The sequence below is a fragment of the Crotalus tigris genome, unplaced genomic scaffold (assembly GCF_016545835.1).
Source record: "Crotalus tigris isolate CLP2741 ecotype Arizona unplaced genomic scaffold, ASM1654583v1 scf7180000018484.1034840, whole genome shotgun sequence".
In the NCBI taxonomy this organism is placed as follows: domain Eukaryota; kingdom Metazoa; phylum Chordata; class Lepidosauria; order Squamata; family Viperidae; genus Crotalus; species Crotalus tigris.
The window spans coordinates 1-115,000 of NW_024097032.1; the positions used below are offsets into that span (position 1 = coordinate 1).

At 37.4% G+C, this 115,000-nt stretch overlaps 2 protein-coding genes and 1 long non-coding RNA gene across 11 annotated transcripts; 1 reads left to right on the forward strand and 2 right to left on the reverse strand.

The window, feature by feature from the left end:
• The first annotated feature begins 13,786 nt into the window (after positions 1–13,786).
• PDE8B (phosphodiesterase 8B) lies at positions 13,787–62,889 on the forward strand. Of its 3 annotated transcripts, none has more exons than XM_039352803.1 (22): positions 13,787–15,420; positions 26,567–26,626; positions 30,653–30,843; positions 33,051–33,110; positions 34,592–34,649; positions 40,488–40,576; positions 42,321–42,399; positions 42,745–42,885; positions 43,276–43,364; positions 44,430–44,496; positions 45,167–45,218; positions 46,374–46,451; positions 47,308–47,384; positions 47,767–47,931; positions 48,603–48,648; positions 52,049–52,175; positions 54,696–54,894; positions 55,582–55,799; positions 57,959–58,094; positions 60,411–60,578; positions 61,267–61,396; positions 62,386–62,889. In XM_039352803.1, exons 1-22 carry the CDS (start codon positions 14,587–14,589, stop codon positions 62,505–62,507), a joined length of 3,186 nt encoding a protein of 1,061 aa, XP_039208737.1. In that variant the 5' UTR covers positions 13,787–14,586; the 3' UTR covers positions 62,508–62,889. The 3 variants fall into 3 exon arrangements, with proteins under 3 accessions (XP_039208737.1, XP_039208738.1, XP_039208739.1); XM_039352804.1 differs by having other exon boundaries at positions 26,570–26,626; XM_039352805.1 differs by lacking the exon at positions 13,787–15,420 and adding an exon at positions 15,484–15,734 and having other exon boundaries at positions 26,570–26,626.
• On the reverse strand, positions 43,672–93,707 carry WDR41 (WD repeat domain 41). 7 transcript variants are annotated; one of them, XM_039352813.1, is made up of 16 exons: positions 93,542–93,647; positions 91,356–91,482; positions 90,091–90,163; positions 89,467–89,515; positions 83,601–83,732; positions 83,033–83,095; positions 81,385–81,496; positions 78,724–78,786; positions 75,760–75,867; positions 74,479–74,660; positions 70,866–70,987; positions 70,213–70,301; positions 68,261–68,394; positions 66,420–66,565; positions 48,247–48,330; positions 43,673–43,816 (listed from the first exon to the last, which is right to left on the reverse strand). In XM_039352813.1, the coding sequence occupies exons 3-15, from the start codon at positions 90,111–90,113 to the stop codon at positions 48,249–48,251; spliced, it is 1,305 nt and encodes a 434-aa protein (XP_039208747.1). In that variant the 5' UTR covers positions 90,114–90,163; positions 91,356–91,482; positions 93,542–93,647; the 3' UTR covers positions 43,673–43,816; positions 48,247–48,248. The 7 variants fall into 7 exon arrangements, with proteins under 7 accessions (XP_039208740.1, XP_039208747.1, XP_039208744.1 ...); XM_039352810.1 differs by having other exon boundaries at positions 91,356–91,468; positions 93,542–93,571; XM_039352812.1 differs by lacking the exon at positions 93,542–93,647 and adding an exon at positions 93,498–93,516 and having other exon boundaries at positions 91,356–91,468.
• Positions 93,708–95,984: 2,277 nt separating this feature from the next.
• Positions 95,985–113,099, reverse strand: LOC120312291. The gene is made up of 3 exons (XR_005557847.1): positions 112,867–113,099; positions 96,955–97,076; positions 95,985–96,114 (listed from the first exon to the last, which is right to left on the reverse strand). It is a non-coding gene; the product is annotated as an uncharacterized LOC120312291 (long non-coding RNA).
• Between the last annotated feature and the right edge of the window lie 1,901 nt (positions 113,100–115,000).

Below are 115,000 nucleotides of genomic sequence, written 5' to 3' on the forward strand. Positions count from 1 at the left end.
ATGGGAAAATCGCATTGGAGGAAAATTCCACTTCGGGTTAGGGTTAGGTCAGCATGAACACAGAGAACAAAATGGATATCACCACCAAAGTTGGACTGCTTGGGTATGGTTAGGAGAGTGCTGCTTTTTCTAGTCTACCCTATCTATGTTTCCTGGTAAAATACATGGGAAAATCTCATTGGAGTAAAATTCCACTTAGGGTTAGGGTTAGGTCAGCATGAACTCGGAGAGCAAAATGGACACTGTCAACCCACTCGGAGTGCTTGGGTATGGCTAGGAGGGTGCTGCTTTTTCTAGTCTGCACTATGTATGTTACCTGGTAAAATACATGGGAAAATCCTATTGGACGAACATTCCACTTAGGGTTAGGGTTAGTTCACTATGAACTCAGAGAGAAAAATGGACACTGCCACCAAATTCGGAGTACTTGGGTATGGGTAGAAGGGCACTGACTTTTATAGTCTATCCTATCTTTCCTGGTAAAATACATGGGAAAATCCCATTGGAGGAAAATTCCACTTAGGGTTAGGGTTAGTTCACCATGAACTCAGAGAGCAAAATGGACACTGTCAACACACTCGGAGTGCTTGGGTATGGTTAGGAGGGTGCTGACTTTTCTAGTCTACCCTATCTTTCCTGGAAAAATGCATGGGAAAACCACATTGGAGGAAAATTCCACTTAGGAATTAGGGTTAGGATTAGGTCAGCATGAACACAGAGAGCAAAATGGATATCACCACCAAACTCAGAGTGCTTGGGTATGGTTAGGAGGGTACTACTTTTTCTAGTCTGCACTATCTGATAAAATACATGATAAAATCCCATTGGATGAAAATTCCACTTGGGGTGAGGGTTAGTTCACTATGAACTCGGAGAGCAAAATGGATACTGCCAACAAACTCGGAGTGCTTGGGTAAGGTTAGGAGAGCGCTGACTTTTATAGTCTATCCTATCTATCTTTCCTGGTAAAATACATGGGAAAATCTCATTGGAGGAAAATTCCACTTAGGGTTAGGGTTAGGTCAGCATGAACTCGGAGAGCAAAATGGACACTGTCAACCCACTCGGAGTGCTTTGGTATGGTTAAGAGGGTGCTGACATTTCTAGTCTACCCTATCTATGTTTCCTATTAAAATACATGTGAAAATCCTATTGGAGCAAAATTCCATTTAGGCTTAGGATTAGGTCAGCATGAACACAGAGAGCAAAAGGGATATCACCACCAAACTCAGAGTGCTTGGGTATGGTTAAGAGGGTGCTGCTTTTTCTAGTCTGCACTATGTATGTTCCCTGGTAAAATACATGGGAAAATCCTATTGGACGAACATTCCACTTAGGGTTAGGGTTAGTTCACTATGAACTCAGAGAGAAAAATGGACACTGCCACCAAACTCGGAGTACTTGGGTATGGTTAGGAGGGCACTGACTTTAGAGTCTATCCTATCTTTCCTGGTAAAATACATGGGAAAATCCCATTGGAGGAAAATTCCACTTAGGGTTAGGGTTAGTTCACTATGAACTCGGAGAGCAAAATGGACACTGCCAACAAACTCGGAGTGCTTGGGTAAGGTTAGGAGGGCGCTGACTTTTATAGTCTATCCTATCTATCTTTCCTGGTAAAATACATGGGAAAATCCCATTGGAGGAAAATTCCACGTAGGGTTAGGGTTTGGTCAGCATGAACACAGAGAACAAAATGGATATCACCACCAAAGTTGGACTGCTTGGGTATGGTTAGGAGAGTGCTGCTTTTTCTAGTCTACCCTATCTATGTTTCCTGGTAAAATACATGGGAAAATCTCATTGGAGGAAAATTCCACTTAGGGTTAGGGTTAGGTCAGCATGAACTCGGAGAGCAAAATGGACACTGCCACCAAACTCGGAGTACTTGGGTATGGTTAGGAGGGCACTGACTTTTATAGTCTATCCTATCTTTCCTGGTAAAATACATGGGAAAATCCCATTGGAGGAAAATTCCACTTAGGGTTAGTTTTTGGTCACTATGAACTCGGAGAGCAAAATGGACACTGCCAACCAAATTGGAGTGCTTGGGTAAGGTTAGGAGGGTGCTGCTTTTTCTATTCTGCCCTAACTATGTTTCCTGGTAAAATACATGGGGAAATCCCATTGGACGAAAATTCCACTTAGGGTTAGGGTTAGTTCACTATGAACTCAGAGAGCAAAATGGACACTGTTCAAACACATCGGAGTGCTTGGGGTTATGTAGGAGGTGCTGACTTTTTAGTCTACCCTATCTTTCCTGGTGAAAAGCATGGGAAAAACCACAGTGGAGGAAAATTCCACTTAGGGTGAGGTTAGGTCAGCCATGAACACAGAGAACAAAAAAAGGATATCACACCAACGTGTACTGCTGGGTTGGTAGGAGAGGGCTGCTTTTCTTAGTCTACCCTATCAGTTTGGTAAAATACATTGGAAAAATCTCATTGGAGGAAAATTCACTTAGGGTTAGAGGTTCGGTCAGCAGAACTCGGAGAGCAAAATGGGCCACGTAAACCCACTGAGTGCTGGTAGGCTAGGAGGTTCTGACATTTATAGTCTACCCTATCATGTTTCCTATTAAAAATACATGTGAAAATCCTATGGAGCAAAATTCCATTTGAGGCTTAGGATTAGGTCAGCTGAACAAAGAGGCAAATGGATCTCACACCAAACTCGGAGTGCTTGGGTATGGCTAGGAGGGTGCTGCTTTTTCTAGTCTGCACTATGTATGTTCCCTGGTAAAATACATGGGAAAATCCTATTGGACGAACATTCCACTTAGGGTTAGGGTTAGTTCACTATGAACTCAGAGAGAAAAATGGACACTGCCACCAAACTCGGAGTACTTGGGTATGGTTAGGAGGGCACTGACTTTTATAGTCTATCCTATCTTTCCTGGTAAAATACATGGGAAAATCCCATTGGAGGAAAATTCCACTTAGGGTTAGGGTTAGTTCACCATGAACTCAGAGAGCAAAATGGACACTGTCAACACACTCGGAGTGCTTGGGTATGGTTAGGAGGGTGCTGACTTTTCTAGTCTACCCTATCTTTCCTGGTAAAATGCATGGGAAAACCACATTGCAGGAAAATTCCACTTAGGGTTAGGGTTAGGTCAGCATGAACACAGAGAGCAAAATGGATATCACCACCAAATTCAGAGTGCTTGGGTATGGTTAAGAGGGTGCTGCTTTTTCTAGTCTGCACTATGTATGTTCCCTGGTAAAATACATGGGAAAATCCTATTGGACGAACATTCCACTTAGGGTTAGGGTTAGTTCACTATGAACTCAGAGAGAAAAATGGACACTGCCACCAAACTCGGAGTACTTGGGTATGGTTAGGAGGGCACTGACTTTATAGTCTATCCTATCTTTCCTGGTAAAATACATGGGAAAATCCCATTGGAGGAAAATTCCACTTAGGGTTAGGGTTAGTTCACTATGAACTCGGAGAGCAAAATGGACACTGCCAACAAACTCGGAGTGCTTGGGTAAGGTTAGGAGGGCGCTGACTTTTATAGTCTATCCTATTTATCTTTCCTGGTAAAATACATGGGAAAATCCCATTGGAGGAAAATTCCACTTAGGGTTAGGGTTTGGTCAGCATGAACACAGAGAACAAAATGGATACCACCACCAAAGTTGGACTGCTTGGGTATGGTTAGGAGAGTGCTGCTTTTTCTAGTCTACCCTATCTATGTTTCCTGGTAAAATACATGGGAAAATCTCATTGGAGGAAAATTCCACTTAGGGTTAGGGTTAGGTCAGCATGAACTCGGAGAGCAAAATGGACACTGCCACCAAACTCGGAGTACTTGGGTATGGTTAGGAGGGCACTGACTTTTATAGTCTATCCTATCTTTCCTGGTAAAATACATGGGAAAATCACATTGGAGGAAAATTCCACTTAGGGTTAGTTTTTGTTCACTATGAACTCGGAGAGCAAAATGGACACTGCCAACCAAATTGGAGTGCTTGGGTAAGGTTAGGAGGGTGCTGCTTTTTCTATTCTGCCCTAACTATGTTTCCTGGTAAAATACATGGGGAAATCCCATTGGACGAAAATTCCACTTAGGGTTAGGGTTAGTTCACCATGAACTCAGAGAGCAAAATGGACACTGTCAACACACTCGGAGTGCTTGGGTATGGTTAGGAGGGTGCTGACTTTTCTAGTCTACCCTATCTTTCCTGGTAAAATGCATGGGAAAACCACATTGGAGGAAAATTCCACTTAGGGTTAGGGTTAGGTCAGCATGAACACAGAGAACAAAATGGATATCACCACCAACGTTGTACTGCTTGGGTATGGTTAGGAGAGTGCTGCTTTTTCTAGTCTACCCTATCTATGTTTCCTGGTAAAATACATTGGAAAATCTCATTGGAGGAAAATTCCACTTAGGGTTAGGGTTAGGTCAGCATGAACTCTGAGAGCAAAATGGACACTGTCAACCCACTCGGAGTGCTTGGGTATGGCTAGGAGGGTTCTGACATTTCTAGTCTACCCTATCTATGTTTCCTATTAAAATACATGTGAAAATCCTATTGGAGCAAAATTCCATTTAGGGTTAGGGTTAGGTCAGCATGAACACAGAGAGCAAAATGGATATCACCACCAAACTCAGAGTGCTTGGGTATGGTTAGGAGGGTGCTGCTTTTTCTAGTCTGCACTATGTATGTTCCCTGGTAAAATACATGGGAAAATCCTATTGGACGAACATTCCACTTAGGGTTAGGGTTAGTTCACTATGAACTCAGAGAGAAAAATGGACACTGCCACCAAATTCGGAGTACTTGGGTATGGTTAGAAGGGCACTGACTTTTATAGTCTATCCTATCTTTCCTGGTAAAATACATGGGAAAATCCCATTGGAGGAAAATTCCACTTAGGGTTAGGGTTTGTTCACTATGAACTCAGAGAGCAAAATGGACACTGCCAACCAAATTGGAGTGCTTGGGTATGGTTAAGAGAGTGCTGCTTTTTCTAGTCTACCCTATCTATGTTTCCTGGTAAAATACATGGGAAAATCCTATTGGACGAACATTCCACTTAGGGTTAGGGTTAGTTCACTATGAACTCAGAGAGAAAAATGGACACTGCCACCACACTCGGAGTACTTGGGTATGGTTAGGAGGGCACTGACTTTTATAGTTTATCCTATCTTTCCTGGTAAAATACATGGGAAAATCCCATTGGAGGAAAATTCCACTTAGGGTTAGGGTTTGTTCACTATGAACTCTGAGAGCAAAATGGACACTGCCAACCAAATTGGAGTGCTTGGGTATGGTTAGGAGGGTGCTGCTTTTTCTATTCTGCCCTAACTATGTTTCCTGGTAAAATACATGGGGAAATCCCATTGGACGAAAATTCCACGTAGGGTTAGGGTTAGTTCACCATGAACTCAGAGAGCAAAATGGACACTGTCAACACACTCGGAGTGCTTGGGTATGGTTAGGAGGGTGCTGACTTTTCTAGTCTACCCTATCTTTCCTGGTAAAATGCATGGGAAAACCACATTGCAGGAAAATTCCACTTAGGGTTAGGGTTAGGTCAGCATGAACACAGAGAGCAAAATGGATATCACCACCAAATTCAGAGTGCTTGGGTATGGTTAAGAGGGTGCTGCTTTTTCTAGTCTGCACTATGTATGTTCCCTGGTAAAATACATGGGAAAATCCTATTGGACGAACATTCCACTTAGGGTTAGGGTTAGTTCACTATGAAGTCAGAGAGAAAAATGGACACTGCCACCAAACTCGGAGTACTTGGGTATGGTTAGGAGGGCACTGACTTTTATAGTTTATCCTATCTTTCCTGGTAAAATACATGGGAAAATCCCATTGGAGGAAAATTCCACTTAGGGTTAGGGTTTGTTCGCTATGAACTCGGAGAGCAAAATGGACACTGCCAACCAAATTGGAGTGCTTGGGTATGGTTAGGAGAGTGCTGCTTTTTCTAGTCTACCCTATCTATGTTTCCTGGTAAAATACATGGGAAAATCCTATTGGACGAACATTCCACTTAGGGTTAGGGTTAGTTCACTATGAACTCAGAGAGAAAAATGGACACTGCCACCAAACTCGGAGTACTTGGGTATGGTTAGGAGGGCACTGACTTTTATAGTCTATCCTATCTTTCCTGGTAAAATACATGGGAAAATCCCATTGGAGGAAAATTCCACTTAGGGTTAGGATTAGTTCACTATGAACTCGGAGAGCAAAATGGACACTGCCAACAAACTCGGAGTGCTTGGGTAAGGTTAGGAGGGCGCTGACTTTTATAGTCTATCCTATCTATCTTTCCTGGTAAAATACATGGGAAAATCCCATTGGAGGAAAATTCCACTTAGGGTTAGGGTTAGGTCAGCATGAACACAGAGAACAAAATGTATATCACCACGAAACTCAGAGTACTTGGGTATGGTCAGAAGGGCGCTGACTTTTCTAGTCCAGGGCTTTTCAACCAGTGTACGGGAAGCACCTGTGGTACATTGGCACCTGGCAGGTGGCACGCGGCCATCCTAGAAAAGTAGTGGGGGAGGGGAATGAGCTGAACCAGTGGCAGCACCGCACAAGCCTAAGTGAGAGATAGCTGGAGATGCAGGGCTGTCAGGGCTCAGTGGAAGCACCAGGATCAGTGCCGCTTTCCAGCTGATCGGTGCTTCAGAGCTGTCAGGGCTCAGCGGAAATACCAGGATCAGCGCTAGGCTCCAGCTCGAGCTTGGCGCTGATTCTGGCGCTTATGCTGAGCCCTGAATCAGCTGGAAAGCAGCACTGATCCTGGCACTTCTGCTGAGCCCAGACAAAGCGCCGATCAGCTGGAATGTTGCAGCCTCTCCAGGGTCTTGTCATTTACATTCAGATGCTTGGCAACTGATTCATATTTATGATGGTCACAGAGTCCCAGGGTCATGTAAAGTGACCAAAACCTGCTGCAACCACCCAGCAGATGGGGGGAATAAAAACCAAACACCCCCCCCTCCCCACCCCCACTGCCAATCCTCAACAGAAATGCTCACAACAATGAAAACCTCGGACAGGAGGAAGAGCACTGCCGGGCAGGCAGGCAGGTGTCTTGCTCGGCTGTGGCTTGGGGGGCACTTTTTTCAATGCCATTGTAACTTCAAAGAGTCACTAAGTGAACTGTTGTAAGTCGAGGACTACCTGTACTTTATCACTTTTGGGGGGAGATCATCAAGTTTTTGACACCTTGCTAAGCGATTGGTGGTACTCGGATGTTGCCATATCCTAAAAGTGGTAAAAAGAGTGAAAAGGTTGAAAAGCCCTGTTCTAGTCTACCCTATCTATGTTTCCTGTAAAATACATGGGAAAATCCCATTGGACGAAAATTCAAATTAAGGTTAGGGTTAGTTCACCATGAACTCGGAGAGCAAAATGGACACTGCTAACAAACTCGGAGTGCTTGGGTATGATTAGGAGGGTGCCGCTTTTTCTACTCTGCACTATCTATGTTTCCTGGTAAAATACATGGGAAAATCCCATAGGACGAAAATTCCACTTAGAATTAGGGTTAGTTCACTATGAACTCGGAGAGCAAATGGACACTGCCAACAAACTCGAAGTGCTTGGGTATGAATTGGAGGACGCTTACTTTTCTAGTGTACCCTATCTATCTTTCCTGGTAAAATACATGGGAAAATCCCATTGGAGGAAAATTCCACTTAGGGTTAAGGTTAGGTCAGCATGAACACAGAGAGCAAAATGGACATCATCACCAAACTCGGAGTGCTTGGGTATGGTTAGGAGGGTGCTGCTTTTTCTAGTCTGCCCTATCTATGTTTCCTGATAATTTACATGGGAAAATCCGATTGGACAAAAATTACACTTAGGGCAATGTTGGCAAACCTTTTAGAAATCGAGTGCACAAATTGCAACCCAAAACCCACTTATACATCATCGGGTGTCGCGTGGGCGTAGCCCTTTGGGTGGGTGTTGCCCATTGGGTGGGTGTGGTGAATTGGGTGAGCGTGGCCCATTGGGTGGGAATGATAATGGCAGACTGGATGGGATTAAAAAGTTCAATCAATCAATTCCAACTTGCGAGATATTTTTTTGTGCGAGAAGTTGAAATTGATTGATTGAGTGAACTTTTTTTTTGTACACGGCGGTGGAGGGCTAAAGCGAAAAGATTTTATAAAGCCCAGCTGAAGGCCTAGGGGTGGGGCAACAGCACACGTGCCCACAGAGAGGGTTCTGCGTGCCACCTGTGGCACGTGTACTATAGGTTCACCAACACGGAGCTAGTGTCTTTTAAGAATCAGAAATGTCAGGAAAGTGAGGTAAGAGAGAGGTAAGAGAGATAGGAAAACTGATAGGAGAAACTGATAACTGATCCTAGCTGGAAGCATATTATACCAAACGTTTTTGTTGCAACATCTGAGCTTTAAAACAAACAGGCCAGTGAGATGCATCTGGCTTGCTGAGGCCAATCTGAAAATAAATGGACATGGAAAGAAAATCGAAAGCCATTTTGGCTTGAACAGCACTATTTCCAGCCTGAGAATGACTGCTTTAAATGTGAATGGAAGTAGCTACCAGAGTGAACGACAGAGACTGTTAGAGATGCAATAAACAGGAAGGAAAACTGAAGGGATAGAGATAGTTAGCAATTATTTTCTCATGGTAAATGTATTTTAATTGTGTTGTATGGTGATCAATGTTACATGATTAATTTTCTCCCTGATCTCCTCTTTCTTACTGGTATTCAATCTGTAACACAGTTTCTCCCCACCCCTATGGAACATATTTTGTGTGAGATGGGCTACAAAAGGAAGAAGAAAATCCATTTCAGTTTCTATTTCTGTTTCACTAGTGGTCCATTAGCATCAAATACAATTTGATGCCTTAAATTTTGGTAAATAACACAAAAGAAGGATTAGATAATGAATGGAACCTGTGTGCTTTGAGTGCTAGAATCAGGATTGATTTTATGTTTTATATCCTGGAAATGACCAAACTGTCACTGTCATCTGTCAGGAAATTGTGATTGCTATTTCCTAATTCCAATACATATTTATCATTTTGCTATTATATTCAGTGGTGATTTTGTGCTAGTAGAAGCAACTTATATTTATGCAAAAGGGGATATTCAATTTTAACCAATGTCTGACTTGCCACTATATACCCATGAATTCATGGGGGCAGAGAATCCTTTAGTAAGGATATAAGATGACACAACAGTAATTTGTTTCTCTTTCTCTAATATATTTTCTATGTTACACTTGCAGCTTCTGGCTGTAAAACCAACCATTCATAACAAGTTTTTGAAAACAACAGATAAGCTGCTTAATGTTTATGTAGCCAATTGCTTTGTTTATTGTGCAATCTCGGGCTGTAGTCTGCGATCCTTTAATTTACTGTCTCAGCTCATGTCCACTTTTTTAACTTTATACAGGAAATCTTCCAATAATCCATTGTTATATGTTTTTACATATTTTTTCTAGTGGTGGAAAGTTCCATGAACATTGCTAAGAAGCTGTGCTTCCTTATAATAAAAGAGAAAAGGACACTTAAACTATCTTTATTTTTATTTATTTTTTTGCTTAGTTTGGAAATATGAGAACATTTACTAAGATAGGAGTGACTTCCCTACAACAGATCTAGAGAGAACAAGCTAGACAAATAAAAATATTATTTTCTAAATGTTTTGCTTTTACCAACGACATTTCTCTTTGCGCTTTTTGGCTGAGTATTGTCAACAGTGATTTTTGGTTCTTGGTATTTGGATAACAATGAGAAACCTCTGTAGTTTCTGCAATCTCATTTGCTTCCCATTGAGATCCTCAATGAATGAAGTTGCCAGGAATCCCCTCTGTGAAGCAAATGTTTTTTTCATGATATCTTGAAACTTCTGTAACATTTTTAGGTCTGGTGCTTTGTAGGACTCAGCAGCCATCCTGCCCTATTGTGTTATTTGAGTTCATTTGTTAGATTGCTTTCTTGATCTCATAAGTAGAGGGAGTCAGGTCTAGGGCAACCAACATTGGCTGCTGAGAACTTCCAGTTTGGTGTCATAACGAGACAGGCGAAAGAAATCGGGGCTCTGATTTCCTAGTCCGATTTCGCTCTGTCTGCACACCCCAAAGGATCGGAAAGTTGCCCTGGAGAGGCAACAAAGAGGAAGGGAAGCCTTGGGAGCTTGGAGCTGATGGCAGTCAGCCCCAATGAACTGAGGAACCTCTTCAAACGGATAGGAGAAAGGCTGCCAGTAAATATACAGGCAGCCCAAGTCATAGACAACTGGGAAAGAAACAAAGAACTGTAGCATGCTGCGGCATGCCGCTGAACACCTGATTGTCAACAACATGCTGAGATCTGGGTGAGGCTGTTTTTTATTTCTCCTTCCTGTGGACTTAGAAATATAAATCCCCAGATTGGATAATTTCCAAAGCGAAGATCCCAGGAAGACTGGGGAAGAAGGGAGTTAAGAACTAATATGTGGGAGATTGAGATAAAAATTAGGCACTTGGCAAGAATCATATTCATACAACATTGGAAAAAGAAAGAAATACCACCAAAGGAAGAAATAATTAAAAAACATTAGATTGTGCAGAAATGGACAGACTTACGTTGAGGTTGAAAGAAAAAGAAGAGACAGAATATTTTCAAACTTGGAACTTATTCTATCAATGGCTGGAGAAACGAACAAGGGATTAGCAATTTAATTTGTATTAATAAATGATAAACTCAGACAACACATTTGTTGAATAAATACCATGGAAGGAAAAGTCTTCATCATGGTTCAGTCCAAGCTGGGAATAAACAATATGGCGAATGCTTTAGAAAGAAGGTTGCAGTTTATTGAAGAGGAGAACCAGACAGAAAGACTGTTCTGGAAGAAAAGAGAGAGAGAGCACATGTAAGGAGTGGGTTTTTATACCCTCTGGGGCTCTTGAGGTTGTTTCCTGTTCCTGATTGAGGCTTTGTATTTCCTGTATCTGAGTGTGCCCCTTTGGCATCTGTGGGTTAATCCTATTATCTCCTGTCTTAGAATTTGGGTAGGGTATGTAGATTTTTGGTGTTTATGTCTTCTTAATCTTCTAGCTTCAACCTTCCTGAATGGTTTACATCTGCATTTCTACAGAGCTGGTTTCTGCTTGGGGGATGGAGACTTGGGGCTATTAAGAAAACTGGGCATGCTTTTCTGCCTCTTTAAGATCCTTTGAGGAAATATATTTTTCTGCCCTTTTAATATTTCCTTCTCGGGGGGGGGGGTGACTTCCCAAGTACTTTTGAACTGTATTAAAAAAAAATCAATAAAAAAAAGATTGGCTGCTGAAGAATCTGCTGTTAAGACATCAGGATCAACTGTGAATAGTCTACTGAGTGGGTTAGAAAAGTGTTCAGCCCAGCAGTTTTTTAGTCCTTCCTGGTCTTTGGTCAGGCTTGGCCCATCAGATGACAGCAAAGAGGGAACATCCTGATTTAGAAGGACCATAAACTGCTTTATGGCACTGAGTAACTTTGTGGTGACACACATGTCTGCATAGCCCCAACAGCTCAGCCTTTCTCTGCTATAATTTGTTCTACATTTCTTGAAGTTCTGTTTAAACTTCTCTTTCTTTGAGACAGATGATGGATCATTCTGTCAGTCTGCATAGGCCTTGTTCTTGGCCTGGAAGGCTGTTGAAATTGTCTTTTGATTTTCGTTAAACCAGGGTGTGACCAGGTTTTCAATACAAGTAGAGTTGTTGTAGTTTACATGATGACGTCTTTAAACTGCGTCCACTTTTCAGAATAGGCTCCTACAAGCAGTAAATGAAAGAGTTTTTTTATTAAGTAATCTTGTAAAAATTGGATTTGGACTGGATCTTGCAGTCTGCTAAAGATGAATTAAATTTTGGTAGTTCTTGGTAGCTTACAATATAAACGGGTTTTGTGCAGGTTGAGAATTGACCAGCCCAGCCTGTGATCTGTCCAGCTGTCAGCACCTCATATAATCCAGGTAATGGTGACATCTTTAAGGTCGTGTTGACATAGTTAAGTACGTACCAGTGTTTGGACCTGGGATGCATTCAGGTTGTTGCAAGTCTGAACATTGTGTTAGTGATGCACAAGTTGTGCTCGACACACTTGCTCAGAAACAGTAGTAGGCCATTACTGTTGAGTTTTTTCACCCCATATCTGTCAAGGACTCCTTTTTTTCTTGATTTTAAATTTGGTCAGTTATTTTAGTAGGTCTTCTTAGAATTGATTTGCATTACTATTCTTAAAGCTTCTGTCTGAATTATTTTCATCGTATCAAAATTCAAAATGAAAATATAGAGTACAAGGCTGATGACAGTTAAGCGGATGACAGTACTCCAAATTTGTTTTCCTTCTCTGAATTATTGTCTTCCAAAGTATGGAAAACATCTGTATTAATCCTGTGAATGCAATCTTGAGTTGTTTGCTTTTTATTTATTTGTTGCTTACTATTACATCTATATCTTTTTTAAATAAGTGTTGATGTCCTGTCATTATTATAGACGTATGTCAAGATTAGCTGCATTCATACATTTATTAGGAATACATAGCTTATATATCTAAGTGTCCCTAAACTTATGTAAAAACCTAAGACTAATAAACAACTAAAGAACATACTTGTAAATTATGTTGCCAAATATAAAAGATGAATTAAGTGATACATAAAGGATGTATAACCTTTTTTGGTTTGAGAACTACATTTAACCTTCAAGAGATATATCAGAGGCCAAGGCAATTTTTTAATAAATTAAATTAAATTGATAAAAACGCACATATTACTCCATGTATATGTAATCATTTCATTTTTTTTATAATTACAATTGAATAGCAACGTTTAGAGGGGCTCTGGATCTCTTCTTTCTTTCCCATAGTAACCATAGGGCTTTGAAGTCATAGCTGTGCCCTCTTGGTTTATAGCAGTGGTAGGCAATCCAATGCTATTGAAGCAAATTGCTGCTGCTTCCATGGTAATGAGGCTTAAAGCAATTTCTTCATGTAGTGCTACTTTTGAAGATAGTTCAGTAGCTTCATCTGGTCTACAATGTGGCTGCAAAGGTTCTGGTGGGATCTATCTATTCAGATTATGTAAAATCAGTTCTCACCAGCTACCAGTCTATTTTTTAACTCAGTGCTGGCTTTAAATTTTAAAGCCCTAAAGATATGGAATCGTATCTTACTTATTTTACCTCTCTACTGCCTTGCTTTATGACTCCGCCCCAGAGTTTTATTTCATTGTTAAACACATTTTTGTATTTCTTTGCCTTTTGAGGTTGCACAGCTTCAATTATTTCAGTTTCTCAAACTCAGCAACTTTAAGATGGACAGGTAGTCCTCAACTTACAACCGTTCATTTAGTGACTGTCAAAGTTACAATAGCACTGAAAAAAGTGACTTATGACCCTTTTCCACACTTATGACTGTTATGGTATCTCCATGGTCATGTGATCAAAATTCAGATGCTTGGCAACGGATTCATATTTATAATGACTGCAGTGTCCCAGGTCATGTGATCATTTTTTGCAACTTTCTGACAAGCAAAGTCAATGGAGAAACCAGATACATTTTACAACCATGTTACTAACTTAATAACTGCAGTAATTCACTTAACAAATGTGCCAAAAAGGTTGTAAATGGGGCAAAATTCACTTAACAAATGTCTCACTTAGCAACAAAAATTTTGGGCTCATTTATGGTCATAAATTGAGGACTACTTGTATGCTTTTCAGCTCCCAGAATTCATGCACTCTGGGGAATTCTGGGATTGAAGTTCACACATCTTAAAGTTGCTGAGGTTAAAAACACAATCTTGGTTATTGCACCCAAGATTCAAATAGACCTTGTAAAGAAATACTACCCTTGTGCTCAATAGGTTTAGGCACCTGGTTTAATCCATATATTTTATTTTTGAAGGCAGTTTTTGTAATAAGAAAGTCCCATTACTTATCCAGGTATATATTCAAAGACATTCCTTGATTTGGGGACAGTTCATAACCCAGAAATAACAGGATGGCTGGTAGGCTTGAAGAGATGGAGTCCCTGTTGAAGCCCACTCAGTGCCCAAAGGTCCTCATTGAAGCAGTTTGGAGAAAACAAACTAATGGCCAATTTGGAACAGCATTCAAAGGAGAAAACTCTGGATTTGTCTCAGGGAAAGGGCGTAAATTTTGTTCAACGGGAGTGAGAAGGCCCTTTTTCACTGCATACAGTGTTGCATTCTATGTTCTCCCCAGTGGATGAAGCAGTTCAGAGGGTTGCCAGCTGCTGCCCCAGTCCAATAATTTTGGCCTCCTACCAAAACTTTGGCCGAAAATTCTTCCTCTTCTACGCTAGCAGGGAAGGCTAAGATGAAGGCAGCCCAGCTGATCCTACCGCGCCCTTCCTGGGCTGAAGGGCAGGAGTGTGGCCCGCTCTCCTTCCCCCACATTCAGCTTGCCCGCCGTTTCCTTTGGTTTATTCCCAGCCTGGACGGACGGACGGCTGCCCCGATGCGCTGCAAGCAGTGGCTGCGGACGACCAGTATAGGAGGGACGGCGGCTGGGCGCCCGAGACTCGTGAAAGGGGTCCGGGTGGAGAGGAGGAAGCCGAAGCGCAGCTCGGGAGGATGCCGACCGATTCCGGAAGGCGAACTGAGGGAGCGGGGAGCGGCGGCTGCCGGGCTGGGTTGGGCGCCTGGCCGCCGTGCTCCGAGATTTCCGTCAGGAGGGCAGCCCCCGCCTCCTCCCTGACGCGGGGCTGCGAGGGATGCCCTCACCATGGAGCGCGGCGGACTCGCGCTGCCCGTCTCTGCCTGGCGGCGGGGAAGGACGCGGCCCCCTCGCCGCAGGGAAGCAGCACTGCGGGGACCGGCGGGGCTCGCCCGAGAGCCGCTGCCTGCGCCCTGAGTCGGGCAGCGCGTAGCCTCCGCCGACGGAGAGGAGGGAATGGCGAGTCTCAATCGCCGCCGCTGCCGCCGCCGCCGCCGCTGCCTCCCAAGGCCGACGGCCGATGTTCCCGCTCTGGGCTGAGCTGCCGGCTTCGGTCCGGTCGGCTGGGCTCGGCGTTCCGCAGAGCTCGAGAGCTGCGAGGGAGGCTTGGTGTGGCCCCGCCGGCTTCTTCGGTCGGGGCGAGGGCGGCGAGGCGGCAGCGCGGCAGAGGGATGGGCTGCGCCCCCAGCATCCACGTCTCGCAGAGCGGCATGATCTACTGCCGAGACTCGGACGAGTCCAGTTCGCCGCGTCAGACCACCACCGTCTCGCAGGGAACGGCCGCCACCTTGCACGGGCTCTTCATCAAGACTGACGCGGCCGACTCTATCCCTTCGGTGCTCGCCTACCAGAGTCGCCAGCTGCCGCCGCCGAACTGTCCGGCCTACCCGCGCAGGGAGGTGGGCAGTAGCGGAGGCCACCCCAGCTGTGGCGTCGAGGCGGAGACCCAGATCAGCCAGAGTAGCGTCAAGGTAAGGGCTGCCCCTGCTGGGCGCTATCCAGATCTTTTCCAGCTGGAAGACGGAGCAGCCTTCCTCAATCTGGTTCCCTCCTTTGTGTAGGACCAGACTCTCTACAGCTGTCATTATCCGTCCCTGATATGCAGGGGTGTAAGTCTGGGATTGACACGAGGATAATGGAAGCTGTAGTCCAACACATTAGGAGAGCATCTGGAGGGGAAAGTCAGAAGGGCATGAGATTGGGTTGAAGAGGAAGAACCTCATGATGAAGAAAAGGAAGAGTTTTTCTGCCCTGCCACCACCACCACCAGAGATCACCCTTTCAGGTAACAGAGACATTCTGAGGAAGTTACAGTAACAGAGATTTCTAACTAAGACCTGGCCCTATAGTCAAAATAGTAATTATCTTAGTGGGACTATCATTATTCCCCAGAAGAACTTTACTTGGGCAAACCTTTTCCCCACATTTCCTCTCCAGTACTCCTTAACTCCCAGTTAGGAGTCAGCCATTTGAAATAACCAGCCAAGCTAGAGAATCACTCCTGAATTCTTCAGCCAAATTTATCTCACACCCCCTTTCATAATTTAGTCCAGTTTCCTCCCATCTAAGATTCTCTCATTGGGTTCAGTTGCAGCTTTTGTTTTTGACATAGTCTCAAGTCCCCACACATCTGGCTTCAGCTGGGGAAAGGCTGATTTAAAAGCTGTTTGAATCCTAAAAAGGAACAAATGAAGTGCTTTGAGCCCCTTGACCCAAAACTTTCTTTGGGCTGTTTAGTGAAGTCTTTTTATCTGTTTCCCAGGAGATGAGGAATGAAAACCACATTGAGACAAGGGGACTAAAGTAAATGCAGTGTGTTTAGTCTCCCACATGATATTGCTTTGTCTGTCAGGGCAGAACCTCCCGTGCTCTACAGAAGGTGATAAGGGAGGAAACATGAGGTTGGCGATCAGAAAGGCTACAGCAGAGGCACATGGGGTGCAGTGGTTGCCATGGCATCCCAATGCCTTCTTCTCCAGGTTTTTCCTGCCTGGTCAGGTACAAACACATTGGCCAAGGTCCTCTCCTGTACATTGGCTGGTGGGAATCACGTTGAAATTCAGGGTTAAGGTTCTGTACATTTTGGGAACTTCATTGTCTTTACCTTTATTAAGCCATGTGCTTTATCTACCAGAATGTATCCCAAATGCATTTTTATTTAAACATACCTATACTACCGTGGAACATAAGTTAAAACAGAACCACCTTATGAAAGCAATAAATAAATAAAATATCCCTTGAGAGAGGGAGGTCAATTATTGGTCCATTTATTTTCTTAACAACAGAAAATATATAAATCCATTTAAGCTGGGGCAGGGATGAAGGATAATATTTGTCTAATTCCTGCAGGCAGCACATTCAGTGTTCCTGGAAAACTGTCAGATGTGAGTAGTCAATGCTCAAAGAATACTTAAAGAGTGGGAATCCAGTGGGTTTGACAGGATTGCTACAGTGATCACAGAAGAGTTTGTGAACCTTGTGCTCTTAACCATGCTGGCTGGCCCCAACTGGAGTTGGATTCAAAACATTTGGACTTATTGCCTTTTTCTTGGTTAGAATATAGAACTTGACATAGGGCCCATGCTTCTTCATGTAATTTTACCTGAAGTAATTATTGACTCTAAATCAGACATGTCAAACACAAGACCCAGGGGGCTAGATGCGGCCCGGAAAGTGGTTTTATGTGGCCCGTGAAGCCATCCTGGAAACAGTGAGGGAACAGCCCCCATTGCCTTGGCCCTGGCCCAGGCCAGCCGGCTGGGAGCCAATGTACAATTTTGTGGTGACCATCTATGCTGAAACATATTCAGTCTCCCTCTGACTTTGCCTTGGTACCCATCATGAACAATCTGGCTAAGGAGAGCAAGCACAGCAGCAGCAGCTTTGAGGAGGAGGTAAGTGCAGCTGGACACCCCTCTGGGGAAGTGGGTCTGGACTTGGTGCCACGGGTGCTCGAGGGCCAGGCTGGGCATTTGATCTCTGCTGCCCAAAGCTCCGGGCAGCCTGCACCACCATCCAGCCCTCCCCCAACATGGCCTGAGAGGAACAGTGAGGCTCCTCCAGTAGACCATGCCTTGGCACTTGCCTTGGTCCCACCCCCTTCTGCCAGAGACCCTCAGATCTGTCCCACTCCTGCCCAGGGCCCCACAGGCACCATTGACATGAACAATGTAGAGCTGGCCATGCCCACACAATAGATCACATCCACTCCCTCCACACCCACCCAGTAGGCCACACCCACCTTGGCCACACTCACCCAGCCCCTCAAGGGCAATTGCAATGCTGATGCGGCCCTCAGTAAAATTGAGTTTGACACCCCTGCTCTAAACCCATCTTTCTTCTATTCTGATGTTTAAATGAGGATAACTTGTTCATTTCTTGGAACTCTTTGGTGGAATTTTAAGAAATAAGGAGTCCATCATTTATATGCTTCTTTGGAATTTCTAGCCATTGCATTTTCATTAAAAAAATACATTTTTTTTGTTAGATACATATTGGATAGTTTGTAATACATATTGGAGTAGAACTGAAAGAAAGGAAAGAAGAGGCTAACAAAATAGCAATAGCAATAGCACTTATATACAGCTTCATAATGCTTTAGAGCCCTCTCTAAGCGATTTACAGAGTCAGCATACTGCCCTCAACAATCTGGTCCCAGTGAGAATCGAACTGCGGACAGTCGGCAGAATTAGCCTGCTATACTGCATTCTAACCACTGCGCCACCACGTCTCTTAGAAAGCCAGCATGGTGAATTAGCATTTACTAGATGGTTCTTAAATGATACTTGGAGGACTGAAATAAATTACAGGTATAAATTACAATTAGGACCAGAGTTTCTATTCCTAAGCAAGGTGGTGTTATGTGAGTATCTTATTTTACAACCTTTTTTGATTTGATTGTTAAGCAAATCACTGCAGTCATTAAGCAAATCCAGCTTCCCCCAGGGATTTTGCTTGTCAGAAGCTGATCGGGAATGATGATCACATGAATGGGATACTGCAATTGTCATAAATACATGCCGGTTGCCAAGCATCTGAATTTTGAGTAAGTGACCATAGGGATGTTGCAACAGTTGTAAGTGCAAGGACCGGTTGTAAGTCATTTTTTTCAGCACCGTTGTAACTTCGAACAGTCACTCAACAAATGGTTGTAAATCAAGGACCATCTATACCTGACCCATGGACATACATATGGACGAAATAAAAAATGAATATAGGGATGTAAATTTGGAGGGGCTCAGAACTTCTTTTCTACAGTAGTTTGGTACCTTTTCTGAACAGACTTACCATACTGTTTATTCTTATACATTAATCCTAATGTGCAGGAATTGAGATTATAAGCAACAAATATAATTTCTATGAGGTAATCCCATGATTGCTTAGTAAAAGGCAAGCTAAGGCTGGCCAAGGGTTAAGGCTCAGGCTAAGGGCAGCTCCTGATTGGGAGAGCAACTGCTGAGCTCATAGATTACATGTGATCTCCAAATCTTTTGCAGCCCGAAACTCCACTGGTCATGAAGCACTAAAATTTGGCAATAAATTGTCAAATAATGGCAGCATGGATAAATAGCTCATCTGATAAGTTTTGGATAAGCAGAAACATTCCATTCCCTTCTTCCTAGAAAAGAATATGCACAAATAATTCTGCTTCTGACTGTATAGTGACCACATAAAATAATGACCTGCACTTAGTTATGCTGGGGAGAGGGGGAGAAATAGTGGGATTCTCAGAAATCAAAAAGTTGCCTATTTGTAATTTCTTTGTTCTGATTCCCTATAGTAGGGGTAGGCAACCCAAAACACTCAAAGAGCCACTTGGACCCATTTCCCACCAAAAACAAAACACCAGGAGCCGCAAAACCCTTTTGATATCTGAAATGAAGATAACACTGCCTATATCCTTTTTTACCTTTATTATAGGTGTGTGTGTGTATGGATATATATATATATATATATATATATATATATATATATATATATATATATATACACACACACACACACACACACACACACACATACATATATACACACACACACACACATTAAAATAAAAGTAAAAATATGACTCTTGGGAATATCCATACTATTAAAACAATGATCACCAAGAGAATGCTTTAAGAGAATAAAATTACATACACACACAGGTAAAAAAAGGATATATGCAGTGTTATCTTCATTTTAGATGTCAAAAGGGTCTCTCTCTCTCTCTCTGTCTCTCTCTCTCTCCTCCCCCTCTCTATCTGCCCTTGGTCTGCCACTCCTCTTCCCCCACTGTCTTTTTCTCTCTCTCTCTCTTCTCTCTCTCTCTTTCCTCTCTCTCTCTCTCTCTCTCTCTCTCTCCCTCCCTCCCTCTCTTTCTTTCTCTCTCTTTCTCCCTCCCTCCTATCTGCTGCTCACCTGGCAAGCTTCAAGCTGTTGTCCAACAAGCTCAGGGGTAAGCAACCTCGTCTCTTTTATGACTCATGGACTTCAACTCCCAGAATTCCTGAGTCAGCCTAGCTGGGCTAGCTAGCTCTCTCCTACCCTTCCTGCTTCCTGCTTCCTGCAGAGACGCAGGAAAGGGAGGGGCTCCTCCCAGTAAGCTTTTCAGCTCCTTGGAGAACACTGTGAGTGCACTCTCTTTTACACATACACACACACAAAAAAAAAACACAAACACAGAGAGAGAGAGAGAGAGAGAGAGAGAGAGAGAGAGAGAGAGAAAAGCGCAATTGCCTCTCTCTGTCTCTGTCTCTCTCTGCAAAGGCAGAGGAGGCTGGGAGCCACAGGGGAAGGCTCAAAGAGCCGCATGCGGCTCCGGAGCCGCAGGTTGCCGATCTGTGCCCTATAGAATTCTCTCCCAGGCAAGGGAAGATTGGTCCCATCTGTTTATTTTTTTACAAGATAGATATATACAATATATATATATTCTTTTAGCTCACAGTTCTTGTTATTAATATACATGCTATATAATAGTAGTTAAGTTGCATTTATGTTCTGGATTTGACTTATTTCAACTGATTTACTCTTAGGTTTGCTTAAACATTGATTTGTTGTTTTATGGATGTGTTGTTGATTTGTATGATTTATTTGGTTACATAATCTCTTTTCCTTTTGTGTGGTAAATTATATCAATTCTTTCAGAAGAAACAATGATCCATAATATATATGAATGAATAAATAAATACCTTGGCAAAGATGGAGTTTTAATAGATGGCTAAGAAATATAGTCGGTATATAAACACATAAATGGAAACATCTAAATCTAGTTAAAATGTTGCAACTTGATGCACAGAACTGTATCTACTTATTTTCCCACTGTGCAAGTAAGCGGACGAAAGCATATGACCCATCATTGGTAAGAACCTCTCATATTCTACTACAAATAAATATGAGAGCATATATATTCATAATAGTTCAACTAAGCATAAAACCATTGATTAGATGGATGCAAATTCAAATGCTTTGCAAAATAGAAATGTCAGGTTGCAATTTGCTATATTCTCTTGACATAATTCGTTAAGTTTTCCCCCTCAACTATTACATTCTGCAAAAGTTGAAAGAGAGTATTGCATCTTTTAAAAGAAGAGTGACAATGCAAACACCTCCCTTTCATATTTTATGTTTTTCTCGCCTCTCTCTATATTTAAAGATCAGTCACTTTGTAAAGAACCAGTAATCTCATGGTCTATATTTGCAAGTTAAGGGCCATCTGTCTTCTGTGAGATTCCTTCAAGTCAATCCATAATTACGTTGAGATATGGTACTATCTGGATACAGACCTGTCAATCATAGAGTAACTCAGTGGAGCTGGCTAGTAGAATCATAAGAGTTATGCTAGCAGCTTTAAGCAACACAGGAACTTGATAGTGATTTATTATTACTGTTTAATTATAGTTTAATATAAATTCATCTTTTATAGACAGAACACATTAGTGTTAGGCTAAATGGGTGCATAACTCTTAAAAATTGATGGGATTCTACTAGCCAGCTCCACTGAGTTACTGGATAAACTTTTTATAAACTATTCTGTGGTCAAGTGTACTAAGAATAAGAGGGCAGCAGTAAACAGGGCAATGAAGCCAATGTACTGTGTTATATATGTCCTTATTGTGTTCTCTTCCACAAATTTTGAAGAACCGCCTGTGGGGAGGTCATACCCCTGATTTCTAACAATGGTCTCAGAACTCTGGAGACCTCAAAAAAGAGGGGAGATTTGGGATACTAAAGATTACAAATCACTGCTTTGCTCATCCCATTTTGCTTTCAAGATAATGGAGAAGACTTTCTAAGAAATTTCCATAAATAAGGCTTCTAGTAGAATTTCAGAGCTGTCAGTTATTTTCATTGTGAATATATTCAGCTATTAGTTATATAACTTAAATTAGGAATGTACTTTTCTTAAGGAGAAAGAGGAACAATTTTTTCCCCTTTTGTTCTTATATTAAAGTCATTTGTATAACAACAATGTTGGGCAAAGAACAGTCTGAAAATTGGCCCTGTTTTATTGTAATCTAAGATGAGCTAAGAAGAACATGCCATTTTATGCTAATGCATTCTTTTCTATAATAACATCACAACTAAAATGAGATAATTTGATCACAGCAAAAGAAATTTCTTGAAGGATTTCTAAGTTTGGCTAATACTTCTTACTTTGCAGAATAAAGGTTTCTTTTTAATATTGAAGAGAGCTTAAAATGATACTTTACAAATGATAGCTGAAATGAGAAGAAATATACATTAAACATTCAGCAGTCTGAATATGCTTGCTCAGTGCATTATAACAATCCAAAATGAGCACATGAGTATTTGAAATCCAGGTCCAAGATTTGTTATAAAATTAAACTTACAAATTGCACTCATGTTCTGAATGATGTGACAATTTTTTGAAACCACTTCCAAAGAGCAATCAAACATCATCTTCTTTGCAAATTTAGCCTGGATTACTTAATACTGGCTACCAGGCACTTTCTCTCCATAATTATAATTAAGGGTTTTTGGAAGAGCTAAGTTTTTCTGTGCAATAGTAATGTTCCTGGTGTGCACAATCCTTTCGCTACAGGAAAATTTCTGAGGACAAAGTTATTGTACTTTGGACAATATCACTACAGTATTCTCCAAAAGAGGGATGGAATTACTGAGATTCTGTAGCTTTGAACTATTTAATAGTTTCACTGACAACTAGAAATTCACCTGTGTGAATTTTTTTAGCACGAAAACCATGCAGAGCCTTGGAAAAACCATGAATTCAATGTGCAGGAATGGATATGACCATATGAAGCACTTCTTTTTGAATAATTAAAGCAGTTATTCCCCTGGAGGTTGTAGATCTGTAGATGTATCTTGGGCTGAATTCCTTGCTTTTCTTCTCTCTCAGAAGAGAAACCCCTCAGGAGAGCATAATGTTAGTGCCAAAAATAGAATACAGAGCTCAAGGATAAATATTCTGCAGGCATGCAGTACGTGGTCCCAGAATCTGTCAGTTGGAGTAATACCTCAGTACCCCAGAGGTTAACTGAGCTTTTAATTCCTGCTGACGTCATTCAAAGTCTTTTTGTTCCTATCAGGGTATCCCTGACAGCCTTTTGGGAGAATAAAAAGAGCCTCCTCAGGCAGCAATTATAGAAGTGTCTTTAACACCACCATTGCCCTCAGCTTTGGAGAATGGCCTTGTGTTGTCAGTGATGAAATAAACCAACATACCCCTTTGGTTATTAAATCTGGTATGTCATTCGTGCATTATACAACATCCACTGTCACATCTAGTTTGGCTCTTAGAAGCTTGCACAATGGCATGGCAATGAAGGAGAAACATTGGTGAATCTCATTACTAGTTCTGTCATGAATAATATAGGCTATATACTTCTGACAAGTCATGCAGCACTACTGAATGCCACAATGACATTAGAGCACGATGTCTAGTTTCCCTGGTACTGTACAAAAGTGGAGTAGTTCTAGTGTCCAGAAAATTGTAGTCTTGAAGAAAAAAAAACATAGAACTTCCAATAAATCAGTAAGAACAATTGTTTTAGAAATGATTCTGCAGTCATAAGAAGCTATTCGTGTAATATTTTGAAGTCTCTGCACAGAAAAGATATCAAAACTCTTAAATCAGTTATGAAAATGAAACAGTTTGTTATTCACTGTGTCATTAGCTTCTAAATGCTTTCACAATTCTTTGTTCTAAATTTTTTAGCAGGAATGGATGAATCAGTAGCAAGGGATGTCATGATACTATTTGGCTACATCTTAGGAACAGATAATTGGATAGCTAATAGAAAATTTAGAATTGCCTTACTCTGAGATCAGATTTCTATTCCACCATCATCAGTAGCGATGGGCAGCATCTTTCTAGGATGTCAGGGAGGAGTTTTTCCTCCTGGAAAATGGCAGGAATTTGAGATTTTGTGCTCACGTAACATATACCTTGCCATGGTTGCTTGCAGGGGTGGCCAGAATGAGGTAGATGACAAAACAACTATCATGGCCATACAATACAAGTTCTGTCCTTCTTATACAGATGTGTTAGCACTGCAAACATATGCAAGGGATGTTGCTTTCATCACAACATGATGCTTGTTTTGTCATTCTGAGGTATGTGAAAGAAACAAAAAAAGATCAAAGTACAAATCCAAAAAACAAATCAATGCTTATTTAAAGGTTAACTAGATCAGGGCTAAGAGATTTGGGTGGTGGAAATAAAAGGAACCACTAAAATGACAGGAAAGAATTAAGAACCTCTATTTCTTTGCCATTTAGTGGTTGTCCAGATTTTTACCACCCCAGAGCTGGTAATTCTAAATGAAATAATAGAGAGCTAGGTTGGTGCAGTGATTAAGGCCAGAAACCTGGTGACATGGAGTTCTAGTCCCTTCTTAGGCACAAAGCCAATTGGGTGACCTTGGGCCAGATGCTTTCTCTCCTAGGAAGGAGACAACAGCAAATCACATCCAAAAACTTTACGAAGAAAATTGTAGTCACCAGATGTCAACACTGACTTGAAGGCATAAAAGAGCCCCCACCCTAAGACATAAGTTGGAATTAGATATTAAAATGTGGGCTTTTTTTAAAAGAAAAAGAGGGAGTACTTAATTGGCATGCTTATATGTTCAAATTTTATTTTTTGTTTATAGGAATCAAATTCTATAAGAGACAGAGAGTATCTCAAGAAGGAGAACTTCTGAGATACCTTATGCAGCACACATTATCATGAAAAAAGTCTGTTTAATTATAGCCTTTTCCATGTTGTTATGCTTGGATATCACTCCCATCACATCACCCCAATCTGCAATAATAAAAATTATATGGTTGCATTTAAAATATCTACCTTTAAACGCATGCACCATGTTGAGAATAGCTATTTGGAGTACTTGTTATAAAGCTTTGCTTTAAAAAAAATTCAAATAAGTCAGCCAAGTCTGTCTTTAAAGGAAAAATTGGCACAGGAATTTTACAATAATACTAATTTAACTTGCTGAGCAAAAATTATCATGGTACATTGACAGCTTTGTAGCACTCTATTGTGCAGTGCAGACACAGTTTTTATAAGCTATAATTAATGTAAATGAGCTACATATTACTGACAGTGTTAATGAAATGTACATACATTTTGTATTATGCTTATGGTATAACTCAATATGAGAGTTTTAGTTGGGCTAATTGAACAGCCTATTAATGTTAGAATAAACAGTTTAGTTTATGTTGGATACCACTAAAGAAGCATCAATGAGGCAGATCATCAGGAAAACATAAGATTCATGTTGAGCATTATTTCTTGATGTGTTTTTCTGGGAAACTGTTTTTGGAAGTGTTCCCAACAACGGAATACTTACTCCAATAAAAGTGGAATGATTTCACCATATAAAAAACAGTCATAAAAGCATTTTTCAAATTCTCTTCACTAAAATTATTTTATTTTTCCAGCAACCAAAATAGCTCAGGTGAACTAGATTCATACTGAAGGAGTGGATCAGGTGAATCCATGTCCTGGGAACAGTGACTCATGCCCTTATCATAAAGCAGTGCTTAATGTGGTGTGCTTTACTTGGGGCTGTCATGAAGACCACTTGGAAACTAAAATTGGTCCACCCAGTTCCTGGCCAGTGACAGCTGCTACAGTCACATCACAACACTTTTGTACATGTTTCTAATAAGTTCAACAGAATAACAAAATTGGGAGGGACCTTGGAGTTCTTCTAGTTCAACCCCCTGCTCAAGCAAGAAACCCTATACCATTTCAGACAAATGGTTGTCCAATCTTTTCTTAAGAACCTCCAGCATTGGAGCACCCACAACTTCTGGAGTCAGGTTGTTCCATGGATTAATTGTTCTAATTGTCAAGAAATTTCTCCTTAGTTCTAGATTGATTCTCTCCTTGATTAGTTTCCATCCATTGCTTCTTGTTCTGCCTTCAGATGCTTTGAAGAATAGGTTGGGCCCCTCTTCTTTGTAGCAGCTCCTTAGATATTGGAACACTGCTGTCATGTCACTGCTAGTCTTTCTTTTCATTAAAGATTTCATTAAAGTTTCTGATTGCAATTAAAAGTTCTGGTTATCTCATAAATCCCTATATAAATGACTCCTACCACCTTTTTTTTCAGGCAGTTCTTTATTACTTGGCAATAATGAAGCTATCTGGTATGATGTCTGTGGCAGGGCAAGCTCATCTAAAGCTCATATAACTGTTCTTGAATGCAAGCATGTCCGTGCCTAGTAACCTCACTTCATAGGCAGTGATAACAAAAATGTTATCTGTCTAAATATACAATTGTGCAAATAATTGGAAGAAGCTTCTGAAGCAGCTATATGAACTTTCCAAAGGATGGACTCCTTTAATCATCTAAAGCAGGCATGTCAAACTGCCAGCCCACAGGCCAGATGCATCATGCCAAAACAGTGCCCACCCCATTGCCGGCAATGGGGAAAAAGTTCCGATACGTTGCGCGACATCACGTGATGTCATGAGTTTGATATGCCTAATCTAGAGTCAAAATGATGTACTATAGTGGTGCTTCATGTCTTTGGAATAAAAATTATTTTTGATGCATTAATTTAATAATTGCAATGAAATGCCATTAATATTATAGACTCACAATGGGACAAAACAAAGTCTTACATATTGCTTTTTTTAAAAAGCAGGCTTCAACTACTGAGACAGAAATTGGACCTATGAGATTGACACAAGATCCTATTCAGGTAGGACTTCTCTTATTTGACAATAAAAAATCTAACTGTCTTACTTTACCAATAAATATTAAGTGCTACATTTCCAAAAAAAAAAAAAAGTTTTGTAGGGAACTTCTTTACTTTGAATCAAACAGAATCCTTTAAAGATACTTGGGAGGTATTTCCTGAAAGTTGAAGGAAGTCTACTGATAGATAGTCTAGATGTAGCATAATTATATTCACTGAACTGAAAGGAGGAGGTACTGGCATATTATCTTCTGGACCAATGATGACATTAATAGAAGTGAAATGGACATAGTTAAGAATAGAAACTTTACAGATATATTCATAAGCCCATGCACATCCCTTCAACAATATAAAGCTTATGTATTTAAAAGCAAAAATAACATTCAAATATGTACACATGTTTAAAACAGTTTTTTATTTCTTGCTTTTGAAAAGTGAATGTGTCCCTGGGGGCTCTGAGGATATGTAGGTCTTTGTTTGTATGTAGATCTTTGGTTATTTGGGTTTTCTCCCATGTCAAATTGGAAATGTCTTGGCGACATTTCGATGAAGTTCCATTTGTCATCTTCAGACTGGTGTTAGAAAATCAAGGAGTATATGAAATCCCATGCACCGCTTGTCCCACCACATACATCGGACAAACCAACAGAAGAATAAGTGCACGCATTGAAGAACATAAGAACTCAGTCAAAAAAGAGGAACCAACTTCTTCCCTGGTCCAACACCTTAAAGCCACAGGACATGAAATTGACTTTAAAAAGACCAGAACTATCACCAGAACTGAACACTTTAATAACAGAATAATCAGAGAAGCCATTGAGATAGAAAAACGCCTACATAGCATGACTAAACGAGATGATACCTCCCACCTACCAGCCATTTGGAAACTCGCCCTTATTGACAAATGAGTCCCTAACACAAAGAATGACACCAGACCCACACTCATGAAAACCACACAAGATGTCACCACCATACATCCACGCAAAAAGCAAACCCAAACCCACACCGATGATAAGTCACGACCACAAACCAGAAGCCAGACCACAGCTGCATCATTAGCCACTTTAAACCTCTCCAATCCATACATGAAGCAAACTGACACCCACCATGAAGATGAGGCACGACCACGAATGCGAAGCCAAACAACAGCAATGCAGCTCACCATCTAAAATCCCTCTGCAACTCAGACTAAACTGAGCACAACAAACCCCCCACCCAAACAGAACACTCTCCCATCCAATCAGAGCACAGCCAACCCCCCATCCAATCAGAGCACAGCCAAACCCCTAATCAATCAGAACACACCTCCACCCAATCAGAACACAGCCAAGCTCCCATCCATCAGTTTATACCCCCACTAGCAGTTAAAAGAAACAGCTACAATCACACATTGCTCCTAGAAACAAGAAGCCAAAAACACCAGCCTGAATATGACGAATGGGACTTCATCGAAACGTCGCCAAGACACTTCCAATTTGACGTAGGAGAAAACCCGAATAATCAAAGACATACATATATATATGTATATATGTATACTTGTTTTCTGAGGTTTTCGCGGGTATTTGTATATATGTATATATGTATGTAGGTCTTTGGTTATTCAGGTTTTCTCCCACGTCAAATTGGAAGTGTCTTGGCGACGTTTCGACGAAGTCTCATTCGTCATCTTCAGGCTGGTGCTTTCAGCTTTGTGCTTCTAGGAGCAATGTGTGGTTGTAGCTGTTTCCTCCTTTTAACTACCCATGGGGGTATGAACTGATTGGATGAGAGCTTGGCTGTGTTCTTATTGGATGGAGGTGTGTTCTGATTGGTTAGGAGCTTGGCTGTGCTCTGATTGGCTGGGGGGTTGGCTGTGTTCTGATTGGCTGGGGGAGTGTTCTGTTTGGGTGGGGGCTTTGTTGTGCTCAGGTTAGTCTGAGTTGCCGGGGGGTTTAAAATGGTGAGCTGCATTGCTAATTTTTGGCTTCGCGTTCGTGGTCGTGCCTCATCTTCATGGTGGGTGTCAGTTTGCTTCATGTATGGATTGGAGGGGTTTAAAGTGGCTAATGATGCAGCTGTGGTCTGGCTTCTGGTTTGTGTATATATATGTATATATATATATACATATGTATATATGTATAAATGGAATGAATAAAGCGCGTTCACCAGGAGAGTTTAAAGTTAAAATACTTTAATTAAAGTATTTTACTATATTAAAAGGTTGCCAAGCTTTCGTTGGGAACACTCCCCAACATCTTCAGGGCTGAGAGACCGTTTCTAACAAGGTGGTTTAAACGGGTTCCATAGACGTCTGCGCTTGGTTCCTAGACCGTGCCAGCATTCCCTGCTGAACAGCTGATAGGTGGGAGGGGGAATTGGAGTAAAGATTTCTTCTGTCGTTCTCTCGAGCACTTGTGTTCACATCTCCGTCGATCTCAGGGGGTATTGTTAGAGCTATGTTCTGCCCTCTCCTGGCAGCACTGGCTCTCATTGCAGCGGGGGGATTTAGTTTGATGTCATTGTGTATCCTACCATGGAGGCGGGGCTTCATCGGCTGCAATTTAACATCTTTCCTCTGCTGCGTGTTCCCGTATTTATCTTTGCTCGCATGTACAAGCATCAACTGGATGTGGTATTTTTCAATGTTTGAATCATCCTCTTCCATCATGGTGTCCTCCATGCTCATCTCCCCTCGTAGGTCAATATTCAAGTTAAATCCCCCCCATTTCTGTGAGCAAAAGTCTGTTGGTATTTGGGCAGATTCCTTGCTCATGTTACTTTCCCTTTTATCAAGCGAACGGGTCGTCATCACATGTTTTTTCTCCCCTCTCTGTATGGGATATTCACTTTTATTATTATTATGGGTAGTGCTAAATTTAGTGGTTCTATCCTCAAATTTCTTAAGCGCTCCAAGGTCATTATTGTTGTTTTCTCCAATTAAAGGGGGTGTGGTTTCCCCTTGATGTTGTTGGGAGGTTTTTGGGTAGTCTATATCAGATTGTTTCTGGTGGGGAGGAGGTGTAGCTCCTGGTTTAGAACGTTGTGGATGTTGATTGTAAGGTTTGTGATATAAAGGATGATGGTTTGAGTTCCATTTTCGTAGCGCTTGTTGTGCTGGGTGCAAGTCAATGTGACGATTGATTGAGTTGTTATTCGAGAACCAGGCTTCTTTTAGCAGCCAACCTCCTTATCGTGGCTACGATAAGGGTGTTATTGAAGTCAAACTGATGGCCTTGTTGTGCCATATGCATCCAAAGTTGTGAGTGTGGTTCGCCTCGTTTTATGGCCAGTTTGTGTTCGTGGAGGCGAGTTTTTAAGCATTTGGCTGTTTCTCCCACATAGTTGCCTTCGCAGTTTTTGCAGTTGATCTTATAAACAATAGCAGATTTCTCCATGGTAGGTAGGAGGTCCTTTGGACGCATAATTTTGATCGTAGGGTTTGATTAGGTTTGTGAGCTACTTCTATACCATGGGGTGCTAGTAGTCTGGCTGTGGCCTCTGAGATGTTACTTATGTATGGGAGGGAGATGTGTGTTTTTTGTAGGGGGGAATCCCTTCTTCGTTGGGTGGTCTGGTGCTGGAAAGTTGTACAATGTCGTTTGATAAATTTTAATGGATAACCGTTACATATGCACGTACGGAAGAGGTGTCTCCTCTCTTCTTTCTTATATTCATCCGTGCTGCAGTGGGAGTCAACGCGTTTAAATAACGTTTTAATGCAGCTGATTTTATGGGAAACAGGATGATTACTCTGGTAATGGAGGATTCTATCCGTGTGGGTTGGTTTACGGAATACCTTCGTATGTAGGTATCCATCTGGTTGACGGTGGATGGAAACATCTAAGAAGGCAAGAGAATTGTGTCTTTCTTCCTCTACAGTAAACCTTATGTCAGAGTATATATGTATATATGTATATATACTAAAGATTACTGGGTAAACTGTACAGTGAAAGAAATGACTTTAATTGTATTTTTATTTTATTTTTGTCATAGACCAAAATTTTTGTTTTAAATGCATAGTAATTTTAAACAATTTTCTGTATTTTATAGGTATTGCTAATCTTTGCAAAAGAAGACAAACAGAGTGATGGATTCTGGTGGGCTTGTAATAAAGCTGGGTATAGGTGTAACATTGCTCGGACACCAGAATCAGCATTTGAATGCTTTCTTGATAAACATCATGAAATAATTGTCATAGATTATCGAAACTCCAGACACTTTGATGCAGAAGCCATCTGTAGGTAATTACTTATTCTTGTATTTCATATGATCCCGGCAGTGTAGGAAAATACTATTATGCAATTTCTATATTCACTTCCTAACTTCAGTGGCAAAAATTGTTTCTGGACAATTGAGCAGGATTGTCATATGATGAGATGTTCTTTCATATGAAATCAGTGTGTGAAATCTCTGGAATATAAAAAGTTAGATTTTAAGGAGAAGGATTTATCAATTCTCTGGGGCATTCGTGAGAAAGAGGTTTAAAAAAATCAAGGTGATAGCTGTAATTACACAATTAAAATGCTGCGCCCTTTTTACATGTGTCACATGTGCAACATATATGAAGAAGCAGCAGGGCTTTGATCATGGAGTCATAGCAATTTTCCACTCTGTGAAGATCCTAGGAAGATGTTTTCATATGCCAGAATCCTATGAAACTATGGCATTTCTTCCTTGTTCTTTTTCCAATGACAAGCATACAGTGGAATAAAAGACATGCCTGAGAGATGGCTCTCTATAAAACAAAAATAAGATCAGGAGTCCTGCTGAGAAAGTAAAGATTATGATGACTAAACTGGGTTGCTCTGACCACTTTTAGTGATGGTTGGGTCAGATGAATTTATATTGCAGATAGTTACACAGCAATGTAGTCAATGATCTGATCCTCCAAAATCCATCCATTAAGGCATTTATGAAATTTGATTCCTATATAAACAACAGAAGTACATTTTATTGATGATCTCTGAGCAGTTGGATGAAACATATGCAAATACAACAAAAATAAGATAAAAAATTAAACCTGAGAGTAAAATCAAATAATTCACTTATGGGGAGAGAGAAAAATTGCACTAATCTGTTGATAAAAGATAAAGAGATTCAGGTTTTTATCTCTGGACCCTGGATTGCGGCACATGTTATTTATAGCACTGGCATCATTAGTAATCTGAATAGTTTCAAATATTTGGTAGTTATTCTGCTATGCTATGGCAAATCCAACAGTGTATTTTCATGACTGCTAAACACAATTTGTCTGTGAAATATGTAATATTGATCTGACAATGGGATAGGAGGAATGAGATCTATATTTCATTGTCTATGCCAGAAAAGTCTTTTAGAAGGGGCATGTTTAATATGGTTCATACATCTCTGTAAAAACTGCAAAATAATAAGACAGGGCCTACATCCTCTGTTGCATGAGAACCATAGTGGCAAAAAAGTTCAAAACAGTGGATCTTATAATATTTAATAGCTGAAGATAATGTGTCAAATCTGGCTAGGAAAAATGCTTTGTGAGTCTGATTGGCAACAGTCAGCTGGACTGGCATAAAGGAGCATAATTAAAGATTTTTCCAGATTCTAATTTAGAAACTAAGTTCTGAAGTATACACAAACATGTAATTTGTTGTTCCACTTCATATACTGCAAAAGAGACAATAGATGTTTTGCTTTAACACTGTATCTAAGCTCTATCTAAAACTTGTATCTTCAGCATTAAACACATGTGTAAAAAATCTTGAGCCTCAAGCTTTTCAGGGTACAGCAGAAGAATGATGAAAATGAGGCTGATATTGCTTTTCTTGGGAAAAGACACGTGGTCCCATATTCAGGATCTTGTCACAAAAAAGTCACTGTTTTGTTATTATAAGCTGAGTGGGATAAATGAATAATCAGTCAGTATGAGCTGTTGTAGAACCTTGTTCTTGCCAGATTTTTAGAAACCAAAACTGCTATGATAGGCTTTGAACAACCAATATTCCTTCTCTGACTGCTGACCACCATCCATATGGTCCATATAATGTCACAGTTCAATTACTTCTGAGATAATATCCTTCTAAAGTTCTAATAAGGGAGAGTTTCAGCCAATATCATTTATTTAGAATTCAAAATGTAAGTTTAATAGGGACTCTCTTCTTATTAGCCTGTATAACTGCAGACATGCTTTTAGTATATTGGTTCTATGTGATCCCATGTTGCTTGTCAAGAATTTGTTTCAGTTTAGCAGAAAATTTATTGTTTCATCTTGCTTTTTTTTTTTAGCAACTTAGGTCTGGCCTTTCATAAAATAGAACAATGAGACACTGTGGAGAGAGAGAGAGAGAGAGAGAGAGAGAGAGAGAGAGAGAGAGAGAGATTCAAATAATTATGCATCCCATCTTAATATGTAGTTGGTAAATTTTTGTTAATAAAATTGTTTAATCAAATATGGCCTGAACTTTCTTCATTCCAGGTCAATTCGTGCTACAAAACCTGCTGAACATACTGTGATAATAGCTGTTACCTTACAAATGTAAGTATTTGGGGATGTATGCTTATTTATATACTTTTTTTAATGGTTATAGTTATATAGTGAATAAAGTATCTTTGCATCCAACTTCATGATACTGTGGACTAACGTGTAGCGTTTTGTGATTGATTCAAGCTCCCATTTTCACAAAAGACAGTTTTAGTAGAACATTATAATAAAAAGCTATATTGAAAGGAATAAGTAGCAGTTTGTCATGAACATCTTAGTAAATGTCAGAGGCTCAGCTGAGGCCTCACAGCTGCATACAACTCTGTAAAACCTGTGGTGTCCACTGAAGACCACCAAATATTGCAATGGTTAATGAGACAGAAGGAGCTATAGCTCTCAAATATAATTACATTGATTTTAATTAAATGTAAACGTAATAAAACCTAGCTTTGTTCTAGCCAAAGGTACTACTTTCTGGACTTCCATTCTCGATGTGTCATTGAAATTCAAATTTTTTTCTTAGCCTAGAAAATGATCAGCACCATCAGAAGATTCTTTTAACATATAAAACATTACATGATTGAAATTTCATTCAGAAACAAGTAGGACATGCCATGATTGCTCCTGGAAGGAGACTTGCACGTGAACTGAGATCAAAGCAAATGAAGCTCAAGCTCACTCTTGCAGCAAAGTTTCTCACAGTGGTTCTAAGTGATGAGTTCAAATCTTTTAGCAATACCAATAGGACTTAGACTTATATACCGCTTCACAGTGCTTTACAGCCCTCTCTAAGCGGTTCACAAAGTCAGCCTATTGCCCCCAACAATCTGGGTCCTCATTTTACTGACCCTGGAGGATGAAAGGCTAAGTCAACCTTGAGCCGGTGAGATTCAAACTGCCGAACTGCTGGCAGCCGGGAGTCAGCAGAAGTAGCCTGCAGTACCACATTCTAACCACTGCGCCACGAAGTTTTACCATCAAACACCATGCAAACTACAGCTTCGCTTGAATTTTTCAGCAACACATAAAAAGACCAAATTCTATAAAATTCATAATAGTTGGGAAACTGAAAGAACAATAGTAAATATATCCATCATGATTTATTATTTGTGAGTTCAACATGACTGTTTCTTTGGCAATAAGGAATGGTGTCTCTCCATATCCTCATGTTTTTTCCTGAGGCCTCCAGAGCTTTCAGAATGATCTTTGCAAAATTTGGCAGCAAATGTAGAGTTTTTCATGTGACTTTAAAACAAAAAACAAAAACAAAGGCCTGACACACCTATTCTGAATTTTTTTTAAATATCAAGGAAAGAAAAAACAAGCATTTCAATCTTGTTCTCTCTGATGATGTTACTACAGTTCTGTTATTCCTTCTGTAGTCCATAGAGACCTTAACCTCCCCGAATACAGCCACAAAAAGAGGATTTTTCAGTCTCTTGAACGATTGATTCTGTGCCATCAGGTTGGTGCCAACTCTTAACAACCATATACATTGACTCTATTGACTGATAATATATTTTGTATTTCTGTAGATCTGCAGGTCAGGAAGAAGCTTCTGTTCTCCCACTTCTCCGTTCAGGATTTAATAGGGTATGTTACATTTATTGTAGATTGCTTAGGCTATAAACAATTGATTTATCAAACTTCATGTCAACATAACACTCATGTTGCCATGCAAGCATTTGTTGCATGTGACAACTGTGGCTCCTTCAGCTCCTCCACATTTTAGTTCATAAATAAACAGCTAAGTTATAGACGTATTATTGCTGGCTAGATATAAGGAGGTGAAAAGATACCGACAAATACATTTCTACAAGCCTGGGCATGATTTCCTGTAAAAGAAACCAAGAAAAGGATGTTCAGTTTGAAAATAAGGTTCTCTAAAGGGATCACATAAATCATCTATAACTGCCTCACACTGTATATTTGCTGGTGCAGCACAGCCACTGACTGCTGATTGGAAAAGAAACCAAGGAATTGGTTGGCATGTTGCCTTCACAGTCACTATGTAAAGAGAAAACAAGGCTGGGTGGTGGGTTAGGAGGGAGGATCATATCTTTCCTAGCAGCTTGTTGGACTATGTAAAAGAGGCAGATTTCAGAATTGTTTTTTTTAAAAAAAATATTTTTAAAAAATATGCCACATGGGGAATCATTGACTTAGGATTACAGCTTCTGTTACTAAACAAGACGGTTATTAAGTGACTTATGTCCAGTTTTATTACCTTTTTGCCATGGTTATTAAATGAATCACTGCTGTTTTAAGTGAATCACATGGTCATTAAGCAAATCTGGCTTGACTTAGCTTGTTAGAACATTGCTGGGAGGGTTGCAAATGGCAATGACATGTCCCTAGGATGCTGCCACCATCATAAATACGTGCTAGTTGCTAAGCATCCAAATTTTGATCATGTGACCTTGGGGATGCTGCAACAGTTGTAAATGTGAGAGGACCAATCATAAGTCACTTTTTTATCAGTGTTGTAACTTGGAATAGTAACTAAACTAATGGTTGTAAGTTGAGGATTACCGCTAAATAATTTAAACCTCAGATTTCTTGCTCAATTTCATTCTTGAAGATGTATTATTTTACTTAGTTCTCTGTTTTTGGAACATCTTGATAGGTGAGGTTTGTTCCATTAAGCCTACATTCTGTTGTTTTTTTTCTGAAACAACAAAGCTTTAGTTAGCCTTTATGTAATTGATGTTACTTTTAAAAATCAGCCTCTGTTCTAATTTTTTAGTTCCATCTTTTTAGCATGCCTCCTTGCTATATGTATCTTCCTGTTTTTGTAGTATGCCATATGGTCCTGCAAAAATATTGGATTTATTGGCTCCATATGATGTAATCTAAAACTATAATTACTGATATATTTGTTGACCTCTCCCCTCACATACTTATGTGTACAAACTACTCTGATGAGACTTATGATTACATACACCACTATTTTTCTCTCTAAATTGGTTTGTTTTTGTTTTTGTTTTGAGAATGCTTTGGCAGGAAACATTCTCTCCAGCCATTAGCCATCTTTATTCATCAGATACATTTATGAGCTATCTGGAAAAGAGCTGATATAGTGGAAGGGAAATAGAAAAGAGACTAAGACTTAGGAAATTTCCCAGTAAGATAAGAAGTAGTGAAGAAACTGCAGCTGGAAGGAAGATAAATTAAGAGAGAATCAGGAGGTATTATGAAGGCCTATAGGACAACCTTAGGGATAGAGAGAAGAAAAGAAAAGGAATTGTGATGGTGTGTGTGTGTACGTTGATTGACGGGCTTTTACTCTGAATGGGATCATTATAAATACTAAAACTCTGTAACCATAATGCTATGGTATAGAGGTAAACTCATATGAAATCAGGGGTAGACAACACATTATCTACCAGAATCCCAAATGACTCTAAGTAAAAAGTAAATAAAATTGACTTTTATTTCCTCAAAAAGGGAAACTGCCTGCTGTAAAAGAAAACCCCGATCTCTAGCATCCAATGCTTTTGGATTCCATGGGGGGGGGGGTCAATGTATTCAGTTAACTAAGATGTAGGGTGAAGAAACAATTGCAAACTGATATTTTGTGGCTGGCCATCCTACCTAACATTTGATGAAAATGTGTATAGGCTCTAACATTCTATGTCTGTCCACTAAACCCAAAAGGTTGCTTACCCCTGCTGAGAACCATCTCATCCTCCACTGGCATGAATCATATGTTCCCTACCAACTGAGATTTCTTTCTTATCTTTCTTGCATATTTTCACACTTGTCATCAGAGTAGCAACAATGATAACCAACTTGTACACTTGTCATCAGAATAGCAACAATGATAACCAACTTGTACACTTGTCATCAGAATAGCAACAATGATAACCAACTTGTTCAGACAAAGTCTCCTGCCATCATTAGCCTGTGCAGTATATTTCATAAGCTGCAGAAAAAAAGATAAGCATAACGAACAATGGACGTTAACATAATTATTGAATTATGCCTCAGTGATTAACCTGAACTGTTGTTTGTTTAAGGAGGAAAAAAACTGAGACTTCCTCCTTCCCTATCTGATAAATATCCTTCTTTCCATGTAAACATAATACTTTATAAGTAATGTTCATAACTATATAATAAATAGAAAAGTAAATTAAAAATATAATACTTATCAATTAATAAAACATATATTTAAATATTAAAATTATCCTTTCAAAACAGTATTTTTGTTATCTATCTAATCTGCAATCTGTATCAATATGAATTCACCTTTTTTCCATATGGTCAATAAATTAATAAATCTTCATCTTTTGCTTGAATGTGTTAGGTATAGTAGACACCAAAGACAGTGGTTTTATTTGTTCTTTCACTTATATTTACCAAGCTGATTTCTACAACATTATTAAATTCATTCATTTGGATTTCTAAGCAAAAATAGATACTGTTTAACCTACAACATAATGTTTTCTAATTTTACTTTTCAACAAATTGCATCGTTTGGTTGCTATATTTTAACAATCAGAATCATGCCATTAGATTTCTGTTACACCTAATAAAGCACATGAACTTCTGTATGGAGAATTCAAGCTCATCTTGTTTATTTCCCATACTCTGAATTTTAGATCAGAGTATGGGAAATAAACAAAATGAACTCAAACTCATAAAGGTTATGCACTGTATGGGCCAATGAACTTTATAGGTCAATGTTCTTTCTGACTTCTTCCACGAAATGGTTTTAAAAGCTTAGTTTCACAAACACTCCCACATTCTACAATATACAAATGTTCATCCAAGGTCCTTATTTCAGGGTTTTGTTTCAACCCTAATCAAGCTTTGAGTTTGTTCTGGCAAACACATATTTATTTGTCCTTATGAAATACAACCCATTTCATGCCAGCAACTCATCACCTGGATAACTCATGCCATATCCCAGAAAGAAAATATCTTCCATTGATACTATTTGCAGAGCTAATCTTTCAGTTGCAGTATTCTTATATCTATTTCCTCTCCTCTTTCACAGAGTGGAAGGATAGATGAGAATTTCACCTGACCTGCAGGATCTTGAGATTCTTTTCACGTATCATTTATCCACTTATATTTTAGGAAGGGAAATTGCTGATGGACTTGATAACTGGTGATTCTATATATAGTTAGACTGCATTCTCCTCTGTCTTTTGTTGCAATGTCTCTTTTCTTTGAACTAATAAAACCTTGCCCATTCTCATTAGGATGTCCTTTGGAGTGTACTGTACCTGTCAGTTTGGTGGCTAAAAGCATTTCAAATGCATCTCCTGAAGATTTTGGCATCTGTGCTAAGAGATACAGTCCTTCAGATAATCACGCATTGCAAGATGTACTGAGCATTTAAGGTTAACACAAATCCTGAAATTATGCCTGGAAAATAATTGCAGTCAGTGTAGGCTTTTCATCATGGGCATGGCTTACTTAGTATTGAGCATGGTTAGTAGCCTAACTGCCATAATTTTCAGCAGCCATTTTCCAGGCATATTTCAAGAGTATCTTTATCAAGAGCATATTACAATACTCCAGTTATGATGCCACAAAGGCACGAATAATTGTTGCAAATCCAACAGCTTCAAATCCTATTTATATAGAAATTATTTCTATTAATTATGATGTTGCTTACTTTTAAACAATACTGTTCCTGAGGTGCGGCTATCATTTGTGCATGCCTATTTTATTTTTTTATTAGATTTAAGTGCCGCCCCTCTCGTCGAAAGGGTAGAGTATTACATAGAGTGGTTGGTGGAGGTTACAGTTATGACATGAACATTGATATTTTTCAAGACAAAACAAAAATAAAGAATATGTGATATGCTTTTAATATTACATTTCTTTCATTGTGTGCCTTTGAAATTTCTTCAAAGGTTTGTATATTGACTCTGCAATTGTTTGTTCTTATTTAGGGCAAGTAACATCAGAAATAGCATTATTAATTGAGATTGCCATCAAAGTTATGTGCCCTCTTAAAAGAAGCCTTTTTTTCAGTTGTATATTGCTATAATAAGCAGTTTCACTGGCAAAATTCATTATCATCAATGGGTCCAAAATAGAATCTTGGTAATAACAGGAAACCATAATTATTTTGGCTATGGTTTTTTGTCTTTACTTTCCTTGTTATTACATAGGAATGCCAATGATATTTGAAGTTTCTTAAAACTATAGTTTTCATATACTACTGTATGCCTGAGATTAGCAATATAGCATTCTTTTATTTCATGCATTAATCAAAACAGTGCTTGTTTGAAGTTTCCTGTCAATTGAGTTGTGCCATGGATAAATATTCTGTATTAGTAAACATCCATGTTATGTGCTAGTTAGTAATTTCTATTAGGAAATCCTACTTTTGTCCAATTAAACTGTTATACCTTAGAGACAGTTTTGTATAAAAGTTAAGGTGCCAGGCTAGAAACTGGAACTTCATGAGTTCTAGTCCCATCTTAATCATGAAGCCAACTGAGTGACTTTGGTCCAGTCCCTCTTTCTCAACCCTAGGAAAGAGGCAGTGAAAAACCACTTCCAAAATCCTGCCAAGAAAACTGTAGGGACTTGTCCAGATAGTTGCAAGAAGAGAATTTGGAGGCACACATGCATACATTCGGCTTGCACTGGCAGCTTATTATTTTATAAGCAAAGAAAATGCATTTATACAATAATTTCAATTCAAGTTTCTAATACAGCAGAAACATTTGTTTTTCCTTGGTAATTATTATGTTCTTAAAAATCTTTATTAATATTTTGTACTATATTGAGAGAAGTTATACCCTCATATAGCTTTCTCAGTCTGATAATCACCTCACCCAAATAGAAGCATTACTTCTAGAACTGCAAGCCAGCATCAGAGATTGTAATTCTAAGAGTTGTAAAATCAATATATGTAGATAGTAACAGGATCCTGGCCTTTCTTTCTAAAGCATAAGGAGGGAACATGATGTCAATGGGCATTAAGGTGGTGTGACAAATTCAGGCACCAGCTTTTAGTGCAGAAATGCTTTTATCTCCACAAAAATCCCTCTGGAGCAATAGAGAGCACCCAGGAGACTCATTCACATTTCCTCCAATTGGTGTTTCAGCGATTAGTTATGCCTGCCGTGGTACCTACTGGATTGGCTGCCAGCTATAGAGAAAAAAGAATCACCAAATGCACTGCTTTGGGAGATGCAACTGGGCCACATCTTCAAATATTGTTCATGCCTCATTCAAAAACTCTTCCTTCTTCTGGGTCAAATGGCTCAAAGCATTGTTATTATTAAGGATTGGAAAAAATTCAGGAACCGACGTCTACATACTTTCCCTATATTGTTTGCATTTTAGAATTGCATTCCCTTGAGTTTAGTGCTTTGCAAGCAAAAAGTTGGTCAAGTCATCAGTAGATAGAGTATTGTAGAAGTAAATTATTGTAATTGTACTTTTTGTTTTTGTATTTCTCAGAGATTTTTGGAGAATAACAGCATCATTGCTTGTTACAATGAACTGATTCAAATAGAACATGGTGAGGTGCGATCACAGTTCAAATTACGGTATGTAAGCATATTTGTTACCATTCATCTCCTGGGTTAGTAGAAGAAGCAGAGTCCTAGTATTATACTGAAATAAATCTGCCCAGAAGTTTGGCAGAACAAGAAAGATGGAAACTAATCAAGGAGAGAACCAACCTAGAACCAAGTTAAAACAAGTAATCGGTGCAATGACTTGCCTCCAAAAGTTGTGGATGCTCCAACACTGCAGGCTCTTAAGAAGAGATTGGACAATCATTTGTTTGAAATGGTATAGGCAGTTGAACTAAAAGACCTACAAGTTCCCTTCAAACACTCTTATTCTGTTATTATCATTGATGCTGGGTATTTTTATCTATTAAGAATAGCTTTTCTGACTTTTGAATTGTAGGCTTATCATTGTTCAAATGAACATAGTCTAAAAAAATGGAAGCTCAAATATCTAATTGCCTGTATTTCAGGAATAATTTACCAGATAAATTTTGCATGAGGATTTTTTTCTTTATCCAAGAGTCTCTCAGGACTCATCTATACTAGCAGTTCCCAACCTTTGCAACTTGGTGGCCCGGCTGGGGGGAGAGACGGGAACCAGGCCATGTGAGTGGTGGGATGGCACATGCATGCACAGCTCCACTCACACAAGAGAAAAGAGAAGCCTCTGGGGCACAGTTTTGCACTCCGTCAGGCTTCTCTGCACCAAAAGCTTTTGCAAAGGGATAGAAGGCCTGAAGCAGAGTAAAATCACTCCTCTGAAGCCTTTTGTCCTTTTGCAAAAGCTTTTGGAGCAGGCGGCAGCCTGGCTGTGGGGGGGAAGAGGGGAACCAGGCCGCACCAGTGGTGTGCCAGCACACATGCGTGCACTCGCAGCTCACCTCTCACACATCTCAGTTCTGAATAGGCCACAGCTGGGGCCCAGGGTTTGGGGACCCCTGATCTATACTATAGTACTTCCCATACCCATGCATCCTCTTTATCTGCAAATCAAGCAATTTCTTAATGACTAGAACTACTCTTTAAAAATAACCAACAACTCAGTAGACATCAGATTAATGTTGCAGAGAATGGCTGGGACTAAAATTTTTTTATGCTGTTTGATGGATTGTATTTAGTTTATGGTTTTAGCTTGTTTATTTAGGTATTAAGCCTATACAGAGATTTGCCTATTTTTGTAAATGTATTTATTTGAAAAATCAGTAGAAATATTTGCCTCTGTGAACAGCACCAAATGTCAGTTGGTACAATCTCAGGAAGACACAAAAAGATATTTCGACTATCTGCAACTTGTATGTTGTGGGTTGCCTTCTCCCGCTTTACTAAGTAGACCTCTAAACTTCCCTAATCCGGACATTTTCCTCACAAATGCCACTTAGGGTTAGGTTGCAAAGGAAGACTGAACACCGGATCTTCACCCTCATGCAAGTTGTAAATTATGACATAAATAAAAACATGCATATTTAATATGTCTGAGGAAACATCTGGAAAAAATTGTGTTGAGTCCATGTCTTTCTGATTTCTTTCCTCCCCCAAATAAAAGTTATAATTTTATTTGGGAAGTGGGATCTATTTATATTTCTGTAATAGTAATAGTATATCATTCATATATTGACATTAATATTGCATAATTTAATAGAAAACTAATATATTCTAAAAAGTATATTTTTAGAGGAAGATGATGTATTTCCATGAATGCATAGGAATTAATCAGTTATAGCATCCTGAATTGTTCAATCATACATTCTAACAATCTCTCTTTATTGATTAATTATAGGGCTTGTAATTCGGTATTCACTGCTCTAGAGCACTGTCATGAAGCAATAGAAATAACTAGCGAAGATCATATCATTCAGGTATGGAAAAAAGCACAACTCTCTTTAAAAAATTTGTTTATCTGTATCACTTTAAACTAATAAAGGAAAGAATGACCATTGTAATATAGGCACATAAGTAGGAATTCTGTTTAGATACTATTTGTCTAAGGAGGTAACATGCAAAGTTTTCTGTATTTTATTTTGGAACCCTTTTCTATTGGTGCATTTGCACTGAGTGAATACAAAGCAAAGCCTTTCTGTTTAGGTATTTGCTAGGAAGTTTTCCTACACTTGGGATTGTACAAACAGAATATGAAATTTATCAAAATTTGATTTTAAACTTTCTGTACTTGCTTATAAACTTCATTTCATTTTTTTTAACAGTATGTTAACCCAGCATTTGAACAGATGATGGGCTATCAGAAGGGAGAGTTAATAGGGAAAGAACTTACAGAGCTTCCAAAATGTGACAAAAACCATGCGGATCTGTTGGATACAATCAACACCTGCATCAAAAGAGGAAACGTGAGTGATAAATTACCCTATCCTTTTTGCATTCTTTAATAGAATTTTTTAATTACAATCTGAATATGAAAACTCACTGTGATGTGGATTCTCCTTTACTGGAGAATATTAGGCAGAGACTGGATAGTTATTCGCCATGGATGCTTTAACTCAAATCACAAGATTGGTCTCAGTGCTGTCCATGGCCCCTTTCATCTCTATGATTCTCTGTATGTGTGGTACAGTATGAATATGACATGCTGCATGAAAGCATCAGAAGGCCACCTGACTGGGAAAGACTAGATGGCAACTTTGAGGATTTCAGATAGAGAAGGACTGCAACAGACTTTATTATTTTTAATAAGGCAAATCGACTACTTTTTTGACTATGGCTTCACTTGACTTGTTTAGGAATGGCAAGGTGTTTATTATGCACGAAGAAAATCAGGCGATAATATCCAACAGCATGTTAAGATAACTCCTGTGACAGGCCAAGGAGGGTAAGTGTGTTAATGAAAAAGTGCATTGACCATAAGTGATGTGTATCAAATTTGTTTATTTATCATATTTGTAGGTGATAAGATTGCCTCTAGACACGGTCTGTTGACACGGTTTCTCTTTTTTTTCAAATCCAACTAGAGTTAAGTAGCACCTATCATATAGGTTGCATTTCTGCACTTTTAAGTTGACAAAATAACTAAATCTGAGTAATATTATCTTTGGATTTTCATTCAGTTACTCACTCACACATTCATTTAAGGTGGAAATCAGAGTAGATGTACAGTAGGGGGCTCCTATTACTTTCTCTACCCTTAAATCCCTGCACTGAAGGGGTTGAAATAATTTAATTCTGTTCTTCTACTTCGCATCTTGCTAGGTGGTCTAAGTAGCAGAATTCAGATAACAAATGTTGCCATCCATGATGTAGCTTGTTAGTTTTCTCTTCTGTTTCCTGTAAAAAGAAAATTAAATGTTGCTCTTAAGAATACTTAATACTTAAATTAAAGTAAATGCTTAATACTTAACTTAAATATTTAAAGTATCCAGGTACTTTGGTGAAATATGATAACTGTGAATTCTAGTCGCTGCCCATCTATAAATTTATAAAAGATTAAACTTGATAATGTAAAAGAATTCCATCAATGGAATGTCCAATACCTTTTGTTAAATTAAAGTGACAGTTGGAAATTAAGGATTTGATTATCTCAGGCATATTACAAACTTTATACAAATTAAATACCATTTATCTCATTCACTGAGGTGATGGAAATTTCTGTTGCAGCCTTACACAGAGTTTTGTTAATATTAGTTGATCTACATGTACAGGATTCTGCTGGAAGATCATCTTGTGTTTTTGATCCCTTTTTTCCTCACCAATATTAGTGTGTGCCAATTATAATTTATGAGTATTTTATAGAATGACCTCAATAATTGCCATAAGTAATAAATAAATAAATTGAAATAAACTAATTGGAATTAGAATTTTTGTTTTATAGTAGAGAGCAAGTAATTAGTCACCAATAAACACTGCATTTAATAATAGTGGCTTATTTTTATATTCATAGAAAAATTCGACATTTTGTGTCTATCAGAAAACTGTGTTGCAGCAATGATACCGGTAGCAACAAACAGGTAGGATTTTCCCTTTGTACAATTGTTTGTCACTTTCTTATTAACAACTGGATGTTTCCAAAGTCTTAAATTATATATCATTTAAAATATAAATGTCAAATCACATTATCATAAATGTATCTTGTGACAGTCAACTTTTGGTGCTTGATAAGATGATATGCATTTATTTTAGAGGCCTCTCCTATGTCTTATCATATACAGCTAATGAGGATATTCAAATTTCTCTGTTTTGAACCAGATTTTGTAGTTGAAATTTATGGTATTTCAAAATATACTGTTACAGTCATTCAGATCCAATATAATGAGGAGGTAACTATACAGAGATAACAGCTTGGTCAAGTTTCTAACAGATGGTATATGATGTAAGCATAAGCAAACTATACAGTAGATATGGGAAACTTTTAGCCTCCAACAATAATTTAACTTTCTCTTTGACATCTCAGCAAGAAAGCTGGTACAAGACAAAATCAATTCCCTGAGCACCTCAAAGTTGCAGCTGTCTGAAAAATTATTTTTGGTGGCCTTCAACTGTTTCTGATTAAGAAAGTTAAGGGATATTCACTGCTAACCAAGCTTTGTGTGGTGATAATAATGTATGGCAGATCTGTATCTTGCTATTAGGATGAAGCTTATATGTCTCTTTTGTGTTTCCTTTTTCATATAACACAAGACTTACAGGACACATCATGATGAAAACTGTGCAGGAGACCAGTTTCAATCAGGTTAGAAAATAGCCTTTCTATTATTTGAAGAATCAGAACCAGTCTTACTACTAGGCTGAAGGATGCTTTATATATTATGGCACTTATGTAGAGGCAGTTGATTCTGGAGTGGAAGTTCCGCCTGTGAAATCTGGAAGTAATTTAAACTCTTCACATAGCAAATTAGGAGCTATTACTCTTTAGCAGACTGCTTCTATTATACAGTATATTCTACTATATATTCTATTTTCAGTACATGTATTTTTCAGTAGACTGAAAAATATAATTTTCAACATATGCGATAAAGTGGAAGAATGTTTCATTAAAATAAATTGTGACATAATATTGCAAGAAAATAGAATATAGAATTAAGAGATTGACATTTATAGATTATGCTTGTATAGCATAGGCCCAGGCTATTTGGAGGAAACCTTTCTCTTGTTGTTTCTGCCAACCTCACTGGATCTAGTACAGAGGGCCTGTGCTGGGTCTCTTCTATGCCATCTCACTGGACACTGGAATCATGCCTTCTCATTGGCTGTACCTGCTCTATGGAACAGCATCTCCCTCCCCTCAAGATTTGGATGACCCCAATCTTTTTAGCCTTTCAGATTGGGCCAGGGTGGAGATGAGCTCTGCTAGTATGGATGTTTTATTGTTGATTGTTTATTGGGTATCAAGGAGGTGATGTTGGGGGGGGGGATTTTTGTTTTTAATCCTATAAATTGTGTAAAATCACTTGTATGAAATGGATGACTATAAGAATGCTATAAATGCATACATACATACATATATACAGTACATAGATATTATGGCTAAATACCACTTATTTGGAAAGAAGATACTGTAAAATAATGCATGTATAAATTCATGAGCTTAATGTATTCCTGGTTATTCTCTAATAGGTTTTTTTAACAACATATTATCTTTAAATCAAATCAGGTTTAGCATATAATAAGACAGTAATAAAAATTGGCTTTGAAACTAGGAAATTAAAGAATTTGGTTTCTTTGTTTTCTGTTATCCTTCCCTATTTAATTGAGGAAGGGTTTATTTTTAAATTTCTGATCTGTAGTTGGGAGGCAATTTAAAAATCAGTATTTTAATATAGGGAGAAAAAGTGACTGTGAAAATAAATCCTGCTCCTTTTTAAATCCTTTCCTTTAACATTTATAGACTCTCACTCCTTCAGATGCAAGAACAGAAGGAAAGAATCCATTGATGTTAAATCAATAACTTCTCAAAGTAGTGATGGTAAGAAATGAAATATGCAGGAGATATTATTCAGAGTCCTATGTTAAAAGGAAATGAAATTGATGATTTAAGTGATTGGCATTTGATTTAATATTTTATTATAATCTTTTCCCAACTATCTGGGCTATTAAATAGCATAGACATGTCAAACTCGCGATATCACGTGACGTCGCGCAACGTATCGGGACAGTTTTGCCATTGCCGGCAATGGGGTGGGCGCGGCTTCCAGATGACGCGTCTGGCCCACTGGCCAACAGTTTGACACCCCCAGATAGCAGAAAGTATAAGTTTGAACAATGGAAAAATAGGCAGTTTCTTACTTTTTAATCATACAGATAGTCATCATGTACTGACCACAATTAGGACTCACAATTCTGTTGCTAATGCAAAGTGAAATGTCATGTTACCATGCCTGATCTATGACATTCAGCTGTTGTCCTTAAATGAATCATCCATGGTCATAAGGTGAGTTATCACATGACTGCGACTTGTGAATTCTTGCTGACTTCACTGACTTTGCTTCTGGGAAGCTGGCAGTGAAGGTTACAAATGACAATCACATGACCACAGGATGCTGTAACTATCATAAACATGTGTTGGTTGCCAAATGCCCATATTGCAATCACATGACCAAAAGATGCTGCAATAGCCCCATAAATCTCTTTTTTCAACACTGTCATAACAGTCACTAAACCAGCAATCAATAGGTGAGGACTACCTGTATATGCAACATAAACGTAAGAACATACTATTTGGAACAATTTAATTTAAAATAATACAGTTTATAAGAAAGTAGCCTTTTTAAAGTTTTCAAATAGCCTTTTTAAAAAGCCTAATTCTTTTCTGTTTAATGCAGCACCAAGTTTACAGAATCATCAATATTCATCTATAGCAAGAATCCATTCCATGACAATAGAAGCTCCAATTACAAAGGTATGAGGCAAAGTCTTTCTGATGTCATTTTATACATCAATAATCCTTTGCAAAAAAAAAAAAAAGCACATCTATTCTTATTGTATTTATTGAAATATCAATTCATATCACACAGAGATGTTGGGATTTAGTATAAATACGAGTTTCTATTTATGAATGGTTGGTTGTTTTGCACAAAGTCAATATAGTGAATTTTTAAAATATGCAATTATATTTTAATTTAATTGATTGAAGAATTGGTTAATCATTTTAAAAGCCAACTACTTTATTCGATTCATAGTTCTTTTACATGATAACTCAATATTGCATACAGATTTTATAAATACATTGGATTGAAAGCAATAATGGCTTTATTATTTCTTTTCCATTTGTAATCCTACAGGTTATTAATATAATCAATTCGGCTCAAGAGAATAGTCCTGTGACTGTAGCAGATGCTTTGGATAGAGTGTTGGAAATCTTACGAACAACAGAACTTTATTCTCCGCAGCTAGGAACCAAAGATGATGACCCTCATACTAGCAATCTTGTTGGAGGTCTGATGACTGTGAGTAAAGAGACATAAATCACACCATCAGTTTCACTAGTAAAATCAGCGGCTGGAATCCAGGCTCACGTGAACAGGTTGTCATCATCAAGGATCCATTTGCTGTACATATGCTGTACAAATTAAAAACATGCTAAAAAGAAATTTATAAAAGCAAACAGCTGTGGTCATTGCAGGAGAAACAGTTCTAGATTCTTGGCCATAAGGAGAAGAGAATGTCATGAGAGACCTCTTCTAGACTGATTATAAGAACAGCATTTCATGAAACCCATAAGCTGAGATTTGTGATGAAAATTCTATAAACCCACATCTTACTTTTATGAATGCTGGAAAGTATGGTAGAACACATTAGTTATCTTCTCATTTTTCATTGAAAACTCGGTACCTTCTTTGATAGACCTTGAAGAAATAAAACAGTATATATTAAATATTAGATAGGAATTAGATTGCACTGCATTTTCAGTGATCTTTTTTCAGATTATGTAGAATATTAATATAGACATATAGCCACTTTTATGATTATTTTTAACATTTATATTCCTATAGATCTATTAGCAATGTTATCTTCTGTTTAAAAATAATATGTATAATAAACTGCATTTATTGAAATATAATTTCATCTTTTTTCTCTTAGTGTATGGAAACCTTTTCTTTTTTTTTCATTATTTCAGGATGGCTTGAAAAAACTGTCAGGAAATGAGTATTTATTTTCTAAAAGTAAGTTTATATGTTAAACTCTCTTTTTCTGTTCATTCATATCAATATTGCATAAAAATTGCTTTTACTGAAAAATCAGAAATACAAAACTCTGATATCTTAATTTGTTTCATTAATTGTCCATTGAATTTGGTGCATAAAGAGTTTAGATGTAATAAGTTTTCACACAACATTTGGAAAGATAAGTTTATCCCTTTTTATTACCCCCAACTATTTGCAGTGTAGTAAATAGAAAACATTCATTAAACTTGTTCTGCTGTAATACAAAAAATAACAAAATAATAGAATTGGAAGGGACCATGGAGGTTTTCTAGTCCAACCCTCTGCTCAAACAAAAGGCCCTATACCATTCTGGATGAATGGCTGTCCAATTTCTTCTTTAAAACCTCCAGTGAAGGAGCATTCACAACTTCTGAAGGCAAGCCTTTCCACTGGTTAATTGTTTTCATTGTCAGGATTTCTTTCCTTAGTTCTAGATAGGTTCTCTCCTTGATCAGTTTCCTTCCATTGCTTCTTGTTCTGCCTACTGGTGCTTTGGAAAATAGGTTTATCTCCTTTTCTTTGTGGCAGCCCCTCAAATATTGAAAGACTGCTATCATGTCAACCCAGTCCTTCTTTTCACCAATTAGGTATACCCAATCCCTGCAACCATTCCTCATATGTTTTATCTTCCAGCCCCTAATCATCTTTGATCTTTGTTGCTTTTCTCTGCTCTCTTTCCAGAGCCTCAACTTTTCAGATTCATTCTGTCTCCTTCCCCCCCCCTTTCTCTCTCTCTCAAAAAAAAAAAAAAGAACGCTTGCAGCATTTAATCAAAACAAGTTCATTTTAAACCTTCTTAATTTAAACTGTTGGCAAGCTTTTTGGCTTTAATTATAGATGGGATAATTTATTATTTGCCTGCATATAAATGGGAAGTTGAACAACTGGCCTTGTGGTGCAACTGGAACAATCTTGAACAGACCACACTCAAAACTGTAGAGATGATAGTAGATTTTAGGAGAAGCCCTCCTATTCTACCACCTCTTACAATACTAGACAATACAGTGTCAACAATAGAGACCTTGAAGTTTCTAGGTTCTATAATATCTCAAGACTTAAAATGGACATCTAACATCAAAAATGTCATCAAAGGAGCACAACAAAGAATGTTCTTCTTGTGCCTACTCAAAAAGCTCAGACTGCCCAAGGAGCTGCTGATACAGTTCTGCAAAGAAATTATTGAGTCTGTCATTTTCACCTCTATAACTGTCTGGTTTGGCACTGCAACTAAACAGGACAGGCACAAGCTTCAATGGATAGTTAGGACTGAAGAAAAAACTATTGCTACCAGCCTGTCTTCCATTGAGGACCTGTATACTGCATGAGCAAGAAAGAGGGCTGTGAAAATATCTACAGACCCCTCACATCTTGGACATAAACTGTTTCAACGTCTTCCCTAACTAGACACAAGGAGAGTTTTTTCCCCATGCCATCATTCTGCTAAACAACTAATTCCCACAACACTCTCTGTGCCCTAGGATGTCAAACCATGTAGTAGGGCCGTATTACTATTATCTTCTCATCTTTCCTATTACCTATTCCTTAGTATCGTATGACTATAACTTTGTTGTTTGTACCTTATGATTTATGTTGATTGCTTTCATTAATAGCCTATAATGATTGTGTTAATTGCTTTTATTTAATATCCTATGACTATCACTGAGTGTTGTATCTTATGACTTATGATTATTGTATTTTATGATTATGATCATGGTTATCACTTGTTGCTTTCTTGTACACTGAGAGCTTATTCACCAGAGACAAATTCCTTGTGTGTCCAATCACACTTGGCCAATAAAGAATTCTATTCTATTCCATTCTATTCTATTTTAAATCCTAAATTGTTCCTTTAGTCTTATCTTTGATCTAGGATGGAGAATCGCTCACTAGGTGGCTTGATTACTCTTCTGCATCAACTATCCCTCTTTAACTTTGAAATAATTGTCTTTTGAATGTGTTTAAGAAAGGGAGGGTTTTTGCAGACTTTGCTGCAGCTGTGAGCTTGCTGTCTTTTCTGTAACCCTTGACCCTCAGACTCACAATAAGCCTGCAGAACCTTTTCAGATCTTGTGGGTCTACTCATAAGGAGCAGACTTTGACAGCATACATGGGCAATCTCCCAGCTTCTCCTTATCTGGAGAGGTGCCATTGATTAGGGCTTAATGCCATGTTGCTGGTCTTTGCTGCAGCATTATTTCATCTGTTCACAAAGGTGTATCAATCTGCCATTTTTCCCCACCTGCTAAACCAAATAAATAAGCAAACCAAAAGTGGGATTTTGACTGTGTACTTTTGGTTGCTATCTTAGTTTTTTCACCCTCTCTCTTCTGACTCTATTTTTAACATGCGTAGAGAGCAGAATAATGGACATAACTAAGGATTGAAATGCAGATTGGGTAGAGAGAAGAAACCAAATTCATGATAGATCATTAAAGATCAAGTTTAGCAAGAACAGAGAACAATACTCTTGCTTGGGTGCAGTGGGGAGCACAAAGCCAAAGAGGAAGAATGTATAGAACTAGGAAAGGGAAGAATAAAACACACAGGAATGTAGAAGAAGCTAAAGGCCTGTCTCAGAGTCCTGTGCCTCACCAGCAGATTCTCTATTACATACATTTCCATGATGTAGAATCTACTCTCAGCTTTAATCCAGTAAAGGAGTAGTGTATATATTTAAGTCATTTCCTATGTATACAAAACTGATTGAATATTCCTACAAATACTGTGTTTGCATCATAATGTGCAAACTTTATTATTGTTTTATTAAATAGAATGCTTGCATCTTCTGATGGCCTTAGACTCCCTCTTCCAGAACTACACGTTATTACTTGTACCTAGCTGGCTTTTGCAAAAGCAACACTGGTATCTGTATCAGCAGCATTGAAAAGTATCAAAGGGGTTGTGGATTTTATATTTTCACATGTTGAAACACACTTCCAAGTTCATAATCGAACTTTTGAAATGACTTACGAAATGTGATAGCACTAAAGTGTTCAGTACTGATAGGCCTCAGCCACTCCATAAGATGGAGAAGAAAGGAGGGCAAAATTAGGCAAGGTCAGTGCAGGAATCTCTCCAAGCCTAGAACGTATCTTGCCCCGGTGTCTTTTCAGAGTACCTTCTTTTCATCAGCAAATGGCTAAGATGATGCAACATGGAATATAACAATACAAGAAGGTAAGGCACTTCTTTCCAGCAGCCCCATTTTACATCCATGTCTTCCCAAAGGCATGGGGCTTCTCCATGTTTAAACTTGCTAGCATCTCTAGCTTAGCCTTGAGATTCTCTTTTTATTAATGGCTCTTCAATTGGGCACATGTTGACAGAATCATAACCTGCCTGTTCCCCATTTATGCAGATATGAATCAGAGCCAATCAGTGCCAATCATCATCAGTGATGCTCCGCCCTGCATTGGACACTTATTGGATAATGAAGAGAGCTGGGACTTCAACATTTTTGAGCTGGAAGCTGTTACAAATAAAAGGCAAGCTTTATATCTGTGCTCATTAGATGGATAAAAATAAATGTTGGAGGCAGTTGCAATTTTGTCATAAATGAAATTTATGTGGCTTATTTATAATTGTTTTGGCTGCATCACTGTTCTGACCCAACTCGCATAGGCAGATGCAGACATCAATAAAGTCTTTTATTGCACCACTAAACCATGACAGAAGGCCCTCCAGGGGTGTTGATAAACCTCCACTCCACTTTTTCCAACAAAACAACCACCAACAATCAATGTAACCCAGTTCTATCAGCTGGGTCCACTAGTCATCAGAATGAAGCCCCCAAACAGGAAGAAAGTCGAAGTCCACAAACCAGGAGCAGAGTTTGCAAAACAAGATCCATAAACCATAATCCAGAGTCAGTGTCTGCAAATCCAAAGGCTGAAACACGAGTCAAAGTCTATGAGTCAAGGTTTCCAAAACTCAGAGGGATGCATGTCAAGACAAATGGTTGTTCCTGATGAACACATCCTCCCCCGGCCTCTGGTTAAATCACCCTGAGCTAAGTGTTCCCTGTGAGGACGGGCAGGGCAACCTCCTCATGAGCAGCCTCACAGACCTTCTCTGAGTTTCCCTCTGCTCCACTCTCCGTGGATCAGATGAGGGAGGCAACTTTTCCTTGTCAAAGAGGATCTGTTGTCCCTCATCGCTGCTGCCCATCTGTAGCTGATCCTTCCCCACATTTGTGAAGGCAGGCGGCTCCCCATCCAGTCGATCACTTCCCGCAATGCCAGAGGGGCCTGGAACAGCTGGACGTTCCAGAGATGTACCAGTTCCAACTCCTCCTCCTCTTCCTCCAAAGCAGGGTCTGACAGGGCCATGACAGTCACCTAGCCCTGGCAGGATTACAAATATCAACAGAATAAGACCTGTAAATGATGTGCTTTTCTTTCTGTGCTTCTTCGTTTAGGTGCAAGTGGTTTGTAAATTTTAAATATATTAAAAATAGCCTTTTTAATTCCATCTGATCATTTTATTATTTTATAGAAATGTATATATCATAGTTAAAAATGTTTTATTGTCTGGTTAGCAATGTGATATTCTGGGCTCACAGTACTTTATGGTAGTACATAATAGCATTTATTGTCATTCACAGCTTCCCTAAAATACAGAAGTTTTTTTTAATGAAACCTTCTCTAAAATACTATGTTGATACTATGTATTTTCAAATAAATAAATTGCTTAAAAGTAAATTCCTTTAATGCTATCTTACAGTAGTTCCCCAGATCCAATCTTTTTAATACAATTTTTTATATTGTACTTTTTAAAATATAACTATTTCCTTTCATATGTAAGTTTCAAGAAGTTTCATAATAAACATGTCATATTCATCATTTTAGATGGATTTTTTTATCAGAAAGGATAGAATAACTACTAAGCAGACTGTTCAATGTTGCTGTGCTTAATCTGTCTTTTAAAACTATTCCCATACAAATTCATGGTCAATTTCTTTGAAATCTATAAACTAAACCAAACATATATCATGTTTCTATCACTTGTGACTTTTATGGATGGAACTACACAGAATCACATATTTATTTCTGCTAAATTGTACCTCAATATTCTCTCATTTCATGAAGAAATTGTATCTGCTCATTCCCAACTAAAATTAGCTGCAAAATATTTAAGAGTATTTCTTTATTGCCCTTCTCTCTTTAAGCCACATATCATTAAACATGAATTTTGGGTACATTCAATTGCAATAATGTATATTGCTAATATGATACCTGCTGTTTTTCTACTCTCTCATCTGAAATTCCAAAGATTTCTTTCCTGTCAGATGCGAACTGGCACAGATTGAAAACTGTTGCTGGAGCCTTCAGCTGAGATGATGGTTGCTGTTGTGATGATAACTCCTAGCATATGAAAAAGAATTGGACACACCCAATGTACATTTCAGATAATGTGCAATTTGGGCCTTTATTTCTTTCCTTTAGCCTCCCTTCTCTAATTTCTTTCAGCTGTCATTTAGTTGGTTATCTTTGGGGGAATGGAACCCTGTACCTCTATTTATAATGAAGCAAGACTGGTGGTACACAGGAAGTCCTCGACTTACAACCACAATTGAGCCCAAAATTTATGTAGCTAAATGAGACAGTTGTTAAGTGAGGTTTGGTCCATTTTATTGTTAAGTTAATAACAGTTAGTTATTAAATGAATCAGGCTTCCGTACTAACTTTGCTTGTCAGAAGATTGCAAAAGGTGATCACAAGACCTGGGACACTGCAACGGTCATAAATATGAGTCATTTGACAAAGCATCCGAATTGTGACCATGTGACCAAGGGAATGCTGCAACTGTCTAAATATGAAAAGCACTCATAAGTCACTTCTTTCAGTGCCATTGTAATTTCAAATGGTCACTAAACAAACTGTTGTAAGTCGAGACCTACCTGTAATTTATCTAATAAAGCTACTATCAGTAACCAAAGTCAATAAACGTAAGAAGTTCAGTGATGAGTGACTTTGTTTCTTCATTCCTCTCTTGTTTTGTTCCAGACCATTAGTTTACCTGGGGTTGAAAATTTTTTCCCGTTTTGGCATCTGTGAATTCTTAAACTGTTCAGAAGCCACACTGCGCGCCTGGTTCCAAGTGATTGAGGCAAACTATCACTCTTCCAATTCTTATCATAACTCCACTCATGCAGCAGATGTTTTGCATGCTACAGCATTTTTTCTGGGCAAAGAAAGAGTTAAGGTACACCTTGTGCTGATAATTATATGTTCCTGTTCCAAGTATTATTAGCACATTCATTTTATTAAAAAAAAGAAGAAAGATTAGTTAAGAAGCATGGTTTGAAAACCAAAGGAAAGTAAGTTTAGGTTAAATGCGGAGGAAAAGGCATCCATCTTTCCTTTCCTAACTGATTTCCTTTGGTAAAATAAAAGATGGAAGTTAGAGAAAAGTAAGAGGAACTTACAAATGAACAATGATACGGAACTTTTTCCTGCCACAATCAAACAGTATGAGAATTGGATTGCACAACAATACAATAAAAGGCTTGCCTATGAGTACCTTAACTGGAAGCCTTTTCCAAATTATAAATTCAGAATCTTTCATTGAATAAGCAAAAACAAAAAATCACTATAAGATGGCATAACAAAGAAATCCAATCCAATATGCATATATGAAAGAAGTGGAGCTTCATTTGTATCATTTTGTCCACCCTCTTGATTTTCTGTAGCCATGCCCTCCAAATACTTCTGGAATGCAATTCTGCATTCCATATAGTTGAGTCTGATTTTCCTAAGTATTGCATTTACAAGAATAAATAAACTAGCACCACAGGGAAATGTTACTGAAGAACAATATATTGCCTGCATTAATCCATATAGGGATGCAAAGCTATTGATGATTGACACAAGACTTAATTTTTCCTTCTAGGGAAGCCTTGATCATTTAGACCAAGTAGCTGCATTAATAGCAGCAACAATACATGACGTAGATCACCCAGGACGGACCAACTCTTTTTTGTGCAATGAAGGCAGTGAATTGGCTGTTCTCTACAATGACACTGCTGTCTTAGAAAGCCATCACACGGCTCTGGCCTTCCAGCTGACAACAAAAGACAACAAGTGCAACATTTTTAAAAATCTTAACAGGTTAGTTTCTTGGATTTGAGCCTGGGAATAGTTTTGCATCTGTGCATAGGGTGTGAAATTAGTCTCTTTCAATATTTGGTATATGTAATATAGCAAAGTGCTGACATTCATGAATATCAATTCACAAGAATATCCAAATCTGAAAAATGTGATTCTAAAAGAAATTCACATTTATATCTGTATCAGAATTCTTTTCATTTTGGAAATATATTATATGTTTGCATAAAGTGTGTATTAAATATGTTGCAATGTAATGTGCTAATATGAAAATACATTTCGAACTACTATAGAAAGACACTAGTTCTCAATTTACAATCACAATTCGGACTGGAATTTTGGTCATTAAGCAAGTCATCACATGACTGGACTCTGATTTTATGACCATTTTACCACAGTCATTAAGGAAATCACTATGATTAAGTGAATCACATGATCCTTAAATGAATCTGGCCTTCCCAATTGATGCTCTTCAGTGGAAACTGCCGGAGAAGGTCACAAATTATGATTTGCAGGATGACTGCAAGATGGTGCAACCAGTTCTAAGTGTGAGCTGGTTGCCAAGTGCTTAAATTGTGCGGGAGTGGTGCGATAGTCATTAACTTCAAGGATAGGTCATAAATCACTTTTTCCAAGGCTGTCATAACTTTAAACTACCTTTAAACAAATCGTTGTCAGTCAAGAACTATCTGTATACAGATAGCCCTCGACTTACAACCACAATTGAGCCCAGAATTTATGTTGCTAAGTGATAAATTTGTTAAATGAGTTTTGCCCCATTTTATGACATTTCTTGCCACGTTTGTTAAGTGAATTGCTGCAGTTGTTAAATTAATAATATAGTTGTTAAATGAATCTGGCTTCCCTATTGACTTTGCTTGTCAGAAGGTCGCAAAAGGGATCACATAACCCTGGGACACGGCAATTGTCATAAATATGTGTCAAGTGTCAAGCATCCAAATGTAAATCATGTGACCCTGAGGATGCTGCAATGGTCATAAGTGTGAAAAATGGTCATAAGTCCCTTCACTGTGCCGTTGTAACTTTGAACGGTCACTAAATGAACTATTTTAAATCAAGGACTACCTGTATAATTTATTATTTTGACATAGGCAACACAATAGCACTATGGTTCCAGAAAATTAATATGGTGAATTTATTTTTACTTTACAGGTAGTCCTCGACTTATGACCACAATTGAGTCCAAAAGTTCCATTGCTAAGAAAGACAGTTGTTAAGTGAGTTTTGCCCATTTTATGATCTTTCTAGCCACAGTTGTGTGATTCACTCCAGTTGTTAAGCTAGTAACATGTTTGTTAAGTGAGTCTGGCTTCCCCATTGGCTTTCTTTGTCAGAGGATTAGAGAAGGTGACCACATGACCCTGGGACACAGCAATGGTCACAAATACAAACCAGTTGCCATGTATCTGAATTTTGATCCTATGGCCATGGGGTCATAGGTGTGACAAACAATCATAGCTCACTTTCTTTCAGTGCCATCGTAACTTCAAAAAGTCACAGGAAATGGTTTTAAGTCAAGGACTACCTGAATTAAGCAACTAAAATAACACCAAATGCCAATGTCATAATACCCAAAGAAATACAAATACTCAGTCCAATGTGGTATAAATATTCCCTGTATATAATGTAGGTTAACAGAATTGTGAAGTAAACAACATTTAAAATCCAATAGGATATAAATTTTATTAAAAATAAAATCATGAATATAAATGAATGGGCAACTTGTATTTTACAAGACAGACTTAGGACCAAGTTGAATAGGGACCACAACTAAGTCCTACGTATTGCAACCAAGAAAGGAGCCTGTTTGCCCATAAAAAGAAGACAAAGACAAGGTGGGAAAAGGAGTGGAATGAAGCAGCTGTACCTCTACACCTTAGCCCAAAGGAAGCCTACTCTTGAGTTTGTGACCACCTCAAATGCCTGCTGGCTTTGGCCATACCTGCTTTCATGGGCCTCAAAAGCTAAAGCCCACTTGTAGTACAGTCAAATTGCGTGTTTTAGTAACACATAACTGCTCTACTTCAAGGAGATACCCATATAATCAAAAATGGATTTGCTGATGTTATCCCAATACATGGGAAATCAGAAAAGGAATCAGTTCTACCAATATCTATTCAGATTGCTCTTTCTCTTTTCAGAAATCATTATCGAGCTCTTCGTCAAGCAATTATTGACATGGTCCTGGCAACAGAAATGACAAAGCACTTTGAGCATGTGAACAAGTTTGTGAACAACATCATCAAGCCCATGTCCTCAGATGAAAGCAACTCCAATGTAAGCAGCAGACCTTGTGAATAAATCAAAGCATTTCAGTCAGATGTCTTTTTTCAGTTTTGGACATCTTTCATTCATATGACAGCAATTTTCTAATGGGAACAAGGGTGATTTGCATTTCATTTTCAACCATAAGTGCCCATAATTTTGTCTGAGTATATTCTTCTTTATTTTTATGTTATTTTAATGTTCGTATTTTGAATTATTAATGTAATGCATGCTTCTTCATAATTTAAAGGTTTCATTAAAATGGAAAGACTGAGTAACGTGGAAATTATTAATAATAATGTTTCAAGGCTTTGTGAACCATACATGAGATCATACAAAATAGCTGTAATCAGTTTAACTCAGGATAAATTGGAAGATTTTTATCTCTTTCTGACTGACTGTGGTTCTTAAGAGTTTTCAGTGAGGTGTTGCTACATAAGGAGTTTACATTTTGGTCTAAGAAATAAGCTGCTGCAGTAAAATGTTGCATTGTACAATGGATCAAAGTTGGTCTACAACCACTTCACCCCATTCCATCTTTGCCAATCCCCATCAAAAAATCAAAGTAAAACCTGAGCCTTTGGTTTTTAAAGTTTTCTGCAGTCAGATAGCATTCATTGAATGCTGAAATTCCTCAGCCTAATGTTTTTTAATTCTTTTGCAAACCAGAGTGTTCTGATTATGCTGGTCCTTTCTTTTCTATGAATACTGCCATCACTTGATATGTAAATATAAGTACTCTTAATTAAAGATTGGTATTTGTATGAATTTAGCAATGTGTATAGATCTAAGATTTTATTTAGAATAACTTCAACACTACATTCTTTCAAATATGCACCTGTTCACATATAATAATGAAGGCATAAAAAAACTTTGGATTTACATGTTTATATTCCTATGGAATTGGGATAGTTACTTTCATACTTGTATTAATATAAATATCCATGTGGATAAATTTCTAAAAATATACAAAGAGCTAGAGGAAAATTTGCAATAAATACTTTTTACAATATTTTTCATATTGGAATCACCTAAATCTACACAACTAATTCTCAACCTTGGCAAGTTTAAGTTCTGTGAATTTCAACTCCAGAATTCCTGAGCCAGCATAGTTGTTATGCATTAAGTGCCAGAAGGGTACAAATACAAGAGCCCTGGTAGGGTTGTGGTTAAAGTGCAGTATTGTAGACAAACTCTGCCCACAGCCTGGAGTTTGATCCTGATGGGGCTTGAAGGTGACTCAGCCTTCCATCCTTCCAAGGTTGGTAAAATGAGGACCCAGATTGTTGGGGGCAACATGTAAATAATGCTTACTTGTAAACTGTCTAGAGAATGCTGTAAAGCACTATGGGGCAGTATGTAAGTCTAAATGCTATTGCTTTGCTATACAGTATAATGAAAATCTATGGCTTATTATACTTTTATTTTGATTATATTATAAAATATATTATTACATTGTTTTTATAATACTTTGCTCTTTGTATAATTGAAACCTTGATCACCAGTTCCAACAATGGTGGAGGGTTTTTTTGGCACATAGGAATTAGTCAAAGATTTGAGTAAGGTGAAGCAAAGGAACTTGTATTCCTCACTTCACAATTACTAGTATGGAGGCTACTTTCTCTCAAAATGAAGCTCTGAAGGGATGCTGTACTCAGGCATCACCAAAGCAAATTGTGTTATATTTTGGAGCTTTATACAGTGTAATTTCAAATAGGATTTTTTATTTTTCTATTGTTGTTGAGATTTAACAGCTATGAGCCAATGCATGTATAAAAATAAATTGGTTCGATGAAATAAGTGTAGAGTATGCAGCTAATATTTTATTATTAAAAATACTTCAAGATGTTGTGACCCTTGACACAGATGTGTTTATAGTATAGTGGAATAAAGATATAGAATAAATCAGTAGCCAAAGACACCCACATCTAAACAGGAACCCCTTATCATTGATTCATTGTTACCACAATAAGTTGAGGTTTACAATATTTGTCTAACAACCTTGAATTCATTAGACTGAATTCTGAAACTACCCAATAATCAGTTTCCTGAGGATTGTACAATAACATACAACCACTCCGCCCCACAAAGCAATAAAAAATCATAAATGCAGTACACTATTCCAGTTAAAAAAGTATTGTACCTTCTGATAAGTCTTAAGTAAGAAAGCAATTTCACTTGTTCAATTCTCTTGAATTCCAGCCAAAACCAACAAATGAGTACGTATGTAGTTTTCCTTATACTGCATATTTACAGATTATTGTGGTAATATTATATAGTGACTATGAGCAGTAATGCCAACCAACACTATGAATATCCATTTTCCAGAATGATAGTAGTGATTGTGAATACACAAACAGTCTCAAGAACTTTCCAGATAACCAAACTCTGATCAAGCGCATGATGATAAAATGTGCAGATGTTGCAAATCCATGTCGTCCACTAGAATTGTGTATTGAATGGGCTGGGAGAATTTCTGAAGAATATTTTGCCCAGGTATGAATTTACTATTGTTAAAAAATAAAATAAACATTTTAGTTTATCATTCTAAAAGCTAATGTTTCTGAAGTAATCAGCTTAACATGCAAAGCTTAATGTAATAATTTTATTCGTGTTACTGAACAACTATTTCTTATTCCCCAATAGCTTTGAATATATTCAATTTGTATAGTGCCCTGCTTACATATTTTACTTTGGGTGATTAACATCATGTTAAAATGGACAATCTGCTTCTCAATCATCTTATAAGAGTAGACTCTAATGCCAGAGCAATAACATCAGCTCCTAACATGTTAAATGCTGAGAAAACAAATTCTAGTCTTAATCTTGAGATATGAATTGTGTGTAAGAAAAGCAGAGTAAAATAATCCTAAATAAGAAGTGAAATGCTATTTTTCATGCACATGAACTCTTACATGTGTGTATCTTATCTTTATCTTGTCTGGTTAAAGCAGACAATGATTTAACAATCCCACATTATTTCCCCTTATAAAAAGTAAGACAACAGATCTAGTTTCATTTAGGATTACATTTTCAGTTGCCAACAAACTCAATTTTGTTCATTGAGTTATGTAAGTTTTCTTTACTAGATCAGTTTTAGCCCAATAATTAATTATAAAATGGACCGTTGATCTACTTTTGTAATTTTCATCCTGGTTGTAAAGTTGAAAAATTCCCCCCACAGACTGATGAAGAAAAGAAGCAGGGCCTACCCGTTGTGATGCCCATATTTGATCGAAATACCTGCAGCATCCCTAAGTCTCAGATATCCTTCATTGATTACTTTATAATGGACATGTTTGATGCTTGGGATGGTAAGAATTTCCATTTTTCCTCTTCCCTTTTGAGCAATGCATTTTTTATTATTTTGCCAAGCAGTCCAGCAGGTTTTATGCATTAAAGAATATCCTTGACCTTTCCATTATTTAGAGCCTTACTAGGATGTTTCCTAGCCAGACACAATTGTTCGGGCAAGAGAATATCGGGGAAGGAGGGAATTCTTCCCAATGATTGTGTGGCCTTCTGAAAAAAAAAAAGCTTAGCGTTTCATGTTGGTTAAAGTTATTTTAACACTATTTTTAAAAGGCTAGCCTGGAGAGAGATTATATTTAAGTGACAGCTGTATGGGATTTAACAATTCTACAACTCTTAACTCTACAGCTGTTTGTTTTTAAATCTGGCAGAAGCACTGAGTTATTGTAAAGGCAAAATGAAACTATCAAGTATCATTAGGAAGAATTGCATGGTTTCCCAAATAATATAGGTGCGAGGTGAAAACCAGTTCAATGAGGATTGGCCATGCTCAATGGCCAGAGAATGCTGATAACTGGCAAGGACAATGTGGAAAGCTGTGATATACAGCAAGAGTTCATTGTTGGAGGAATCTGAAATTAACTCAGTGGATTTGCATCTTCCGTAAATGAATTGGAATGTAATTATATGAATCAGAATTCTCAAAATTTCACAAATGTTTAAATATAAATTTTCATGTACTTTTAAAAATGAATTTATGTCAGAGGCATGATGGAATAAATTTGTTAATGAACATGTGCAAAAAAACTAAAGCTCTAAACTTGAAGTGATATCCCACGTTCTGTTGTAAAGTATACTTGGGGGAGGAAAAACTTTGAAGAGAAGGGTTACGTTACCTGGCTGTGCTACTGCTTGGCATATAAAATGATTCTTTGTATAATGCTAACAGTTTATCCTAAGCATACAAAGGCTGAAAGACTGCAGAAATTATTCATGCTTTTAAAACAAGTATGGCATTGCTTCCCCCACCCCATCCCTCTGTATCTCTCAGCATTTGCATATCTACCTGGTCTGATGCAACATCTAGCAAACAACTACAAACACTGGAAAATATTAGATGAATCAAAGTGTAGGAGCCTTCGTCTCCCTTCAGAGAATAATCTTGGAAGCTGAAGAGAACAAAAGAAAGATCATAGCCTACCATGTACACTGTGAACCATATACTTGTATGGACCCAAGAAGGGTACAATTTCCTTCACAATGAAGTAACCAACTGGGAAATGCGGAGAAAAATATTGTTTCTCAATTTTAAAGAGTTCAAAATTCTATAAAACTATGGGCTTTTTTAAATAAAGGAGATAATTTAGAGACAAGAACTGGTTTATAAAAGCTATCCTGTTTTTTGTGGAATAATAGATCCTTTTAAGGGTAGTTTTATAATATGGTTATAATTTGTCAAATTATATTTAATTTATTAGCCAAAATCAATTATATACATAAAATATCAAGCAAGAAAAAGTAGCTTCTTTGAAAAAAAATATAAACAATATTTAATTTAAAGTTTATTTTACAAAAGCCTTGTTCCTAGCAAGTATACCGTATTTTCCGGCATATAAGACGACTTTCTAAAGCGTGGGAATCGGCGCCAAAGTCGGGGGTCGTCTTATACACCGAGTCATCTTATACGCCGGAAATTACTGTAGTTTCCGGTGTATAAGATGACATTCTAGGCATGGAAATCGGCGCCGAAGTTGGGGGTCATCTTATATGCCGGGTCACCTTATACGCCGGAAAATACATTATATTACATTATATACTGGTCATTTTGTTGACCCTGAGAGCAACCCATTTGAATTCTTTACCCAAAGAGATCCTAATGTCTCTAACATGGTGATATCTCATTTCCTATTGTATCTACTTTCAAGATCTACTGCAGATCTCTGGGTTTCCTCCTGCCACAGCCATGGGAGCCAGAGTTCTACCTTCAGATAGCTAGTCAGTCTTATAAGGATCCATTTGTTTGCTTGCTTTCAATTAGTAGAGCAAAAAAGCATACGTGTTGACCCACCGAATGAGAAATATTTTCTTAATGTAATTGCTGATCTGTCGGACTTCGTTCTCATTTATACATTTATGATTACTGTGATTCAAGACTGCCTATGTGTGGAGCTCTCCTCCCTATGCAGGCTTCCCAGCAGATTTCATTATCAGGAGCAAGTTTGTATGCCCAGAGATAGCTCTATCACTGGCCTTTTGTTACTGTGAGGCCTTGCTGCACACTGTGATTTTTACACACAAGAAATCCTTGTATGTGTTTTGCTTGTTAACTAATCTTTTAGAAAACTGTAGTTGATACAAATTCACAAATTAAACAAACCCATACTTTTCTTTGCCTTTTAATAAGTAACAGCAGCCATATATGAAAGTCTAGACAAGTAGTAAAATGAACAAGTAGGACTCCATCTTAAAACATTTATTTGCATCTGCAACAGTATGTCATGCTCTATGATGTTGTACAGTTCCAGATTTCATCTATATGCTTAGAAGAGGAATTGCTGGGACAGATCCTATGAGCAGAAAGGGACAGATGCTTTATACACGAGTCGTAAATAAAATAAATCCTGCTTATATATTATGTAATATATGAGCCATATTGATAGAAAATCTCCAGAATTGACACCCATACAAAGGCCTCCAACCTTCTTTCTTAGAGAAGGGAAATGGATGCTCATCCCTCTATGAGGGATAGGAAACCCCAGTGCCTTGATGTCCTGGATTGCAGCCATAGCAATTACTCTAAAGACCTTAGTGTTAAGAACATAAGCCACTTATATGCTGAATGCAGAAATCTCTAATATTAAAAATATGTACTTAAAAAACTAAAATAATGTAGCCCTAATGATGTGATTCATGTACTGAATGTAACTTTCTCATTCAAGTATGAAGTTTTTACATTAGATGCCAAAGCACAAATATTTTTACATTTATTTTAAACATAGTGGAAAACATGATGGGCTTGCACTGGAAAATGAATGAAAAGTCTGCTTTTAAACAACTGCCATTGATTTAAATTGAGACCACATAGGAGCTATTTCTAACAAATTGAGGGGTTTTTTTCAATACTGTGATTTCTAGTTTTCATTAAAATAGAAGCATTCTTTAAATAAGCTCATGAGCTTAGAGAATCTTCACTTAACTTGGCTATTACTCAAACATTATTCTACTTAACTAATATTTTATATTGTGCTTTATAAGAAGCTCTTGAAAAATTGACATTTAATATAGTGTAGTATACTGTCCATTAAAAAGGACTGTTTCTCTTTTGTACAGTCAGAGAAAATTAAAAGTGAACTGAAAAATGACAATGATTGTAGCCTAAAGAATGTGCCAACATTTTTCAATGTTTTGTATTAAGTTATGTAAAATTGTATGATATTCTCATAATTCCCATGCTGAGAAATGTACAAAAGCTATATTTTTGTTAAAACTGTAAAAGGATCTAACTTTGGTTGCTATGTATTAAAGTGCTACGTTGTATTTAAAAATTTTGTATTTCCTGCAGAATTCATCATTGCTATTATGTATTTCTATCAAAGACTATATCTGACTAAATTTTAATTAACTTTTACTCATAAAGCCTTAGTTGAAATTTTCTTTGGAATGGGTTTGATCCAGGAGGCGAATCCTTCCCTTTTCCAATTGCTTCAGAAAAAAATGATAGGGAATATTGTCCAAAACAGTGAAACGTGTTAAAAGAAATAAAGGCCCTTTTTCTCCGGGGGGGGGGGGGAATTGAAGATCACATTTTGCTTTCACTGGAAGTGTTCTGTATTAACTCTGCTCAACAGCTACTCTCACTTGTGAAATAAAAATTGAATTCAAATCTTTACATACATGCCCAATTTTATTTTCACGCATTTACATGATTCAGTTTATCAATCACAAAATAATAAGCAAAGACTAGAATAATGCAAATATGCCACATATTACAAAAGCCTTGAGTTTCAAGAATCCTACACTTCTCTGTTTACTTGCAGTTCTTTGTTAGCAAAGAATTTTGACATGCAGAATTCCTCATCAAAGCTGTCTTTGAACCTGTATGTTTCAGCATACTTCTACTAATTTGCACAATAACGTTTTTGCTCACAAACTCTCCTAAATAATATAGACTTTGAAAAACAAATATAGGCCACATTATTTTCTCAAAATATTTGAGCTGAAAAATCAATGAAATTCTTTGCCTAAAAGATTTATTTTGCACAAATCTACAACTTATTTCTAAAGCTCTAATCAATTCTCTATAGAAATCTGCCTTACCATTCAGTTTAACCTATATAGGGAAAGAATAGCTTGAAAATCCATAGATCTTAAACTGTTACTTCCTGACAGAGAGGATCCTTCAAACTCACAAATCAGAAATTCACTAAAGACTTGTCTGGCCAGAATCTCAACATTTGGCATAAAATCACAGTAAGTGTATTTGTTATGCTGTATGTTAAATTAGAGCAAAGCAAGGCCTTCAAAATGAAATACCAGTTGATTGCTTCTATTATTTACCATCAAATGCTATTTCTTGGCAAGAAAATATGCCATTCTAATATCTAGTGTCTAATAGGGCTGTACAACAATCTGAATTTGGTCAAAAAGGTTTTTGGGACATTAGATACTCATATCTGCCATTCCTTAAATGAAATTTTGCTTTTCCTGGGATCTGGCAAAGGGCAGTATCTAGTAACTAGTGATTGAAGTCAAACTATATATTTGTTTTACCTGTCTTTAGGGAAATGTAAGGAACAGCTTGAAGGCACCATCAGAACCTTGGTGTATTTATCTAGTGAAAAATCCAACACTTGGCAACGTTCCCGATTAAGGCATTGTGGGCTAAATAGAATTGTCTGTGTACCAAAACTCGGTTTCTGTGTGAAACTAATAGTGCTGGTTCCTCAAATTCTTACGGACGAATTCAGTAAGGAAAAACAACCCTTAAATACATTTTTAAAACAAACATAAAATTATACCCACAGTTATTTTAAATATTTAATATAAACAGCCTGTTTGTATTTTATACATTACTTCATCTCACACCTTAAGTGCAAATCTTCAATTTGTTCCAACTGATGAAATAATATTAAGCTGCGCAGTCTTGACTCTCGTTCTCCATCTTTCCATAGAATAATAAGGTGATCAGCAGAACATGTTGCTAGGCCATGCTCACCAAAATAAAGGAACATCTGCAATTAAAAAAATCATCACAATAATGTACTCAACTATCACATGTCAGAAACATTCCTAATAAATAAAACTAGGCAGAACAAGTACTTTTACAAAATTGTAAATGTTCATTGCAATAGTAGTGAAGTAATGAATAGTAATGTACACGTTCAAGATTTATCTTCAAAACATCCAACCAAACTATAAATAATAAAATGATAATTCCAAAAGTAAACATAAAGGTCAAGATCTAAAAAATTATTTGAGATATAGTAAAAGGCTTGATTACATTGCATGAGGTTTGTAGCCTCATTGTACAAGACACTGTACAAACATTCCCATATCATAATAGGCCTTCACATTTTTTATGAAATAAATCCAAAATGTCATATGAAGTAACTGCCAAATTACCAAAATGCAATCAAATTAGAACAGCTTGCCCACATCTTTATATGAAAAAGACAATGATATATACTTATTCTATCTTTGGTATATTAATGTTATGTAAATAGCATTGTGTGAAATTATTGTTTCAATTTTGATTAAATCTGAATGTATTTTTTAATTTAAATATACTACTACGCCTGCGTGATAAAAGTGTCATTTAACAAAAGTTAAATAAAATGCAAAGAATGGTAATAATTAATATCTGAGAATTCTGGGCAAGCTGAATATCAAATGAATTAAACATATAGCAAATTTCAGTATAACTCTAAATATAGACAAATAGCTGAAGATAGATTGGTATCAATCCACAAAATGAAACTGTGGACATAAATAGGTAATTTTTAAAAAATGATATACAAGTAGTCCTTGATTTACAACAGTTTGTGTAGTGAGCGTTCAACTACAACAGCACTGAATAATATAGTTTATGACCATTTTTCAGAGTTACAACCTTTGCAGCATCCCCAAGATCATGTGATCAAAATTCAGATGCTTGGCAACTGCTTCATATTTATGACTGTTACTGTGTCCCAAGGACATGTGATCACCCTTTACAACCTTCTGACAAGCAAAGTCAATGGGGAAGCCAGATTCACTTAACAACCGGATTACTAACTTATCAATTGCAGTAATTCACTTAACAACTATGGCAAGAAAGGTCGCAAAATGGGTCAATACTTACTTAACAAATGTCTCACTTAACAACAGAAATTCTGGGCTCAATTGCGATCTTAAGTCGAGGACTACCAGTATACAGATAGCTCTTGACTATAGTTCTGGACAAACTATTCATTTAAAGATAATTTAAAGTTACGACACCCTTGGAAAAAGTGATTTATGACCTATTCTTGAAGTTATGACTATCACACCACTCCTACACAATTTGGGCACTTGGCAATTGTGGTCGTAAATTGACAACTACCTGCATTCCCACTAAATAAAAGAAATTCTTAAGAATCCATTTTTAAAGACTTACTTCATAAATAAATCGTCATAGACAGAAATGACTGTGCAAGCATACTGCATATTTCACCATCACAGTTTTTAGGGAACCTTTTAAACATGATCATGGCAAAATGAAATATGTGATTGCATACATAGTTATTGAACATTTGCCACATTTTTCCTACACCAATGCAGGAATAGGATCAACTATAAAATGATCTCAGGACAAAAAAATATCCCTAAAGCCAAGGTAACATTTATCTTAAAAAGTAGCCACCATACAAAAACAACTTCTGGTATCTGCTATTCTAGATCCAACAAACCTGCACAGCTGCAGAGTGTCCAATCAGATCCCCAGTAAGGTCAAGGGAAAAAATAGTAGCACTCTCTGGTGCCTTTTTAGCTGTGTGATTTGCTTGCTTGTTTGTCCTACTAAATCCCCAGATATTGAAAAAACCTGGAATACAAAGAAAAGATGTTTTTTTAAAAAAGGAATTGTATGTCTAGCCACCAAACATTTTCTGTTCTGTTCAAACCCAAAATCTGATAATCAAAAACTTAGTTGAATACCTTGGCATTTATTTTATTTGCATCCATTCTTGCAATTGCCTATGTATAGAGGGTGAGCTGTCAGTCACAGTGACTGAAGACTAAATTTCACTTCAAAATATTATGTAATCATAATTATGTTATATGCAAGAACAAAAATATCTAATTCAGATCACATGGTTTGGAATAAGCTAAATAATTAAATGCTAACAGTTATTGTGAACAATAGACCCAACATTGAATGAAATCAGTTATAAATAATACAGCTATTTACATTAAACAATATACATTTTTGAGCCATAAAATATGCAGCCACAATAAATTGATAAAAATGTAGCTAAGATAAGTCCATTCTACTTTAATTTACTCTCTGTGTCCTTAGTTCAACAGCCACTGCCAGAGCCTTCCAAACAGTTGTGTCATAACTTTAGCACAAGAGCCTGAGGTAATCATAGTTATATCAACCTTGGTTTTTATATAAACCTTGACTTATCATATAAAACTTGACTTGGTTTTTTTGTAAAGGCCAGATTAATTTTCACTAACTCCACCACTTTGCTGCTGCAAATGCAAAGTCCTCTTGCAAAAGGTATTCTCTTCAAATCTATGTTTCAGCCAGTGAGGAAAAGGCATTTAACCTAGCTTCTGTTAAAACAACCTGATAGTTGCCATTATTGTTGTTGTTATTCTTATTATTATTTCTAAATAAGGGGCTATCTGAAAGGCATAGTTAAATATGTAACTGGATGTAAGGCAAATTTATGGTATCTCTGGATACCAGTGCCTCACTAATGTGGGACATTTTTGGAACTGAAAGTTCCATTGCTTGAAAGTTCCAGTAATAACTTGAATTGGCACTTTTAAATACATAGATTTTGACTACTTTTAGCAGAATAATAGAATAACAGAATTGGAAGAGACCTTGGAGGTCTTCTAGTCCAACACCCAGCACAAGCAGAGATCCTATACCATTTCATACAAATGGTTGTCCAATTTTTTTAAAAAAAACTTCCAGCGTTGGAGCATTTACATCTTCTGAAGGCAAGTCATTCCACTGATTAACTGTTCTAACTATCAGGAAATTTCTCCTTAGTCTAGGTTGGTTCTCTCTTGAATTAGTTTCCACCCATTGTGTCTTCCACCCCGCCTTTGGGTGCTGTGGAGAATAGGTTGCCCCCCTCTTCTTTGTGGCAGCCCCTTAGATATTGGAACAGTGCTATCATGTCCCCCCTAGATTGGTATTTACCCTTTGGCTGAAACAACCATACGTCTAATTCATATAGCTATTCATTAAACTTAATGGGATGAAATGTATTCTTGCCATTCCAAGACAATCTATGAAAAAAGCCACACCATTGTAACCTATTTTTATACAAGGCTATAATATAGCAATAAGTTTCTTATTCAAAAGGAATAGCTCTACTTTACCCACACAGTGACTCCAGGATTGAATGCAATTCTTAAGATGAGAAATATTGCTCCATTTAGAGAGCATGTGTACTTTTCTGCTAAAAGCAATGTATACTTATTTTTTTTCTAAAATGAAAACAAAATATTGGCTAGATTCAAATTAAAAAGGATCTGCTTTGCTTCCAAAATTTTCATAAATACTAATAATGAAAGGACAGAAGAACATTTTACTATTATAAATGGGACTCTGAAGTAGATAATTATAGCTAATCAAACTCATTTTTATGCAATTAATTCTATTTTTTGGTATACAGACCTGATGGAACAGGTTCAGCTGTAAGATGTTGTTTTTCATGTAATTCCCACATACGAACACTACCATCTTCTGAACAAGATATTAATTTCCTATAAGAATAAGTCAAATAGTTGTGAAGAAGCATATTTGCACAACTGTACAAAATCAGTTGACACTACTTTTTTAAAAAGTAGTGAACTCTAGAACTGCTTTTATTGATTTACTTACATAATGTGCTGTTTCATCAACACAAGTCTAGGCAGCTTATAACCATTCAAGTTTAAAAAAACACACCCATACCATTAAGGCCGAAACGAGTGGTTTCATCACAAATAGGATAATCCAATTTAAACCAGAATGGAGGAGGGAAAAAAAATGTCTGTGAAAGACTATCAGGTTTTGCTTGTCCTGTGTGGAGCTATGCTAGCTCAAAGGATAAAAACTAGGGATTCTCACAGATCCAACAGTTTTGTTGCTTTGTTAATATTTTTTTAAAAAATTATCTTAAATTTAAAAAGAGGTTGTTTGGGCTAAAGATTAGGTTGCCTGCAAACAGACTATGATATAATTCGATGTAAGGAAAGTTTAAGAGAGAAAATGCATAAATATTAAGCATGTCCCTGTTCATCATTCTAAAAGTAAAGAATGCATGAAATACGTAATGTAAACTGCACCTTTTGGGAATGTTGGTAATATGCAGGACAGTGGAATCATGAGCAGTCTTCTGGAAGGCAATCACACGTTTCATCTGAAGGTTATATACATATATCCCTTTACCAACAGCAGCAAAAACACACTGGGAAAAAATAATCAATAAAACATCTTAACAAAAGATACATATTTTGTGTAAAAAGTTTCCAATTATTCTAATTAAGTCAAATATGTAAGAAGGAAAGAACTATGTACCATCCCGATTTAGAACTACTATATTTATTAAAATATATTAGCCTTCAGTTTATATTAATAGAATAATCAAACTATTCATTACATCTAATAGGAAACATAAAAACACTTTTTTCAGGTATTATAATTACTGTTGTTGAAATTTATTGGGCACCAAATTTCGAAGGACTCAAAACAATAAAAGCTATTTTATTAGGTCTTTGCCAGCAACTTAATTATTTAACAAAATAACAAAGTTGAAAGGGACCTTAGAGGTCTTTTAGCCCAATCCCGTACACAAGTAGGAGACCCTACACTATTCTGGACAAATGGCTGCCTAATCTCTTCTTTAAAACCTCCAGTGATGGAGCACTCACACTTATTACTGACTCTATTTTATTAAATATATTATTTAAATATATGATTTACTGCAATTTAATGAGTTTTCTTTCCCAGATTCTCATGGCAGAAATACACCTATAAATAAAAATACCTCTAAAAATGCTAAACCATTATGAGAAACTGAAGCATTCATGGAAATCATTGTAATATTTTTCAGATTTTCAATTATACAAGAGGATTTGCAATGTAAGTTCCCATTTGAGCCATCTTTTGCATGAGGTGGTTTGCTGGTATTAGGGGTTCTGCTAACCTGGAAAAGAGGCCAAACCTTTTGCTCAAGATATCACAGAAGAGTAGAAAGAATCTGCAAGTGAACAAATAGCATCTTGTTTACTTCCCACCCAACATCCTTTATATACTAACAGGGTCAAGCAGTAGATATTTAATTCTACATAAGGCTACAGGATCATGCCAGATATGCATTAACTATACTGGGCTGGAAGGGTAAATTGTATGTTTTAATATAGGGCCATTTTCTATGGCTTTAGCAGTAAAGGAATCAGTTTTGAGGGTGCCAGACCCAAAGACAAGTATTACATATATACCTGAACTCTAGGAGTGTGTGGAAAGACAAGGAAAAAATGTATCCTATTTTGTTTCCTTCTTTTTAAAATACTCCCAAATAAGAAATGAGTTCATAAATTTTATGACATACACATGCCCTTAATCCCAATCCCTCCTTTCCTACTATAAACTATAGACTTGTACTAGCAAATACCTTCCTATTTACCTTAAGATTCTATCCTGCCAGTCCCACCTCTTAAACTATCAGTCATATCTAACGGGCTGTTTAAAGAGCGAACAACCACCACTACAGCCAGATACTATCTTATGGGTTTTTGGAAGATATTTCATCTTGATTAATTCCCAATTCTGCTATTTATTCAGGTAAGTGAAAATCTACCCTCCCATTACTGACGAAAAGAAATAAATACATTTCTAACAGTGCCTATAATGCTTGTATTTTAATCAGAATAGGATAAATGTGCAGGGAAATTATGCTATTTTGGGGGGATAAAGCCTGCCAAATTCTCTCTCTCTTTCTTTCCACACACACAGAGAGAGGGGGGGGGGAGGTCTTCTCAAGATGGCATAATTTAGACTATTAAAATCAGTTTAGAAGTTTTCAGTTTCCAAGGTCTTCTGACAGCAGCCATTTCTAAAACCCTTTCTCAGCATAATCTGATTGAGAGTCCTTCTTCCTATGCTCTCACTTTTGTGGTGACACTGTGAAATATACTAACACTCACAAATTTATCAGCAGAGACAAAATAAGACTAGGATTGGTGGTAGAAAGACGTGCTTACAAGGCAAAAGACAGGAAGAAAATATTGCACATGAAAAATATTAACAAAATAAAAATTAATAAAAAGTAATGAATGATTATAGGACCAAAGAAACAATAGATGAGTAGGAAACAAATTAGGATTGAACAATGTTTGTCTCTAAACAATATTTAGAATGTGTTCAAGTGAGAAAAAATGAAAGAGGAAAAATGAGGGAAAGTTAAATTAAAAATTCATTGGAGGAGAATCAAGCAAGGATGAGAAAAAGGATGATAAAAATAGATTCAATTGTTTGTAAGAGAAACTCCATTCATATATACAACCTTATGAAAAGAAACCCTCATTGAAAATAAGGTTTTATTGCAGCATCTCTGAATACACAACTATGTCTTTTCACCCTCTATGATCTCCTAATCTATCCAACTGGCTGCACTTGGACAAGCAGTTGCAAAGGTCACTTTCATTTAAGAACAGAACTGATAGTCTCTGAACCTAATGTTCTTCCCCCCCTACTAAAAACCAAACAGAACTATTTCTTTTTAAAACTCTTCTTTTGGACTGCGGATAAAACTCCTGGTATTTCCAGCATTTTGTGTTCTATATACAGATAGTCCTCGACTTACAACAGTTCATTTAGTGATTGTTCGAAGTTACAACACCACTGAATAAAGTGGCTTATGACCATTTTTTCACACTTACGACCACTGCAGCATACCCACGGTCATGTGATCAAAATTCAGACACTTGGCAACTGACTCATATTTATGACAGTGGCAGAGTCCCAGGGTCACAGAATCACCTTTTGTGACTTTCTGACAAGCAAAGTCATTGGGGAAGCCAGATTTACTTAACAACCATGTTACTAATTTAACAAATGCAATGATTCACTTAGTAACTGGGGCAAGAAAGGTCATAAAATGGGGCAAAACTCACTTAACAAATGATTTGCTTAGCCCCAGAAATTTTGGGCTCAATTGTGGTCGTAAGTCAAGGACTAGCTATATTAAAGGCAGACTGCCATAAACATGTGGTGTTTAGCATTTGAGGCTTTTACATTTTTAAAAAAGTAATTGGCCAATATCTCTCCTCATGTGCACCCAAGGCGGTCCCTCAATTATACAAAAATTTACTTAATTGGGAAGGAAGTTATCATTTTTTATGTATTTAGTGCATGTACATTTTCCCTTCCTTCGTGGAATTTAAAACATGCATAGTATTCCTAATTGCATTATATATCCTCTGACTTATTCTCATTCAGAAAAATTTAAATTCTGGGTCCTGTCTGACGTTTCTGTTCAACACTTTATTTTAACCCTGGAAGTGTTGAATAGAAACGTCAAACGACACCCAGAATTTAACTTTTTCTGAATGAGAATTCATTTCAATAATGTGGATTTCACTCACAAATTATATTTTTATATCCTTATGTACCTCACTACTACTAATATTGTACCACATACATTAAAGTATATTCTATTTCAGTTTGAAATGAAGTCCTCCATTTGCATGTATGGATGATTTTCATCTACAATGGCAAAAGGAAATTTTCAAACTTAAGACTACTTTATCCACAGACCCTTTGCTTGGGACTGATTAACAGTATTTCTAGTTGGGTTGAGCATAATTTACAACTGAAAAATAATCCAATTATGTAATAAGGTATCATTTATTAACAAGGAAAAATGTAATTTACATAACTTTTATACTATTATTTTACCTCATTATCAGAAGTTAAATCTTGAACTGACATTTCACTTTGACTTTGTGATAATTTTATTTCTTGCTGGGGGTTCACATGAAGAGATGCATCCCAACTGCATTCATAGGCTCGCATTGTCCAGTCCAATGAATCCCACACAATCATTTCACCAGCATGAGAGCCAGTCGCAAAAATCAAATCTAGATATCAAAATAATAAAGATATTGATAAAGAGAAATCTATTCTTTATTCAAACACTTGGATAAAAATGGGCAACATTATGTTTTATAACGAGAAATGTTCGTAAAGAGTATAATCCTGTCCAAAAAGGGGGATTTAGTAAAATCATAGACAACATAGTAAAATGTTCAATTACTGCAGGCTACTGACTGGCAACTGATGAAATTTAGACTAACCATGGCTTGCTGAAACCAACCATTAAAATATTTCCTAGAAGCTTAATTTTACTTTGCTGTTACCTACATCTCTCTAAAATAGGAATCATAACTTTCTACTAAGTGGAATTATAAGAAGAGCCGAGGTGGCGCAGCAGTTAGAGTGCAGTACTTCAGGCCACTTTAGCTGACTGTGTTCAGCAGGTCAGCAGTTCAAATCTCACTGGCTCAAGGTTGACTCAGCCTTCCATCCTTCCGGGGTAGGTAAAATGAGGACCCAGATTGTTGGGGGCAATGTAAAATATATATATACATTGCTTACTGGTGTACACCGCTTAGAGAGTGCTCGCACTTAAAGCGGTATATAAGTCTCATAAATAAATAAATAAATAAGAAATTTTCTGACAGTGAATAGGGAGAAATTTTCTGACAGTGAGAACAATTAACTAAAGAAAAAGCTTGCCTTCAGAAGTTGTGGGACTTTCATCACTGGAAGCTTTCAAGAGACCAGACTGCCATCTGTCGGAAATGGTGTAGGGTCTCCTGCTTGGGAGGGGGGTTGGACTAGATGACCTACAAGGTCCCTTCCAACTCTGTTATTCTAATTCTATGTTGTCTCTTAGTGTATCATAAAGACTCATCTTTATACAATATAAAGATTCTGTTTCTTTCCCAAGTCAGCCTACAAGAATGTGCCATCTTACTCCTTCCTGCCCCCCTCCCCATATTTCTAGTATAGACATTTGGACTATTTAAAAACAAAAACTTCTAACTTTATTAGGGAAAGCTTTATAGAGGTATGTAAACTCCAGTTGGCAAAGGTAGAAGATAGTTATGAAAATATGTAATGTGTAATGAGCGTTGTACCAATCATTACAAATAATAAACCTGGAAACAAGCTTACCACTGACACTGACCAATGACACAATATTATCCTGGTGATCAATAAGTCGTTTTATTTCAGACACATCCCATTCGGTTCCATCTCTGGAAGCTTTCAATCTTAGAATTACTTGGAAGATAAAAGTCATGTTAAAAAAACTTTATTAAAGCATATGAAACTATATTATCTGAAATACTGTTCTTTACTTCCCATCAGCAACATGTTTGTGGTGGTTTTAGCCCATAATCCTCTTTTCCAGGATATACCATTCCATTACCATAGAGATTATATATCATAGAGATGCTACAAAATTATCTCCCAGTACAGTATGCTGCAGATCTGATTCAAAGATGCTTGGGGATAATAAAAATGAAGTATATGCATGCAAACTATAATTAAAAAAAATACCAAAAAGACAGGCAGTTATTTCAAAGGCCAGATTGAGTAATTACTATTGAAAATGTATCTCCAGAATTTGCTTAAAATTGTTTAAAATTGAAAATAAAGAGAAAATGTTTTGAAATTTTAAATCTAAGCTATTTGTATGTTGCACAGATTTATTTATTTATTTGATTTTTACAGCCACCCATCTCAGCAAAAAACTCTGGGTGGCTCACAATTCAAAAACATATTATTACAATTAAAATCTTAAAAATATTTTAAAACAGTAAAAACCATTAAAACAATAAAAACATTAAAACTTCTAATTCAATAGCTTTTAATAACATTATTTATCTTTATAATTACCACAATGTTGCTATACTTCTTGTGGAGAATAGCACTCACTATTTGTTAAAAAACCAAAAATCATCTAGGGTCCTTTCCTTGATTTCAGTGAAAGAATTAGATATCTAAACATTTGTATCACAATTCATAACTATAGTTAGCTACAGTAGTCCTCAACTTATGACAATTGAGCTCAAAATTTCTGTTGCTAAGCAAGAAATTTGTTAAGTGAATTTTATGACCTTTTTTGCCACATTTAAGGAATCAATGCACTTGTTAAATTAATAACATATGTCATGGTTCCGACTAATGAAATACTTCAAAGAACTTCCAGGCATTGTTTATTCTAAAAAGTCTTTATTTTGTGTAACAATGTGTTGGCACGACATGGATGGATGCCAAGATCTGAATTCCCCTTCCTTGCACATAACATTCCAGCCTATTCCCCTCCCCTATTTTGCGATCATAAATCACATTCTCCAATCAGCCCGAAGGGCAAAGGTTCACTTCCGTTCTGTAGCCCCCCGCGTTCCTTATCTTTCTCCTCCCCTCCCAGCATCATCTAAGTTAACTCTAAAAATACCAGATAGTTCTGCATATTTTGTCAAAGCAATAATATCCAATATTAGATATCTAATGGTTGTTAAATGGATCTGGCTTCCCCATTGACTTTGCTTATCAAAAGGTTGCCAAAGATGATCACATGACCCTGGGACATTGCAACGATCATAAATATGAGTCAGTTGTCAAGCATCTGAATTTTGATTATGTGACTATGGGGATCCTGCAACGATCATAAATGTGAAAAATGGTCAAAAGTCACTTTTTTCAGTGACATTGTAACTTCAAACAGTCACTAAATGAACTGTTGTAATTTGAGGACTACATGCACAAGAAAATACTATCATCATTCTAATATTGATAAACACATTTTAACATATAAAACGCTGAATAAGATTTTCCCTACTGTGGAGAGTAAAGAAGATAACTTCATGAAGCTATACAAGCTACATTGCCAAGCTAACCAGGGTAAAACACTAAGTCAAGAACATTAAGATGTTTGGAAGTGGCTTCCAAGATTGATGTCAGTCCCACTAGTCAGACCAGATCAAGAAATCAACTCCACAGGAACGCTAAAATTACTTTTATTAAGACTGGCTATAGTAGCAAAATCTTCAAGTTTGAATATGTTGTACTTTCTAGTCCTCTTATAACAGTGGTTCTCAACCTGTGGGTCGCGACCCCATTTGGGGTCGAATGACCATTTCACGGGGGTCGCCAAACAACGCAGTCCGCCATTTTTTCCCTTTTCCTTAGCTGTGCTACTCCCTTTTATTCTATTGCCTTTTGAAAGCCAATAGAATAGACTCTCTTGAATAGGGTCTAATTCTATTGGCTTTCAAAAGCCAATAGGAATTGTCCAGGCTGTCTCTGCCCTGTTGAGCCTGCCAAAAGTCACATTCTGCAAACGGTGCTGCAAGTTGTCTGCAGCGAAGGCGAGCTGTCTGGAAGTTTCCACCCCTCCCTGCTGAGCAATTACTAAAAATGTAAGTAAAAGAGGGCCAGGGGAGGGAGATGGGAGGCCGGCGGGCGCAGGGAGGTTTGCTGGCGCGCGTGGGGCCCGGCGGGTGCCTTATCTCCCTTGGGCTGGGCCAGCTGGTGGCCCAGCCGGTGGTCGGCCGGCTCCATCTCTGCCGCTTGCCAGCTACGCTTTGGCCGGCGCAGGGGGCGGCACCACGCATGCATGGCGCTCCCGTGCAGGGAAAGTCCTCGACTTATGACCAGTTGGGTAGTCCTCGACTTACGACCAGTTGGGTAGTCCTCGACTTACAACCAGTTGGGGGTCGCGGCATTAAAAAGGTTGAGAACCACTGTCTTCTAAGGAGGAATCTGTTCAAGCTGCTTCTGAATCTGGACAATCTGGACATACACAATGTTTTACGACTTATTGGAGCTTTCCTATCTTCATAAGGTCATCTTCCTTACTCTCTATACCTTTTTATAGCAGGAGTGTACAACCACACATAAATCTGAATGGCAGAAGAGAAAAATTATTCCATTCTTGTGAACTATCAATTTACCTATATTTAACTATGTTTAATTATAATAAATTTTAATTAAGTTAAACTCCATTTCTTATCCTGGCTCCATCAACTGTCTGAAATGTGAAATGTGGATTCCAGCTCAAGCCGTTCAAAGATCAAATGCAGTGCTCAGCCCACAAGAGCTGGTACTCCTCTGATTTACAGTAATACTTACTCAATTCTTTGCCAATAGCTGCTGCCACACAATTTTTCGGCAATTCAATCATAGCAGTGATGTCTTTAGTAAGAAGGGGGAAAGTAGAACAAATAGGAAATTAGTATCTACTCTCAGAGGGCTATTTAAATCAGCTGATATATGATTTCCAATGTTTGGTCTTCTTAGGAACATTTACAGAGCCATGAAAAAAAAGTTATGCAAAACAATTTTTATCTCTGTAAGAGATAAAACACAAAGACACCCCATGAAAGATATTCTGATTTTTTTATCAACAGATTTTCTGACAATGGCTAGTATTGAAAGGACTTATTGAATATAGCTAGAGGTGTGCATGAAGCAGAAAATGTGTTCAAACTTGAAACAAATACTATATTTAAGAGCTGTGGTGGCACAGTGGTTAGAATGCAGTACTGCAGGCTACTTCTGCTGACAGCCAGCTGCCAGCAGTTTGGCATTTTGAGTCTCACTGGCTCAAGGTTGACTCAGCCTTCCAGCCTTCCAAGGTTGGTAAAATGAGGACCCAGATTGTTGGGGGCAATATGCTGACTCTGTAAACCGCTTAGAGAGGGGTGTAAAGCACTGTGAAGTGGTATATAAGTTTAACTGGTATTGCTATTGCTATGTTCAGCAGTTCTGCCAAATTGTGCTGGACATAGTGTAGTTCAGCAAAACCAAACCCTCCTCCCCCCGAATTGGTGGGTTTGTGCTTCAGTTGAAAGAAAATCCAGAGTAATCACATAAGCAGAGTAAGGCAAGACTGGTGTTTTTTCTCCATCTCTTCTATCTTTCCTTGAATGGTCTGTGGGCTGGTCCATGTGCTAATTAGCCAAATGCCTTTCATTCCCTATCTTTTCTTATGTTGCACTTGAAACCAAGGACACCAGAATAAAGGGAGCTACAGAAAGGCAAGCACTTGGAAAACTGGGGAAATGGGAAGGCAGTTTGGACATGCTGAACTTGAAGTTAAAGGCATTGGCAGTGGATATCCCATTTGGTCCATCCATCTCCCAATATTCCCAGCATTTTATTTTTCCTGCTTATCTTTGCTACTGCATACTACCAATGACCTTGGATTTTTTTTTTGTTCTCCCATGTAAAAACACTTATTCTTGGAACATTTGTATTCTAGTCCATGTCCAGACCAAAACATACATGTCTCAGTCCAGACATATATGTCAGGCTTCACACAGTGCTAGTCTCTAGGAATCTTCTGCATGTTTACATTTGGCATGGTCAAAATGTCCAGTTTCCAAATCAAACTGTGTTTGAAATTGTCAGTATATTGTGAAATTAAAAAGAGTTTTCATCATGTCTTCTGTTAATTCACATTTATGGATATGTTCAGCCAATCTCCTACCTGTTTCTTCTACATAGTAGCAATTTTAGACCGAGCCAGATCCAAGAATGCAAACTAATTCCTAGATGCTTGGCATGCCAACAAGTCATTAGCAGATGCACTGAGAAAATCTCCAATTACAAACAAGCAAAGTCAAGGAAAGAGGCCAACAGCTCTATCTGATACGTCAGATCCCATCACATATCTAATAAACAACCAGGTAAATAGGAATCAGTGTCAGATAAACAGGAGCAATAAAGAAACAAACAATAAGCCATTCAAAGAATAATCAAAGAAGAAAATGTCTCAATCAAGGATGATAAGCAACATGGATTGGGTTATGAAAAGAAACAACAAATGATGGGAAACAATGGGAAATGCAAGTAAGATTTTGTTCCTCTTACATTCCTAAATGTGTCCATTAAGAAAATACATTCTAACAGGTATTAACATGCTGTATTCCTTTTTTACCTGCATTTTAGAAACAAAAATTAATATATTTGAAATCAATAAATTTGATATGAGTATGTGTATTTGTAGTTCCATAGACACTAGTAAATATATACACTAGTAGATGCTTGTCGAAAGCCAGGGATCAAATATGTCAATTGCTTGTTAAATTATATCTCCAAATTTTGAAATTTGAGGAGATGGGCACTCTAGAAACAAGAAATATAAACAAACAAATAAATAAGTTTCTCAATTTATGAAAAACTTTGGATATATAATTTATCAATTCCCACTTTTCAAATTAATTTATACTGAAGGAAAATCAAGACCAGTATGATCCATATTTAATTCATTCTTTAAAAAGAATGAGAAAATTCAAAACTATAAATTTCAAAACTTGAATAATCTAAAATTTTAATTCTCTCTCTCTCTCTTTGTGTGTGTGTGTGTGTGTGTGTGTATACATAATATAAATTTCCTTTGCTTGGTTGTTCAGTTTTGTACTTATATTTTTATTCAATGTTTTTCATTTCTCTCTCCTTCCTTTGTTAATATCTTATTTTAAATAAAATATTAAAATTTAATATTTGCTTTAGTAACGTGTAGGATTTTTTGTACTTTTAAGCATATAATGTATTATTTAATATTAGTTTTGTCTTCTAAAATGCAGTTTGTATACTTAACATAATTTATATAAAATCTTACATATCAATATATAAATATCCTGTATAAAATGTTACTAGTAACCATTTTAACCTTCATTAAGTTTTAATATATTTTATCTTTAGAATCAATGAGATTTTGCCAAATTAACGTTATAACATTATATAGATTCATTCTACTGTTTAATAATCTATTTAAATTTTGTTTACCTGCATCAATTAGATGACTTGTTTTACACAAGAGGTCTAATTTTCGGTTCCAAACACACAAATCACTTCCTCCAGAAAGCCATATATCCATTCTTTGAAGAACAGTCAAACACTACAAATTACAAAATCAGATATATAATATGTAATATTTTTGAAGTATGTTTTCAAATAAAATTATCAGGTTTACAAACTAAAACATTCAATTTCCTGGTAACATTTAGATACTAAAATATTCAATTTCCTAGTAACATTTATAATCATTTACAGTCCTTTATGCAGTTTATGAAGTAGAAAGGAAAAAAAGGGGGGAAAGGAAGCTCTAACATTTCAAGATCATGTTGAATTATAAATGCAGTTGAATATGTGTCTTCTCAAAGGTAAAGGTTTTCCCTGTCTAAGGGGCAATGTCAGGGCGCAATGCTCATGTCCATTTCTTAGCTGAGGGAGCCAGTGTTGTCCAAGGAAATTTCCATGGTTACGTGGCTGGGCTGGGCTGGGCTATAATAGAATAGAGTAGAGTAGAGTAGAGTAGAGTAGAGTAGAGTAGAGTAGAGTAGAGTAAAACAGAACGAAAGATCAATACTAACATTGCTTTCTACATTGTGTCAGATAGCTTAGAACCACAGTCTCCGACTTACGACCAGTTGTTTAACAACTGTTCAAAGTTACGTCAGCTTGTAAAAACTGCTTTGTGGCCTGTAAAGCATTTCTGGCTATCATAAAATGTTGCACACACCTTTGGTCTCATGACCACATTTCGGGCATTCGGCAACTGGCTCACATTTACAACTGATTGCCAAGTGCCCCACGATTGTCATTTGCAATCTTTTCTGCCAGCTTTCCCAGAAAGTCAATAGAGAAGACAGCAGGAAGGTTGCAAGCAAAGGAGACAATGGGAAGCTGAAATCCATCAAGATATTCACCTCCATACCTGCAGCCCGCTGAAGGATCTCACTTTGGTACACAGAGGAAAGCTAAAATCCTTTGGTGGCTACAAGAAAGCCTAAGACTGAAAGACAGGCAGCTCTTTTGACCCATACAAAAGATCCAGGAGATCACTTAATGACTGCAACTGGTAGTGCTGGGATTGTAGTTGTTAAACAAAGCAGACATGTGAGCATCTTGTTAATGACTGCTTCATTCAACAATCAAGATTCTGGTCTCAATTGTGGTTGTTAAATGAAGATTTTGTGCAATTGTCTAATAAATGATAGAAACATGTATTTGTTCATTTAAAGGACTCTTCTACCATAATCTCAAAGATATAATTTGAGAAATAATCACGAATACACTGGCTGAGATCCATAAGCTTCCAAGATTATATATGAAGCTATTTATAGTACTGATTAATATTCTTGTAAATGGACAAAGTGATGGAATCCATCCTATTGTAATGTGGAATGGCTCTAACTAAGAAGATTGAAAATATATGGTTCACTGATCTCTCAAGGTATCTAAAAAGGAACCCAAAGTATCTAAGATTAGACACACGCAAACACCAAAACCTGCAAATTTGTTATCTGCAGCTGGGTACTATGGTATGTAACAAATATGTATGTAGCTGATACAACTGCAGCTTTAAGACTGACAGCATAGGATTAAAATCTAAATAAATTAAATACAAAAAATTACATTCAGTTTTACTTACCTTTACGGTGGAATGAAAACAAGATACCCTGTGAATTTGTCTGCCATTGTCACAATCCCAAACCTGGTTTCAATCATTAAGGACTAAGAATAGCAGCTGAAATATCTTATATAACTATAATAAAAAAATGAGGCATAAAATGGAGGAGTCAGTTAGATATGACTCTATTTCCCACAACTATTTCCTATGAAAAAGTGTTTCCTTGAGCCACACAAATGATGGAAGAAGACATTTGTAGAACTTATTTCCTTACTGTAAGAGAAGACAAAACATCTGGTGTGCAAATATGCAAACTCTTTTCCTGAGAGTTTTATTGTTCAACCTGAAGATTATTAATTATAACCAACAGGATTTGTGCAGAGTAAACCAGGTTTTCACAACTGCATCTTAACAATGTCCTTGTTAGCCACATATCAATTTGTCGTGGAAATGATGAAAGTCTATTGCTTTTATAGCAGTTTGCTCATTAAAACCCCAAACTTTGATGTAATAACATTGAGTCGTAAGCACCATTTATTATGCAACATAGACCAATTCTACATTTCTCTGGTCAAGAAGTAAAGGATACAACTACGGTTCTGTCAGCACTTGCTGTCAAAATCATGTGGCATTTTTCTTCACAGGTATCTGACAAAGGAAAAGCTGCAAGAGCTGTTATTTTTTGTGTATGTGCATGTAGCTCAAATAACTTTTCTCCAGTCTGAAAACAAAAACAAATTTGATGTCATAATAATAGTGCTAAATGAACACAGAAACATGTGTTATGAAGAAACAATATAAGTAATCAGAATACTCAAATATTATTCATTTTAAAATGAGAACCGATATTATACAATGCAAATAACTGGTCCATCTAGCTTAACCTTCACTGACCTGCTGCTATTTGCCAGAAAACCCAGCCAATTCCTATATATCTGTTCACCCTGGTAACTAAAAATTACATTAAGTGATGGAAAACATGTCTGGATAATAGTAAGCTGAGGAAGGTTAATCATCATTATGTGGTAGAAGCTCTCAACATTTCAGGCAGGATTTTTTTCAGCAATACCATAGATATTGTATGGGTTCATAAATGTGAGATGAGTAGCTGTACAAAGTGAAGGAATGAATGAATCCAAGAATGAATGAATGAATGAATGAATGAATGAATGAATGAATGAAAATCTACCCCAGAATGATGACTTTCAATTCCTTTGTAACTATTTTTACAGCAAAATCTGAAAAATATTTGTATATTTCACCATGCATGTTTCAATGTCCAATATGAAGTGCATTTTGCCCTTTCTAAAATACAATGTTCCCCTTTATGGATTACTGCCTTGTCGTGGCGAAGGGGCTTGCGTAACTCAATGAAGCTATAAGCTATGCCGTGCAGGGCCACCCAAGATGGACAGGTTATAGCAGAGAGTTCTGACAAAATGTGATCTACTGGAGAAGGAAATGGCAAACCACTCCAGTATCTTTCCATGAAAACCCCATGGACAGTACTAAAAGGCATAAAGATATGACGCTGGAAGATGAGCCCCTCAGGTCGGAAGGTGTCCAATATGCTACTGGGGAAGAGCAGAGGGCTAGTACTAGTAGCGCCAGAAAGAATGAAGCGACTGGGCCAAAGCCGAAAGGACGCTCAGCTGTGGATATATCTGGTGGTGAAAGGAAAGTCCGATGCTGTAAAGATTTTTTCTCCATAGGAACCTGGAATGTAAGATCCATGAATCAAGGCAAGCTAGACGTAGTCAAAAAAGAGATGACAAGACTGAACATCGACATCTTAGGAATCAGCGAACTAAAATGGACAGGAATGGGTGAATTTAACTCAGATGACCATCAGGTATACTACTGTGGGCAAGAATCCCTCAGAACAAATGGAGTAGCCTTCATAGTCAATAAAAGAATAGGAAAAGCAATACTGGGATACAATCCCCAAAATGACAGAATGATCTCAATTCGAATCCAAGGCAAACCATTCAATATCACAATAGTCCAAATCTATGCCCCAACCACTGGTGCTGAAGAGGATGAAATTGACCAGTTTTATGAAGCCCTACAGCACCTTATAAAATTAACACCAAAAAATGATGTCCTTATCATCATGGGGAATTGGAATGCTAAGGTAGGAAGCCAAAAGATAACCGGAATAACAGGCAAGTTTGGCCTTGGAGTACAAAATGAAGCAGGGCACAGGCTAATAGAATTTTGTCAAGAGAATACGATGGTCATAACAAACACTCTTTGCCAACAACCCAAGAGACGGCTCTACCCATGGACATCACCAGACGGTCAACATAGAAATCAGATTGACTATGTGCTTTGCAGCCAAAGATGGAGAAGCTCTATACAGTCAGTAAAAACAAGACCAGGAGCTGACTGTGGCTCAGATCATGAGCTTCTCGTTGCAAAATTTAGGCTTAAATTGAAAAAAGTAGGGAAAAGCACTAGGCCACTCAGGTATGAACTAAATCATATTCCTGATGAATATACAGTAGAGGTGACAAATAGATTTAAGGAACTGGATCTGATAGACAGAGTGCCTGAAGAACTATGGATGGAAGTTCGCAACATTGTACAAGAGGTAGCAACTAAAACCATCCCAAAGAAAAAGAAATGCAAGAAAGCAAAATGGCTGTCTGAGGAAGCTTTGCAAATAGCTGAGGAAAGAAGGGAAGCAAAAGGCAAAGGAGAAAGAGAAAGATACACCCAATTGAATGCAGAATTCCAGAGAATAGCTAGAAGAGATAAGAATGCCTTCTTAAATGAACAGTGCAAAGAAATAGAAGAAAACAACAGAATAGGGAGGACCAGAGATCTCTTCAAGAAAATTGGAGATATGAAGGGAACGTTTCATGCAAAGATGGGCATGATAAAGGACCAAAATGGCAGGGACCTAACAGAGGCAGAAGAGATTAAGAAGAGATGGCAAAACTACACAGAAGAACTATACAAGAATGAGCTTAACATCCCAGATAACCACAATGAGATGGTCACTGACCTCGAACCAGACATCCTAGAATGTGAAGTGAAATGGGCCGTAGAAAATCTGAGCAACAACAAAGCTAGTGGAGGTGACAGTATTCCAGTTGAGCTATTCAAAATCTTAAAAGACGATGCAGTAAAAGTGCTACACTCACTTTGCCAGCAAATTTGGAAAACTCAGCAGTGGCCACAGGATTGGAAAAGGTCAGTTTACATTCCAATTCCAAAGAAAGGCAATGCCAAAGAATGTTCAAACTATCGCACCATTGCACTCATTTCACATGCTAGTAAAGTTATGCTTAAAATCCTACCAGCTAGACTCCAGCAGTATGTGGATCGAGAACTTCCAGAAGTACAGGCAGAATTTCGAAGAGGCAGAGGAACTAGAGATCAAATTGCCAACATGCGCTGGATCATGGGAAAAGGTAGGAAGTTCCAGAAAAACATCTACTTCTGCTTCATTGACTATGCTAAAGCCTTTGATTGTGTGGATCACAACAAATTGTGGCAAGTTCTTAAAGAGATGGGAGTACCAGACCATCTCATTTGTCTCTTGAGAAACCTATATGCGGGTCAAGAAGCAACAGTGAGAACTGGACACAGAACCACTGATTGGTTCAAAATTGGAAAAGGAGTCCGGCAAAGCTGTATACTGTTGCCCTGCCTATTTAACTTATATGCAGAGCACATCATGAGAAAGGCAGGGCTAGATGAATCAAACGTTGGAATTAAGATTGCCGGGAGAAATATCAACAACCTAAGATATGCAGATGATATCACTCTAATGGCAGAAAGTGAAGAGGAACTAAAGAGCCTCTTGATGCAGGTGAAGAAGGAGAGTGCAAAAGTAAGCTTGAAACTCAACATTAAGAAAACCAAAATCATGGCATCCGGCCCTCTCAATTCCTGGCAAATAGATGGGGAAGAAATGGAGGTAGTGACAGATTTTATTTTTCTGGGCTCAAAGATCACCTCAGATGGGAACTGCGGCCAAGAAATTAAAAGACGCTGCTCCTGGGGAGGAAAGCTATGGCAAATCTAGACAGCATACTAAAAAGCAGAGACATCACCCTGCCAACAAAAGTGCGTATAGTCCAGGCCATGGTTTTCCCAGTTGCAATGTATGGCTGTGAAAGTTGGACCATAAGAAAGGCTGAGTGCAAAAGAATTGAGCCCTTTGAACTATGGTGCTGGAGAAGACTCCTGCGAGTCCCTTGGACTGCAAGACGTTCAAACCGGTCAGTCCTAGAAGAGATCAACCCCGACTGCTCTTTAGAAGGCCAGATCCTGAAGTTGAAACTCAAATACTTTGGCCACCTAATGAGAAGGAAGGACTCACTGGAAAAGGGCCTAATGCTGGGAAAGATTGAGGGCAATAGAAGAATGGGACGACAGAGAATGAGATGGCTGGATGGAGTCACTGAAGGAGTAGGTGTGAACTTAAATGGACTCCAGAAAATGGTAGAGGACGGGAAGACATGGAGGAACGTTGTCCATGGGGTCGCGATGGGTCGGACACGACTTCGCAATTAACAACAACAACAAAAATACAATGTTAGTGCCTTTTCTAAAAATGTATCAGAGTTCTTATACTAGAAAGTTGAATTCTGTTAGTAATACAAAATAGGTAATTTTTTAAAAAATAATTATTTATTGTATTTGATTTACTGTGTTTATATTAACTAAAATGATTTATTGTATTTATGCTAGGTATGGGAAAGAATGAAGAGATACGTAGAACTCAGAGGTCAACTAAAATTTTTGCTCTGACTTCTTAAATTTAGTTGGACAGAATTCAACATTTATTTTTACTACTTTAGACTTTAAATGCTTTTTAAAAAGAAAAAAAAAGAAAACCGGCATTCTAAAGAAGCTTGATTCTATGGTCAAATGCTTTTCATTCTACCCAATACAACCCAGATTAAGCCATGTATCAACTTTAAAAATGCTTCTAATTTTGAAATAGCTAGCAGCCCATTTATGTGTACAAAAGTAGAAAGAAAATTCCATATTTATTATATCCGAGGATCAACAGCCACTGATAGGCAGCCCAGAAAGCCTTCCAAAATAAACAGCAAGGCAAGGTAAAAACTGACATCAGCCATAAAGGGAACAGTTGAAGGATCTGTTTCAACCTACTCCGCCATCTATTAGTACAGTAGATTTGGTGCAGCAACCCTTTCCAAAGTGCTGAAAAATATGATGATGCTGAAAAAGTAAGTTTGTGATCCAGGCCAAGACATTAGGACCTTTGCAGCCTATGTGTCTCTCAGATACAAATTTGCTATTACAGTTAATATGCATTGTCTTGTGCCTGATGGTTTTTTTATTCCCCCCCCCTTGCAGTGTGGAGAGATGGCTTAAGCCTTAAGCAATATTTTTAGACAAGTTCTGCTGTGCCTGACCCACTGTTTTTATCCCCCCTCCCTCACAAAAGAGAGAGACTGGAGAGAAAGAAATGACAAAGAGTAAGCAGACACACAGTGAGGAACACACATCTGTTAGCAGCAGCTGTTTGCCTGGCGCATTCAGAGCAGAGAGCTATGCACAAGCTAGGCTCTCTGCTCTGAATGTTTGCACTAGCATATTTCTTTCTATATGTATTTCCTATTGTGTGTCTACTTACTCTCTTGCAATCTCTTCCTCGCTAATAAATGTAAATACAAACAATAACTCCGTTCTTGCTAATTATCCCAGCACCTGGATGAATGTTCAAAACAGTGGGAGAGTGGGGGGAAAAAGGAAAGTTGAAGCAAAGTAATAAACACAGTTATGGTCTGATTATCAAAGAGCAATTAGTGACTCATTGCACTCTCTCTCACAACTTGTGTGCACCTGTGCCAGACCTTTCAGGGCCTTCCCCAATCTCCTCCAATGTCCCCACCACAGTACCCCAGCAGCCTGGGACTCTCTCTGGTTCCTGATAAACAACCCAAGATCTTGGGGTTAACAAATGGGACTGCATGGATTGTCATTGCTAAGCAATGCAGTCACATGATCTTTTTGATCGTATAGCTGAGCTATCTCAATCCTAGTCCTTACTGCTGTCATAATTCAAGGACTACCTCTATTGCATAAGTGTCTGGTTATATAAAATTAAAAAATAGTCCACTGATTTGTTAACAGTATTACAAAACATGTAATTAAACCATTTCTGCACAAATATTTTAACACTACAGATATACAAAAATATTGATATTGATAATCTAAATGCCTGTTTCATCTTCACCTTCTCAATTGTAAATTACATTCACAAATCCAGGGTTCTTTATTATGACCTACAAAATGCATTTTTAAATTTATATTTCTGCTTCTGCAATAATGCTTCTGTTAGAAATCTTTGGAATACAATTTATAAATAATAGCTAATTTTATATTCCAGCAGGTCATGAATTTAAACATCACTCAGTCTGCATCTACAGATATTTTTATAAACACGTTTTTTAATTTCCTAAACAAACCTGAACATTCCAGAGACATACAATTCCATCATCACCAGCGGATGCAAACCTAGTAATGAAAAAAAAAAAAACATATTGAAGACATCGTGATTACCGGTACATTATAAAAAAGCAATAAAATGTTTATTGATAATCCTTCTTTAAATAGACCATTGACAGATATATATACAAAGAGAGATGAAACATTAACTGAACCTTAGAAAGTATACTTAAATCTTCAAAACAAGATCATGTTTTTATTATTGAATAAAAATGTGTATTACATTTTTATATAATCAGGCTTCCATTTCTAGCATCTCTGTATTCATTTATTATCACAGGTTCAGAATAGTCACCTAAAACACTTTTGGTATTATTTTAAAAAATAATGGCTGAATCCAGATAAGAAACACTAACCCTTTAAAGCTGAATTTAATTTCAAAACTACCGGTATATATTAAATTTCTACTATCACATTATGTAGCACAAATATACTTTTTAAAATCTTCTAGAAAGAATAAACATCTCAATAAGTACAATGCTTTCGATTTTTTTTAAAAAAAATAATCAAAATATGAAACTCAGGTTTTCATGTGACACTCTCCTGCCAGATCAATCTGGTATTGCAAATGGATTTCTTTTCACCAAGTTGGTGTTTCATGGGTCATCTGATTCTTTTCCAGTCATGATCACCATCCTCTATAATCTTGTCTATTTCCTGGAAGAGCACCAAATGGTCAAACAAGCAATTTTTAAAGTGTGTTACGAATTCAGTCCAGTTTAATATGTCAAATGCTAGAGTATTACTTGCAATTTTATTTCATTCCAATTTTTGAAAGATGCTTGCTAAGGCTTAGCCTTCTTTAGTGATCTTGCAATCAATATGACCTTCTCTTCATGTTCAAAAACATAAAAGAAAAGAAGTGAAAAGCAGCTGCCTGTTAGGTTGATACAGGATTTATTTAGTATCTTCAGAAACCAATCTGAGAAAATTTTCCACTCACTGGTTTTAGCTGAGCCACAGAGAAAACAAGAAAATCCCTCTGCAAAATTCTCAATAAGATGAAATTATCTAGAGAACTGAAGCATGAAACCTGGCTTACAACAGTTGACAAAAATGCAATCAAAGAACTATGAAAACTAAATAAAATTGTTTCAGAAACCAAGTAACAATGCTAATGTTTTTGGAAGGAATTAATAAGATAATGTTTAGTTAAAAATCTTCCAATGATTGAATAAGGAACAATGAAAATAAAATTGTATTATAATTAAAGGAAGATGTAATATTCTTCTGTATAAATTATTCCTCTTTAAATAAATATTATCCAAAAAGGGATTTTAGTTTAGTATGTCAAATTTGCTTTAAAACTTTCTACTACAATTCACTGGGTAAATTTGTCTATTCAATTAAATAAACTTGAATCCATGGACTTAATATTCTTACAAATTAGCAGAACCTGCTCTTCAAAAATATGGAATAAAGTGTCATATGTCTGAGAGATACTGTATAATTGATATAATTTGTACAGTTTATTCTATCTGTTCTGTGATTCCCCCAAATCATAGTACCTTTTGTTTTGTGTAAAATGCTTTCTTTCCAATGTTTGCTGATAAGAAAACAATGTATAAAATGTATATAATTATTGTGAAATAATGCATTCTAAGACATGTTTTCAGTAAAGTCGGGAAAGCTAATGGCAATTAAAATCATATAACTTGCCCTGTCAAAATCTTCGACAGATGTTTTTTAATTGGGATTAAGGGATTTCTTGTATCAATTTATGTATAAGAATTAAGCTGTCCATCATATAGGTTTCAATTTGGGAAAGCAAAATATTAACATTCTTTTTTTAAAAAAAAATTGAAATCATCTTTACAGTGAAATGAGGAATATAGAAGTAATGTCTCACCGGTAGTCATCAATTGCCACTAGAAAACGCACTATATCATGGTGACTTTTCAGCACAAGAAGCTCAGTATATGGATTCTGAGCTTGTTCTTCACCAATAGTCTGTATAGATTTCTAGAAAAATAAAACTGAGGATCACACAATTTAGTCTTAATATTTTTCAATCAATAGATTATGCCCATTTTCTATTCCTTTTGATCCTAACTACTGAATTATTTAATATACAATATTTGTATATTCAGGCCCCCTTAAAAGCCAGACTATAAGCAAATATATTTACCATGCTGAGTAATATATTGTATATATATTATTCTTAAATTTAGTAAGTAATTTTTAGTAAGTAATTTTAGTAATTTTCTATTGTGTAAGTATCCTGTTAAGTTTCAGCATAGCTGCATATTTTCCAAATTTAAGTTCTCAGTCAGATATTGTTAGGATTGTATTTTTCCTTCCAATATTGCCTCTAGTTTATTTTTGCTGCTATAATCATGTATCTCATTAAATTATCTTTCTTGATTTTTTTTTCCTGAGATTTACTACTAGGAAAAATTGTGATTTCATTTCATTATATTATGAATGTCTTTCCAGTACTTTTGAGTTCTTTTACATGTCACCACATGTGGTAAAATGTTCTTTCTGTTTCGTGACATTTCCAACATTTATTACAGTCTGATTTATTTCAGATATTATTGATGGAGTTGTATACCATCTATACAGCATTTTAAAACACTATGGCATAGGGGCTGGTATATGAGACACTGCTTGTCTTCATTTGTTTATCAGATTGTTTCAGTCTGGGCTGTCTCTATGATTTTACATTTTTAGCTTTTCTTTCTTTTTTTGCTAGTTTTGTATGACACCCAGAGTCGCCTGGAGTAGGCAGCCAATAATTTTAAATAAATACATTTTGTAGCAATTTTCCTTTAAGTTATAACTTGGTATTTGAGTAGTGCAAATAGCTGAACTGATGAACAGACCAGAAAGCACTCTTTCTGAGCCCATTGCAATTTTGAATGGTCATGATCGTTAAACGACCAGTTGTATGTCAAGGACTACCTGTATATCAAAAATTAGCCCAGCTGATAATTAGCAAAGAAAGTAGGCACAATGAAGTAGGAAGATAGTATGTGACCTCCCACCCACTTCTTCCTCACTTGCCCTCTACCTACTGATCTGTTTAACAGCCTATACATTGCTGTCTGTAACAAAAGGGGGAATTACATTTAACCTGGGAGAGAGAGCTTGCTGGTTCATTCTCAAATGAATCATTTAAAAATTTCTGCTATTTATATCACAGGTGAGTTTTGCATGAATCTCCTTTTCTTGAGAGGTGATATCATTCTACATGTTCTAAGCCCATTTTATATACCACCAGATCATGCAGATTGTAGCCAATCACTGCCAGCACTCTACTAATTAGACAATTTGGGAGCCAGGGTGAAATTGATAAAACGTTTGTAATTTGACAGGAAAACTAGTAAACCAAGCCCTGAACTAAGACCAGAAAACTAGTCTTCTGGGTGGCTGTTAAACTCATATCGTTTCAATTGAAAAGGGGGTTTCATTTAGTCTATGAAGCTGAATCTCATCCATTTCCCATATTAAATCCATGTTTCTTCTCAATTCTCCTTCACTTTCAACCCTTTCTCTCCATGTTTCCTCAGTCTTTTACCTCCGTTTCCTTTATTTATTCCTTTCTTTTAAAAGAGGAAGAAAGAGTAGCTGCGCAGTTCAGTTTCATATTCACTAAGACAAACGCACAAAAGAAGCAGGAACTCGGTGTGAAAAATTAAAATTAGAGGTGATTCTTCTACTTTGAGCAAACCAGCTGTAGTGACCAAGGGGTCGATCTTTCGCAACATGGAGATCTCTTAAAGAAAAAAAAAAACGGCATCCCTAATTCCCAACAGGGTGGGAACTCTGGGAATTGGAAAGGGCCGCATCTTTGGAAGGCTTGGGGGAAAACTACCATCTGCCAAGGCTCAAGAGTGTGTAACTGCTCTAAGCATAAGGAAAAAAAGCCCTCGACGTTGCTCCGATTTCCTCAAGACAGATACAAGCACTGCGTCCACCAGACGTAAATGAAATAAACAAAACACGCCTCCTCCCTTTACCAAGGCAGGGAAAGCGAAAGGTTTCGCACCTCTCCTTTACCAACGTCCCTCACCACCCATCGCGGGCTTTTACCTCGGCCAACCCTTGCGGCTCGCGCCCCCCTCCTATCAGCCACCGCAGCATTGCGAGAGGCGGGGTCCGGGCGCCTGGGATGACGGCCTTCGCGTCTCCGGTTGAAATGCCGGTAGCTGTCAGCCGCAGCTTGCGTCCCTGTCTTAACGCGGAAGTCCCTCGCCTCTTGCCGTACTTGCAAGAGAAGGGCGGGGGGAGTCGGCGACGGAGCCGCTGGTAGTGGAATTAGACGTAAATTGGACTAGTCGCGTGAGAAATTTCAGGAAATACCTCCGCGGCTAATTGGTCCTGAATCTTCCATGAGAAGCTTTCCCTAAACTCCTTCAGATTTCCTGGATGCTAAACTAGATCCGACTAGATGCTAAGCTAGATCTGACTGGTTATATCAGAATAATAGTTGGAAGGGACCTTAGAGGTCTTCTAGTCCAACCTAGAAACTAAACCAAACTAGAGTCGACAAATGGACAACCATTTGACCAGGATGTATTAGTCTCCTGCCTTGAGCAGGAAGGGTCCAGCCCTATGATTCTATGTTCTATGGGTGTATCGAGTGATCGATCTGTTTCTTTAAACGTGCCAAATTGGCATCCTGTCGATCTTAATACATGAGCCAGGAAGTTTTCGGTGCCCTGGTGCTCTCCCGATATATGGGCTTTCAATTCCTTTGATTCCTAGCCAGCACGATCGGAGCTGAAATTGAAATACCCACAAGTTACGGGAGGGTGAATGCTGCTTTTACAAGGACAGTCTCAGTTTTCAACAATTGCATGACAGGCCGAAAATCAACAGGAGCAGTTTTCCTCCCCACTTATAAGTGGGAATACAGCCAAGTGTTTATGTCCTACTTATGTGGTATTTTGAAGCAGGGATAAGCACTCTGATTTTCCAGATTTTGAAAGAGTCAACTATTGGAGTTGTAATCTAGCACAAAATTTGGAGAAGCACCTACCATAATGCCATCTCTTTTTTTCTTAAACAGATAGCCATTCTAAGTTCAGTCTCCAGTTTTTTAAAATGAAGATGAAGGTTGTATAATATTAAAATTAAATATTATATTGGTTATTACAGAACAGAACACATACTGAATGGAGAATAGCCCTTATTATTCTGAAAAGTCTGATAAGATCATGGGTTGTCCAGTTTAAAAATTAGTATATCCTCATCTTGTGCCATTAATCATAAGAATCCCAACACATTAGGGTTGCCCTTGGATAGGGTAACAAGATTCGTAGGTTGGAGTGTGGTCCTTCGAAGGGTTCTGTTTTGCATGGCTACACACACATTGATGCACTATTAACTAGATTATTTCCAGGCATGGTTCAAATGTCAGAAAGTGTCACAAGTTACCTTTCTTGCATTTAAGTAGGTATTACAATTAACTTTCTGCTCCATATAATTAGTCCATGAGTCTTCCTTCAAGCATGCATATTTTTGTTTAATCTTTAATTGAATATTATTGTATTATAATATTCTGTTTTTACAACAGTTTTAAAACTGTTTTTACAATTGTATATTGTGCAGAGTCATAAGATTGAGCTGTTAACAAATATCGCAGGTAAAAAAATTAATAAATCTATGGAAATTGTTCTGGCTCCCTATCATTGATAGTTAAATATGTAATTATCCTAGGTAATTATCATGGAGAAAGATCATCCTGCAGTGACAATTGAAATACAGACCAGGGGTGTCAAGCTGCCAGCCCATGGGCCGGATGCATCATGCCAAAACTGCACCCACCCCATTGCCCGCAATGGGAAAAAAGTCATGATACGTCGTGACACGTCACGTGACATCGCGAGTTTGATACCCATGCTCTAGTCTAGACATTGCATTAAACATGTTACTTGCATAACAAATAAACCTTGTGAGGTTTATAGACCAGTATTAAATTATTTAGTGCTACTTAACAGTTTTCAATTCTAAGCTAGGAAAAGTTTATGGTATTGCATCAAAATGTATAGAAGGCCTACCTAGCAGAAAGCCTACATGATTTTGTGATTTTGCCTATTTTATTGCTACAAGGGAATTCCATATCCATTATTTTAACTCTTGCTCACTGTTTTGTGGAAATAAGTATTCCAAGCAAAACATCTTTATGTATTTATTAAATAATATTTATTAAGATAGCCAAACAACTGAGAGCTCCTTTCATGTAATGGCTCAGGTGCTGAACTAAAAACTGGGAGACCATGATTCTAATCTTTCTTTAGTCATGGAAGCCAATTGTATGATTTTGAGCCAATCATTCTCTCTTAGGTCAACCCACCTCATCAGATTGTTGTTGTGGGGAAAATAAGAGGATAGACCATTATGTATGCTGCCTCAAGTTGTAAAAATAAAGGTTGGGATGTAACCCTAATACATAATAATTATTGTTTTAATCAAAAGGCCAGAAAGAATAATGTTACTACTTAAGTTTGCAGTTTGGGTTTACCTGGAGTGCATTTACATAGCAAGAATGCCAGCTATGTCTTCTGGAGATGTCCTATATCTGCCATAATGGAACATGCCTCTCATTTGAGTCACCTGTTAGCTGTTTACAAGCAACACTTCTGCTGGAAACATCTGCAAAGCTGTGGATAAATACAAAGGCATAGAGAACCAGTGAAAGTTTTCAAAGCAGTTGCCTTGAGTCTTTCAGAAGAGTCTGTCATTTTATTGCAATGTTTTTATAATAACTATTGATCTATTTAAAAAAGATAAAATACAGTATAAAGTAAATTCAAAAAGAAAAAAACTAAAGAATAGAAAGTGCAAAAAGGAAAAGAGACAGAGGAAAAAAATTAAAAAGAAAAGAAACAATTCTTATTTCTGATCTTCATTACAATAGATACAAACAAGCTTAATAATTCTTCATCCCTTACAAGGTTACATGCAAGTATCTCTTCTTATAACCCATCCTTTATTCATGTGCAAATTCATATATTGTTAATATTTTAGTCCTACTGTCAGCAAAAAGTCCATAAGAAATCCCAGAGTTTTATAAAACAGCTAACTTTAACCTTAGTCAAACAAATAAACTTTGTACACTCCTTCCCTTGGCTTCTGGAAATATTGATCTTCAATTCATTTAGTCATAGAATTTGTCCTCTCTTCAGATTTTCTTTTTCCCATCTCAAAGGGGTCTTCAAGGTTTCAAAAGTTAAAATGGAAAAGTAGTAAAGATAAGCATTGACCAATGTCTTTTATTCCTAAACTCGTATGTTGTCAATAGGATTGCCTCTTTCATCTATGGTAGTATCTGTAGGAAGTGATCACTACTTCAGTATGCAAGCAAGGTGATGACAAAATATCAGATTCCTTACAAGAGATTTAAGATGCATTTCCTTCACAAAAGAAATGAAATCTGTAAATGTTCTTAGGTGCTATTTTAAACTTTTTTAAAATAATACATTTTATAAAAGGGAACATACCTTTTGTTTCAAAGAAAGGATTATTCTCAAAGGTTCTCCATCTATTGATAGTCCCTTCTTATAACAATTGAATTTTTCCCAATCCAGTGATTTTCCTCTTCTCCAAGTTCTATTAATATATTCTGCAATGGTATTAATTTTTCAAGGAAGGGTCAGATGCTAGTCGATGATTTGCTTTTAGAAAAAAAACTTACAGAATTTATCCATATCCCACATCTGCTTATGTTATCTTCAAAACAAATTTAGCAAGAGTTTATTATCTGGACTAGACTAGAGGGTAGAATTGGAAGTGGGCAGTTGACATTTTGCACTGATGTGCTAGATTTCTCTGCATGTGTTGTAAAGTCATGCTCCCTTGCCCACACCCTCCCATTGGGGATTTTATTTTGGAAGTTGGCATATGATCAGAAGTACTCAGTCTTGATCTTTTACATTTTTAATATTGATATCTTGTAGCAGACATCCCTTAGCAAGGCATCAGTTGCTAAGGCACAATCAAGTACAATCATTGTACAAAGCAACATAAGGAACTAAAACATCCCCTGTGTTTAAAGACAATCACTACTGTTAGGAAAGCTCTTAATGCAAATTAGCTATAAGGAGCTTTTACTAGTACAAGTCTTTGTGAGTTCATTGAATGTTTCCTTTTTTGTCATCATGTTTATATTCTAAGGAGCAGTTGTAGATTGCTTAATTGGAACCAAGAGACATGCTGTAGCTTTTCATTTAACGTTACAGAATTTCTAATGAGTGTTTTGGTGATGACACAAATATTTTGCCTATTATCCATAGTGCCTCATTCCAAGACAGGCTTTTTAGTAAATGGTTTATTGGTGTAACTGCACATAGTCGGCTATGAGAAATTAAACAGATTGCCATCTATCCCGTATAAACATTGCATTTTATTTTCTCATCATGCTCCTTGTAAAACAATGATTAATAATAGGAGATTGCTTGCATATTCATACACCATTTGATAAATGGAGTTCACAGCAGATCACTTCAGTTGTCAGGGATGTTGCTGGATCAGGACCTCACATGTCACATTGCCAGAACAGAGCTGCTGTGATATGACTATGAACCCCCAGATGGCATTAGAGCCTTCATTTATTATGTTTTTGTTTTTGTACTGAAGGACTTTTTATTTTGATTTAGGCATATTTTTTTCCTTTCCAATTCCTCATGACAGATTTGATCAAAAGTAGTAGAGCAGGGGTCTTCAAACTTGGCCCTTTTATGGCTTGTGGACTTCAACTCCCAGAATTCTTCAGCCCTGCTAAGGAATTCTGGGAGTTGAAGTCCACAAGTCATAAAAGGACCAAGTTTGAAGACCTCTGCTTTAAAAGGACATTAGATTTGCATCTTTTATTTTCAGTCACTTTTGGAAACTGCTGGTCAGCTATTCAGAACCTTTGGATCAACAAATTTTATAGCACCAAGTGAGTTTCCTTCAAACTTTAGTGATAAAAGTTTTAAATACAAGTTTAAGGACTTTAAATGTGTTTTTAATAAACAGCAAAAGGTGATTAAAACTTCAGTTTTAGAAAGTTACAAACATATTAAGGATCCAGATAAATCTGAAACATTTTGGAATTAACTGTAAAGAATCTTCCCCATGGGAAAATGATTCTGGTTTGAATTCTTTAAAAAAAATAAGACTTCAGGGCATATTGAAGGATATTTTTGAACAAAAATCCCAGAAATTAATTTTAATAATGCCTGCCTCTATAGATAGATTCTGTTTAAAAGATGCTACGGAAGAAGGACAATTTCTACATGATCAGATTGAAACTGATTTGAAAATAATAGGCTATAAGAATGACATAGAGAAAGATGTTACATAACAAACTACAAAAGTGATCTGGATAATTTTCCTACATTGGATTTCTAAAAGAGGATTGTTAAAGCTAAAGAGGATTGTGAGAAGGGATAAAGAAACCAGGAAAAGAAATATAATTCTAGAACATTATTTGAAGGCACTAAAAATCAAGATTGTTAGAAGTAAAACTAATAAAGTTAAACTAATTCAATCTAGTCAGTAGTGTTAAAGAACTATTGAACATATCAAATCCTCCAAGGAAAAGGGTTGGGCTTACAGAATGACTGAGAAATAACCCCTAATTTCTTCATTACAGAGCTCATTGCCAAGGCATAACAACATCGAATTACATTTTCCATACACAGAAGTATTTTAGAGTTGCCATCTTTTTGGGGTTGTTTTCAACTTCACAATCTAGTCTTCAGCCTCCAATGCCCAGTCTTTCATCCAAATACCAAGTAGGCCTGACTCTGCCTTTCTTCAAGATAAACCAAGATTGGTGAAGTGCTTCTATATTTAGGTGAAGGATGCTCAGAGGCTCAATCAACATCTTAAGAATACTTCCTTAGGTAATCCTTCTTTAGTGAACATAAAGGAGCAGCAACTCGTTCATTAAACAAAGGAGTTACTAAGTAAAACTGCAATTGTACTTATGATCTTACTTTAGCTTTCCTTTGATTTATAGACCTGCAAAGGTCATAAATGCAAGGATGGATCATAAAGTTACTTTTTCATCACTATCACAACTTTGAAAAGTTGCTGTACAAGGCAGGTGCTAAAAGAGAACTACCTATAAAAGTAGATTTTCCCAATGTGTCCTGTTCAGTAGATAAGGAGCTTTTGTCATATAAAACAATCCAAGAGTAAAGCAAGTGAATGAAATTAAGGTATGTTTCTCTGGAGTCTCTAATTAAAGGCTGTTAGACCCTATAAAGATCCAGGAACAGTTTTACAGTGATCTGTTTGTCTCTAAGAAATAGATAACCAATCTGAACTATAAACATTGCTTAATATTTTTATTTTGGGAATGAGTATAATTAAGCATTATAATCTCCAATGTGCATTTTCTCTATTCAAGTTATCTTAAATTACAGATTAATATAAATGTACGTTTATTGTTTTTGCATTTTCCATCTAGTTTTTCACACCTTTCTGTTTTTATCTTTCCCAACGCTGAAAGCTTTGCAATACTTTTTTTCCCCTTTTTTAAGAAAAAGTTTTAATTTTGTTTATATCTTACGAGATTATCTAATTTCCTAGACCTAGACATATGCCTCAACAGCATCAGAAAGTCATGACATAAAATGCATTTCATTTTCATCATTTTTCTTCTTACATAGGCAGTGGATTCTCTCTCTGTGTTGCATAGTTCTATTAGAAAAAAAAAATGCCAGGTAAAGGTATCCATGTGAAAGATGAGTAACGGCAAGAGTAATTATCAAAGTATTACACCAAAGAAATAGACTGTAACTAGAGAAAACAAAAAACAAACAGGTTATTTTCTAGTTAACAATAAATATGCCTTCTATGTATTTAAAAATAAATGATTCCTTCCATTCTTGTTGGCTCCCATGAATATTCATTATTGAAGAGTGAGGGGATAGATGGGGAAATCATCAAATTTGCAGACGACACCAAGCTGGCAGGAATAGCCAACACTCCAGAAGACAGGCTTAAGATACAGGAGGATCTGGACAGACTTGAACACTGGGCACTATTCAACAAAATGAAATTCAATGGTGAAAAAAGCAAAGTTCTACATTTAGGTAAGAAAAACCAAATGCACAGGTACAGTATAGGGGGTACCTTGCTCAATAGTAGTAACTGTGAGAGGGACCTCAGAGTCCTAGTGGACAATCACTTAAATATGAGCCAGCAGTGTGCTGCAGCTGCCGAAAAGGCCAACACAGTGCTAGGCTGCATTAACAGAGCGATAGAATCAAGATCACGTGGTATTAATACTACTTTACAATGACTTGGTAAGGCCACACTTGGAATACTGCATCCAGTTTTGGTCACCACGATGTAAAAAGGATGCTGAAACTCTAGAAAGAGTACAGAGAAGAGCAACAAAGATGATTAGGGGACTGGAGGCTAAAACATATAAAGAACGGTTGCTGGAATTGGGTATGTCTAGTTTAACGAAGAGAAGGATGAGGGGGGACATGATAGCAGTGTTACAATAAATCAGGGGCTGCCACAAAGAAGAGGGAGTCAAGCTATTCTCCAAAGCGCCTGAAGGCAGGACAAGAAGCAACGGATGGAAACCAATCAAGAAGAGAAGCAACCCAGAATTAAGAAACTTCCTGACAGTTAAAATAATTAACCAGTGGAACAACCTGCCTCCAGAAGCGGTGAATGCTCCAACACTGGATGATTTTAAGAAGAGACTGGACAGCCATGACCTCCAGATGACCTCCAAGGTCCCTTCTAACATTATTATTATTATTATTATTATTATCCTTGAACTTGTGTGTAATATTGTGCAGGGCCAATTAAATAAATCTTATAGAATTATATGTTTCTTGTTCTGGTGGCAGAGGGAGAAAAAATCCTTTTATGTCTCTGGAGAAATAGAGTGATTATTTCTAAGAAAAAAGATCAAAATATGTGAATTGTATTATTTTGTTTTAGAGAACTCTAGGTTGTCTATCCTAGTCATTTGAAAAGTGAATGAGAAACATAAATGTGATGAATAAAATCAGGAAAAATATTTAAGTTGTTTTTGAAAATACGGTATATTCCGTATCTGCTGAAAGTCTGATTTAATTTACCATTTAACCAAAACAATACAACAGTATACAGAGTTTAAGAGAACTATATAGAAAAGCCCAGTTCAAATCCCTTTTTCAGTTAATGACAGCCATCTCTTGTATTTTGTTCTTCTGATAAACTTGCCCACAGACTCAAGAATTGATCATATGCAAATGGATGGATGGATCACTTTGTGGACTTGATACTTGATAAGCACCTCTCCCATTCCCCATAACATAAGGCAACAGCTGGAGGTACATATAGCAGTTTTGTTAATGGATGTTTTCCTGCCAGCTGGGGATCGTTGGTAAGCTAGACAAAAGAAAACCCAGGGGAATCCACAAATCTCTGTTCTTAATATGCTCTGTACATTATAACTAAAGTAGTACTTAACCTGTAGCAGGATAGGAATCAGTAGTGAGCACAATATGTTTTATGTTAGTACTGTATAGCTGTCTGCTGTTACAAGGACAGGTGGTTAGCATATTAACTTGACAACAGAGAAGCATTCTTAGTGTTTCTCTTTTTTGGATGGCAAATTACATTACTTCCAATAGAAAATATCTGCAGACCCGGGTAGAACTGTAGAGTCTTTGGTGCTATTTGATCTTTAACCAATTAGGTAACATCATCAGTAGAAATCAATATGGGGTTTGTTGTCTGTAGATGTGGAGTTGGTTGCCCTGCCACTGTTGATGGGGGACATGGTTTTCTTGGTAGTTCCTTGATTAGTATATTGTTTTCTGCTTGTTTGTCTGGTGTTGATCCCTGCTTATCTGAATGTGGCCTACTGGAGGAGTTGTGTTAGTCTTTTTGTTTCCTTCTTAGGTTTTTGAATTGTGTATAAATGTGGCTTGTGGGATTAATTGCACAAATATGTCCATGGGCATCTCCCACAAGGGCCTTGAGATAACAAACGGACTGCTCCAGACACAGGATGCATTCATCAACCATTTGGACAGAGTCTGATAAGAACACCTGCTGTAGCCTTGCATCTGGAGAGTGTCTGTTATTTGATACATTGTAATCACCCCTATATACATCCTTTGATTACGCTGTGTGATGTAAAAACTGTAGTAACAATAAAAGAGGGTGTTGGAGTCAGCTCTGGGCTCCCATCCCGAGATACCTGTGTGCGTGTCTCATTCTCCATGGGAGACCACCACAGTGGCTTATCTCTATGTGTCTATATTGCTTTACTTAGGGTTTTGCGTTACCATTGGCAGTATCCTTTGCCACATCCCTATGACTTTGCTTTAATTTTGGGTTTCAGCTGTCCTTAGCTGTAGCAGTTTTAAAGTAATGCTTTTGCCCTAATTCCAACATCGCAAAAGGGCAATTGTTTCAAGATGTGCCAAATCTACTAGGGATTCTCCTCAAGCGAATCTCTTTCCAACAGTGTCTGGAAATGAAGACATGAGTGGGATCAGCAATGGGGACAGAAACTTTATACGCATATTGTTTTCTGCTGATTCAAGGATTGGTGGATAGCAATTTCAACTGGAAAACTGTAGAATCTCAAAAGCTAAGCAGTTAGTTTCAGGCCGATTCTGATTATTTTGTGGAGTGGAGCCCTAGAGATCTGCTCTTTTAGTCTTATTTCTATGGTGCCACTGCCTGAAAGAGCATCTTGATCCAGAACTTGATGGCCTTATATTATTTTGCCTCAAATTGCAACTTTCACTCTGGCTCATCAACTCTTGAAGAACATCCTCATGTTGAGATGAACTTCCATAATAAGCAAATAAAATTTTAAAAGATAGACTAGGATTAATTTAAATATAAAAAGAGATGTCTCCAAAACTATGCTCTTACTCTGTTAGCCCATAAGATATTAACAACATCTGATATGCAATAGTTTTACATATCCCCTTGTGGGGAAAAGATCAACTCACAAGCCTCTTTATAAATCTGCCACAGTGTTAAAGTTAGGCTACTGTAGCTAAATGCCTTTTAGATATGCTTCTTCTTTTGAGCTCCCATATTTACAAATGAAAGCTTTTTCAAACCACGTCTTTTAATATAATTTGCATATTTAGTAATACATTGATTAACATTAAACACGGATTATTGCAATTTATTTCAGAAACAGATGGGATGCATTAAGTGAAAAAAAAAGGGCTGCGTATTTAAATAGAACAGACTCGCTGGCTGACGATTGATGAGTGATGAACAGAAAAAGTTTGTTAATTGACGGGGGAGGCAGGGAGAGGCACGGGGTGCGCGCCTTTTGCAAAAGCTTTCACCGCTAATGGTTTGGTGAAGCTGGTAATATAGTTAATTTTAAATGAATAATGTAACTCAAAGGTGTGCTTCACTTTAATAAAAGCTGCAGCATGGATAAGTGACAAAATTCTGACAGCAGAAGCAGAACGTTACCGGTAGTAGAAGAATCAGGAAAATGGAAGGAGGGGGAGCGGGAATAGAAAAGTCTGACAAACTTTTGGTCTCCACCGTTTTCCTCTAAGCTTTCTCCTTTATGGAGATTGATCACTAGATGGCAGTGTATTACAAGCTACTCGATTCTCTTCTGTTCTTTTGTCTCAAATCCATAGAAATCCAGATAAAAGCCCTCGCTGCTGTTCTTCACATAACGCTGTCTATATCATTTGAGACTTTTCCTATAACAGTTGAACACAGTATCACGAACTGGTGTTCCAAATATGCATGAACACATTTCAGACTTCCTGATTCATTTTTATTTTTCAGTGATAATCCTGAGGTGCAAAAGATCAACATAAAGTCTAGATTTATACAACATGCCAGAAACTAAAAAGAATAACTAATGAAGGTACATCACCACTGTAATCCATTAACATACACCTCTTTATCCAAAATCTTAAACTGACTGTGTTGTCTGAGGCCAGAAACATCTGCATTTTAAATTCCTGGAAATCAGACTGATAAATCTAAGATGGTGACTGCTCCACATTTAGCCTTTGGGTGGAAGTTTGAAGTAAGAATGTGCTTGCTGAGAGGTTATTGGAATCTTTTGGCTGAAGAAGTTGTGTGAACAAAGACACAACTGCCTCTGATCATATGCCCATTTAGGAGTTTGTGATAGAACAAGAATCAAGCTCACAAAATTTTTCACAGAAAATTCCACTCAGGAATTTCCCTCAAGCTTTCTTTTTTCAGCAACCCAATTTGGGGGGGGGGGGGAAGCATTGACTGGTGCAATTGGAAGACAGTTTTTAATAAGGAATCCTTTCCATCTTCTACTGCTGTAGCTGGATGTCAAGGAACTATCAAGCAGGATTCATTGCAAATCCATAAACAACTTGGGACCAGCTTTCTTGAGAGGTCATCCTCTGTGGTGAAGGTTAAATAGTTGCTAAGCCCTCCAGAAGTTGCCATTCTACTTCTTCCATAATACACCTTGCCTTCCCTCAGTGAAATATACCCTTAGATCTTTTAGCCCCATTAAAGACCAAGTTCTCACTTGGTCTATTGAAAACTGACTTGGGGCACATGGATGTACAGACAATTTATTCCACTTTTGTTTGAAGTGAGAATAAGGGTGTGTTTTTTTCTCCACAGAAGGCGGCATAGGACAATGAATATTTGCTCTATTTGTCAATGTTGGAAGTGGGGGGATAAAAACTAACTTTTGTTGTTTTAATGTGTTGTTAGTCACCCAGAGATGGACAACCATATAAATTTATTAAATAAACTGTGAAATGAGAGAAACAATCCCTCATCCTCGCTACATTTTTCTCAGACAGAGCTGGTTGGCTCTCTGAAAGAAGTGGTCTATCAATGCTTCGAACTATGACAATATGGAATCTCTTTTTAATAAATGAATGATCAAAAGTACACTAGAGAGTCAAAGCACAGAAATATTGTAGGCTTGTGTAGTGAGATTCTAAGTAAATATTTATGCTAGGTATTCTAATGTATATCCTGAACACATACTTTCTATTTATAGGATCCCATATGAATCAGCAGTATTTTCACTTAGGAAATTAATCCTCAATCCTTCCCCTTAAATAGCCTTTTTATCCGAGACCATGAAAGTAGCCCAATTATTTACTTCAGGAAGGGTTTGGGTTGTAGTTTGGGCACTCGGTCTCTAAAAGGTGCGCCATCACTGGCCTAAATTCATGGAGTCATCAGGAAGATGTAGCTCTCTGTCCCAGTAAATACTTAGGACCAATATGCCAGTTGCTGTGAGTTTGCATTCAGAATAGTTTAGTTCAAACTATTTCTTCGTTTGGACTAAACTTAATCAGTTTAAATTTAGCCATTAAGAGCTGGCTGTCATCAGTCCAATGGCATGGTGGCTTAAAAGTGATACTCCCTTGTTTTTGAGCTGCACTACAAAGTCAACACAGTCTAAGTCAGAATTATTGGGTGTTGAACAATTTTAGCTGTGTCACTTTTGGTCTTTAAGGCAGCCCCAGTGTCTTCTTACTTCTTTGACTACATTTCTCATAGCATTAGACTGTGGAAAATTGCTTTAACACTCTTGATGTTTCTGAAAGACAAAGTACTGGCACACAAGATTTTTCTTCTTTTCATATGATATCCTACTTATTCTGCTTTGCTATTTGGAATGTTTTACAAAACAATGGATTGTTCACAGGCATGTAAAGATTGTAATCTGTATAAATAAACAAATACATATATATATAAATACATATTTTCTCACAATACATGACTGAATGTATTTTATTCTATCTAATGTGGGACATTACAAATGCAATGCAATCTCAATTTAGCAAACCTAAAGGCAATGAATTTTGGATGCAACAGATGAATTCTTGTGGTATTTACATCATTTAGGTCATTTGCATAATTACATCATTTGCATCAATTTGTGTCATTATGCAATTGACATGAAATGACACAAATATAATTTGCATAATAACATTGCTCTTGATGACATACTTTCCGATTTAATGGACAATCAGGAATAATGGACACCCCCTCCCTCTAGCTGGTCCATTAAAATAGAGGTTTTGCTTTATATTTTCCCCTAAAAGTTAAATTTTAAAGGCTTCTTAATACATGTTTTAGAGTTGAAAACTTCAATGCAAAATTTACAGAAGTGCAAAATCCATACTGTATAGGTAATCCTCAACTTACAACAGTTCATTTAGTGACCATATGACGTTACAACAGCAAGTGAGAAAAGTGACTTAAGACCATTTTTCACAATTATGACCATTGCAGCACCTCCATGGTCCTGTGTTTTACATTCCGATTCTTGACAACTGGTTCATATTTATGATGGTTGCAATGTCCTGGGGTCATTTGATACCCTTTTGCGAACTGCTGACGAACGAAGTCAATGGGGAAACCAGATTCATTTAACAACCATGTTACTAACTTAACAATTGCAGTGATTCACTTAACAAATGTGACAAAAAAGTCGTAAAATGGGGCAAAACTCACTTAACAAATTTCTCATTTAGCACCATAAATTTTGGGCTCAATTATAGTCATAAATCAAGGACTACCTGTACAGTCTTCTTTAATTTATATATTAACCAGAGAATGCAGATTATCCTCATTTAATGACCAACATTGGGATCAGCCACTTGATTGTTAAGTGAAGCAATTGCAAAATGAAACTGCAACTCTGCCTACAATCTTAATTCAATTTTCCTTTGCTTTACAGACCTGCAAAGGTCACAAATGCCAAGATAGGTCATAAAGTTACTTTTTCATCTTCATTGTAATTGCAAATAATTACTAAATAAGGCAGTTGCTTAACAGGGATTATATAGATTAAATATGCAATGAAATTCACAGAGAATGAAATATTTAAGCTTCCTTAGCTATGCAAGTGAATCTATCCAATTCAATTCTTTGCTGTGAAAGTTATGAATGATATAGGATTCTGGGCTGAGGAACATCTGCTTGGGGAAAGCATCAAAGCAATCAAGATGGGATCTGCAACCACACAGTTGAAGGTCTGTTCTTTCTTTATGGGCATTATGAAGAATAAAAAAGAAAGAAGTCACATATCATGCCTGTTAGAAACCAGGTCACACTGCTGAAGAGAGTGGCAGGCAAGCAAGCCAGCAAAATTGAAACAATTCCCCCCCCCCCATTCATTGAAGAATTGTCTTCCACGAAACCTATCCCTTTTGCCAAAAAGGTTGGGGAACTGCTGCTTTATGCTAACTATTCTGGTTCAATTCCTTCCAGGATGTGGTCCAATCCAAATGAAAAGGCAACAGTCTGAACCACCAAAAGACAAATTCTATGTTAGGCCTGGTCATACCTTGGTCATGGTGGCTTAAAATTCTGCAAGTTTTAGCACCAGTTCATCAGAGGAGAATCATGTTTAGGGAGGCTGCTTTGAATTCTAGGCACAATTTTGAAACGGATCCCTTGTCCAATAATAAACTGGCTGTTAAAAACAGCGCGCAGTATCAAAAGAAGTGGAGGATCCAAGAAAGCCATTCCTAGGAGAAATGCTCACCTCCCCAAGAGCAACCCAAAGAAAAAGCAAGTTGTTAAGCTGCTTTGCTCTAAAAACATTTCTGAGCAGAGGTAAAATGCAGCCTATAGGAGGAAGAAGTTTTTTTGGTTACCTATTTATAATCTACCCAATGAGAGAGCAATTTTCTTTCTCTCATTGTCCACAATCCTGCAAATTTCTGCTAGTCTTTATATTTTGCTTCTGGTATGAGGAACCAAAGCATGTCTCCATCTCTGGAACTAATGGTTAAAAATTAAAAATAGCCCTTAGTGCACCAAGCGAACACATTCCCCCATTCCGCCCCATACACCCTCGGCTCACTGAAGCAAATCGGTTCCCTCTGTTACATGGAAGGAGCCTCTGCTGTTTGATTCATTGGGAAAGAAGCACATACCTTTTGAAAAGACCCTGCAAAGAAATTGTTCCTATGGCCTCTGTAGGTTTTGGGGAGGCGCGTGCATGGAATCATGAAAACCAGGGAGTCCCGCTGTTCAGTCTCTTGCATTCCAGCAAAACATCCTAGAGCTCATAAAATGCACATCTATTTCCCTTCTTTATGGGCCCAGAGACAGGATAGTTTCCATCCACATTTCTGAATGGCTTATGCATTAGCTTGCCTCTCTAACATCATCATTATCATTTTCTATAACTGCACAAAACATTAACAATTAAACATTGTAAAAATGACAGAATAGTTAGTAACATTAGTTGGTGACCATCACATATGAGCACCATTTTTTATATTGGACTTTTAAAAAAAAGACTAAATAATAATATTAGATCAGCATCTTATAAAAAAGATAACTTCTTCATCCTAAAGGCAGCTCAATAGCCAGAGCTTCAATTGCAGCATTAAAACAATCACCCCCAAATTACTACCATTCTCTTTCAAAGTTTGATTAAGGATGCCAAAGTGCTTATATAAAAAAGGTCAGTTTACCCTTTTCGCTGCTAGAGGGGATTATTCTAACATGACATGTTTGCCTCCTATTGTGAGTTGCGAAAATCCCTCTGTATCCAGTGTGTTTTGTTTGGATTGAGATGGCATGCGGTTGATGTCTGTGACCTTCATGGTGGCTTAGATCCCTGGCTGGCACTGATTTTTGATTTAGTGCCGATCTGCTGCGCTTGTCACAGACTGCAAGGTGCTTTCCATGCACTAATGGAACAGCTCAAGGGCAGAGGGGCCCTGTAAATGTCTATCTCTCACCAGCAATGTGTTAAATAGAGAGCTGAGTTTTCTACATGTGAATGACAGACACTGAAATTGCAAAGGAGAAGGAACATGGAGCTCTTGTATCTAGGCCATCCCTGGGAAATAAGGAAAAAGCAGCAATTGTAAAAGTGCAAACCTACTCTTATTCCAGGTGCTAATGAATATATATGCAGAGTGTTAAAACAGAATGCTTAAGACAAATACGGATAATATATCTTCATTTAATAGGAGGGGGATAACAGTTATGCATTCAAGATGCCATATTAAACACCATTCAAGTGAAGGGAATCTCACTGGGATAGGTTTGTGCTTATGTGTCCAGCCATGCATCTAAAGTTGCTAATAAATTTTGTTCCTTAATGATACATTTGGGGGGGAGGGAGAGAGGAGGAGGAATCCAACCAGAAATTTTGCCTTGTAAGAAATCATCAAATTATTTTGCATACTGCCCCAAGCCAAAATTAGGAAGGCTAATATATTTATTATCCTACTTTCGTTGTGACATTTTTATATAAAATGCAGCCAACTCTCTGATATTTACTGGGATTAAACTGCCATAATAGCTAGTTGGAGCTATCTTTGAAGTATTGGTTTTTTTAAAAAAAAAATTAAATATAGTATATAAATGGAGACAGTGACAATAACACACACAAATTACCCCCCAATTATTTTTGTTAAAAGATACAATTTGTTTATGCAAATCTTCAGTATCATTTCAAATATCTGAACATGGTCTATGTCAGGGGTATCAAACTTCTGGCCTGCGGGCCAGATGTGTCACATGGAAGCCATGCCCACCCCATTGTCGGGCGATGTCACATGACATCGCGAGTTTGACACGTCTGATCCATGTGTATTTTAGAATGCAATCCAAATGATTGATGCCAGCTGGGAAGAAAATTATTAAGTAGGCTTTAATGATCCCTCTAAAGCAGGCATGTCAAACTCGCGATGTCACGTGACGTCGCATGACATATCAGAGCTTTTTTGCCATTGCTAGCAATGGGGTGGGTGTGGCTCTGGTATGATGAAACCGGCCCGTGGGCCAACAGTTTGACACCCCTGCTCTAAAGGCATGAATCACATTTTTCCTAAGTTGAACTCTACAGAGAACTAAACAATCTTTTGAGAGATCAACGAAGACAGAAGTTTATTTCAGATTCTTAGCCTTGAGCTCAGAAAAGCTTGCACTCATCTTGGCTGCAGAAGTAAGCAGATGATGTGCTGTGGGGTTATTTTAGTATAGGATGAAACAAGCAATTCACCATTAACAAACTGGTGCTAATACTTTATCCTCTGTTAAATGCCAAAATGCTGTCTCTTTAATCAATGGCAGGCAGCAGATAATATTTGGATAACATTGCTGAGCATGATTTTGAAAATATTTTTTCCAGGGATGGGATAGATGGATCTGGACCATATCTAATCAGGTCTAGATCAGGTTCATAGCATGAGAATTAACCATTTCCCCATGTAGCTGCTGTATCTATCTTGCCACTGAAGCAGATATCACTATAAGTAGTTACTGCTGGAAGATGTCAGGTAAAAAACTGTCCATCTCCTCTCACAGCATTTTAGTTATAGGCCACTATGGTTGCTCCTGGCAAAAGAGAAAGCAAAAAAGTAACATAGAATAGGTAATAACGTAACAGCTAATTAGGCTCTTCAATTCTGGCAATCCCTCAGTTTTTCCATGCTGAATGCTCACACCGGTCCAAATTAAGAAGTAAAGTCTTTGAAGGCTTGCTTCAAACTAAGAAAGCTGGTCTTTAAAACTTGCGATGCAATGTCTACTTTCTGTTGAAGTAGGAAAGGCACATAACATTCATGCAATCATAAGCTCTGTGATGCCTTTCAAATCTATTTTTTTCTAGTTGTAAGACTGGACTTCGGCCAAATAATAAAGTTTTCCTTGAGTTAAACCTCCCTCCTAATGACTTGATGAACTCAATCTTCCTGTTTTCTTGAGTAAGGAAGTGATGTGGCCTTTTTCCAGAATATTTTTCAGTGTCTCAGTCTAACATACAGCTATGGGATTTCCTGTTTATACCTCATCTAAAAACTAACTAGAATTTACTTTGATTAGCTTACTCTGATTAGCCAAGATCACCTAGGTGCTGTCAGCTGTGGTATTCTGGCTAAATAAAGATTGCTAAAATGTTTGAACTGACAGGCAGATCAAGAATTTGTGAAATAAATCAACTGGTGGCATATTGCTGGGGATACTATAATAGATGACGAGTAGAGAAATCTGCCTTACTTCTTCACTCTAGCCACAAAAGGAACAGCTTAGGAGTGTATATAAGAATACAGTTAAAGAAGAGAAAGTAAGAGATAATTGATGCAAAAATTGTATGTAAACTAAACAGCATGTTGGAGTTCTAGCTATTTCTCTAGCATCTAGAGAGAAGACTATGATAGACTGATGGAGTAAAATCCCCCCCCCCAATTGGTTCAATCCATGTATTTGTTCTTAAAATGCAAATATTACCCACTGTGAAGAAAACTCCAGCAAATTTTTCGCAAAGAAATTATAAGAAATTAAACTAGGGCAAATGCTGGATCCCTGAAACTTTTCACTGTTTAGACAAGTGGAGTGAGTGTAATCATATTTTGTTTCTGCGGTATTTCTCCCTCTGTGGTATCAAAGGAGGCTTCTCTGTTAGTGAAAACTGCAACACCAGATTGATAAAAAGTATGGGATCCCATTCCTTTGGCAGAATATTTTCATATAAGAAGTTACAACAAGGGAAGTAGGAGAACCAAGCAACATTCCACTACCAATGGCTGCTCAGGGAAGTGGGCAATCTTGCACAAAACATATAACACATGACTATTTAATGTCTTACACATATTGATGGAATTATTCAATATCATTTCTTCCTCAACCCCACCTCAGTATTTTTTCTTCTTTGATGCCACCAGGCACATGGAGACCTTGACTTATCTACATAATGTCTGTTGCTTACATTTAAGTGGTGGTAGAAAGCAAACTTTTTCATATTTCAAATTTGTGAATTGGTATGGGACAGAGTAAATCTCTTGAAATTCCAACCTGTGCCCACTGTGAAATGGGCATGCTGTTTTTCTGCCACTTTTGTAAAGGACACATGCAAAGTGTAGGGTGAGACTTAGAAGAGGTTTTAACTCATCGCTAAAAAGACAAAAATGAAAACCCCAAATCTTTAAAGGAAAGGGAAAGAAGAGACATATGTAACATGGCTTTACTTTCTCAGCATCATTGACCCACCCACCATGGTTTTCCATACCCCATATGATATACAGGTCCAGCCACCAAACAGTGGCTGAGTCAGATATAATACCTTTTAAATGTTTAGCAGATTCTGCCTATATATCATAGGACTCTTCCAAATTTTTCCAAGTCCTGCAAACTTTAATGAAGAAAGGTTTCAAATTTCTTGCTAAGTGATGTATTGGGAGCAATTCCAACTTAAAAATGCCCCTCCCCAGTCAGTATTTATTATGAGTCAGTTAATCTCTCTGAAAGAGGAACTATCCCATAATAGTAGCAATAAACAAGATTTTATTGATTTGTCAGATTCCAGCATGGTTTTTGTTATTGATGATGTTCCTTTATCCAAAGTTAAATCACCCATGCATTTGTCTTCTCCTTACCCAAATTAAAATATATCCAAACAAGAAGTCCTACTAAAGAACTGTAAGTAGTACCTTACAGATGCTGTCAGAAGATAATGGATCCTTGTTCCAAATTTAGCAGTAGTTCTTTAATCTGATGTTTGCTTCTTTGGCAGTAAATGTCTTTCAACTCTGTAATTTTGAGAACACACGCATCAGTTTTGGCTGTTGCTCAACTTGGAATTGTTGAACAGCTTACATTAACAAGTAAGCTGTTAATGCAGAAAAAGACAGATCCTAGTAGATGTTGGAAGATAAATAGTAGAATTTTCCTAAACTAGGCTGCCCTGCTTCGCAGATGTTGTGAAGGAAGCTGCCCAATCATCTATAGCAGGGGTGTCAAACTGCCGGCCCCTGGGTCCATTGCATCATGCAGAGGCCATGCCCATCCCAGCTCCAGTAATGCAAAAAAAGTTGTGATATGTCATGACACACCATATGACGCAGCGAGTTTGACACCTGTGATCTATAGAATGTACTGTATATGTGAATCATGTATGAAAATTACATTTATATCCTGCCTTTCTTCTGGATTCAAGGCAACCTATGTTGCTGAAGGTGAGGTCTTCTGTAATTTTTCCTCATAACAATCATATGTGATAAGTTGGGCTGAGAGACCATGTTTTGCCCTCAAACACCTAGTGATTTCCATGGTCTAATTCAAGTCAATACCATCATATATTCATTGTACTGTTCTTTGACCATGGGCACAGAATACAATGAACCTAGTCAAGTAGGTACAGCTCAAGCAGAGAAAATGCAAGCATAAACTAAGCTTGGTTCTATAGAAATTTTACATGGGCTTTTTGTGGCTTAGCAGGTGGTCTGTTTGATTAGTTCATGGTTCTATTGTATTAACTCAAAAATTAGGTTGTTTAGTGTGAATGCAGATTTGTCACAGACAGCAGCAAAAAATGATAGGTTCTTTGCCTCAATCTGTGCAGGCAATTCCTTTGAAATTGCCACTGAGCCAATTCAACACATCTGAGGGGCCAAGGTTGGAGAAAATATTAAATTTAACAGAAATACTTTTAATGCACTGTTTTGTTCTTGCCTTTAGAAACACTCTCTATAGGTTAATACTGCCATTTGCTCTGTGCAATGCAATAAAGCTAATGGTCTCTATTTGTAAAGTAAAAGTAACAGATTAATTGTGTACTAAGTTCTTTGAGACATGAATCTCTAGTTCAGTGATGGTGAACCTTTTAGAGACCAAGTGCCCAAAAACCGTCCCCGCCTCTCCGCTCACCCCCGCTCTGCACCCCACCTACCCACATGGCCATCCACTGCCTCTACGGCCCACCACAGCAGATCACCCAAGCAGCCCAGCAGCCCCATGGTGACCATGCCCTCCGCCCATGCCCCGCAGCATCATCTGCGTGTGACAGGGCGCGAGGGCAGAGTCTTGTCCCCGCTGCCTGGCTGCCATGCCCTTGGCTCTGTTGCTCTGCGCGGACTGCGCTCCGGGGCAACTTTCTGGGGGGACTGCTGGGGAGGAGGAGGGGCTGTGGGAGAGGAGGGGCTGGGGCACTGGTGCATTTGCCCACAGAGAGAGCTCCGAGTGCCACCTCTGGCATGCATGCCATAGGTTCGCTACCACTGCTCTAGTTCATGAAATCTAATTTGTTAGACCTCATGTAGCCAGATCCTATGCAGTTTCTTCAGAGGTAACTCTGACTGAATATACATGCATGCATATGTTATTCATTTCAAGGTAAGTACATTATGCAATGCACAGAAAAGAAATAAGAAGCAGGAAACAAAAAAATAAATGCATGAAAAAGAAAAAAGAAAATATTAATTCCCATGTTTATGATTTACTCCATTCATATTTCAAATTGTGATTTTCTATATGATCGCATTCTACCATGATAACTTTGATCAAAACTGAGGCTTTTACTTTTTTTTTTTAGTAAAGTAGAGAAAGAATAGATCAGAACATCGGCCTTAGTGGTACCCATCCAACCTACAATATTTCCTGTTAACAATGAAGACAGTTCTAGTCACCTTCTGATACATTTTGGCCAATGTGTCACAACACAACCAAAGCTCAGATTCACCACAAACATACCCATGCTATATTATGCAAGCTATATTATGATCTCAAACCTAGAGACAACTTTGCAATATCCAAACAGGGCTTGGCAATATCCAAACAGGCATACCA

What these genes read in the sequence shown, in the direction of transcription:
- PDE8B (XM_039352803.1), top strand. Translation starts at nt 14,587, where the DNA reads ATGCCGACCGATTCCGGAAGGCGAACTGAGGGAGCGGGGAGCGGCGGC. An exon ending in TCAGCCAGAGTAGCGTCAAG is followed by an intron (nt 15,421 to 26,566) that starts GTAAGGGCTGCC and finishes TTTTTTAAAAAG; the next exon opens with CAGGCTTCAACTACTGAGAC. An exon ending in CAGATGAAAGCAACTCCAAT is followed by an intron (nt 58,095 to 60,410) that starts GTAAGCAGCAGA and finishes TCCATTTTCCAG; the next exon opens with AATGATAGTAGTGATTGTGA.
- WDR41 (XM_039352806.1), bottom strand. Translation starts at nt 93,592, where the DNA reads ATGCTGCGGTGGCTGATAGGAGGGGGGCGCGAGCCGCAAGGGTTGGCC. An exon ending in GTGGCAATTGATGACTACCG is followed by an intron (nt 89,516 to 91,355) that starts GTGAGACATTAC and finishes TTTCATTACTAG; the next exon opens with GTTTGCATCCGCTGGTGATG. An exon ending in AAGTCATCTAATTGATGCAG is followed by an intron (nt 78,787 to 81,384) that starts GTAAACAAAATT and finishes TTCTTACTAAAG; the next exon opens with ACATCACTGCTATGATTGAA.